We start from the raw sequence: 122,796 nt of genomic DNA, 5'->3' as shown, positions 1-122,796 counted from the left end.
CTCTGCGCTCAGCAGGGAGTTGGCTTGAGGATTCTCCCTCTCCCTTTGCACCAACCCTCCCTCCTGCTTGTGCACATGCGCACACACTCTCACTAAAATGAAAACAAAATCTTGGGGGAAAAAAGGAAGAGATCATTTGCAGAAAAGCAGCTGAGACTTCCTGCTCTTTCCTCCTCAGTCCTCGGGGCAGAAATGCTGTCATAAAATAATCCTCCTTGCCCCCCTGCAGACCTTCCCTGTGCTCACTAGGCTCTAGCCTTCTTGTTCCCCGAACACACCTCGATTTGAGTCTCAGGACCTTGGTATTGGCTGTCCCTTCCGCCCGGGTCACTCTTCCGCCATTTGTTCCTTCCCATTCCTCTCTTAGTTCAGATGTCACTTCTTCAGACAGGCGTTCTCTGATCCGCCCACCTAAGGCAGGTTCCACAGGTGCTGGTTGTGCCCTATTTGCTGATGATCAGAACTCCTCAGTACCGGCAGTGATCTTTCGGTGCTGTCTGTCCCCACCCCCACTAGAATGGTGGTCCACAGGACCAAGACCTTGTCCATCTTATTTGTTCCTTAAAATTGTGCCTCACACCATAGCAGGTGCTTGGATATTTGTAAAATGGATGAAGCAGTAACTAAGCACGTAACGTGTCCTTGTGGCCTATGAGGAGTGACTGTCTAGTTGTGTTAAAGGTGCTTTGTAATTTACCTCACTCTCTCTTCCAGTGTTGTCCATACTGGTGCCCACGGGTACCTTTGATCCAGTCAAGCCAGCCATGTGGCTGTTTCTCCCAGAAGTAGTTCATCACTGTCCTAGGCCTGTCCCCCAACTGGAATCCCCTCTTTGTCCCTCTCTGTCTTCAATATGGTTCTCTTGTTAATTTGTTCACTTCACTACCTTCATTTTGGGGCTCTCCTCTTCCCGGGCATCTCAGGTATAACACGGGACTATGATAATGGCCGTCAGAAGGGTTTGAACCAAATGCTGTTATGGAGCTAAATTCTCAGAGGAGGAAGAGACAGGTGGTTCCTGGCTTAGCTATGAGAACACTTAGTAGGCAAGGGAGGCTTTGAGCTGAACCTTGGAGGAGTGGAGAAGATTAAAAATTGCCAGGAAGCCTTCTCCAGCCAAGGTTGACTCTGTTTACTAATTATGTTATCTTGGGAAGGTTTATTTGAGGCCTCTGTGTCTCAGTCTCCTCATCTGCAAGGTGGGGATAAGAGTCTTAACCCGGGTTGGCTTATGGGTACGAGACCCTGTGCTTAGGAGGGCTGGCCCCTTCCTTGGTTTAATGCTCTGTTGTCACCGTATGAAGTTCTTAATTTTTGAACAAGGGGCCCTGGAAATTGTGTGCTGACTGTGCTTCAAATGGTTACTGAGAAGTCCTAGGAAGTTAATACATGAACATCTTTTAGAACAGTGAGGGCCTGGCATTTAATGGGAGTTTGGTAGGTGCCAGCTGTCATTACTGGTATTGGTGTTCTTCGAACTCTTGTCATGGCACAGCTCACAGTGCCCCTCAGGCTAGCCTTTGAGCAACCCACAACATTTAAAAAAAATTTTTTTTTAAAGATTTTATTTATTTATTTGACAGAGATTACAAGTAGGCAGAGAGGCAGGCAGAGAGAGAGGAGGAAGCAAGCTCCCTGCTGAGCAGAGAGCCCGATGTGGGGCTCGATCCCAGGACTCTGAGATCATGACCTGAGCCGAAGGCAGAGGCTTTAACCCACTGAGCCACCCAGGCGCCCCATCAAATAAATAAAAATGTTTTTAAAAAATGTTGTGAGTGAAAAACCCACAACATTTTTTTTAAAGATTTTATTTATTCATTTATTTGAGAGAGAGAGAGCACAAGCAAGCAGAGAGAGAGAGAGGAGGAAGCAGGCTCTCCGCTGAGCAGAGAGCCCAATGCGGGGCTCGATCCCAAAACCCTGAGATCATGACCCGAGCCGAAGGCAGAGGCTTTAACCCACTGAGCCACCCAGGCGCCCCCCCACAACATTTTTTAAAAACATTTTTATTTATTTGATATATATATATATATATATATATATATATATATATGGATTAAATTTTTCAATGCCTGAAAAAGCTGAGCACATAGTGGATACTTAATTATGGATTACTTCCTGTGGAGCAGAAGATGGTATCCTAGGAAGGGGTAGTCACAGAGGGCTTCCTGGAGAAGATAATTCACCCCTACAAGTAGTATGTTTGGATGGGAGGAAGGCTTCTGACGACACAGTCTAGCAACAGTCAACATACTAGGTGGCCCTATTAGAAGAATGCTGAATTGCAAAGTAATTGATGGGAGTTAGTGGCTGATTAGATACAGAGGAGAGGAAGGCTAGAAGGTGAGGCCTCAGCCTCCAGCTTGAGTGAGAGTGGGTCATTTTAAAAACTAGGTCAGGTATGGAAGCTCAGTTGGTGCAGCGAGGTTGGGTAGAGGTTGCGGGGAGGGGTCACCAATCCAGTTTTATTTATTTATTTTTTAAAGATTTATTTATTTGACAGAGATCACAAGTAGGCAGAGAGAAAGGGAAGCAGGCTCCCTGCCTAGCAGAGAGCCCAACGCGGGGCTTGATCCCAGGACCCTGGGATCACAACCTGAGCCGAAGGCAGAGGCTTTAACCCACTGAGCCACCCGGGCGCCCCACCAATCCAGTTTTAAAAACGATAATTTTTTAAGGTCACAAGACATCCACGGGACTAGACACTCTTATTAACATGTAATGTATTATTTGTTTCAGGGGTACAGGTCTGTGATTCCTTAGTCTTACACAATTCACAGTGCTCACCATAGCACATATCCTCCCCAATGTCCACCACCCAGCCACCCCATCCCTCCCAACCCCTCTCCCCTTCAGCAACCCTCAGTTTGTTTCCTGAGATTAAGAGTCTCTTATGGTTTGTCTCTCTCTGTCTGGTTTTGTCTTGTTTCATTTTTCTTTCCCTTCCCCTGTGATCTTCTGTATTGTTAGTCAAATTCCTCATCAGGGAGATCACATGATAATTGTCTTTCTCTGATTGACTTACTTCGCTCAGCATAATAGCCTCTAGTTCCATCCACATCGTTGCAAATGGCAAGATTTCATTTCTTTTGATGGCTGCATAGTATTCCTTTGTGTACATGCACACACATACACACACATACACATACACATATATATATATCACATCTTATTTATCCATTCATCTGTTGGTGGATATCTAGGCTCTTTCCATAGTTTGGCTAATTGTGGACATTGCTGCCATAAACATTCAGGTGCATATGCCCCTTTGGATCACTACATTTGTATCTTTAGGGTAAATACCCAGTAGTGTAATTGCTGGGTTGTAGGGTAGCTCTATTTTCAACTTTTTGAGGAACCTCTGTACTGTTTTCTGGAGTGGCTGCACCAGCTTGCATTCCCACCAAGAGTGTAGGGGGGTTCCCCTTTCTCTGCATCCTTGCCAACACCTGTCATTTCCTGACTTGTTAATTTTAGCCATTCTGACTGGTGTGAGGTGGTATCTCACTGTGGCTTTCATTGTATTTCCCTGATGCCAAGTGATGTTGAGCACTTTTTCATGTGTCTTTTGGCCATTTGGATGTCTTCTTTGCAGAAATGTCTTTTCATGTCTTCTGCCCATTTCTTGATTGGATTATTCTTTTGGTGTTGAGCTTGATAAGTTCTTTATAGATTTTGGATACTAGTCCTTTATCTGATATGCCATTTTCAAATATCTTCTCCCATTCTGTCGGTTGTCTTTTGGTTTTGTTGACTGTTTCCTTTGCTGTGCAAAAGCTTTTGATCTTGATGAAGTCCCAATAGTTCATTTTTGCCCTTGCTTCCCTTGCCTTTGGCGATGTTTCTAGGAAGAAAGTTGCTGTGGCTGAGGTAGAAGAGGTTGCTGCCTGTGTTCTCCTCAAGGATTTTGATGGATTCCTGTCTCACATTGAGGTCTTTCATCCATTTTAAGTCTATTTTTGTGGTGGTGTAAGGAAATGGTCCAGTTTCATTCTTCTGCATGTGGCTATCCAATTTTCCTAACACCATTTGGGAGACTAGACACTTTTGATTGGGACTTTGGGGAAAGGTTGGTGCTTCCAGAGTAAGAAGTTGGAAATCAACAACAACAACAACAAAGAAGTAGAGGTCAATAGATCATTGAGACCCTAAACAATCATTGAGATCCTAAGAGTAAATTATGTCTTGAAGGACGTTGTATAAAGACAAAAGCAAAAGATTTGGGGAATGGAAGTGGGTTTCCAAAGTAGCAGGCAATAAAATAAGAGGGAGAAGAGAAGGAAGACCAGAGGTAGGAGAAGAAATGGGTTAATGGACTGTTTATAGCTATAATGGTCTGAATAATGTTCCCCCAAGGATGTCCACATACTAATCTGAGAATGTGTTACTTTATGTGCCAAAAGGGACCCTGCAGAGGTGATTAAATTAAAAATTTTTGAGAGGGGGGAGATCTTCCTGGATCATCTGGGTGGACCTAATGTCATCACAGCGGTCTTTATAAGAGGGAGGCAGGAGGATGAGTCGGGGAAGGTGAAGCGAAGACAGTAGAGGCCAGAGTGATGGGCCAGGAGCCAAAGAATGTGGCAGCCCCAAGAAGCTGCAAGAGGCAAGGAGCAGCTTCTCTCCTACAGAAACATATGCTTCTAGAACCATAAGAGGATAATTTGTGTTGCTTTAAGGCCCTCCTTACAATAATTTGTTAGAGCAGCAACAGGAAACAAATGCAAGAATAACAAACAAGCTAAATCATCACCAATAATAGATGGATTCCACAAGTCATGATCTGTTGGTATGGCGACTGTTACAATGGTAGTTAGCCATTAACAAACCAGAAGATCATCTAATCATGTAGAAAATGTTCCCAATAGATTGCCAAGTATAGACTGCAAGTTATATCACCGGTATTTATATTAAAAATTCATCAAGCTGTACCCTAAAGATTCATGCATTTTAGGCACTTGACTATAGGTATGATATATGTCAATAAAAAAGTTTTGCACATTGAGTATAGATGTCCTGTTTTGTTCGAAGAAGAGAAGGCTATGTTCTATCTGTACATTGCCTGAATAGGAAAGACTGCAAATGTATAGACCCAATGTTAATAACAGACATCTCTGAATGGTAGTACTCGAGATGACTTTTATATTCTTTTCAGATTCTTCTCGGTGTATTCCAATTTTTCTTCAGTGAACAGATGTTACGTTTTTTTGTTTTTTTTTTTTAAGATTTTATTTACTCATTTGACAGATCATAAGCAGGCAGAGAGGCAGGCAGAGAGAGGAGGAAGCAGGCTCCCTGCTGAGCAGAGAGCCCGATGCGGGGCTCGATCCCAGGACTTTGAGATCATGACCTGAGCCGAAGGCAGTGGCTTAACCCACTGAGCCACCCAGGCGCCCCGATGTTACGTTTTTTAATGAGAAAAAAATCTTTAAAATTTGTTTTTAGGGGTGCCTGGGTGGCTCAGTTGGTTGAGCAACTGCTTTCAGCTCAGGTCATGATCCTGGAGTCCCAGGATTGAGTCCCACATTGGGCTCCCTGCTCATTGGGGAGTCTGCTTCTCCCTCTAACCCTCTCCCCTCTCATGCTTTCTCTCTCAAGTAAATAAATAAAATCTTTAAAATAAATAAAAATAAAATTCGTTTTTAAAAATCAAGGAAAAGGGATAGGGAGAAAGTGTTTTTGTTTTGTTTTGATTAAGGGAGAGCATGCATGCACATAAGCAGGGTGGGGAAGGGGATTAGGGCAGAGGGAGAGAGAGAATCCTAAGCAGGCTCCACACCCAGCACAGAGACCAGTATGGAACCCAGCGTGGCTCCATCTCCCAACCCTGAGATCATGACCAGAGCTGAAATCAAGAGTTCTGGCTTAACTGACCGAGCCACCCAGATGCCCCAGGGGTAGGGAGAAAGTTGGAAGAAGTAAGTGTAAGCCAACGGGCAAGGCCCCTGCAGCATCTGCCCCAATCAAGCTGCTATAAACAGTTTCTGAAAATAGGTGATACTTTTTTTTTTAAATTTATTTATTTGAGAGACAGAGAGCAGGAGAGGGGAGGTCAGAGGGAGAAGCAGACTACCCATGGAGCTGGGAGCCCGATGTGGGACTCGATCCCAGGACTCCGGGATCATGACCTGAGCCGAAGGCAGTTGCTTAACCAACTGAGCCACCCAGGCGCCCCGGTGATACTTTTTTTAAAGATGTATTTGTTAGGGGCGCCTGGGTGGCTCAGTGGGTTGAGCCGCTGCCTTCGGCTCAGGTCATGATCTGAGTCCTGGGATCGAGCCCCGCATCGGGCTCTCTGCTCATCAGGGAGCCTGCTTCCTCCTCTCTCTCTGCCTGCCTCTCTGCCTGCTTGTGATCTCTCTGTCAAATAAATAAATAAAATCTTAAAAAAAAAAAAAAGATGTATTTGTTATTTTTTAGAGAGAGAGCAACTGGGGGGAGGGCAGAGGGAGAGAGACTATCTCAAGCAGACTCTGCACTGAGCAGCGAGCCCAGCTCGGGGCTCAATCCCAGGACCCTGAGATCATAACCTGAGCTGAAATCAAGAGTCAGATGCTTAACCAACTGAGCCACCCAGGTGTGCCCCTCACCCTGCCCCAGGCAAAAACGGACTCAGTACTGGGGACAAGGAAGGAAGAAGGGGAAAGGCATGAATGTGGAGATAAAAGCTTCATGAACCTTGAGTCAGGAGGGCCCCTGAGGGAAGTGTGGCAAGTGGAGCACATTATTTAATCAGCCTTCTCCCTGCCCCCTCCCCTGTTTGTGGGCACACCAGACACCCTCAGCCCCTTTCTCCTTCCATTTCTTCAGTCTTCCTTTGTTCCCTTGCTTTGTTCTTTTTGATTACCAAAGTAATACATGGTCCTCAGTGGGGGTATTTTGAAATGCATCGAGAGGTAAGAAGCAAAAATCACCTATAATCCCAGATTATACCCACCATGAAAACACTGCCATATTTTTCCGTCTCAGTTGAGAACCAAAACATTACTATGTAACATTTTTTGTCACTGCCTAAAACTGGACTTCAAAGATTTTTAAATTGGTTCAACTCTTTTATCGGGTTGCATTAAAAAATAGCATGAAATAAATGTATTTGAAGGGGCGCCTGGGTGGCTCAGTGGGTTAAGCCTCTGCCTTCAGCCCAGGTCATGATCCCGGAGTCCTGGGATCGAGCCCTGCATCGGGCTCTCTGCTCAGCAGGGAGTCTGCTTCCTCCTCTCTGCCTGTTTCTCTGCCTACCTGTGATCTCTGTCTGTCAAATAAAATCTTTAAAAAATAAAGTAAATGTATTTGAACTGGCTCTGAATGGGTTTTGACACAGAGAATGTAATGCAAAATTCAATGAGGCCTTCTAACTCTGACTTAAGCCGTTAAAAGGCCAAAAGAATAAGTGAAAAATTGAAGATCATCGAAGTATGCCCACCAACCCCAGAGCTCACCGAGGCTTCTCTTCCTGGCCAGGTGTTACGGGGAATCCCATATTCTGGGCCTAGACTGGTCTCATCTTTCTGTTCTTCTTTTCTTTATTTGAGTACATCCTCAATCTGGATGATCTGCTTTGTTGTTGGGGGAAAAACCCAGCTCTTCTGTGTGTCTTCTTTATTCTCACACGACTGCCACACACAGACTTTTTTTTAATTTTTATTTATTTGACAGAGATCACAAGTAGGCAGAGAGGCAGGTAGAGAGAGAGAGGAGGAAGCAGGCTCCCCGCCAAGCAGAGAGCCCGATGTGGAGCTCGATCACAGGACCCCGAGATCATGACCTGAGCCAAAGGCAGAGGCTCAACCCACTGAGCCACCCAGGTGCCCCCACACACAGATTTCTGACTCCAGCTGTGGGTCATACCCCCATCACATGGGTCTTAACCCCCGCCCCCGCCCCCAGCAATACTCTGACACCAGCCGGCTCCTACAATTTGACTCAATTCTGACCCTGTCTACTTGCAGACAGTGGCAGATCGCACAGGGTAAGGGTTCAGTCCCACGAGACTGTCCCCACTCTACTTCAGAAGCCAGCTGCAAGTGGTGGGTCTCCAAGGTCCCCCATGACTTCTGGCTACAAATCAGAGGTCCCCCGAACCCCCTCCTAGGGTTCAGTCGCTTTGCCAGAGCAGCTCACAGAACTCAGGGAAAGGCATACATTAGCCAGTATCAAAGGATATGGCGTAGGATACAGATGGACAGCCCAGTGAAGAAGTACACGGGGAGGGTCCCGAGTGCAGGAGCTTCTGTCCCCGAGGTTCATGGATTGTTTACCCACCTGGAAGCTCCCCAAGCCCCCTACTCTTGGGACTTCTGTAGAGGGATCCTCATGTAGGCATGATCAATTATTAGCTCCCTTTCCAGCCCCTCCCCCTCTGGAGCGGGGCGGGGGGATGGCAGGGCTGAAAACTCTAAGTTTCTTACGATGGCTTGGTCTTTCTGACATGGCTTCCATCCATGAGCCCAGAAGTACCTCATTAGAACAAAAGATGCTCCGAGTGCTCCTATCACTTAGGAATTCGCAAGGGTTTTAGGAGCTCTGGGCCAAGATCCAGGGGCAGAGACCAATATATATATTTTTTCTATCATCCCACATTTGTATGCATGTTTTGTTTGCACACATCTATCTTTTTCCCCTGTTATAGCATAACCCAAGGTTTCTCACACTTGGCCCTGTTGTTACAGTGGGGCAAACACTTCTTTGCTGGGTAGGGGAGAGCTGTTCTGTGCGTTGCAGGATTTTTTAGTAGCATCCCTGGCTTCCACCCACGAGATGCCAGGACCACTCCCTTCTTGAGTCATGGCAATCACAGGTATCTCCAGACCTTGCTTGATGTCCTCTGATGGCAAAAATTGCCCCCTCCAACCCCGTTGTTCGGAAACACTGCTATAGCTCCCTGAGGTCACAGTCCATGTCTTATAAATTCCTGTACTCCCTAAAATGCACAGCACATAGCATTTTTATTGTCCAGACAGGATCATTGCCTCATGAAAATAACAGCTAATATTTATAAAGCCCTTTCTATTTTCCTTGTTCTAAGCTCTTCACCTATATTAACTCATTTAATCCTCATGACAACCCTAGGAGATAAGTACCATTATTACACCCTTTCTACAGTCAAGAAACTAAGGCTCCAAGCGCTGTCTGGCGGGGCTCAGTCAGTTAAGTGCTGGATTCTTGATTTCCGCTCAGGTCGTGGTCTCAGGGTCCTGAGATTGAGCCCCGCATCAGGCTCCGCGCTGAGCATGGAGCCTGCTTAGGATTCTCTCTCCTTCTGCCCCTCCCCCTCCCCCAATCGTGTGCGCATGTGCGCATTCTCTCTCTCTCTCTCTCTCTCTCTCTTTTTCAAATAAATAAATAAAATCTTTAAAAAAAGAAAGAAAGAAACTAAGTCTCCAAGAGGTCACCCAGGGAAATGACACCCGGAATTTGAACCCTAACCCTGGCAGTCCAGTGGGGATTCTGGGTTCTCAACCATTTTTCTCTCTACTGCTTTTAAATGCACACACACAAAAATCAACTAATTAAAAAAAAAAAAGGCCGGACATTATCCATCTGCCTACAGAATTTGCATAGGCAAACACATGATAAAAATAACATTTCCTGTTCTGCCTTTTTACAAAACATGATACAGCAAAGCATTTTGCCATGTTGCTAAGATCTTCTAAGTTGTTTGAGTGGCGGCATCCTAACCAGTCTCTTTTTGTGGGCATTTTGGTTGTTATTAATATTTTATTTGAAAAGTTATAATCAATTTCTTGAAGCGTAATTTACATGCAATAAACTGCACCCATTCTAAGGGTACACTCTGATATGTTTCAACAAGTGTGTACACCCATGCTCCCACCAATAAATTTTTTTTAAGGTTTAAAAAAAGATTTTATTTATTTATTTGAGAGAGAGACAGAGATAGCAAGAAGAGCACAAGTGGGGAGAAGATGGAGAAGAAGGCTCCCCACTTAGCGGGGAGCCTGACACGGGGCTCGATCCCAGGACCCTGAGATCATGACCTGAGCTGAAGGCAGATGCCCAACTGACTGAGCCACCCAGGTGCCCAAAATACAGAACATTTTCATCGTCCTTTGTTCCTTACCGTATGGTGTGTCAAAGCTGGCTAATACCCGAGTATCTGCTTGGGAGAGCCAAATTATGTACATCTCTTCTCAAAACCACAGGTTTAGTGACATCGCATAAGTAGCTCAAAATTGGCAATGGTGGAAGTGTTTCCACCGAAGATACCAGTAAAGTGCCATTAATCAGGGTTTGCTTTTTTCCTTTTTGAGAACCAGTTTGCCAGTGCCACTCCTTCTGCCCTTGGCAGTCAACCTTTCGTCCTGCAACCACAGTCTTTCTGACATTTTATTGTGTAGTGTTTTTGTTCTTTGTTTTTTTTTCAGAACTCTATATAAATAAAATGCATCACGGACTCTCCTGTGGCTAGCTTCATCAGTGCTGCTGTGTGTTACCAATAGCTCGTTCCTTTCCATTGTATTCTATTGTACAGATACACGTCTCAGCCAGAGCCTGTATTGTGGTTAACACAGGAACAGGTGAGGTAGGGTCAACAGGTTTAGGGTTGGCTAGTTTAACAATTTCAGTGGACCCTGGGGTGTAGGGACTGTCTCTGATTGTCTGCTACCTGGCCTTGGAGTGATGAGGGCAGAGGAATAGTGACCCTTGAGGGAAGTAGTGAAGTAGGTAGTCGAGGGAAGGGCTTTGGTTTGGTGGGTCTGTGGATAAAAGGGGGCACTGAAGGGAGAAAAGTTTACGATCTTGAAGAATTGGCTAGCCTGGGAGGGGCAGTCTTTCCAGAATCAGCAAGGTCCCAAGATGCCAAAGCATCAGGAAATACATAAAGTTAAAAAAAAAAAAAAAAAAAAAAGATTAATACACCTTCTTGAAAGGTTAATCTAGAAAAACTCTGAACTGTGGATGACAAAGCATTGTATCGTACTGAAAAGTAAGGAATTAGGTAAAGACAACATAATACCAAACGGTTGAGACCTCCTGGTTCCCTCGTCCCCTTGGCCCTAAGATTCTCCCAACTGAGCTAATACCTTACAACAAGTAGATTGGAGGATTTTTGTTTGGGAAAACTGACAAGCCCGGGAGAAAACACCCACGGATACTGTATTTGTTTCCTAGGGCTTCTGTAGAAAATTACCAAGAACTTGGTGGCTTAAAACGAAAGAAACTTATCCTTTCCCAGTTCTGGAGGCCAGAAGTTTGAAAGCAAGGTAGCAAGCAGAGCCGTGTTCCCTCTGGAGGCTTGAGGGCCTGTTCCTGTCCTTGTCTCTTCCAGCCTCTGGCTCCAGATGTTCCTTAGTATGTAAATGCATCCATCATCATGTGCCTTTCTCCTCTCAGGGTCTCTCATAGATATTTCTTATGGGACTTAGGGCCCACCCTGATAATCCAGGATAGTCTTATCTCAAAATCCTTAACTTATATTTCCAAAAATTGTTTTTCCAAACAAGGTCATATTCTCAGGTTGTAGGGATTAGGATGTAGATGTGTCTTTTGGGGGCCACCATTCAACCCGATACAGATGCTAGGAGCTTATAAGAGTCCCCTGTGAAAATCAGTTCACTATGGGAATGCTCACCAACCGAGAAGCCCTGTTTCATGAACACCGAACTTTCAGACAATTTTAGTACCTCAGTCTAAATCATGAATGGACTGGCAAGAACCATTAGGTAATTGTAGAAACTCTCTGACATGAAAGACAAAAACAAACAAAGAAATAAGGGGAAATTGGAGAATACAGTAATGGCACAGAGAACAGAACAAAACAAAATCTAAACTTAAAAAAAAAAAGATAGGGCACCTGGTGGCTCAGTAGGTTAAGTATCTGCCTTCGGCTCAGGTCATCATCTCTGGGTCCTAGGATCAAGTCGGAGTAGGGAGTCTTCTTCTCCTTCATCCCTCCCAATGTGGGGCTTGATCCCAGGACCCTGAGATCATGACCTGAGCTGAAGGCAGAGAGGCTCAACCCACTGAGCTACCCAGGCGTGCCAAATAAATAAAATCTTAAAAAAAAAAAAGATAAATATTCTCAGATAAGGAGATGTTGCATCCATGAAACAAGAACAGAAGGTTACTTAAAAAGAACATAAGGGAATAAAACAGATCTAAAAATATGAAAACCAGTAACTTCAATCAAAGTATTGGAAGATAAAATTTAGGAAATAACCTAAAAAAAAAAAAAAGTGAGAAAATAGGCATGAGCGGTGCCTGGGTGGCTCAGTCGGTTAAGCATCCCACTCTTGATCTCAGCTCAGGTCTTGATCTCAGGGTCATGGGTTCAAGCCGCATGTTGGGCTCCACACTGGGCACATAACCTACTTAAGGAAAGAAAGTAAAAAGAAAAATGGGCATGAAAGAATTTTTTAAAAGCTAGAGGTAGCCCAGGAGGACTAATACGCAACTCAGAACAGTTATGGAGAACAATGGAGGGAAAGCATGGAAGGAATAATTCAAGAAATGATTGCAGAACTGAATGGCCTAGATCTCCAGAATGAGGGGCCCACTGAGTGCCCAACATAATGGAGGAAAAGAAATCATGACAATTCAGATCAGTGAGTAAACACAGGAAGGTTATCCAAACCTCCCAGAGATAAAAACCACGTCATGTTCGAAGGAACAGCCATCAGAAAGGGGCCATGCTTCTCTTCAGCCATGCTGGACGCCAGTGGAGGAAAACTTGCTTATTATTTGCGACCTGTTAGTTTTACAAATCAGTCACATTCTGAATTCAGGAAAGTAAGCACACTTTCAGACATGTGAAATCTTAAAAACTTTACTTCCTACCCATGGACGCTTTCTCAGGAAACCTCTTGGAGGATGTGGTACACCAAAATGAGAGAAAAAAAAAACCCCAAGAAACTGGAAGACATGTGATCCTGGAAACAGACAATTCAACATAGGTGAGACATGAAGAGAATCCCTGAGATGATGCTGGAGGGACATCCCAGGGTGACAGATGGATTGGCAGCAGGCCTAGCGAGTAATCAGTTAAGACTGGGACAGGAAGACAGAAGGGCCCGGAAAGGATGTCTCCAAGAAATAAGATGAAATAATAGAAGAAAATTTTATACCTTTAGTGATGGTGGAGGATGAATTCGTTACAAGGACATGGAACACTGAGCAAATAAAAATGAATTTGTTTTTATTAATAATTAACTCCAAGAAAGTTAAAAAAAAAAAAGTGGGGGAGGGTCTGAAAAAGAAACAAAGCTTAATCATAGTAGACTGTAGAGCTTGGCTGTGAATAGTATTTGTGGCGGCATAATTATGTAAACAGTATATTGATCTCCACCAACCCCAGCCTGAGCGGGGGACTGCCTGCCCGCCAGCAGGAACTCTCTTTGTCCCAGGTAATTAGCAAATGAATACATTCACAAATTAAATTGTTGAATCAAAATGGCTATCAGAAAATTGGGTCTAAGGAAAAGGCTGTGGACAAAAGTATACATACACTTTTTTTTTTCTTTTTTAAAACTAAACACTTGGAAAAGATTGTCTGAAGCTTTAAATTTTTTTTTAAAGATTTTATTTATTTATTTGACAGAGAGATCATAAGCAGGCAGAGAGGCAGGCAGAGAGAGAGGAGGAAGCAGGCTCCCCGCTGAGCAGAGAGCCCGATGCGGGGCTCGATCCCAGGACCCTGAGATCATGACCTGAGCCGAAGGCAGCGGCCCAACCCACTGAGCCACCCAGGCGCCCCTGTCTGAAGCTTTAAATGTATATGCTACTAACCCATTTAAGAACTGTTTTTTGTTTTATTTTTGAGTAAGCTCTATGCCCAGCATGAGGCTTGACCTCACACTCGGAAAGTCGAGCATCTCCAGCTCTATCCAATGAGCCAGCCAGACACGCCTTAAGGTAAGACCTTTTGATTTATCCAAACAACACATCTCTGTTTATACCCAACATTCATCCCATTATAGGGAAGGTAAATCATATATATTTGCCTTCAGCATACATTAGACTGACCCTTAACGCATTATATTGCAAATGTTTTTCTAGTTTTGTTTTTTATTTTTCCACTAGACTGTGAGGGATTTGAGGACAACCTCTTGTTCTTTCCTCCGTAACGTCCTGGCCCCTAACACAGACTTTGGCTTTCTTGCTTTATTTCCTTTTTTTTTTTTTTTTAAGATTTTATTTATTTATTTGACAGAGATCACAGGTAGGCAGAGAGGCAGGCAGAGAGAGAGGAGGAAGCAGGCTCCCCGGTGAGCAGAGAGCCCGATGCGGAGCTCGATCCTAGGACCCTGGAATCATGACCTGAGCCGAAGGCAGAGGCTTAACCCACTGAGCCACCCAGGCACCCCAGGCTGGTGTTTTTATTACCATCTCTTCTACCCTCCCGGTTTGCCAAAAAGGGTCTGAGTTCCAGTGAGTGCCTTTTGCTCGAGGTCATAGAAGTCAGCGTTGAAACCTCTAGTAGAACCTATGTCTCCTGACACCCAGTGATGCACTTTAAGTATTAATTAATTAATTTTAATAGATTGATCTTTATTTTTTATCGTTTTTTGTAATTAAAAAAAAAATTGTAACTGACACACAATGTTGCAGTAGTTTCCAGTGTCACAAGTATAGTGATTCCACAAGTCTGTACGTTAGGGGCTGTGCCGACCACGAGTGCCACCATCATCTGTCCCCAACACCACGCTATTACAATACCACTGACTGTGTTCCCTGTGCTGTACCTTTCAGTCCTGGTGGTGACTTATTCTATAACAGGAAGCCTGTATCTCTCATTCCCCTTCACCCATTTGGCTCATCCCCCCAGTGATGCATTTTTTCACCACAGATTTTATTTATTTGTGGGGGGAGGGGCCGAGGGAGAAGGAGAAAGAGAATCCCAAGCAGGCTCCATCCCCAGTACAGGGCCCTGTGTGGGACTCAAGCTCACCACCCTGAGATCATGACCTGAGCTGAAATCGAGAGTCAGAGGCTTAACCAAATGAGCCTCCCAGGCGCCCCCTCTAAGGATGCATTTTTAAAAATTTAATCGTGGTTAAAAAAAATTATCATCTTATCTATTTTCAAGAATGTAGCTCAGTAGTGTTAAAAAATATTCGCACTGTCGTGCAACAGCTCTTCAGAACTTTCCTCCTTTTTTTTTCTTCAGAACTTTTTAATCTTGCAAAACTGAAATTCTGTATCTGCTGAACAACCACTCCCCATTTTCTCCTCACCCCAGCCCCTGGCAAGCACCAGCCCGCTTTCTGTTACTAGATTCCTGATGTGAATGGAATCATACAGTATATGTTTCTTTTGTGTGATTGGCCGGTTTCACTTAGCATAATGTCCTCCAGGTTCATGTATGCTGTTGCCTGTGTCAGAATTTCCTTCATTTTTTAAAAAAGATTTTATTTATTTATTTGACAGACAGAGATCACAAGTAGGTAGAGAGGTAGGCAGAGAGAGAGGGAGAAGCAGGCGTCCCGCTGAGCAGAGAGCCCGATGTGGGGCTTGATCCCAGGACCCTGAGATCATGACCTGAGCTGGAGGCAGAGGCTTTAACCCACTGAACTATCCAGGCGCCCCAGAATTTCCTTCATTTTTAAAGCTGAATAATATTCCATTGTTACATATATACCGCATTTTATGTTTTTTTTTTTAAGATTTTCTTTATTTATTTGACAGAGAGATCACAAGCAGGCAGAGAGGCAGGCAGAGAGAGAAGGGGGAAGCAGGCTCCCTGCTGAGCAGAGAGCCCATCGAGGGGCTCCATCCCAGGACCCTGAGATCATGACCTGAGCTGAAGGCAGAGGCTTAACCCACTGAGCCACCCAGGCGCCCCCGCATTTTATGTTTATCCGTCTATCCTCAGTAGACACTGGGCTATTGGGAATAACGCTGTCAGGAATGACCGTGGGTGTGCACGTATCTCATTCAATTCTTTTGGGTATGTACCCCAAAGTGCAATTCCAGTAATGCATAATTAATTAGTTAGCTAATTAATTAATCTATCCCATGCCGAGTTATTTTTATTAAAGCAAGTGTGTATATGTTGTGGAACTTATTCCCTTATTTCCCTTGCCAGCGTGTCTGACTGGCGAGGTGTCTTCCTCTCCGTGGACATGGGCCGCCCCCGGGGCCTGGTCACCATGTGCCACCACAAGTGGGGTGAATCCCTTTCCTTCCGGGCGGGGGCAGGAGGTGGGGACACAGCCACAGGGTTGGGACCACCAGGCGGCCGCTTAACCTCCCGCTGCTAGCTCTCCCTCTGCAACTTCTTCCACTGCTCGTTCTGGGCAAAGTAGTCAGGACACCTCGCCTTCTCGGAGGGCTACCAGTCCCCTAAGCATGAGGCACCTCTCTCCTCCAGCAGCCATGGGGACTCCCAGTAATGCATTTTTTTTTAAAGATTTTATTTATTTATTTGACAGACAGATCACAAGTAGGCAGAGAGGCAGCCAGAGAGAGAGAGGGGGAAACAGGCTCCCCACCTAGCAGAGAGCCCAATGTGGGGCCTGATCCCAGGACTCTGGGATCATGACCTGAGCCGAAGGCAGAGGCTTTAACCCACTGAGCCCCCCAGGCGCCCCCCAGTAATGCATTTAAAAAAAAGTTCTCCATCTAAAAATGATTTGAGAACACTACCTTACCACCTTCGTAAGTATTACCAAAAAGAAAGTTCTGAGTTTTAAATGAAGGAATGAAGGAATGAATGAATGAACGAATGAATGAAGGAACAGATGAGCCAGAATGGAAAAGGGGAGCCAATAGAGTGACCTAACCTAAGTCTTTGATGGAAGGAAGCTTTTCATCCTTACGCTCCAGAAGTAGCTGCAAATCATCGCCTATGAGCCACAGAGATGGCCTGGAGGGACCAAAGCTTGTTTTGTCACCTACAAGTTCCTTAAGTTATATCCGGCGTAGGCACTTTACATATGAAAGGGTCACAAAGGAGGGATAATGAAGCTCATAATACTTGGTCCAAATGGGAGTGGGTGCACAAGCTCAGAAATTCTGGGCCCGTCCCTCCACCTTCCTGAGGCGTGGAGGCAGACTGGGGACTGTGGTCTAAGAGGCTGGTCATAACTCAGTCCTCAGCCTCCGACAATTTGCCAGATCTTCTGGTTATTCAAGCTATGATGGAAAACTGGATTTTTATGTAAAATGTTGTGATATTTATTTATTTATAAAGATTTTACTTATTTGAGAGAGAGAGCAAGCTGGGGCTGGGGGAGAGCAGAGGGAGAGGGAGAAGCAGACTCCCCACTAGGCAGGGAGCCCCACGCAGGGCTCATCCCAGGACCCCAAGATCGTGACCTGACTTGAAGGCAGACACCCAATCAACTGAGCCACCCAGGCACCCCAAATATTGTGATTTTTTAAAACTGGCATTTACATTTTCAAAAAGATTTAAAAGGCATTATATCGGTCAAGGAGAAAATACAGGTTTGCAACCTCTGATGTGTAGGACTGTGGAGCATTTATGGTCATCAGTTACTCTGGGGAAGAATTGTGTCTGGTTTGTTCAACCAGAGCTGGTTGTGGTAATGGGTCGTCAATCACCTGCTGAAACTCTGTCCTTCCGCACTGGGGTGGTAGTTAAGATGTTGCTCTTCTGTACCTGCATAATAGTCGATCAATTTCAGGCAGAGAGGAAATGGCACCACAGGAACCAGTAAGTCCTCCATGGTGGTCTGTCAGTGCTGGTCATGCTGGAGAGGCGAACCCCAGGTTTTGCATCTGTCCCAAGGTTCTGTTGTACCTAGTTCACAGGAATAAAACGTCCCAGATTTGGAAAGGTGTTGAAATTTTCCTAAAATGTAATCCGTGTGCTAAGTGGGATCACTATTTTGCCATGAACAGCTCAGAGGAGTGTAATGTTTTTGAACGAGGGCAGTTTCTACAAAAGCTGACCTAAGCAGATGCTGGGCCCAAGTCCTGATGGGAAGACATCAAGAAGAAAGGGTGTCCAAGTGGTTCTCCTCTGGTGGGCATGAGGAGGTGGCACGCCGATCCTTCCTGGGAGTGGTGCTGAGGAGTTGGTATGGAGTTGGGGAATACACACGGCCATAAATGGTGTGATCCTGCTCCAAACAACTGAGCTCATCCCTGGGCTTCTGGAACCTCATGCTGGAAATTTCAACCAAAATAAACTTCTGACCTTTCCACCATCAGTTCCCTTTTTAATTTTTAAAAAGATTTTATTTATTTATTTGACAGAGAAAGCACAAGCATGGGGAAGAGCAGGCAGAGGGAGAGGGAGAAGCAGGCTCCTGGCTGAGTAGGGAGCCCGATGCAGGGTTCGATCCCAGGACTCCAGGATCATGGCCTGAGCCGAAGGGAGATGCTTAACCTACTGAGCCACCCAGGCGCCCCTCCATCAGTTCCCTTGAGTAAGTCAGGGTTTTATGGACTATTTCCTATCCCCACTTAGAAGGGGACTTGAACTATTACTTCTATTACTCAAGAAGGCGGCACAGCATATTATTACCACTAACGATATTATATAGTTTTCCTACAGCACTAAGGACCTTTCCCTTGTATTCTCATTTTGTTCCCTGGTGACTCCAGGAGTATTATCATTCTCATTGCACCGATGCAGAAACTCATGGTTTCCCATTAACCTTTACCTAAAGTATAGAATTTTCCTATTCCTCCTCCTCTTTTTTTTTTTTTTTTTTTTTTTTTTTTGAAGTAATCTGTGTTCCCATTGTGGGGCTGGAACTCATGACTCCGAGATCAAGAGCCACACCTTCTACTGACGGAGCCGGCCAGGCGGCCAGGCGCCCTGGAGTGGGATCTTTAATGTGGCCTGAGTCCCTCTCTAGTCTGGCCCTGGCCTGCCTCTCCAGGCTTCTCTTCCACCACTTTTCCAAGAGTTCTCTTTGTTCCAGCTATTCTGGATTTCCTTTGGTTCCTTAAATAGGTCAGGCTCTTTTTTTCCCTTTTTTAAAAAAGATTTTATTTATTTATTTGACAGAGAGAGAGATCACAAGTAGGCAGAGAGGCAGGCAGAGAGAGGAGGAAGCAGGCTCCCTGCTGAGCAGAGAGCCCTATGCGGGGCTTGATCCCAGAAGTCTGAGACCATTACCCTCGCCGAAGGCAGAGGCTTAACCCACTGAGCCACCCAGGCACCCCAAATAGGTCAGGTTCTGTTCATGCTCATCACACATGCTATTTCTTCTGCCTAGAACATTTTCCCCTCTCCTCTTTGCCTGGCCAGCAACTACTCATCTTCCAGGCCTCCGTTTAACCTCCTTTCTTCATGGGAGCCTTTCTTGGACATCCAGGCGACATGGGATTCCCTAGTAATGGCCTCTTACACCGCCCTGCCCTTCCTGTTTCAAGGACTCATCACCCTTAGGAGTACGCACGCACTATTTCTTTTTCTTTTGTTTTCTTTTTTTAAGATTTTATTTTATTTGGCTGAGCGAGAGAACACAAGCAAGGGGAACACCAGAGGCAGAGGGAGAAGCAGGTCCCCACTGAGCAGGTGGGACTTGATCCCAGGACCCTGGGCTCATGACCTGAGCTGAAGGCAGACGCTTGACTGAGCCACCCAGGTGCCCCTCATTCACTGTTTCTTGTTCTTGCTAGACTATAAGCTCTATGAGGCAGAGACCAAATCTGCCTTATTAGATTCTGTAGCCTCAGTGCCTAGTACCATATCCTTTCATATCCGAAAGCTTTTGTAACCGCTGCCTGATGTCTGGATTCCACAGCCATGGAAAGAATGCATCAGAATCTTGCCTTGATTACCGCCCTTCAGCCCAGTCCTCTCAGGTTTTTCTGACAGGCTTCTTCTGATATTTCCGTAACCAATTTCACTAATATTTCAGGGGATTTCATTGACCCCCTGATTTGATTAGTGATCAAAATGCATACCTCCCTTGGGATGCCTGAGTGGTTCAGTGAGTTGAGCGTCTGACTCTTGATCTCAGCACCATGGGTTCAAGCCCCACGCTGGGCTCTGTACTGGGTGTGGAGCCTGCTTAAAAAAAAAAAAAAAGCACACCTCCCATATCACATAGCAAGTTGTGAGGTTAGAACACAGTGTCACTGTATTATTTGATAATTACTAGAAAAGGCCGGTACTAGGTGCCTGGGAGGCTCAGTCCATTGGGAATCTGCCTTCTGTTCAGGTCGTGATCCCAGGGTCTTGGGATGGAGTCCCATGTCAGGCTCCTTGCTCAGCAGGGAGCCTGCTTCTCCCTCTGCCTGCTGCTCCCCCTGCTTGTGCACTATCTCTCTCTGACAAATAAAATCAAAGAAAGAAAGGAAGGAAAGAAGGAAGGAAGGAAGGGGAAGAATGGAAGAAACGGAGAGAGAAAGAAGGGAAGGGAAGGAGGGAAAGAAGGAAAGGGAGGGAGGGAGGGAGAAAGGAAGGAAGGAGAGGAGGAAGGAGAGGAGGAAGGAAGGGCGGGCAGGCTGGCGCTGTTCTCACCTTGTGTGTTCTTTCCCTGATGCTCACATACCGACAAGAACCTCTGCCCACCACCGTATTCGGGGTGCTCCAGTGTTGATCCCAAATGGTAGGGGCATTTGAAGGTGCCCAGACTAGTCCCCTCTCAGGGGTCACCTTGACTTAGGTACACACGCGGGTTGTTTCTAGATGGACGGCACATGTATTTGCTGGAAGCAGGACCGTACAGCCTGCGGGTTGCAAACTGTGAGAAAGGGCACTTTTTTCTTTTTTTCCTCCCCCGCCCCCCTTACCTCCCCGAGCCAGTGCCATCTCTCCTCACCCAAGTCCTTGTGACATCCATCACCGCAGAATTTCCAAAATCCAGTTCATGGTGATCACCACCACAATTTGGAACCAAACACACGGGTTGCAAATGTTACTCCCCAGCACAGTGCCGTTCTCATCTCCGGTGAGGAAGGAACACTGAGTGAATTTATTATTAAACTAACTGAGTGTGGAGCTTAAAGCCACATTCCTTGAATGTGTGTGCTCCACCAAATGGGCATTTCCCGCCAGGCATGTGGGCTGGAAAACACGCATGAATCGGTGAATCTAAACAAAGAAGAAATGCTTCTCAAGGTATGCATTTGCCAACTGTTTATTCTCGAGTCATTTCCTCAGGACTGAGAGCATGACATCAGGGGTCACAGGTTAGAGCCTGGCACACTTAGCTTCCTAAGGCAAAGACTGAAAATTCGTGGCATCTGTTACAAAGGGGAACAAGCAAAAGGGGCACGACCCCTCTTCATTACTAAAAATAATTAAGTGCAAAAACTAGAGTGTAAAAACATAACTGGAAGAATATTTCCCAAACTCATCTGTAATCAGGATTGTCTTTGGGAGGCAGGTTTATAAGAAGAAGATAGTCACTTTTTTCCCCTTCAAAATTTAAAAAATGATTATGCAATGCATTTGTATTTTTTTAATTTTTAAATTTTTTTCTAAAGATTTATTTATTTGACAGAGAGAGAGATATCACAAGTAGGCAGAGAGGCAGGCAGAGAGAGGGGGGGAAGCAGGTTCCCTGCTGAGCAGAGAGCCCGATGTTGAGCGCCATCCCAGGACCCTGAGATCATGACCTGAGCCGAATGCAGAGGCTTAACCCACTGAGCCACCTAGGTGCCCCTAATTTTTAATTTTTTTTAAAAAAGATCACAAGTCGGCAGAGAGGCAGGCGGGGGTGGGGGGGGGGGAAGCAGGCTCCCCGCTGAGCAGAGATCCTGATGCAGGGCTCGATCCCAGGACCCTGAGACCATGACCTGAGCCGAAGGCAGAGGCTTAACCCACTGAGCCACCCAGGTGCCCCTAATTTTTAAATTTTTAAAAAGATTTTTACTCATTCATCTGAGAGAGGGAGAACACGAGTGAGGAGGGCAAGGGGCAGAGGAAGGGGGAGAAGCAGACTCCCTGCTAAGAAGGGAGGCCCAACACAGAGCTCAATCCCAGGACCCTGGGATCACGACCTGAGCCAAAGGCAGACTCTTGACCAACTGAGCCATCCAAGCGTCCCCAAGTGGACAGGGGTTACTGATACAATGTTCCTAGATGAAGAGCAGTGTTACAATGAGGCTGGTAAAGAAGAACATATATCATGTAACTATTTTCTACCATAAACAAAAAATACACTTGTATACCCTTGGTGTTGACAGAGTGGTCCAACAGAACTTTCTTCAATGATGGACTAGGATGTGTACCTGGTGTTGCCCAGTATAGTGGCCACTAGCCGTATGTGGCTAATGAGCACTTGAAATGCAGAATTTAATTTTTAATATATTTGAATTTAAACTTCAATAGCTACATATGGTTAGAGGCTACTGTACTTGGACACACAGCTCTAGAAGCTTCCATTTCCTGAGAAGAAGAGTGTCAGCAGGGGTAGGGAGAGCAGACCACATTTGGTAGCTGTGCTGTCTTAGGTAAGTCATGTACTGTTCTGTTGGCTATACAGAAATCACCTGTATGTTCTATTACTGTTCGGGGAATGAAGTGAGAAAGCCTGAATGGCCAAAGCCATCTTGAGAAAGAACAAAGCTGGAGGCATCATACTCCCTGATTTCAGACTATATTACAAAGCTCTGATAATTGAAACAACATGGTATTGGCATAAAAACAGACACACAGATCAATGAAACAGGATAGAGAGCCCAGAAATAAACCCATTTATATATGGTCAATTAATTTATGACAAAGGAGTTAAGAATATACAACGGAATAAACCGTGCTGGGAAAATGGGGAGCCGCATACAAAAGAATGAAACGTGACCACTATCTTTCACCATAAAAGTAGATTAAAGACTTGAGTATAACCATAAAACTCCTAGAAGAAAACGGTTTGGCATAGGTCCTGGCAATGTTTTTTTTAACCTGACACCAAAAGTAAAAGGAACAAAAGCAAAAATAAATGAGACTACATCATATTAAAAAGCTTCTGGGGGCACCTGGGTGGCTCAGTCGCTAAACGGCTGCCTTCAGCTCACGTTGTGATCCCAGGGCGCTCAATCTAGCTCAATCCTGCTCTGCGAGAAGCCTGCTTCTCCCTCTCCTTCTGCCTGCTGCTCCCCCTGCTTGTGTTCCCCTCTCTTGCTGTGTCTCAGTTAAATAAATAAAATCTTTAAAAAAAAAAAAAGCTTCTGTACAGCAAAGGAAACCAACAAAACGAAAAGGCAAACTTTACTGAATGGGAGATAATATCTGCGAATCATGTATTTATAAGGGGCTAATATCCAAAATACATAAAGAACTCACCCAACTCAATAGCAAAAACACCCCACAAATAATCAAATTAAAAATGGACATAAGATCTGAGTAGACATTTTTTCAAAGATATGCGGGGGCACCTGGGTGGCTCAGTGGTTTAAGCCTCTGCCTTCCGCTCAGGTCATGATCTCAGGGTCCTGGGATGGAGCCCCAGGTCGGGCTCTCTGCTCAGCAGGGAGCCTGCTTCCTCTTCTCCCTCTGCCTGCCTCTCTGCCTACTTTTGGGTGTTTATCTGAAGAAAATGAAAACACTAACTCAAAAAGATATATGTACTCCCTTGTTCATTGCAGCATTATTTACAATAACCAAGTCATGAAAACAACCTGTGTCCATCGATGGATGGATGAATAAAGAAACTATAGCATGTAGACACACACACACACACATACACACACACACACGAATATGACTCAACTATAAAAAAGGATGAAATCTTGCCATTTGCAACAACATGGATGGACCTCAAGGGCATTATGCTAAGTGAAACAAACCAGACTGAGAAAGACAGTGATTTCTCTTAAACATGAAATCTTAAAATAAAAAATAACAAAAAACAAAAAACAAAAAAACAAGCTCATTGAAACAGAACAGATTGGTGGTTGCCAGAAGCCCCAAAGAGTGGGGGTGAAGGGGGTAGAAAACAAGAAAAAAAGAACAGAGTAAGAGAAGGTACTTCTTTATACTCCTAAAGGCTACAGTATTTTTAAAAAATATTTTATTTATTTATTTGACAGACAGAGATCACAAGTAGGCAGAGAGGCAGGCAGAGAGAGAGAGGGAAACAGGCTCCTTGCTGAGCAGAGAACCCGATGTGGGGCTCGATCCCAGGACCCTGGGATCATGACCTGAGCTGAAGGCAGAGGCTTTAACCCACTGAGACACCCAGGTGCCCCAAAGGCCACAGTATTAACTTCTCTGCTGGAGAAACTCTCTCCTCCCTCTGCCCCTCCCACTCATGCTTTCTCTGTCTTAAGGGGCGCCCAAGTGGCTCAGTTGGTTAAACGTCTGCCTTCTTTGGCTCAGATCATGATCCCAGGGTCTTGGGATCGAGCCCCAGGGAGTCTGCTTCTCCTTCTCCCTCTCTCTCAAAGCAATAAATAAAATCTTAAAAAAAAAATCTTAGGAAAACGATAGTCATCTCATCCATCCTCATTCATGCCAACCATTTTAAATGTTTTGTACTTTTTCTTATAAGCTGTATCTCCATCGCCCCTTTATTATCTTGCTTTCTGTGTTCTTGAGATTCTATTAAGTCATTCGCCATTCAATATTTAGTTTTCTTCTTAACTTCCTTAGTAGAAGTCTAAATAGTAGCGATAACACTGAGAATATCCACAAGATTAGCATATATAATACAAAGTAGATGATCAGCCCCCTAATAGAGTGGACTGAAACTGTAGTCTGATGTAATATACCTACACAATTTGTCAAATTAATGATAAAAGTTAGAGTTGGTTGGGGGTGGAGGGGAGGCAGGTGTCTCAGAGGACCATACTCGTATGGTCAAACTATGGTTAAGATTAAATTATTATTTTTTTTTCTTCCTGGTAGTCACCATAATTGGTGTATAGTGTGTCTACTGTCAGCTGCTGGCCACTTCCCGGAGAAAGCACAGATTAACAGTAAGCTATGTTTCTCCTCTGTTGCTAATTCTAGCCCAGTGCTGGAACCAGAAATTCAATGGTGAAAGCTACAGCCACTGGATGCCACCAAGAGAACTACAGGGGCAACCAGACCTTTTTCCAAGTAGCACTTACAACCCAGTTGACTCTCCTTCCCCTGACTCTGCCCTCGATCCCATTCGCCATCACATGTACCGGTGGAACCACCCATCTTCTAGTTTGGTTTCTGAGGGAAAACAGTTGCTTGGCCTCATGTGTTAGTAACACCAGGGTCTCCTATTGCTTATGCTTGTGTTTGAAAACAAACACCTTGACCAGTCTGTGTCAACCGGCGGCAGTACAAGAAGGCACAGTCCATCTTGGGTTTTTTGTACCATCACAAGAGAAGATAGTGTTATAAAAAATTAAGAACAATACTGAGAGCCTAAAACCAGTACATAGCAAGAGGAGATTCATTTCTCCCCAAGTAATCTATTATTCGGTCAGAAACGAGGTTGTCTGTAAGTACAGACTCAGTGCTATAAATAGATGATCAGAAGCTTGCTTTTATTTTCTGCCCTAAGAAAAATAATCACTCACCCTACAGAGGTGGCTCCAAGTCTTTCTGATAACATTCTAGGACCTATTTGGCTACTAGAACTGAAAGAACTCTTTTAAAGTTACAGAACTCCTCTCATACCCCCTAAATTGCACACTACAGAGATACATTCTTTACAAATAATTTCAAAGGGTTCCTTGCATCCTAAAACCCATCCTGGAAACTGGAAATTTAAGAATTCACCCACCACCATGTAGTATTCCAAAAACCTTTACTGCTTCCACTTAATAAAAAATAACAAAATTCTCTATAGGAAATATCAACCCATTCATGCACCCCCTTTTTTGAAAATACCTTTTTTTTTTTTTAAAGCAAGCTCTATAAGGAGCTTGAACTCACAACCCTGAGATCAGGAGTTGCATGCTCGACTGAACCAGCCAGGTGCCCCACATTTTTCTTCTTTTCCAACTTTCTGATTTCTGCTAAATCTTTAGGGGTGCCTGGGTGGCTCAGTGGGTTAAAGCCTTTGCCTTTGGCTCAGGTCATGATCCCAGGGTCCTGGGATCAGCCCCACATCGGGCTCTCTGCTCAGCAGGGAGCCTGCTTCCCTTCCCTCCTCTCTCTGCCTGCTTCTCTGCCTACTTGTGATCTCTGTCTGTCAAATAAATAAATAAAATCTTTAAAAAAAATACATTTAAAATCTTTAACCAAGAAGTCTTAGGGTTAAAGAAAATTCATTCAATATATTTAAAACTGTTGCCTGGATCCAGTCTGACTGCATGATCTTCTAACTGTGGAGACATGACAATTAGCAAGAACAATACAGGTTTTTAGAGACCGGTGAGCTTGGGCTGACCAAGCAAGCTATTTGTTGTATAACTACTTTACCTAATTTTTTTGAGCCTCCTTTCTCACCTGTGAAATGAGTATATTACCTGATAGGGAGCTATTTGGAAGACAATAAAGTAAAACATCTGACACTGAAAAGGCTGAATTAAGACCTTTAGAGACCCAAATCATCAGGACTCCAGTGCCAGAATCATTAAGATATTGGTGGAAAATAGAGAACACACTTGAACTGCGTAACTTGACTACTTACAAAGACATGGCAAAGTTCAGGCAAACCAACAAGGAATAATGGAGTAATCTAGAGCTAGTAAGGGACTAGTTCTTTCTATCCCTAGATTTGAAGGGGTAAAGTGAAGAAGCTAGAAGCTCAAGAGGGCTGCCTAACTGGCGTCATGGTCTTTGGTAGAGTGACAGACAACTTCTAGGACCTGGGGAATAAATACCCTGACCATTCTTGATCTTGAAGGTATTACAAATTGGATCAATACAACCCAAAGTCAGAGGGCAAGGGAGCCTGTGAATTCAGTCCGTATGGGCCAGGCCCTCCTGGGGCACAGACAGAACAGGATGGAGAGCAGCTCTGAGGGGACATGGAAGATCTCCTGCTCCACTTCTGCCCCAGCAAAATTCCAGCTACTAAACCACTGAACACAAAACTTGCACATATGCTGAAACTGAAATACCTTCTTTCTAGAACTTTCAGTTACAAACTTTTGAATTTTTTGTTTTTTTTTTAAGCAGGCTCCAAACCCAACATGGGGCTTGAACTCACAACCTAGAGATCAAGAGCCACATGATCTACTGACTGAGCCAGCCAGGTGCCCCTTGAGTTATTATTAAATGCAGATTTCTTTTCTCAGACTTCCTGGTGTCCCTGCTCTGCTGGTGCCTTAAGCACATGCCTAGATGGCCTCCAGCGCAGCTATGAGTGTGGCCCCTAGACAGGAAAGGCTCGATAAACAGGAACTGGTAAGTCTCCAGTTAACTCCTGAATGCTAACTCTAAGGATCTCCACAAGATTTCTGAGCATCCAGAACAAATTTAGAAGGAATCTTAGGATTTTTCTCTTTAGGTAATACTCATTAAGCAATTCAGAAATTGGATTTTCTTAGGCTCAGAAAATCCTTTGGTTGTAAAACTTCTTATAATCCTAGTGAATGACAGGAAAGTTTATAGTTTCTTATGAAAGAGAATAAAAGAAATCAGGACATCAATTTCACATTGACATTTTTATTAACGCCAACTGTTTTTTAATTATTATTTTTTTAAAACAATAGCACAAAAATGTTTCAAGGAAGCAGTCTCACAATCTGATGACCTTCTGAAATACAGTCAAGCCACACCAAATATGAAATTCCTGTTAGTAACACAAAACAAATATTTTTAAAAAGGAAAAATAAAAAAGAGGAAAAAGAAAGAAGGAAAAAAGGTAAGGGCAGAGGAAAGCAATGAGATGTAGTTAAAACTCACTGGGTCAGGCAGGTGAGGCTTATTAGTAGAATACACTGTTAAAGCAAAGAGTGGCACACACAGGCTTACGATCTTTGCTGTTCTACCCAGTCACCACTAATACACGGCCCCCGGCGGTGGCCACTGACTTCTTCCACGTCCATGGTGAACAGGGAGAAGCCAGTGTTGATACTGTCATGAAGAGGTTTAACCGTTGGCCTGTTGGACAACTATGAACATTTTGTTTGTTTTTTAGCAGAATAACTCCTTCAGAATGGTCTGGCTGAAAACCCTTTCTTTTCTATGTGTCACCTATATGCATCTCAGGGCTCTTAAAAGTTTTCTTAAAAAAGAAAGAAAAAAAATAATGTATATCAGTTTCTCTTATTTAATGTGGCTATAAAAGATGTTTCCTTATTATTTCTTTATCTCTAAGAAGGACACCGGGGATGAAGGTTGGGGGTGAAACTAAGAGGAAGAAAAAACCCAGACCCGGTTAGGTTTGGTGTTTTTTTTTTAAACTTTTTTTTTTTTTTTCCTTTTGGCCAGGGGTGGTCACACAGAAGGGAAGGCATGGAGGAAAATTATGATCCTTGGTTTAGATTGAGTTGTGCAGGAAAATATATCTTCCCGATCAGTCCCCATGCCAAAAAAACCCAAAAAACAAAACAAAAACAAAAAATCCCAAAACAAACCAAACAAAAAAAGCCTAACAAACCCCAAAAAACAAAAAAACACTTGGAATTATGCACAGATTCTATGTTATACCAGCTATCAGCCTTCCACGTTTAACCATTCCCAGCAATGGACACTACCCTCGGCTTGCAGGCTGCTTGCAGAACCCACTTCACAAAAAATCTTCTTCACCCAGAAGCCTCTAGTTTCCTTTTGGTAGGTTATAAAAACAGAACATCTGTCATTAAGAGGAGAGTGTTAAATACTTTTAACCACTGACAAGGCTTCAGGAAGTTTCACAGTTTCGTTATGCTCTATTTTATTACTATCATATTTACATTTTTATTTTTTATTTTTATTTTTTTATTTTTTTTGCTGAATTGCTGATTTTCCTTTTTCAATAGAATTTAATTCTGGAGTGTGAGCAGGAACCAGTTAACTACATTCATTGTCCAACCCCCACTGGTTTGAAAGAAGACTCCAAATTCTCTGCATGTGAATCAGCTGTTCAGTAGCCCCACCTCCCCCCGCCCCCCCACAGCCAAGCAGCAGGACCGCAGCAGCGGTGGCGAGCCGGGCTCACGCTGTAGGGGGCGAGGACTTTCGCTGAAGGAGGTACTGGTGAATGTTCTCAGCATCTCGCTTTAGCCAAGCAGCATTCAGCAGGATATTCTCACAACACTGCTGGATGGTACGCTCAGCTGACGGAGCCGGGTGACTCTCGAAGAAAGCCTGGCGTAAAACAACCCAGAGTGTAGGATCAGTACCAGCAACAGTAAGAAGGTAACAGTATCACAGCTCAGGAAAAAATACCACTCTTCTGTAAAGGATTCAAAAACTTCAATCATGAAAATTTACCACTGCCACTCCCAGGCTAAAAGAAAACAAGCAGCTCCTTAGACTTGCATTCAGGAATTCTTCTCCAAATACACGCTTAAAATCGAATCCAAAGTTAATGAAGAGATAGAACCTATGGCCTTTCTTCTAGTGTAGGCGCTAGAATTAGGCTTGGGACTCAAATCTACACTGGATCAAGTATTATTAACCTATGACTTTTCGTTAAATTAACTCTTCTGTTTTCTCATTTATGAGAAAATATTTACTCCAGAGGATTCAAGAAAACCCCATATAAACTGTTAACGTAATAGTTGGCAGGCAGGGTACTTAAGGACTCAAAACACATTCTGGCTGCTTCTAATAGAGATTAAACTGCGAAGGATGATAAAACCATGAAGCTTTGATAGACTCACATTTTTCATACAAGACTATTTCTGAGTCTGTTGTAATTTATTACAAAGCTTATTGATTAAAGATGCAATAAACTATTTTCTAATGAAGTATGCCAAGATTCACAGAAAACAAAGCAACTCTTGGGGCGCCTGGGTGGCTCAGTCGGTTAAGTGTCTGACTCTTGATTTCAGCTCAGGTCATCATGATCTCAGGGTCCTGGATTCAAGCTCCGTGTCAGGCTCCATGCTCAGTGGGGCGTCTGCTTGGGATCCTCTCTCTCCCTCTGCCCCTCCTCCACTCTCTCTCACTCTCACTCACTCTGTCTCTCTGAGATAAATAAATAAAAACTTTTTAAAAAAATGAAAACAAAGCACCTCTTAAATACCAACCAGCGAAAGGATGGGGGTCTTTACTTTGAACTCATCATCACAGTGTATAAGGGAGAATGACTAATTCATCAGATTAAGTCTAGAACTTTTAGAAATCAATAACCTTATTTTGTTTACATACAATGGCTCCTACTCCAAGGCTCTTTAGGGCCTGAGTAAGATACAAGACTTCCCCTCATTGCATCTCCACAAACAGCACTACCATTTACATATTAGAAACCTGGGAATTATCCTTGACTCTTCCTTCTTCCTCTGCCAGGTATGTCCACAACACAGAGAAGCCACTCAGAAAATATTTGTTGAACCAAAGATTAACAAAATCAAGCCCCCTGAATTTCATTACTCCATCTCCCCCAAGCTACTTTATCATTCTTGCTTGGACAGTTAGCATCCCGACATCTTCTCTTCTCCAACCCACACTTTCTCCGCACTGTAGCCAGGCTGAAATTTTTATCACACAAATCACATCAACTCACTCTGTTTATAGGCAATTCAAGGGCTTCCTGCTTTTAGGAAAATTTTCATACAGCCTATAGGGCTCTCCATGGTCTGGCCTCTACCTATCTTACCAGCCTCAGCGCAGCCACTCACTGCCCTTCCCCTCCAAACCCAGTGTATGTACCTCTCCTTCAGAGCACTTATATCCTTTACAATAAGGGAACTGTTTGCGCAATATACAATGTAAACTAAATGAAGGCAGAGATCAAGTCTCTCAGTGTTTTCTCAAGCTCTGAATTCTTAAAATCTTATTCCTAGAATGGTTTCTAGAATGAATGAAACAGCACTACAGCTCTCAGAACTTCTAAATTTACATCTCATAACCCCATTGCCTTCAACAAGAGGAAGGTGAAAATGACATTTCAAACGTACTTCACAATTAAAGGCAACGGAAGGCTTAAAGTTAAGATTTTCCTCATCAGTGTAAATTTGTTCCCCAAATGCTGAACTTTACCACTTAACTGATTATTAGCCTTCTTAAAGGCTAAGAGGACAGTCCCTACATAGCCATCTTCTCTCCCTGTGCATATGACAGATTACAAAGGTTATTAGAAAGGAAAAAATTATCAAGGACCTACCACTCCATTGTTACTGGTTATGTTACTGTTGATGTTACTGGTGATGTTAGTTACTCTAAATAACAATCTTATTATCACCCCATTTTATGGATAAGGAAACACAGGGAGATCATGGGGTTAAAAACATGCTTGAAATCACATAGCTAATCAGGGCAAGGGATGGTTTTCTACTCAGACTGACTGATTCCAAGTTCCATGTTTTTTCAACCATATTTCAACGCCCTCAAAGATGGTTCCAACCCCAAATTCTTCAAGCATTAAAGACACAACCCAAGCAGTCTTTTTCCAAGCAAAAACAAGGATAAATACAGCATTACCCCATTACCTGCACTGTATGATTACAATGTGGCTTATTAGTTTTTACTTACTACCTTGAAAAGTAAAAAGTAAACAGCACTTTGCTTACCTTAACCTCTCCAGCCATTTTGTCAACTGCAAATCCCTCAACTGACAGCTGAAAAAACAACAGGTTAAACAGTAAATGCAACTAAAAGAGGCTAGGAACAAAAAATTCCATTTATCCTAAAAATGAGCCATTCTATTTTCTCCCAACTTCAGAATATTCTAGAGGATGCACGATGGGTGAAGGACAAGCCCTTTAATAAAGCTAATAACTATTTAAAGAAACTTTTTTTTTTTTTAAGAAACTCTTAAAGAGCAAAGACCATCGTCTACAGACCTAGTGAATCATGGATGTCCTTAAATAACATCTATGATGAACAAGGTACTCAAAATAAAAATCTTCACATACCTTTATTAGTCTGGATATTAAGAATCCTCCCTGGTATCGATTATAAAGTTCTTCCCAGTTGTCTTTTATAAACTTCCAAGCAGCCTTCCTTCCATGCTTGCTGCCTCCAGCCACTCCACCAATTACTGATACAGTGTCTTGTGGACGTACCTCTTCCTAAAAATAGAAAGGGAACTAAAAATCTACTGTACTCAAAACATCTTCTGGTGCTAGGAAGGGCAGATACTTTCGAGGTACCTAAGCAATCACACTGAAGACCCTCATTCCTTGTTTTAGGAATAACTGGCACCAGAAGCTGCTGGCAAAGAGAAGAATGTTTAACCTAAAGATGAGCCAAATTTAGAATGAGGCATTGAGACCTGTACAGACAGGCTGCTCAAAAGATACTTGCTTAGGTTCCTCCAGGGTAAAGAAAGGAAGAGACAGAAGGTAGGTACTGGGATAATTATGCTTTCCAGTTTATTTCTGCCTCAACTATTCTGATTCTCACCATCATGGGGTGGTACACAGGTCAGTAGCAAAAGCCCATTCCATTTTCCCCAGACTAAGAAGAAGCCTCAGTTTAGGGTTAAAGCAGATCAAGAGGAAACTGAATTAAAGACACTTGCCACAGATCAGTGGGTTACAATTCCCTCTGTAGGCAGTTTTTGTTGTAACTTACTGAAAGTGCAAACGTGAGGACTTTTTGAATCAATTCAGGTGAAAGAGTAGCCCCAAGGACCCTTTCAATTCGGTTTTTCTCTTCCTGCATATCTGCTTGTTTGTGAAGCTACAATGAAAAAATAAAGATATAGTTAACTCTCCCCTAGAAGTTATGCATATGCTTGTGTGAGCTTCTCCCCCAAACTTTTTGCTCTACATTCTCGCTGACTGAGACTGCACAGTATTAAATTAACAAAAGGAAATACTTTTTAAGATGTTCAGGCACTACATTTTTCATATGCCAATACAGTAAGTCACTATGTAAGTCTGTACTATGTGAATGGCTTGTCATCAGTTCTGAGCAGTTTAACATCAAGGTCTGAGGGATATATGTCTGACTAATGTTCTATGTTAGATGAATAAACTAATCATCACTAATACCATTGAAGGTCATCAATTTAATTTATAACAGGAAAAAGTAAACGTTAATTAAAAAAAAAGGACTTTACTTATTTATTTGAGAGAGAGAGAATGAGAGAGAGAGCATGAGAGGGGGGAAGGTCAGAGGGAGAAGCAGACTCCCCGCTGAGCAGGGAGCCCGATTTGGGACTCGATCCTGGGACTCCAGGATCATGACCCAAGCCAAAGGCAGTCACTTCACCAACTGAGCCACCCAGGCACCCCAATAAACGTTAGTATTAATTCATGAGTCTCTGATCAGTGAGATTCTATATCATCACATTTTTTTTTAAAGATTTTATTTATTTATTTGTTAGAGAGAGAGAGAGAGAGCGAGCACAAGCAGGCAGAGTGGCAGGGAGAGGCAGAGAGAGAAGCAGGCTCCCCGCTGAGCAGAGAGCCTGATGTGGGGCTCGATCCCAGGACTCTGGGATCATGACCTGAGCCAAAGGCAGCGGCTTAACCCGCTGAGCCATCCAGACACCCCTATCATTACATTTTTAACTGCAAAATCAGCACATGCCGAACACAGAAAATTGGGAAAATAGAGAGGCATAAAAAAACAAATTAAATTATCGGGCACCTGGGTGGCTCAGATGGTTGAATGCCTGCCTTCATAATCATAGGTCATAATCTCAGGGTCTGAGATCGAGCCCCCACATCAGACTCCTTGCTCAGCGGGAAGTCTGCTTCTCTCTCTCCTTCTACCCCTCATCCTCACTCATATTCTCTCTTTCTCTCTCAAATAAGTGAATAAAATCTTTAGGGGGGGAAAAAAAAAGAAGGGGCGCCTGGGTGGCTCAGTAGGTTAAAGCCTCTGCCCTCGGCTCAGGTCATGGTCCCGGGGTCCTGGGATCAAGCGCCGCATTGAGCTCTCTGCTTGGTGGGGAGCCTGCTTCCTCCCCTCTCTTTCTGCCTACTTGTGATCTCTGTCAAGTAAATAAATAAAATCTTAAGATAAAAAAAAAGACAAAAAATTAAAGTATTGATATGTACATCACCAATCAGAAATAAGACCCCTTTATAGCTGCTATTTTGTGACCTTTAAAAAATATTTAAATTACAGGTAATTTTATTTTCTTTATACTTTTATAGCCTCTAAATCTTCCACAGTGAATATACCAAGTCTTTTTTTAATCATCAGAAGCAAAACATTATACATGTAAATAATTAGAATTACAAAGGTGTATGAGATACCTCTCCAAGACAACTTAATTTATAGATTCTGTTGATCATCTCTCCCACTGAAGATTCTATACTGACCAGTGTCTGCAGACCCCATCACAGGTCCCAGTTTCCCCTTCCTTTCCTTTGGACTCTTGAGCAGCAATGTGGTAAAATAAATAGGAAGTCAGGAGATCTGGGTTCTAGTCCTAGTTTTGCCTCTAACTAGCTGTGTGATCTTGACTAAGTCCTTAACTCTTCTGGATCTCAGTTTCCCCAGCTGTAAAATGAGTGGGATGGACAGATAATTTCTAAAGGTCCTTTTCAGCTCCAATACTCAAAGTCTGAACTCTGGCTTTCAGGAAGTATTGTTTTCCCCAAGGAAAACCTGTTACACTTGACCACTAGATGGCACCATAACACCACATTCCAAATACACTTTGAAATAAAAGTTTGGTTTTGTTTTTTTCAATCCTGCCTCATTATTCCTAAATTACCAACAGAAAACAATCCTCCTCATCTCCCATCAACTGGTTCCTTGAAGAAACTTAATTTGGTCTTCATTAGAGCTCTGCTTATAGTAAAGCAGAAATACAATCAGCTCCCTTGTATTAACAGATGCAAACACTTACTAAAATATACATAGTAGTGTAAGTTCTTTAAAGTATTCCAGGACATGAAAATGCCCAGGTTATATGTCACGAGAATTCCAGAACCCCTATTTTTGTTCCATACTTTTATGGAAAAGACAAAACCCACAAATACCTGATTTCATCTACAAAGAAATACATGATTTATAGCGCACAGGTTCACAGAATATTAAGAATGAGAAACGACCAACCCAAAGTATAATTTTCCTATTATTAGAAAGGAAACTCTTGCACAAGATCAGTAGAGTGGCACATTTTGAGTTTCTTAAAGTTTCTATTTTTCAAAATAGTTTAGTCATTTAAATAGGATTTGTTTAAAACTAAATACTAGAAATTAGATTTGCAATTCTGATCCACTTGAGATCAGAAATGTTCTTAATCCATTAAGGATGGAAGTAATAAAGCACATTTCATTCCTGTTCTGGTTGTTCCCCTCCTTAAGTGCGGGTCTTTAAATGAATGGGCTTTATAGGTCTGACAGGTAATTTGGATATTTACACACACTTTGCACATTTTATTTGATGGTAATAGATTCAGCTCCCTCCACCACTGATGCAATCAGAATAGTCCAGTTATTTCTTAGATTGATAACTACATGGACAGGGACTTAGGCAGCACTTGTTCCACAGTATTAGTATTTGAGTTTAATTATATGCCAACCACCCTGGGAAAACTACAGAGGCAATGCAGGCAGGTCAGGTAATTTCCTGTCCATTCATAAATGGAGCACTGTTATAGCTCATATCCTTGAGATAAGTGATCATCTATCCGCTTTCTCTCTTTAAAGGATTTTATTATTTACTTTTTATTTACTTGACAGGAGAGAGAGAGAGAGCACAAGCAGGGGGAGCAGCAGGGAGAAGGAGAAGCAGACTCCCCGCTGAGCAGGGAGCTTGATGCAGCGCTTGATCTCAGGACCCTGGGATCATGACCTGAGCCGAAGGCAGACACTTAGCTGACTGAGCCACCCAGGCGCCCCCATCTATCCCCTTTCCAAGAACAGACATAAACCTTGGGAAATACCCTAGTAACTTTACACTGAAGGGAAAATTTTTAAGAACCTGACATGTTAATCAAAATGAACATTTCAATTTTTATATTTAAGGTGCATAAACTTATGAATAAAAAAAAGGAAGTGAAATTAGATGACTTTTGGCACTGTATTGGTAGTATACATGAACAGACATTATGTATTTCTCCCAAGGTTTCTTTTCTTTTTGAGAGAGAGAAAGAGAGAGCGTATGTGCACATGTATGTGGGGGGTGGCACTGAGGGAGAGAGAGAATCCTAAGCAGACACTCCCTGCCAAGTGCTCAGCCCGACACGGAGCTCCATCTAATGACCCTGAGATCATGACCTGAGCTGAAATCAAGAGTTGACTAAGCCACCCAGGTGCTCCTCCCATAGTCTCTTAGTATCTGCCCGTCTGCAGTATGCATATCTGCACGTATGTCTTTTGCCCAGACTTTTAACCACCTAACAACGCACATCATCTCTGTGTCAATCCGTGTTAAAGAGCAGAAAATGGGAGCCCTTCCCAAATTTACTCACCTTTAGCATAATGTCTAAGGTAGTGCCATCACCATGCTTCAGAACAGTCAGATAGACCTACAGAGAACACAGGAACAAAAAAGAAGGCATCTGATTAAATGTATCTTCTTCCAAATAGTCCAATGTTAAGAAAAGACATAAGGCGAATCAAACAATTTATAAATAGCTGTGTGTGAATGTTACATACAAATTGTGGCAAAGAGCTTAGAGCCCACACTGAGAAGCAGCAAGGCAGACAGCACGTGGTGAGTAAGAGCAGCACACACCCGCTCCCTCGGTGAAATGTGCGCTGATCATCACCTTTCAGCACCAGAGTCTGGCCTGAGAAAGTTAGACAAAGTACATGCTGGCTACAGAACACTAAATGCACCCATTAAATCAGAATCAGACATGATTTGTGGGTCAGTACTTAGGTCATTTTTGGTATCCATTAAACACATTCCACAGTATACACAGAATGATGTAGTCACTTAGAGATCAAGGTTATTCATCATGAAAACGTACAGGACTCCTCAGATCAGCGGAGAGAATCTGTTTCCCTTCTACATGGTCCTTAAACCGACGACGGGCTTCTTCTAACGTTGCCTTATGTCCTGCTTTTCCTAGTTTGCCCAGAACCAAGCCCCTCAGGAGTGCGTCTAGATGACCTGATTAAGAAGTAAAAGAGACACGGAACTGCTTAAAAATCCTGTTTTCACAAATATGCTACTTGGCTATCCTGTAATTGTGTTATACTATGTCTACCATCTTGAACAAATACAATCAATTACCTTAGTACTTGAGAGAACACCTGATTTACATTACCCAAATCATAAGAGTGAAATGAAGTACTAAACAGATTAGCTAAACAAATAAATTTGCTGACTTTGTCTACAAATGTCAACGATCTGAATTTATTAAATGTTTACTATCTAGGAAAGTACACTGCTAAGGACTGTATGTGAAAGGAAGAGGCGGAACAGGCTTAGATCATGCGGTTTTGACCCAAGATTCAGAGAAAGATCACATACGGAACTATGTGCTGTGTATAATAAATTGAAATCTTAGATTTAAAAATCAACTTCTGACGGATCTATTGACTCCAAAGATGTGTAAATGTGCAATAAGTACATAAGGAGAGGCTCAATATTGGTGATTAGGGAAACACAAACTGAAACCACAGTGAGCTGCCACTTTACACCCACTAGGATGACTGAAGACAGGCAGACAATAAACAAGCACTGTTAAGGATGCAGAGAAATTAGAACCCTCATACAATGCTGGTGGGGTGTAAAATGTGTGGCCACTTTGAAAAACAAGCTGGCAATTCCTAAAGAGGTTAAACAGAGAGTTACCATATGATCCAGCCATTCCACTTCTGGGTATATACCCAAGAGAAATGGAAGCATTATGTCCACACAAAAACTTGTTTACACACATGTTCACAGCAGTATTCACGGCTGTCAAGTAGGAACCATCCAAACATCCATCAAGTGATGAATATACAGATGTGGTACGCCCATACAATAGCATATTACTCAGCTGTAAAAGGAATGCAGTACTGATAGACAATGCAAAATGGACGTACCTTTGAAACATTCTGCTAAGTGAAAAACGCGAGACACAGAAGGCTACGTGGGGTAGGAGTCCACACATAAGAAATGCCCAGAGCAGGCAAATCCATAGAGACAGAAAGCAGATTAGTAGTTGCCAGGGAAGGAGGTTGCCAGGAAACGGGAAGTGACTGCCAATGGGTAGGGAGTTTCTTTTAAGGCTAAAGAAATTGTTCTGGAATTAGATATGGGGATAGTTGTGTAACCTTTTGAACAAATTAAAAAAGACTAAGTTGTATACTTCTAAGAGGTCCGTTTTATGATATATTGATTATATCTCAAAAAAAGAAAGTTAACACCAGCAATGACGGATTGCAATACCAAAATGGACAGGTAAGTCGTGGCATATTCACACAGTGAATACCACTAAGCAATAAAAAGGATGAACACACAGGATGTATCTTAAGTATGATACTGAGCGAGAGAAGCCAGATAGAAGAACAGAATATATATTAGCATTCCATTTATACAAAGTTCTAGAAGAGGTAATATTAACCTAGGGTGAAAGAAGGCAGAACAATGTTTGCCTGCAGGGGACGGGCAGGGGACACCTGAGTGGCAGGGACTGACCGGGAAGAGGCCCTGAGGCAACCTCCTTTGGTGTCTGCATTTGTCAAAAGTCAGGGAGCTGTAACATTTACACTGTGTACCTTGCTACACCTAAATCGTACCTCGGTAAAAAGTAAGTTTAAGAAAACCACAGGAGATCAATAGATAACACAAGAGGACATCAGTGAAGAACTAATTTGTAATTCTGGCTCCAGTACTGACTTGCAAGGCAATGTTTTGTTATTTTGCTGTTTGGCCCTTCCAGCTATAAACCTAGAAAGCTAAAGAAAGACATTCTCCGTATTTCATAAAGCTCTGTTTGAGCCCAAAAAGTTTTACACATTATCACCATGACAAAGAAATACAACATCCGCTAATTTGCCTGTAACTGTCTCCACATACCCTCTCCTGTCTTGTTTCTGGGATCTCTGTTCCTACCTAAAGCCAGTCCTCCACTGGATCTGACTTCTCTCCATCACTTGGCCATCGCTCCAGCAATTACTCCCCTCTCTTCACACCACCAATTTTTCTGTTACTATTTCATCACTGTCATCAGCACAAAAACATGTTATAAAATCTCCCACTTTGTTAAAAAAAAAAAAAGTATCTCCACTCACCTAGCTCTCTCCAGACTACCCCCTTTCAGCAAAAACTCCTTTAAAAAGCTGTCTAAGTGTGTTGTCTCCTCTCCCCCTACTCCCAGTCTGGAGAACCCAAAACTGGTCACCACCACTCCACAAAATTTGCCAAGGTAATCACCAATTCTTTACCTTGCCTGATTCAGAGCAGCATTTGTCATGGTGGATAACTCTCCAACTGTACTGCCTTTTTTTTTTTTTTTTTAAGATTTTATTTATTTGAGAGAGAGACAGAGAGAGAGTGCACACAAGACAGGGTAAGGTCAGAGAGAAGCACATTCCCCACTGAGCAGGGAAGGAGCCTGATGTGGGACTCGATCCTGGGACTCCAGGATCATGACCTGAGCCGAAGGCAGTCATGTAACCAACTGAGCCACCCAGGTGCCCCTTCGTCTGCACTGCTTCTTAAGCTGCCTGGGACATCTCCTTGCTCCTGACTCTCTCACCTCACTGGTCAGCGAGTCTCCCTAGCTGATACCTCCTCTTCCACCCAATCTCCAAATCCTAGCCTAGCCTAAGACCTAGTCCTCAGACTATTCTTCTCTCCACCTACATTCCAGCCCTGCATGATCTCTAGTTTCGTGGCTATATATACCATCTATGAATCTATGAACTAAGTGGATTTATTTGGCCTAGACCACTAGGTATGATACTCTCCACCAGGATGTTTAAAAGGACCTCACATTTCTCATGTCTAAAACCCAACTCCTGATTGCCTCCGCCCCCAGCCTGCTGCTGTAGCAGTCTTCCCCATTCCTACAGATGGCAACTTCACTCCTTCAGTCTCAAGGCCAGAATGTGGCGGCTCCTCTCACTCCACCGCAGCCAGTCCACCACCAAACAGATTCAGTTCTGCCTTCAGAACAACCACAGAATTTACCACCTACAAGTGCAAGCTGCAACCAGTGCCTCAACTGCACTTTGTAACCTGTCTCCCTGCTCCTTTCTCTGGGCTCCCAACTCCGGTCTGGTTTCCACAAAGCAGAGTATATCCAGTCATGTTCTGCTTCAGCTTTCAAGTTCACTTCTCATACCACTAACTGTGAAAATCCAAAATAGTGTACAAGCTCCCATAGGTCCTACAGGAGCTGAACCGCTTCCCACTCCCTGTCTCCCTCACTATTCTGTCCTGACTGTTATCACAAGGACCCAAGCATGCTCCTGCTGCAGGCCTTCCGCACTGGCTGTTCCCTGCTGGACCCTTTCCCTCTGGATGGCCTCCCAGCTCTCTCTCAGAGGTCTCTGCTTATGCACACACATCACCTCATCACGAGGGATGGCTGCTCTGACCACTCGATGAGCTACCGGCCTCCTCCTCTTTGGCTACCTCACCTATCTGGATTTTTCTTCATGATGTCACTGCCACCTAAAATATCATGTATTTAATGATTTGCTGTGCCTCCCACTAGAAGTAAGCCACACAGGGCAATGCTTTCTTCACTGCTGTACCACCAGCTCCCAGAATAGAACCTGGTTATTTACTAGGTGCAAAAGTATTTGCTGAATCAATGAAGGGAAACCACAGAGCTCTAGGTAATTGTTACTGCTGCTCTTACTGCAAAAGACCCCCTCCGGGACAAGACTGCTCGGGAGGGAAATACCATCTTTAGTTATTTGCAGATGGTAGAAAATAATTATATATAAAGCCTTCAGATCGCCCACCATTCCCAACATGTACAGGACAGCAAAAGAGTAAATATGTGATTACAGAAATAATCAGAGGAGAGAACACATGGAGAAAGTAAATAACTTCCTTAGTTCAGGTACTGTCTCTCAGTGTCTTTACAAGTTGTACATATAAGGTGCCTGGAATTTAGGGTAATAATAAATAAAATAATCCAAAATTCCCTTTAGCTTTCCTTGATTATAGATAGGCCTTTGGAACTCTGTAAAAGATTTCTATTCCCACCATTTGATTTGTTTACAAATCATATTTAGCTGTGAATACACATAACCACCACTGTTTTTACTTTGCGACCCATGTAATTTCACCAATAAACTTAATTTCTGGTGAGCTGAAAACATAGTAACATCCAGCAGATACAAAAACGTTACTGATACTGTTAACAACAGCTGAGTAAAAAAGGATCAATTTCTCCTCCATTACTTCCCCATTCAGCACACCCATTACCTTCTCCAGGTTTGGGGTCCCAGCCCAGTCTCTCCCCTATAGGTGAAAAGACATCTTTCACAAACTCCTGGATTTCCTCATAGAAGTCTGTGTGGGACAAGAGAGTTGAGAGAATCCCCAGGTTACAGCTCAGGTCGCTCCACACAGTATAATTGGGCTCATTCACAAAAGCCTCCATGACTTTTAGAACCTCTACAGTGCTAATGATTCCAGCTCGAGCCTGGGATAGGAAAAAACATAAATTAATCTAGTCTTCAAACAAAAACTAAAACAAAAAAACATAAGCATGCATTTTCAGCATTATCTACTGCTAGTCAGTCATGTCTCTGGTTTAAAGGAAATGGGGCTATATAAATTCAAGGGATTATTTAAATAAAAATGCTATCATGACAACATTCCTTATTTACTTTTTTTTGCTATTTATAAAAGAGCCAAGTAAGGAAGCACACTTGGTCTGGTGACAGATGGTGGCTACACATGCAGTGAGCATGGCACGAGGCACAGACTTGTGGAATCAGTATGCTGCACACCTGAAACTCAGGTAACATTGTGTATCAACTACACTTCAAAACGAAAGAAAGCAAGAAAGAAAAAAAAAGAAAGCAAGAAAGAAAACAATTAACTTCTGTTTCTATCCAGTGTCTGGACCTTCGTTTTCTTTTTATTTTAAAAATTCTCAGACTTTCAGAAAAGATGCAAAAATAGTCAGGGCTTTGGCTTTTGACAGAGGCGCTTTCAAAATTGGACCTGCAGACTGTGTCAACATCAGCCTGTCCTTCATTCATTTCTAACAGAAGGCAAACTGGAAGGCACTACAAATTCAGAGTCCTTTCAGAATTAACTAACAGAGCTAGGAAAAAGAACTTCTGTTACAGCAGCCAACTGCACAAACACAGCACTCTCCTGGGACAGGTCTCTCTCAGCAATGAGATCAGCAGATGTGAGGTTGTGTGCACCAATGCTAATCTGTGTTTATACAAAGGAGGAATCCAAAACCAGTTACTGCAGAGGGGAGGGAAAATTTCAAGTCCAATTTAAAGGAACACTAGGAGGAATTTGACAATTTTATCACAGACATCTGGCAATTATCTAACCTATGTTGGAGTCATAAAGATAATACTACTAATTGCTGATTTAAATCCTTTCTGGAACAAAGCCAAATATAACATAATTCTAAAGCTAATGGGCTATTATATTTGAGTAGCAATGGAATGTTAAAAAATACTAGATGTTTCCAGAGAAGTACAATCACTATTTTAGAACACATAGGTCACTCTAAATTAATTATTTAAAAAAACCCAACACATCAGTAGGGAAATTTCTTCAAGGCTCATACCTATTTCTACCAAGAAGAATTTCTGCCTTACAAAGGATAGTTTTAGTTGCAAAACCTGCCTTAGGAGTAGTGAGATGGGATTTGTTTCTGGTAAATTAGATGTGTTTAATCTTGTCTTGTTAATTAATAATTAGTCATTTGTTCTAGTCCCAAAAGGTGTTCAACCTTCAGGAAGAACCATATTCTTCTAATTATGTTTCAGTCAGACACTCCAGGAAAAACAAAATCCTTTAATCAACAAAATCCATCATACTACTTGAGGGAGGCTCACCAAGGAGAAGAGATCATTCTGTAATCCAAGTCGATCCACAGGGGGCAGAGAAAGGTCACGAATGCCTGGTAATAAACTTTCCAGCATGTCTGAGCTATACTGGGTCCGATAAAATCCAACTGTTCCCAGGTTTAACTGAAAAGACACCCAATGGGCATTATTAATTAAACAGTTGCCTTTTTTTTTTTTTTTAAACAATCTTTAGCAGGTGTGAAAAGTGTTCTGGGTTTTGTTTATCTGAGCAAAAACAACAAAGCTCACATATGCAGGCAGCGATGAACATGAAACAACACGTAAAGATAGAAATTGGTTGTCGGGGCGCCTGGGTGGTTCAGTTGGTTAAGCTGTCTGACTCTTTTTTTTTTTTTTTTAAAGATTTTATTTATTTATTTGACAGAGAGATCACAAGCAGGCAGAGAGGCAGGCAGAGAGAGAGGAGGAAGCAGGCTCCCTGCTGAGCAGAGAGCCCGATGCGGGGCTCAATCCCAGGGCTCTGAGATCATGACCTGAGCCAAAGGCAGCGGCTTAACCCACTGAGCCACCCAGGCGCCCCAAGCTGTCTGACTCTTGATCTCAGTTCAGGTCATGATCTCAGGGTCAGGAGACTGAGCCCCACGTCGGGCTCCAAACTGAGCTGGATGGTAGGGAGAATAGGAGTCACATGGGCCAGTTTCTATCCACTCGCAGTGGACGGTTTTAAGTTTACAGAAAATATTTACTGTATGTAAGAGTGCATGGACTGTGGAATATCTGAGAAAGACTAAGCCTTTACACTCATCTACTCATCCAGACTCTCAACAGAATAACAATGTTCAGGTCCTAGATTTTAAAGAATTAAGGAAACTTAAAAGGTAATTTCACATGATTTGTGGAGTGAGGTAATCATGGACTGTCACTACTCTCTATAAGCCATTTACCAATAGGCAAAAATATTTCTTTTTTTAAAATATTTTTTATCAACATATAATGTATTATTAGCCCTAGGGAAAAATATTTCTGATAATACTTATATACAAAACACTTTGAAGGTAAAATAATAGCATAAGATATAAATATTTTTCTATTTATATATAAGTATTTTTTTAAAAAATCACCTCACAATAATACAACTGCTGTTTTATTGATTCCCTTTACCTTTCATTACAGGAATAATACCTTTATTTACGCAATTACAATCACTGCGTACATATGTTTTTCTCTTTTGTAAGAAAAATTTCATACAGCTACATCATCTTCCAGATATAATTTCAAATGGTGGTAATACACTATTCCAGTAAGTAAAATATGTATTAGAACAAAGAGAAAAATGGTTCTTTTCAGAAAAGCAAAGAAGTCTGAGACAACATATAATTCCTATTAGGAACCTATAACTGGGTGAAAAGTCTAGTAGATACTTTCATTATAAATGGTGCAGAGTACAGGATAATGAAAAATCATCTTTACCAACTGTTATTTTTTATGAAATGGTTTCCCAACATCAGTTACAGGATTTCACATTTCAGTGACACAAACTTATTATTATATGTCTGAGCTCACTTGATTATAGCTGTACATTTCCAATGACAACATATCATCGAAGTTAACATCTCATAACAATGATAGTGCAGTGTGAAGTTGCAAGACTACAAATCTTTTGGTTAATGTGACTTTACACATAATCTACTATTTTCTCCCCTTTGATCCCATCTTTTAATATCTGCTTATCTATCACTTCCTTAACTGACATAAGGGAAGATATCTAGACCATATTATTTGAAAATTGGCCCTAAATTTCTGTCTTTGCAAGTCCTAGTCTAAACTAATGCAGAATTTAGAGCCAGCCATAAAATGCATAAGGGGAGTGAGAGAAATCAATCAATTTAGGTCAGATAAAAACAGTCAGGCCATTTCTAGACTCACCTTTACCCACTGGTCCGGTTTGACATTTTTCAAAACCACGTTCATCTCTGGCTTGTCCATCAGAATTTTCAGTTTGGCATGGTTGGGATCTTCGCTAGTAGAGATCGTGATAGGAACCATCCACTGGGGACAGTCTTCTCCTTAAGCAAGAGAAGAACGAATAGGAAACTTGAGAAATATTTTGTCACTGGAAGAAAAAGAGGGTAAAGCGGAGAGAGAGGACAGGTGTCCTACACACGAACTTGAGTCTAACTGTTAAGCCAACAGCTCATATTCAATGGTTCATAAACTCTTCCACAACCGGAATAATACTAGTATAAAGGAAGAGAGGATTTATTAACAAAATCACAATAGCCTAAAAAAAAAAGAGAACAGTTTATTCAGTTGTAGTATCACAAATATAGTGATTTTAATTTGCCACTTTCCCTTTACAGAGCAATAGAGACAGTAATGATTTTACTGTTAAGAGAAATTTCGAGTAGGTAAAAGCTCTCACATAGCATTTAAAAACATTCTAAGGTGCAGGTATATATACTGCTGAAACACTGAAGGGTTGATTTTATTTCTGTGATAGACACGACAATCCTTGGAGCTGATGGATTCCACCACTAAAAAGTGATAGCTAAAAGTCAAAACTTTTTAAAGGCAGATAACATACTGCCTTTGAGGTATCAGATAGCAAAACAGACTCTGAATTAAGATACTGAACAGACTACGGGGCGCCTGGGTGGCTCAGTGGGTTGAGCTGCTGCCTTCGGCTCAGGTCATGATCCCAGGTCCTGGGTTCGAGCCCTGCGTCGGGCTTTCTGCTCAGCGGGGAGCCTGCTTCCTCCTCTCTCTCTGCCTGCCTCTCTGCCTACTTGTGATTTCTCTCTGTCAAATAAATAAATAAAATCTAAAAAAAAAAAAAAAAAAAAGATACTGAACAGACTAGAGTCACTGCCCAGTGCATTAATGTAAACTATTAATAAGTTATATACTTTATGCTATTAGGCTAAATGACAAATCAGAATTTTCTTCTAATGTTGGGATAGTTCAGGTTTTATTACTACCTATACTGGTCACAGAGTGTTTGAAAAAACTGCAAATCCTGTCAGTCCTACTATGCAGGCAGCAAACAGAAAATGTAACACTTCAGGATTTATTTTGGATAATAAACTTGTCATCTAACTTGTCAGACATAGTTATTTAAAGAGTAATTCTAAATGCTAAGCAAGGTAAGGATGGAAGGCTGTACCTTTTAACCCTAGTAGAGTGTACCGTATTTTGGAGGGTAGAGCATAAAAACGTATTGGTGATTCTGATATACATCTCCCCTTATTAAGAAATGTTATTTTAAAGGAGGTGAGAAAGGTGCAGAGAAACACTTCTAATTTTCTGAGCAAAAGAATCAACGACCTGTAGAAATATTTGAAAAACCAGAGTTGAGTGGTGGGTAAAGGTATAAACTCATGTAATCCAACTATTTTGTTTGAATTCCTACTCTTTAACTCATTAGATAGGTGACCTTGGGCCACTTAACTAACCCAGCTTTGCCTCAGCTCCCTCATTTTATAAAAAGGAAATAATACTATCTACCTAATGAGGTTGCTGAGACTATAAAAGAAGGATCAGTACTTCTAAGTACTACTAAGCTATACTGCTTAGCACGGTAACTGGTACATAATAATGCTAAATAATGACTGGGCTTTATTTATTTACTTGTTCACTTACTTAGTATGCCCAAGAATTTAAAAAAAAAAAAATAGCTACCCATACAAGTGTGCACCAAGGCTTCTTTTAGGAATGAAGGCTAGAGACATTACTTCTTGGGTGTTCCTAATTTATTCCTTATAGCTTCCAATAATACACAGAAACAGGGAATTTCAAAAATCAAAGACTATCAAAACACTACAAATATCTCATGAATCTTTTTTGATTTCCAAGATTTCATTTTTATTTTATTACCATTACCTTATTTTTTCCTTATTTTTAATTCTATTAAAAATATTGAAAAATGGATTATTTCCTATTAATTGGAACACTACTCATATGGTATTCAAATTCATTTATCAGCTCCCACTTATAGCCACTTGCTTACCAACATAGGGTCCACTGGCACAGAATTTCCTTTGGGACAACCTCAATAATCTGTCATCTTCTACCTAAAGAGGGAAAACAAAAGCTAAAATAGTAGTATTGACTTTTTTTTTTTTTTTTGGTGGGGGCAACACTTCTGTGACAAAACAGAAGGTGAAACCAGGACAGCCAAGTGTCTCAAACTGCAACAGTGATGAAGATGATGACACTACATAATGGGAGAAGACATCACTTCTCATTTAGGCCTCAAAATAACAATACTTTAAATAAAAGGCCATGTTTTACATAAGAAGGGATTTACACACAGACAAGAACTTAAAACTATTACCACTTCCATAAGGATACATAATAAATAATAGTACAGCAAGCTGTTTTAATCTTTATAGAGGGAGGTTATGTCTTCAGACTCTTCCACTTCCACTTCTAAAAAGTGACAACCTTAGATTAGCCTGTCAGGAATTCAAATTTTCAAAGTGACCAATAAACATGAAGAAGCACACAGCTTGGTTCAAAGGCTGAGCTTAAACCAACTCTGCAGTCCTGGAATAAACCCCACTTGTTCATTTTAGATTCACACCATGGGGTGCCTGGCTGGCTCAGTCAGAAGAGCAAGCAACTCTTGATCTCAGGGTCGTGAGTTCAAGCCCCACATGGGGAATAGAGATTAAATAAATAAATAAATAAACTAAAAAAAAAAAAAAAAAAAAAAAAAAAAAAGAACACATCAACAAGTTTACAGAGTTTTCCTTGGGGACAGTGAAAGTAGACAACAGTTTATTTTCTCCTGTAAGTATGTATGATTTTAATGACGTGGGGGACAAATGGTCAGAGATAATATATCGCCAAGGAAACAATGCAAGGGCTGGGTTCAATGTTACCTAGAATACTAACATACAGAAAAGCAAACCTGATGACACTGACTGAATTTCATTCCACATAGCGGCGGGGGAACTGGAGGGTCTGTTGTAAGGTTACCTGCTCTGCTTCCACATAAATGAGGGGGAATCCCATCTGTTTGGTCCAGGTGTTCATCACCGCTGCTATAGGTTTACCACTGGCATTCTCTAAACTCTCCCAGAGATCCTCTAGAAGATAAACACAAACAATGAAAATCTAAAATGTTTACATTTTTGTTTTCCTAAACAAACCAAAAATTTTTTGTAACTCCTGACATCACATCGCTAACCAATTCTTATTTTTTTTAAAGATGTTATTTATTTATTTGACAGAGATTACAAGTATACAGAGAGGCAGGCAGAGAGAGAGGAAGAGAAGCAGGCTCCCTGCTGAGCAGAGAGCCCGATGTGGGGCTCGATCCCAGGACCCTGAGATCATGACCCGAGCCGAAGGCAGAGGCTTTAACCCACTGAGCCACCCAGGCGCCCCTTTACTAACCAATTCTTTGGTTCTTTCAGGTTCAGGAGACAAACAGGAGGTCAAATTAATGTCCCCTCACTTCCACATTAAATAAACTCTATTACAAAAACTGGTCTTAAAGTCTAAGATGTCCTTAATTGTTCCAATGTACTAAAAAAAAAAAAATCAGGGGCGCCTGGGTGGCTCAGTGGGTTAAGCCGCTGCCTTCGGCTCGAGTCATGATCTCAGGGTCCTGGGATCGAGCCCCGCATCGGGCTCTCTGCTCAGCAGGGAGCCTGCTTCCTCCTCTCTCTCTGCCTGCCTCTCTGCCTGCTTGTGATCTCTCTCTGTCAAATAAATAAATAAAATCTTTAAAAAAAAAAAAAAATCACAGGGGCGCCTGGGTGCCTCAGTGGGTTGAGCTGCTGCCTTCGGCTCAGGTCATGATCTCAGAGTCCTGGGATCGAGCCCCGCATCGGGCTCTCTGCTCAGCGGGGAGCCTGCTTCCTCCTCTCTCTCTGCCTGCCTCTCTGCCTGCTTGTGATCTCTCTGTCAAATAAATAAATAAAATCTTTAACCAAAAAAAAAAAAAAAAAACCAAAAAATCAAAAATTATAATAAATAAAAGATAAACAGGGGAATTCAAACAAGAAAAAATGGAAACAAATAGAAACATATTCAAGATCACCCCTAAACAATTCATATAAAACCATTATACCCATTCGATTAACAGAGGTTAAAAAATACTCAGTGCTCTGAGGCTGCAGTAAAACTCACACAGTCAAACAGCACTGGTGGTCAAGTAAACAAAAAAGCAATACACTGTAATACACACTAGAAGGAGGACATGAACAGAGGAAAAGCCTTTCAAGAAAAATCCAAAAAAATAAAGGCTTCATGAGAGTTGGACTTTTGGTCAGCATTTTGAAGAGGAGTTGTTCATTAGACTGACAAAGGGAAAAGGGCAATCCAGGTAGACAGAATAAATGCCCTATGTACAAAGAAAAAAGTATTAAGAAAAGACAGAAAATATCAGCAACAGCAAACGTTCAGTATGCAGAAGACAGAGGCCCAGGTGTGGGAGCAGTAGGCAGTGAGGCTGAGACAGCAGGCGGGGCTAGCGGCCAGGACCCCGTGGGGCTCTACTGTGCAGGGGAGTAAAGTATCGCAAGTGTTTTTTTTTTTTTTTTAAAGATTTTATTTATTTATTTGACAGAGAGATCACAAGCAGACGGAGAGGCAGGCAGAGAGAGAGAGAGAGAGAGAGGGAAGCAGGCTTCTTGCTGAGCAGAGAGCCCGATGTGGGACTCGATCCCAGGACCCTGAGATCATGACCTGAGCCGAAGGCAGCGGCTCAACCCACCGAGCCACCCAGGCGCCCCATCGCAAGTGTTTTTAATCAGCAGGTGAGGCAGTCAGAGACTCGATTTAGAAAGATGACCCTGGGCAGCCTCATAGTGAGAGAGAAAACTGAAGAGAGTGGGGCAGGCAAGAAGTACTAAGCTGGTAGGCAACTATGGAGTTCAGGAGAGAGATCGTGAAGGCATGGATTAAGCAAAGGGGAGTGAGGAGAGACAATCAAAACCATGGATGGGGGTTGCACTGTGTCTGAACTACCAACTGTCCTTCATAACACCAGCAAACCAAGAAACGATACAAGGTAGGCCTCGCTGTGCAAAGGGTGGCGTCTCAACCAGAGGCACTGGCTTTGCCCGGAAGCTTGTTAGGCAGATCCTCCGGTCTCTCCCCAGACCAAATGAACTACAAACACTTCCGCAGACCCTGGGTCATGGCATGTATGTTACAGCTTAAGCACTATAAGGTTCTGTCCTCAGGTATTACATGTATGCATGCTAACGACTCAGAAAACTTACAGGAGCACATTTCCCTGTAGCTCTGCTTTAAGGAATGGAATGCCTCTCTCTTTTATAAGCTGAGATGGAAATTTACGGTGGGAGGTTGGGGAGGTGGGAGGGGATAGTGTCAGGCCTACATCATGTCCTGAACAGAGAGGCAGATATACTGTATTTTTAAATTCATGGGTCACAAACCTCAGAAAAAGCCCATGGCCAGCCCTCTCTGAACTTCTGTCATTCTATTAGGTATTAGTGACATTACACAAATCTTGCTTTTAAACTATTTTTGTTCACTGAAGAACTCAAAACTCCAACTCTGGCTCTTTTTTATCTTCAATCAACTCATACCTTTATTCTTTCTTTTGGCTCCCATACACAGTAAACCTCAGACCACTATACACTCTAAACCACTTAATAATCTTAAACCTTCACTCAAACTCACTGAACTAGTTTCATAAGTTCACTAAAAAATGGTTAATTTGCAGCAATTTTAATGGCCAATGGTCAACTTAGGCCAAAAAAACCCCCAATGAGCCCCAAAAAGAACAAGTTCTGGTAAGGTAAACTGAACTCTTCGGACTCTCTAAGGTATCAGGACTTGAGCTACGGAGAGCAGAGTCCTGGAGGGGGACCGGTAGGATAACAGGTTCTGATTCATGCTGATCCATCACATAACACATGGCACCAAACAGGTCAACTTTGTTTCCTATCTATCACATGGAAGGTTAAGCATTTGGAAAAAATGGAAATGTCCCACTCTGGATAGAGTGCCAACACCTCCTCTTCACTGCTATCTCAAGCTCTTAAAGATTACCTGTGGCAGCATTCTTTTGTTGGAACTTGGTTAAATACATGTTCATTCCTTTCTTAAAGTCCTGAGAAAACACAATTTTTAAAATCCAGTGGATTAAGACCTTGGAATTTATAGTGTATTTGCATATTAGTACTCAAAAGCTAACTTACTCAAATCAGCTGAGTGTCAGACTTACTGAAAAACAACTATCTGTCATAATGTCTACTGTCTTTTACTTAAGTATGCACCCTCTTTGCCTTGCATGTCTGTTTTTAACTTTTATACCAGCCTCCCACACATCCCCCAAATGCATTTATACATCATTCATCTAAGAGACCGTAAGAGTCAATATTAAAAAGAAAAGAAGATAAGCCAGATCAGGGTAATATCCTTCCAGAGTCTAGAAAAATTAATTAGGAACTTAATCTAAATAAATGTAGACACTTTTTTTTCCATGCAAAACACTGTGATTTCACCATAAAAGGATAGAAGACTTTTTAAAATGGCTTTTTTACCTTATCCCCAATGTAGTCATGGAGCATTCGGATGACAGATGCACCTTTGCTATATGATATAGCGTCAAATATCTCATCAACTTCAGCAGGATGGCCCACACTGACCTGGCAGACAGTGTGATTCAGGGTTATGACAGGAAACGAACAGCCTCTACTACTGAATGACATAAAAAGCTTTCTAGGAAAACCCTCCTAACTCATAAGACACTCTTCCGCCTTTAGCTCACTCATGAATACATAATGATGACCCTTAAAAAGAGTGTAGTAACTAACAGTAATAAAGTGGAGCATATAACATGATCCCCATCATCTCTGCAAGTCTTGGCTTGGCTTTGCTGGGAGGCAAATCACCATGGATCTTTTTATTGGTGAACTGGGAGAGGGAGGAAGAGAGAGATGAGAAACATTTGATTTCTTGCAACTGTAATGGCTTACAATTACACAGAAGCCTGGTTAAATATGCCAAAGTAGACGTAAGTCTAGTTCTTTGGAGGCAAAATTTGTCCATCTAAACTAGCCAAAATAAGGACAGGCTAAGTCAAAAGAAATAAAATATATATAAAAACAGACAATGACAACAATAAAAGAATATGTTCAGAGTTTTCTTTGAAACAAACAACAGAATCATAATGTTCTCTTGTGCATACTGCCCAACAGGCATGGTTCTCCCATACTAGTCAATAAAAATGTATTTAATGAAAGCTTATGGGTATATAGCACTTGCCTCCACAAAGATAAAATTCTTCCACTGCCTACCTTAAAAAGAAACATAATAATATATTAAGTCTTGTGAGATTTCAAGACTGAAAACATGAATTTAAAAAAACAAGTGAATTATCCATGCAATTTTCTTTTCTTTTCAGGCTCCTAAGTATCTCTATAAAAAATTACTTATTTCTTTAGAAATGAGAGCAAAGGACAATGGTTGAAAAGTATGGCTCACTTCAATAGGATGGCTGTTATCTAAAGCATCAAGCTCCTGGGCACGGGTGTAATCGGCAGATACAAACTGAGTCCAGATATCATACTCTGGGAAGCAGTGGTCTACACACAAATATTCAATCCATGATGCAAAGCCTTCATTTAACCAAAGATGAGTCCACCATTCCTAAAAATAAAAGAAATAAATGTATAAAGAAAACAAAATTTTTATCATTCCACTAATTTAAAAAACTCACATGTCCCTCCCACTATACTCTACAACTTTTAATAAGCCAAAATTCAGGGAAAAACATTCAGTAAATAACTCACATCTCTAAATAGAAAAGATGCTTAAAAGAGATGCTAAGGAAGGCCAACTGGTGATTTTGGCATTAGGTCTAAGGGACATTTCAAAACATAGCTAAGTAACTCTTTATTACCAAAGCTAGGAAAAAAATGGAAGGAAAATGGAGGGAGTGAGGGGAGAAAGTCCTTATATGGAAAAGAGGAAGAGAACAGATAAATGTAGGCAAAAGACTGAATATATGGTCAGGTAAAATTTAGTTGAATAAACCAGAAAGCTACCAGAACCAAACAAGGAAAACTGGAAAAGATTTCCATAATGACTGACTGACAAGTTAAAACTTTCTAGATAAATAGAAAGGCAGTACTGCTTATACAAAGATTAGGTAAAATTAACAGAAGTTTCATGGCAATAAGTAGTTCAGTAATGAACGGTGTTTAAGTACTTATAGATTATAAAATTCTTACCTGCTAGTAAAATGGACAAAGAATATAAATGAGTCAAAGATAAAACCAACTTTAAAAAAAAAATCAACTTTTTAGAAAGAGATTTTATTCTAAGTTTCATTAAAGTTGATTAAATCTCTTACAAAAAAAAAAAAGCAATATAAGAATCCAAGATATATGCTAAAGGACTAATGTAATGGTGAAAAGAAAAAAGGCATTTAAAATTCTGAAAAGATCAAATATTTTCAACATTAAGTGATGAAAGCCTATCTGTCTAAGTGGTTTGTACGCTTACTTAACTAGTAGCTTCCAAGAAGATAAGCTGGTACAGAGCTAGTTACTCACCAACTTATCATGAGCCCTTAAATTTCAGTTAAAGAAACAACTGACATCTAATAACTATAAGGTCACTCAAATTCAGTAAAAAGTTATTTAAAAGCTATATGAGAATGTGCACATTTTTCCTACTAAAATTTATTGCTGGTAATTTAAAATCATAAAAAATAAAGACTGCTCAAAACTAACAAAAAATTCGTAAAAACGAACTTGCTACATTTGGAGAAGAGAATATTTCTGTACATGTTGGAATACACGTACCAGCATACTTAATTCCACATGAAATTATATTTCAAAACTTTTTTTCACCCCTAAGTAAAAATTTAAACATCTAAAGCAAAAGGAAATGGTTTAATTTTAAGGGCTGGCGTTCTTTAAAAACTGTCTCAGACATGTAATGGTTGCTAAATGTCTTACTGTCTTGCTTATTCCTGTGACATATGGACTCAACTAACATCCAAGTCAGGTTCTGCTCTTTGGCAGCCTAAAATGCTATCAGGGAATTTGGCTGGCTCCAGAACCTCCAGTTCTTTCCTTGCAGGGGTACTTCTAGTTCACTCATTAAACTCTGCTCCCAAGTTCTAACACAACTAGCCAACATAGAGAGTGCTTATTTGGAGTGAGAGGGAAAGGTCAAGACTTGAGAACAGAGATCATTCACTGAAAACATAATAAACAATAATTTCAATGGGACAGCTGAAAATTTTATTATACTTAACAGTTATTCCCTAGTTTCATTTCTATCAAATTTCAACTTAACTTTTTTTAAGCAATGAGAAAACTGACTCCTAAAAACATTGCAACCTAATGGATTATGTTCAGGTTATTTTTCAGGTACTTAACTACATAATAAATATGCTCAAGAAACTACAGTTAGCCTGGAATCTCTGAACCTAAGAGGAGTCTCTTTCTCTCACCATAGTATTATGACTTCACCATTTGTAGGCAAATTCTACAACAGTTTAGGAAATATTTTATGTTGAATAAAGACTGTCCACATTCTTTTGATTGACAAAGATATTCTGATAAACACTGCTGAGCAGACTTTCTAAAATAAAGATTTTCTCTCATTCATTTTTTAGTACTATGTTCCAGTCAAACCTGAAATACTATGTAGCCAAAATAATGTGCAGCAGGACGAAGATAAATATATTTGAGCACTTAAAAATATTAAATACCATAGTAACAAGATTTCCAAACCATTGATGGGCGAGTTCATGTCCCACAACCAGAGCAACCCACTGGCGTGATGAGGAACAGGAGTTTTTTGGATCAATAAGCAATGCAGTCTCCCTGTGTTTAAAAAAAACCTTTTTTTAAACAATGTTAAGTATTACAATAAAAGGAGGCATACACAAATGGGAGAGGGAGAGTCAAACAGTAAATAAGATGGTCAAGTTAGGCTTTAGAGATATCAAAAAAACATTTCCTCAGAGTGCACAGAATAGAAAAAGTTCTGGGAAGATTAAGGACTATTCCAACAGAATTCATACAACAGAAGATCAAAGATGAGACACAAGTTTAATCATCAGTTTGTAAATAGGACAGCTGTCCGAAAGTTTTAAAAAAACTTAGTCTAAAGGATTAGGGATTATTGTGCTAGACAGAGAGAGTAGACAGTCTCCCACTAAAAAAAGGGGAGTGGCAAACGGGGGGAAGATGCATTCCACAGTCCCAACAAGAACACTGAGCAGGCCATCCAAAACTTAACTCATCAAAGAAGGCGGGGTAAAAACTTGTTTACAGACCCTGCTTTAAAAATTATACAACCCACATGTTTGTACTGTGGTGACAGAGAAGTAAAAACTTAGCTAGAAAACATTAAAGCAGAGATCGTTCTTCAAGCTGGAAAAGTAACTATGAAACTCCTGGGAGGAAGAGGAGGCACCAAAATGAGAAACTCAGCCAAAAATAGATCTAAAAATGTTACTAATGCCAGATGCTCACTTTAAAATCTTACAATCTGATAGTAGCACCAGAGGGTGTTCATCTGCGTTCCTGAAATGTGTGCAGAAGTGGGGGAGGTAGGAAAATTTACAGCAGATCATAAAGCAGAAGCTACTCAACTGTGATTAGGAGTGAAGCTCTTATGAAATGAGTGACTGAAAAGATAAGGCAGGGTAATGAATCATTAACATACCTATAAGTAACAAGGCCCCAGTTCTCCATGGCACCTTCATAAAATAAATATAAACATTTATTGATATATGTACATACTTCTTCCTCAAAATCACAAAATTCAAAAAAGTTATTACAATTTAGCAATAAAATGAAATTTACTTTACCAGCTGCAAAGTCTGCAATAGCAATGAGATCAATTTTAGGTAGAGGATAAGGAACATTGAAGTAGTCCTTATAAAAAGGCAGGGTTTTAGCAGCAACCTACAAAAGTATAAACAAAAGAACCATCTGATAAATATTTTATCGTAATTCATATAGAAATCCACAAAGGAATCCTGTTGCAAGCCAAAGCATCTCAAGTTACTAGAAACCAACCCTGGGGAACCCTACCTCCAAGTCTTTGGCTTTTGTTATGTTGGCCAAACTTTAATCCATTTATAATATATTGGTATGAAAAATACATTACATCTTTTCCCACCCACTCTGTGGATAAATAAATTCCACTCTAATATTCTCTTAATCATTATCTTATAAAATGCTAATGTGACACCAAGGTTGGTAGCTTCAAAATTAAAAATTAAAAATAAAACCAAAGTACACAACAAATTTCAGACTAAGTTATAAATAATTGTACTAATAATTGATCAGAAATGTAAATTCCCCAACCTGGAGTTATGGACTGTTGGAACAATCCTCTTCAAGTACATTTACCTCTAACGCAAATTTTCCTTGCTCTGCTTTGCCAACAGGGGTGTAAACACGGACACACACACCGTCTTTTGACCTTGTTTCTACAAAGTCATATTCACCCACAACAAATGCCACCAAATATGTAGACATGACAGGTGTGCGGGCAAACTTCACTTCCACTACATTTTCATCATCAGGATATGGTTTCCGATCAATTACATTCTTTAAAAAAGAAAAGAAAAGAAAATTTAAACAGATTTACATTAAATATCTTAAAGCAAATACTAGCCAAAAATATGTGCAGCTTCTCCCTCCCCCTTTCCAGCACGGCTTACTTATCTATCCCAATTCATCCACTGCTTTTATGCTATCAAAATCTCTCCTATTAAGAAGGAAACACTAAGAAGTTGGGGGCTGAAGTGTTAAAACTACCAGGAATCTATGAGAGAAAAGAAGCAACTTTTCTTGAATACCTACTATATGCCAGGCACTGGGATGTTTTAAGTAAGACCTCAACACTTTCCAAGTGAAATAAGGATAGAAGGCAATAATTATTAATAAACAGTAATTGTGAAATCTACATTTCAAAGGGTACAGATATCTAAATTTAGAACATTCTCTATACCAAGGCTGGCTCTAAGCAAATTTGTGGAGGACTCTCCACTTTACCAATAGAGTTCCTAATTTCTCTTTGTTGTTACCAACCTCCACCCCCCTCTGCTTTTTTTTTTTTTTTTTTCCCTATTCAGGCTCTCCACCTAAGACCTCTCTATGCTTTCTTTTTTTTTTTTTTTAAAGATTTTATTTATTTATTTGACAGAGAGAGATCACAAGTAGACGGAGAGGCAGGCAGAGAGAGAGAGAGAGGGAAGCAGGCTTCTCGCTGAGCAGAGAGCCCGATGTGGGACTCGATCCCAGGACCCTGAGATCATGACCTGAGCCGAAGGCAGCGGCTTAACCCACTGAGCCACCCAGGCGCCCCTCTATTCTTTCTTCCAAGGAAGTCTTATTCAAGAACAGATGTGATAAATTCATTCATACTAAACTGTAAAATAATATTTCAGTTTAATATATTAGCCTCCTTTTTAGAAATATTTGAGAAGAGAATGGCATTCTCTCTATGAGAATGGAGGCATGGAGGCAGAAACCAGTTATTTTCAAAGTAGGCTTTTCCAAGTTCCCAGAGTCTTATGACCGGCTGTTGGGTACTCTCTGTGTTAAACAATACATTTCAAGAAGTAAATGCTTACTCTGTTTATGAAAGAGATAATGACATCAGTGAAGAGAGCATATTCTAAGAATACAATCAACCAGAAACCTAAACACATTTCACATATGGCTCTATCTTTTGGCATTTGATAAGAAAGTCAGATTTTTTTTCAGGCAATATTTATTAAATTCATCATGTTTTTAGTTTTCCAAATTTTAAGAAATTTCTTCCATGAGGAAGGAAACTCCAAATAAGGGAATTTTAAAAAAGAGGGCTTACTGGACATAAAGATGACGAACATCTGTGCTCCTGTTATGTATCAAGCACTGTGCTAGGTGGTTTCATGCTATTACATCTAACCAGCAAACTAAATATTCTAAACACTTGTTCAAATTTTCAATATACTTACATACATACATACCATGTTTGATAAAGCTACTCTGTCTTTAGGAACAACCAATGAGATATCAAAAGTTGCTTTGATGGCAGGCTCATCCCAGCAAGGAAAAGCCCTCCGGGCATCAGTAGCCTTAAAAAAGGAAAATGAAATATGAATATTACTGAATTAACCTAACCGGCTGTTTTATGAAGTAACGGTCATCATCTTTCTATCATCCATTCCTTCACTTGTTTAAATATTTACTTTTTACTCCATGCCAGCAACACACCAGGCAGTGACTACAGAGATAACACAGGGCGTATTATCCCTGCCACAGCGACAATGCAAAAACAAACAAAAACAAGCAATAACCCAGGAATTAGGTCTGCTACAGATCTTAATAATCTATAGTATTAGAATAATTTAGAATAATATATATTATTTTATTTTTTTTTAAGATTTTATTTATTTATTTGACAGAGAAAGAGAGATCACAAGTAGGCAGAGAGGCAGGCAGAAAGAGGGGGAAGCAGGCTCCCCGCCGAGCAGGGAGCCCGATGTGGGGCTCAATCCCAGGACCCTGGTGCCATGACCCGAGCTGAAGGCAGAGGCTTTAACCCACTGAGCCACCCAGGCGCCCCAATATATATGTATTTAAAGATTTTTTACTAGAGAGAGAGAGAGCACACGAGCAGGAGGAGGAGGAAAGGGAGATGTGGGGATCAATCCCAGGACCCTGGGATCATGACCTGCACCAAAGGCAGATGCTTAACTAACTGAGCCACCCAGAGGCCCCTAAATTTTTAACAGAACATTCCAACATTTCAAAAATCCAATGTTAATGGTTTCAGCAGTAATGTTCAAAACACAGAGCACAGGAAGGTCAACAAGTATACTGTAAGAATTTAGAGCTGGGAAAATAGGACAGATTGCCTCTCTGGCTTTTATTTCAAAAACAAAAATATTTCCAGAATCTCTAATGTGCTTTATTCTTCATCTGAAATGATAACAACAGGAATAAAGACAGATGCTCTCATCAATTCTAAACAGGTCATTCTTTGTCTGTTTTTTTTTGTTGTTGTTGTTTTTTAAGGGGAGAAGGGGCAGAGGGAGAGGGAGAGAATCTTTTCTTTTTTAAAGTTTTTATTTATTTATTTGAGAGAGAACACAAAGGGAGAGTGTGAGAGAGAAGCAGACTCCCCGTTGAGCAGAGAGCCGGATGTGGGACTCAATCCCAGGACCCTAAGATCATGACCTGAGCCTAAGACAGACACTTTAACTGACTGAGCCAACCAGGGGCCCAAGACAGATAATCTTAAGCAGGCTCCCCGCCCAGCACAGAGCCCAACTTGGGGCTCAATCTCATGAACCTGAGATCATGACTTGAGCTAAAATCAGGAACTGGACACTTAACCAACTGAGCCACCGAAGTACCCATCATTTTTCTTTTTATTATTTATTTATTTTTAAAGATTTTATTTGTCAGAGAGCGAGCATGAGCGCACAAAAGCATAAACAGGGAGAATGGCAGGCAGAGGGAGAAGCAGGCTCCCTGCTGAACAAGAAGCCTGATGTGGGACTTGATCCCATGATCCTGGGATAATGACCTGAGCTGAAGGCAGATGCTTAACTGAATGAGCCACTCACGTGTCCCAGGGTATCCATTTAATGGCATTTCCATATAGAACACATAAAACTGTTACCACTTGACCTACTTAATGAGAACTCATTTTTTTCTTTAAATATAAAGAGGAAACCTGTTTGTTTTTTAAGAAAGAGCAACCTTGTTAAAGCAAAATAAAGTTTAGTCTTTGCAGAATATCAGTTATAAGAGAAAGAAACTTTAATAAAACAGAATAAAGTAAAAAAAAAACCAATTACAAGATTCTGTATCATGAAAAGAAGGAATAAATTATACAGAGGTATAGGAAGCACATACTTCTGGAAAAAAGTTTCTCTAAGGAAAATGCTATATGGCTAACTGCACTCTCAAAGAAGTTAAGTAAATGATGAATTCATTCAAAGAATACTTACTTCTACTTACATCTGAAAAGTAAGTAGAGTGTAAGGAAAGAAAAGATAGCACAGAAAAACTGAACTTAGGAGCAGCAGCAGTAGAGAAATGAATTTATACTAGAGGAAATTAAATGAGTAACAGAGATAACAAGATCTAAAAGTTTCTAAAAAAAGTTTCTAATACAGAAACTTCATCTGAGAGACAGACATCAGATATAAACCTATTATGAAAGAGCACACACCACAGTGAATGTAATACATAAGAGGAGAAAACTTGGCTACACTGAAGATCTAAATCTGAACATCAATAGGGTTCACCAATTACTATGTAAAGTTCATGAAAAGTGAACACCTGGTAAAAAAATTTTTTAATTTTTAAGTACAAGGAAATAATTTAACAAGCAATCAGGAAGAAAGCAAAGCAAAGCAAAACAAAACAATGTTATTCTACAAGGGAAAAAAAGATATTCCAGTCTGATTCTTCCCCTTGACGAGATATGAAAGACTATGGAACAACATTTATATACCTTTGAAAGAGAAAAACTATAACCCAATTGTATATACTGCTCTTACAGCTGAGAAGTTGGGTTTGTTACTCATTGTAGCAAGGGAAAACTCACAGTAAGGGGAACCCTGGGGTGTGTGAGAAACAAGCTATCATATGTGTATTCCGGATTTGGCCCAGTGAATTGGGGGAGGATTTAGATTCACTGTAAACTGGGTGCTGTCAGAAAGTTGAGGAATTCTGTGGGTGGGCATCTCAACAGATCTCACCTACAGAGAGGGCAGACTAGACCAAGAATAAAACTGACACTGAGAAAGAAGTAGTAGTCGCTCATTTTTACTAAGAAAGGGAGCTGGTCGCTATTTCATGGGTAGCACAGTGGCCCTGCTTTTGTCTGTCCTTAGATGAAATTATGAAGCGCCCTTGTTTTGTTTCCCTTTATCATAGTCTCAGAGTAACCCTGCCCGAGGGTGGTGCTCTATGATGCTGTTAACGTCGAAAAGGAGACCAACATGACTAGCTGGGAATGCTGGCACAACTTTTGAATGTTAGGGGCTGCTGCTCCTCCTTTCCCCCGCCCTCAACAAATCTATTATACACCCATTAAAACTGGTCATGTATTAAGCAAATGAAAGATTTTCAGTTGTGCAGAGACTCTGGAAGTATACTATCTACATACCCTCCCTTAAAAATATTTTATTGGAGAAATACTCCAGGCAACTATTGCAGGATACAGAAGTGCTTAAAGGGCTAAAGATAAGCATTGAAATAACTGAAACACAGAATTAAGCCTAAATAGTTATGGGAATTTTTAAAAAATATTTATTTTATTTTTTATTTTTATTTATTTTATTTTTATTTTTTAAAAATATTTATTTAAATATTATCATTTATTTATAATAAGTATAATTTATTTATTATTTTATTTATTTATTTAGTAGTAAACTAGATCTGAAACTTTATTTTTTAAAAAGGACTGTATTTATTTATTTGAGAGAGAGAGCTAGAAATAGAGAGAGAGCACAAGTAGGGGGAGCTGCCGGCAGAGGGAGAAGTGGGCTCCCTGACCCCAGGATCATGACCCGAGTCAAAGGCAGACGCTTAACCAATTGAGCCAACCAGGCACCCCAATCCAAAACTTTAGGTGTGCAAAACAAACAACACAGAGATATAGGCAGAAACATAAAAACAGATATGATCAGCTATTTCATCATCCACATTGAAATGTACAGGACTAAAATTAATTAGTTTTACTACTTAAAAGTACCACTAGCAAATTCAAAACAAGTTATGTAATTTTAATATACATGATAAATAAAAATCAAAGAAAGTGCAGATAATATAGTAAGATAAACAAATAGCAGAACATTTCAAAGAAGCAAAGGAATGCTATACAACATTGCCATTAATTTGGTAGGATAAGCCACAGGTATCAAATACTAAGAGCATAATTTAAATTAAGAAATGTACACAGTATAAAAGCAATTCAGGCACTGAAATTCTGCTACATATATGCATGTATGCAGATGTATACATACATGTATATACACATACATGCACATATAATTTTGTCACATACATATTGTTACATATATACATACACATTTATACAAACATATGTAACAGAATTTCAATACCTGAATTGCTTTTATACGATGTACCTTTTTTAATTAAAATTATCTTCTTAGTATTTGATTCCTGTGGCTTCTCCTATAAAATAGTAATGCCATTGTGTGTGTGTGTGTGCGTGTCCATTCTCCATCCTACATCTCTAATTCTGTCCCTCTATAATGGAGATAACTGGATGAGTATACAATAAAAATTCCAAAATCATGAATATAATCATGGCCAAAGGCACCTACCCTGAAATAATCACGCAAATAATGGAACAGAACTTTGTCAGAATATCTACTTTAAGATCACAGCATTTTAGAGAAGAATACCATACCTCAAACTGTGTGACAGCAGCATAGCGCACCTCTCCAGAAGGGGTAGTATATTTACTTCTATAAAAACCTTTCATTTTGTCATTCAGCTCTCCAACAAAATCTATCTTTAAGGTTCCTGTACCTGTGATTGAAGATGAATGAAACCACTTAAATACAGATATTAAGTACAAGTTATCAAAAATATGTCCTTAAGATACTAACTTATGTTCAAATCATTTTTTTTCCTTTCTCAAACACTTCTGGCAATGGAAAGAATCTAGTATCTACTGAAAAATGGTAAACTAATCCTAAAGTGAACCTTAATATCATGTTTAGGGTTACTGTTTAGAAAATTCTTTAACTTTATTAACTTAATCTCTAATCACCAATCCATAAAGATAAAAACAGGAAAGGAAATGAACATTATTAAATTTATGACATACTACTGTGCATGGAGCCTTAAAAATATTTAGAAACTTGGAAGTAGTATAGTCTCCATTTTTTCAGATGAGGAAACTGAGGCTGAAAATTAAGTAACTTGCTTGATGTCACATGATTATTAAATAGCAAGAATGAGATAAAAAATTTAGGCCTGTTTAATCCAAAATTCATGTTCTTTGCCAATGATGCCACATAAATTGGTCCATTTAGAGGACTTCATGCCAATTTAAGACAAAAACCCTATCTGTTCAATCCAAATAGAACATTGATTCCATACTTTTGAAGGGAACTATATAGGGAAGATCAATGATTTGGCTGGCAAAAAAGGCATTAAAAACTCTTACAGTCACCTCAATCATTTGAAATGATAATATTAAAGAAATACATTTATCCAATAATTACTAAATGCAAATAAAATGCAACATGAATGTATATTCCACTGTTGTATAAGGGCAAAACCAAATTAGACAAAATGGGAGTTTTGTGAATATATATACCTTCTTTCATAACAGGAAAGAGATGATAATATCTATCAGTCATCTACTAAATTCAGATGCATGACAAAACAATAATCCCCTTCTACATTTCACAAATTAAATCTCCCCAAAAAGCCAACCAGAAAAATGTTGACTTTTGATTCTTTTAAAAATGCCTATTTATAACAGGATCTACAGCATGGAAATCTAACAAATCAAAGACACAGTATGACTATAAAGTAATTAGGCAATCATTCCAAAACTTTTATATCCTAATGTTTCAAACTGTCATTTTGGAATACCATAGAGCAATGACGCTGACATTATTCAAAATGTTCTTAAGTCCCTCTCTTTCTGACATATCCTTTTGGATGTTCTCAGTCAGATCGCCACCTTCCAAAACCGAACTGACTTTTTTGTAAAGGTCCAAAAGTCATGAAGAGTCCAAGTCTACAGAAAAAGTGAATGACAAACTGCAAATTGTTTCTAGATGAAATGCTGTTGTTTATTAAGTATGTCAATTAAGTAATTAAAACGATTTTCACATGTGCTTTAAACTCGTTCTGAAAGTAACTTCAAGAGAAAATTTCAGGCCTCTGCTGTGAAGTCATCATCACTAAACAAAGCGCCGTATTCTTTTTTTTATTGTGCTCAACCTACGGCCTGAACTCACAACCCCAAGATCGAGAGTTGCATGTTCTGCTGACTGAGCCAGCCAGACACCCCAAAGTGCCATATTCTTAATGGAATCATGCTGGGGGAAAAAAACCTGAAGCTCATTTGAATAAATGTGTGTGAATCTTATTTTTTAAAAATCAGACCTTCTGTCTAAAGGGGACAATGAATACTCTCTTAAAGAGAATGACAGATTACTGGAACAGTAAGTAAGAATACAGTAAAAGAATGTGAAAGAATTCTTAATGATTGATACTAAAGAATTTAAGTATAATATAAAATTTCTCCCTATTTTCTTTAGGAATTCAGTAATCTTTAGAAAAGCAGATATATATACATTAATAAAGTTTACAAGGAATATCTAGTACATTGTAAAAACTCACTGCATTTAAAGAGAAGTATTTGTTGGAATTTTATGTTGCAATTCCATAGATGGAACTGGCCAGTCTGTTTTCACTAGTCAACTAACATGTTAAGATTTCTTTTCTATAACTCATACTCCACGGGTAATCTACTTTTGTCTCTTCCTACTTGGAATAATAGGATTTAAAACTCATAACTAAATAAGAAAGACTGCTTACACTTTTACTTGGTTTTAAATCTCCAAGGCCATCAAACCATAACAAGATACTGATAGTGGCCACTTCCAAAAAAGTGGCATACTAAACAAAATACAAAGTATTGGAAAAGGTTATTACCTGAAATTCAAACAAAACACAAGTTAAAGTTTTAAAAAATAATAAATGTAACTAGTGTTATATTATACAATTATACTAATTACAAAATATTTACTATTAATATAGTAGCGTTATAGGGCAAAAACAGGAGAAAAAAGGCTTAATAAATGTCAACTTATCAAATTTACACCATACTGAAGAACTGATTGCCAGACTGTCTAATATTATACCTGTTTGCCCACATAATTTACATTGCTTCCTCACATTAGACACCTTATTTCAATATCCATTATACACAATATTTATCTGCTTGGGATGATAAACCTTTTAAAACATACAATAAGCTCATTTATAAATTAAACAACTGGAAAACTGCAACTTCTACCAAAAGCCTTATTTCTTTAAAGCTTAGGAGAGTATAATTGTTGTAAAACCTGAAGTAGATCTTGAAAAACTTCAATAAAAATTTAATGAGCCTACTAAATACCAAAAAAAAAATTAAAGACAGATTAATTTGTATAGAAAGAGAGTAAATAAAGGTCTCTGCCTTTGTGTCACTGTTTCCTGTGATCCTGTTTTTCACTCTTAGAAATGTCAGTATCACCTATGTTACTCCAAATAAACACCACTCTGGAGGATCCTTAACAGAAGATTATGAAGTTGTTGTCAGCTTACAATGATCACGGTAATTTAACCACTATTCTAGAACATGCCAATTCAGAAAAGAAAATGTTTTGCTTAGCTATGAAATAGCTGGCATGACTGTTAAGTCTGGTGAGGCTAAACACAAAGGTTACTAAAGTCCTTTCAATACATGCTCCAGATTTATTCCCTTACCAGAAGACAGAATGCTTGTACAGCTTACCAAAACTTGAAAAAACATAGGTAATTGTGCTCCAGAGAATAGTGGGAAAATGTGAAAGCTGAAGATTTTCAAGCAGATAGTTACAGATGTTCAATACTCAGTCTCAATCTCAAACAGGATAATTTCTTTTTTTTAAATTAAAGATTTTATTTATTTCTTTGACAGAGAGAGACAGTGAGAGAAGGAACACAGGCAGAGGGAGTGGGAGAGGGAGAAGCAGGCTTCCCGCTGAGCAGGGAGCCCAATCTGGGGCTCGATCCCAGGACTCTGGGATCATGAACTGAGCTGAAGGCAGACGCTCAACAACTGAGCCACAGGCACCTCAGATAATGTCATTTTTTAAAAAAGATTCTATTTATTTATTTATTTATTTATTTGAGAGAGCAAATGCACAAGCGAGCATGAGAAAGGGGAGGAGCAGAGGGACAGGGACAAGCAGACTCCATGCTTGGCATGAAGCCCAACTCAGGGCTCCATTTCACGACCCCAATATCATGATCTGCGCGGAAATCAAGAGCCCAACAACTGAGCGACCCAGGTGCCCCTCAAATAAGATAATTTCTAATTCTAATACTTACATCAGTTACTTTTTTATACTGTTGTATTAACTAAAAATCTCCCAAACTCTGCTGAATTCCAGTATACAAAAGGTCATAACCTTCTCTGACCTTAGAAATGACTTCACGATTTACCATGTCTGCTGTAAATAGTCCTCATCAAGAATGACAAAGCTCTTATATACTGATAGCTGACCCTTTTTTAAAAAAAAAAGATTTATTTATTTATTATTTTAGAAAGATTGAGAGAGAGTGGGGGAGGGATACAGGGAGAGAATCCCAAGCAGATCCCCCCATTGAGCATGGAGCCCAAGGTAGGGGTCAACCCCATAACCCTGAGATCACAATGTAAGTTGAAACCAAGAGTCAGATGCTCAACCAACTGTGCCACTCAGGTGCCCCCGACCTCTTTTATTTATACACACACACACACACACACACACATGTAAGGGGGAAAGAAGGGTGCAGAATATGATAGATGGCATGCTAGTTTCTGTGTTCTTAAATAGTATATGCAGAAATGCTTACAAAACCATCGAATAGTTTTAAAAGGATACATAGGAAACTGGTTGCTTCTGAGAAGAGCTGAGAGAGGAAGAAAGGGCTAGGATGGCAAACACATTTCCACTGTATGTCATTTGATTTTTAAACCATGTATTGTATTTTTATAATATTTAATTAAAAAATAAAAAGCATAATATGATGGTTTGAAGTATAGACTTTGGGATTAAACTGCTTTGGTTTGAAATCCAGACTCTGGCACCTAATACCTATTGACCTTGGGCAAGTTATTAAATTAAACTACCTTTGTACCTTGGTTTATCTATAAAATGCAGGTAACAAACTATCTCAAAAAGGATGAACAAATTAGTATTTATGATACACATAAAACAGTACAGATTAGGGACGCCTGGGTGGCTCAGTTGGTTAAGCGGCTGCCTTCGGCTCAGGTCATGATCCCAGTGTCCTGGGATCGAGTCCCACATCGGGCTCCTTGCTCAGCGGGGAGCCTGCTTCTCCCTCTGCCTCTGCCTACCACTCTGTCTGCCTGTGCTCATGCTCTCTCTCTCTCTAACAAATAAATAAATAAAATCTTTAAAAAAAAAAAAAACAGTACAGATTAATTGGCACAGATTAAGCAGTCATAGAAACATGCATGTATTATACCTGCACACATTTATACATATGCATGTATAGAGATATGTACACATATATCACACATGCACCTTCTAGGGGTTTTTGTCTGTTCTTACCTGCTCAAGCATTCTAGCAAATACATTCCAGCTTCTTCTTCTTCTTTTAAGATTTTATTTATTTATTTGACAGACAGAGATCACAAGTAGGTGGAGAGGCAGGCAGAGAGAGGCGGGGAAGCAGGCTCCCTGCTGAGCAGAGAGCCCGATGTGGGGCTCGATCCCAGGACTCTGAGATCATGACCTGAGCAGAAGGCAGAGGCTTAACCCACTGAGCCACCCAGGTGCCCCTACATTCCAGCTTCTTTTGATAAATCTAGTATCTTGAAATTTTGACTTAATAATTTGTCATATTTCCTAATGCTAAACAGCTGAATCTACTCTCTACACACACACACAGTTTATATATACTCTGGGATGATTTCAAAAACCTGCTTTAAAATTTTTTTGCTCCTAGGATGTCTGGGTGCCTCAGTCATTAAGCATCTGCCTTTGGCTCAGGTCATGATCTTAGGGTCCTGGGATTGAGCCCCTGCATCAGGCTCCCTGCACTCCTATTCTACCTCTTTAAATTCACAATTTGGCTAAAAGCACAGAATCAATTCTAGGCTGAAAATCAGATACACAGAATTTTGAAGGAATGGCTTCAGTAGAGTCTAGTTTCCATTGTTCCCTTTGGTTAATCTGCTATTCCTTTTTAAAAATTTCATTCAAATATTGTTGATAGACAGTGTTACATTAGTTTCAAGTATTCAACGTAGTGATTTGAAAACTCTATACCCTTTGCTACGCTCACCATAAGTGTAGCTACCACCTGTTACCATACAACGCTATTATGATACCACTATGTTCCTTATGCTGTACCTCTAATCCCTGATTAACTCATTCCATAACTGGAAGCCTGTACTCCCACTCCCTTTCACCCACTTTATCCACCCCCCACCTCTCAGTCTACTACTACTGCTATTCTGCTCCCTGAACTTTGAAGGTAATCTGCTAGCCTTCCCTCCTTCCTCCCAACCCCCTGTCCTTGGGAAGAAACTCTTATTAGAGAGCCTCACTTTATTCATTCATTCAAGAGCAAGTACGAGCAGGGGTAGGGGTAGAGGGAGAAGAAGTGAGAGAATCCCAAGCAGACTCTGCACTGAGTGTGGAGCCTGACTCCACGAGGCTCAATCCCCACAACCCTGAGATCATGACCTGAGATAAAATTAAGAGTCAGATGCTTAACTGACTGAGCCACCCAGGTGCCTCTCGAGAGCCTCACTTTTATCCCCGGAAGTTCTAAAATTTGTATGGGAGTTTTTACATTTATTGAGTTAGCCCTTCTCAGTGGTATACCTTTTCTTGTTTTCTTTCTTTTTCTTCTTCTTCTTTTTTTAGTGGTGTACCTTTTCAAACTGAAGTTCCCAATCACCTCAGAAATCACCTCAAGAAAATTTTCTTCTTTGGATCTTTAGTAACTTTCTCTTCTCATTTTCTCTGTCCTCTCTTTTACTAGATGGATGCTGGCTCTGCTAGACTGGTCCTCAAATTTTCCTACCATGTGTAAGATTCCTCTATTTCATCTTCAAAAACTCCTATCAGCTTTTTCATTACTGTTGTATTATAATTTCTGGAAGTCTTCTTGCTCTAATTCTTTCTGTTTGATACTGATCTGTCCTGTTCTTTTTTTTTTTTTTTTTAAGAGAGAGAGAGTGCACAAATGGTAGGGGGAGGAGGAACAGAGGGCAAGAGAGACAATCTTAAGGATGGAGCCCATGCTCCCTCTCATGACCTTGTTATCATGACCTGAGCAGAAATCAAGAGTTGGACGCTTAACCAACTTGTTATTGTTTAATGAATGTGATATTAACAATATTTCTAAGGGTATTAATTTGTTTTGTGTGGGGTTTTTTTTGAGACTTTCTTTTCCTTTTTGAGACTTTCTTTTGTCTTTGCTTTTAACAAGTTCCTATATTTCAATTATTATTTTTTTTTAACTCTAGTTTTCATAGTAGAAGTTTAATCAAATCTCTGGTAATTGTTGCCACAGTGACTTTGGGCTTCGCCATGCTATCTGCTTTAGCCAATGAAATGTGCACGGACATCAAGTATACCACCATCCATGCAGAAGCCTGAAATGTATCTGTGTGGTTTGTCTCTGTTCCCATCCCTGAGCTTCTGCCCTCTGCCATGGAGAGAACAGCATGCTGCAGATAGTAGCTGCTCACTACCAGTCCTGGAATGAGAAGAGCTGTGAGCTGAGCAGAGCTCTTTTTTTTTTTTTTTTTTTTAAAGATTTTATTTATTTATTTGACAGAGAGATCACAAGCAGGCAGAGAGGCAGGCAGAGAGAGAGGAGGAAGCAGGCTCCCTGCTGAGCAGAGAGCCCGATGCGGGGGGCTCGATCCCAGGACTCCGAGATCATGACCTGAGCCGAAGGCAGCGGCCTAACCCACTGAGCCACCCAGGCGCCCCCTGAGCAGATCTCTTAAGCAAAGGTGGAGAAAGGCTGCAGGAGTCCTCAGGGCCAGGTGTGAGCAGGAAATATTTGTTGTAAGCCACTGAGATTTGAGATCCCACTCGTGTATTAAAATTATGCGTATACTGGGGTGCCTGGGTGGCTCAGTGGGTTAAAGCCTCTGCCTTCAGCTCAGGTCATGATCCCAGGGTCCTGGGATCAAGCCCCGCATCGGGCTCTCTGCTCAGTGGGGAGCCTGCTTCCTCCTCTCTCTCTGCCTACTTGTGATTTCCATCTGTCAAATAAATAAGAAATCTTAAAAAAAAAAATTATGCGTATACTTATATATACACACAAGATATTTCTGGAAATATTCACAAGACAATGGAAGTGGAAGATGTCAAAAAAAACAGAAATCTTAATTTTTATGTTATATTCTTTGGTATCTTTTAATACATGTTCATGGCAAAACATTTATTTTTATAATAATTTCATCCAAGAAATCCTAGTTAGAAAAAGGCAAAATGAAAGAGCACTGAACCAAAAAATAAAACTCCAATTTAAAATTTTTCTAAAGATCCTATTAAGGCAATATATTACCAGTATAGAAATTATGGAAACTAAAAAATGTATAAATAAGAATAAAAACCATCAATTATGTAAAAAACCAGACATACCATTTTATTTGTATCATTTTAGAGATATGATTCATCACCCTGTATATGTAATTTTGTATTCTGTTTTTTTCTTTTTTTTTTTTTTAAAGATTTTATTTATTTATTTGACAGAGAGAGATCACAAGCAGGCAGAGAGGCAGGCAGAGAGAGAGGAGGAAGCAGGCTCCCTGCTGAGCAGAGAGCCCGATGCGGGGCTCGATCCCAGGACCCTGAGATCATGACCTGAGCTGAAGGCAGCGGCTTAACCCACTGAGCCACCCAGGCGCCCCTGTATTCTGTTTTTCAATTTTACATTATAATAAGCACTTCACAATGTTAAGAATTCATTAGGCTCACTTTTAGTTGCTATACATATGTCACCATACTGATGTCATAATTACTCCCTTAGTGCTGAACAAATACATTCATTCTAATTTTTTACTACCTTAAGTAATGTCTCAATAGACATTTCTAGGCATAAAGCATTTCTTGCATTTATGATTTTTCTTTAGGATATATTCCTATTATCAGAATTGCTGGGTCAAAACCATGAACATGTTTAGGCTTTTTTTTTTTTTTAAGATTTTATTTATTCATTTGAGAGAGAGAGAGAGATCACAAGTAGGCAGAGAGGCAGGCAGAAGCAGGCTCCCTGCTGAGCAGAGAGCCTGATGTAGGGCTCGATCCCAGGACCCTGAGATCATGACCCGAGCCGAACGCAGAGGCCTAACCCACTGAGCCACACAGGTGCCCTTGTTTAGGCTTCTGATACGTACTGCCAGACTGCCTTCCAAGTACACTGCATGGATTTACAGTCCCACCAGTACTATCAAGGTAGTCACTGATACAAAACAGGCAAAAACTGGTATATCAGTAACTGCTGTTTTCATATTTCTCATTATGAGAGAGCCAAATATCTTGTCACATGTTTTAGTCATTTGCATTTTTTTATACAAATTCCCTCTTACTTTTTAACTTTTTATTTTAATTCCAATTAGTTAACACACGGTTTTGTATTAGTTTCCGGTGTACCATATAGTGATTCAACACTTTCATACATCATCTGGTGCTCATCATGACAAATGTACTCCACTTGTTGCTTTTCATTAATCAAAGTCTTAGTGCTTTGCCAACTGATTTGTATATAATTTCTTACACTACATTAAGCTCAGAAAGTCTTCCTTTTTCCTTTGTGCTTTTATACCTAATAACAGAATCTGGATTATGATGATGGTGATTTTTTAAGGAGGTGCCACACCCAGTGTGGAGCCCAGGGCCAGGCTTAAAAACTCACGATCCTGAGATCAAGACCTGAGCAGAGATGAAGAGTGAACAAAACCAACTGAGCCAACCCAGGCACCCTTACCTAATAATAGTGTTTTATCAACAAATCTTTCCTTCCATGCCCTCACTATACTTTTCTACATCAAAATCAACTGTGGGACATTCATCTCAGAGATGTGGCCTCAATTACTGGAAGATGGAGCTGTGTAATTGTATTTTTAGAAAGGTGAGACTGAAAAGGTGAAAAACAATGCATTATATTCTAGGGTAGAATGATCATTAGTTTTGGTCTTTCTTCCTGGTGGCCCAAAAGCTGCAATGAACCTCTTTCAAAAGCTCTGTCTTAATATTTAATCTGCTTAAAATGAGGGAAAAAAGGAATACAACGAATTTCTTTGGAAGAAATAAGGTGTCACTATTCATCATGGGATTTTACAAAAGCCACAACTCTTACCTGTTTGGAGAGTACTAGGAAAAGACAAGGTGACTTTTTCATCTTCATTCTGATAGTTAAATCCTGTAGCATGTATTTCTGGAACAGAAATTTAAAAAAAAAAACATTAGTTCAAAAATCTGACTGGACTAAAACAAAATCCAGACTATAGCAATTAATATTTTTCAGGGCAAAATCTCTACTAAAACTAAATATTCTTTTTTTTTTTCTTAAGATTTTATTTATTTATTTGACAAAGGGAGAGGGAGAGAGAGAGCACAAGCAGGGGGAATAGCAGAGGGAGAGAGAGAGAAGAGGCTCTCCACTGAGCAGGGAGTCCAATGCAGGGCTCCATCCTAGGACCTTGGGATCACGACCTGAGCCAAAGGCAGACACTTAACTGACTGAACACCCAAGCATCCCCCACACTTTTTTCAAGTAAGCTCCAAGCCCAACATGGGGCTTCAACTCAAGACCCTGAGATCAAGAGTCACATGCTCTACCAACTAAGCCAGCTAGGTGCCCCTAAAACTAAATATTCTTAATTGAATAAATTAAGTTTCTATTAACAAAAGTGTCATTTCAAACCAACCTATTTTAGTCCACATCCTAAATTAAATGTGCTCCTGAAACACATATATACGTGCTGTATTAATTCACAAAACCATTTTTTTCCCATAAAACTTCTATGATACAAGGGAAATAGGGCTACTATAAATTTTCTACCAGATTCCCAGACATGCTTCATTCCTATCTTTTTGCTTTCTAAGTTGCAGTTTTACTCATGAACACCTGAAAGACTGAGCAAATTGCCGAGATTTCAGTATTAAAGCTGTATCAATGAAAGTTGTCCCCCAACCAAAGACATGTAATAATTCCAACTAAAATACAGATCATCCTTATTTCCAATAAAATTCATTGTTACATTTTACAGAAATAAAGGTGAAAACAGATGTGTGGGTTAAATTAGGCTTCGATTTACTTTCTAGTAGGAGTGAGAAGACATTGCTTATTTGATACTTCAGAATGCTCAGCATACACTTCAGGGAAAGAGCTAGCCTTAATACGCAAATGAGTAGATGCTCAACATCCTGTACCATCATCGAAATGGAAATCAAACCACAAGGAGACACCACTTCACACCCACTTAGATCACTACAATCAGAAAGACAGATAATGCTAAGTGTAAGGGAGGATGTAAAGACATTGGAACCCTCATACATGGCTGGTAGGAATGTAGAGGCTGGTAGGAATGCTGAATGGTGCAGCCACTTAGGAAAACAGCGCAGGAAGTTCCTCAAATGATTATTAAATGGACTTATCAGAGGGCCCAGAAATCCCACTCTTAGTGGGGATATATAAATCCAAGAGAAATAAAAATGTATGTCAAAAACTTATACACAGATGTTCATAGGAGCATTATTCGTAATAGCCAAAAAGTGGAAACAACCCAAATGTCCATCAAACGATGAACAGATAAAATGTGGTATACAATGGAATACTGCTTGACAAAGAAAAGGAATACCAAGTGTTGATATACGAGACCAGTGCTCTAACCCCTGAGCTACGGAGCCCCAAGTGTTGATATACACTACAATATTGATAAACCTTGAAAATATTATATCAAGTGAAAGAAACCAGACAAAAAGGGCCACATATTTATCAGAAATGTTCAGAATAGGCAAATCTATAAGACAGAAAGTATATTAGTGGTTGCTTAGGGCTGGAAGTTTGAGGTGAAAGGTATTTTCTTTATGGGGTAATGAAAATGATAAAAACTGATCCTGGGGGGTGCCTGGGTGGCTCAGTGGGTTAAAGCCTCTGCCTTCAGCTCAGGTCATGATCCCAGGGTCCTGGAATCGAGCCCCACATCAGGCTCTCTGCTCAACAGGGAGCCTGCTTCCCCCTCTCTCTGCCTGCCTCTCTGCCTACTTGTGATCTCTGTCAAATAAATAAATAAAATCTTAAAAAGACAAAAATAAAAAAACAAAAACAAAAAAACTGATCCTGGTGATGGCTATACAACTCTATGAATATACTAGGAATCACTGAATTGTACACTTATTTTTTTTTTTAAGATTTGAGAGAGACAAATAGCACATGAGCACATGCACACATGCAGTGAGAGAGGGAGAGAATCTCAAGCAGACTCCAGGCTAAGCATAAAGCCCAACCTGGGGCTCTGTCTCACAACCCTGACATCATGACCAAAGCCAAAACCAAGAGTCAGACACTAACCAACAGAGACATCCAGAAGCCCTGATTTGTACACTTTTTTTTTTTTAAAGATTTTATTTATTTATTTGACAGAGAGAGATCACAAGTAGACGGAGAGGCAGGCAGAGAGAGAGAGAGAGGGAAGCAGGCTCCCCGCCGAGCAGAGAGCCCAATGCGGGCCTCGATCCCAGGACCCTGAGATCATGACCTGAGCCGAAGGCAGCGGCTTAACCCACTGAGCCACCCAGGCGCCCTGATTTGTACACTTTTTAAAAAAAGATTTTATTTATTTATTTGAGAGAGAGAGTGCAAGCACGACTGGGGGGAGGGACAGAGGGGAAGTAGATTCCCTGCTGAGTAGGGAACCCAACAGGAGGCTCAATCCCAGGACCCTGAGATCATGACCTGAGCCAAAGGCAGACATTTAACCAACTGAGCCACTTAGGTGACCCCTGAACTGTATACTTCAAATGAGTGAATTTTATGGTATGTGAATTGTATCTCAATGAAACTGTTATTAAGAGAGAAAGGTAGCTTTATTAGTCATGGACTTAAATTTGATATGGATAACAGTGATTCAGATTTGATAACATTCTATGAGTCAGGCAAGATGCCCACAATTCATTTTTTTTTATGAATCACCCTAAGATTGAATTTTCAATGTTTCTAATACAATTATGGTTCAAAGATCTTTATAAACCTAAATCTTTACAAAACCAATAAGAAACTATAATTTCAGATTTTAAAAGAACTTTAATAAATTATTCCTCATTTTACAGATGAAAAAAATGAGATATCCAAAGTTAATGATTTGTCTAAATTCACACAGCTGGACTAGAATTCAGTTCCCTTCCTATTCCAAAATTCTTTCTACTATCATAAACTAGCTCCTATAAATTTGAAAAGAAACTCATAACTTGGCATATATAGAACACTGATGAAATCACAACTGAAACAATGACTTTTACTCGTAAAAACTCAAGATTTGCTTTAACTTGATTCCCATATAGAATCATACTTAAGCCTACAGGGAAGCTAAGAATCACCTTAATGAGTAAGAATGTATTTTTCTGACAAAGATATAAAATAGCATTATGGTCTATGATCAAAGACTATCTCCATAAAAGATTATTAAAACTAACTTGTTTTTATAAATGCACAAAAAGTCCTCAAGTTGGTAATGAAGATAAAAAGCCAAAAGAATAGCAGTTTTTACTTTTTTATTTTTAAAAAAAATTTCATTTATTTGAAAAAGTGAGAGAGAGCACACAGAGGGAGAGTGAGAGAGAGAGAAGCAGACTCCCCACTGAGAGAAAGCCTGATGCAGGACTCAATCCCAGATCATGACCTGAGCAGAAGGCAGATGCTTAACCGAATGAACCACCCAGGAGCCCCTATTGTTATTTTATTTTATTTTTTAAGTAGGTTCCATGCCCAGTGTGGAGCTTGAACTCATGACCCTGAGATCCAGAGTCACATGTGGGGTACCTGGGTGGCTCAGTCTGTTAAGCGTTTGACTCCTGATTTTGGCTCAGGTCATGATCTCAGGGTTCTGAGATCGAGCCCTGCCTCGAGCTTCATATTCAGCACAGACTACCCAGGATTCTCTCTCTCCCTCTCCTCCTGCTCATGCCCACACGTGTGCTCTAAATAAATAAATAAATAAATAAAATCTTTAAAAAACAAAACAAAACAAACACCTCACATGCTCCACCAACTGAGTGAGCCAGGTGCCTCAAGAATAGCAGGGTTTTTTTTAAATATAATTTTTATTATTTTTTTTTAATTTGAGAGAGACAGAGAGAAGGAGAGAGACTGAGAGAGAGAGAGAGCATGAGAGGGGAAAGGTCAGAAGGAGAAGCAGACTCCCCCATGAGCAGGGATCCTGATGCAGGACTCGATCCTGGGACTCCAGGATCAGGACCTGAGCTGAAGGCAGTCACGTAACCAACTGAGCCACCCAGGAGCCCCATGAGAATAGCAGTTTTTAAATTTAAACAATCAAGTATTGTTATTGCTAGATTCCATTCTAGCACATGATTCCAAATATGCACATCAACTCTATTACATGTATATAAAAAAAGAGTAAAATTTCCTCTAAAATTCTCTCTTAGAAAAGAGGGTAGTAATCATATATTTCTTTCTTTCTTTCTTTCTTTTTTTAATTTGAGATAGAGAGACAGCATGAGTGCACACCTGAGCAGGGAGAGGGACAGAGGGAGGAGGACGAGGATCAAGCTGATTCTGGACTAAGCACAGAGCCTGTCTTGGGGCTTGATCCCATGACCAGGAGATCACAACCTGAGCCAAAACCAAGAGTCAGATACTTAATCAACTGAGCCACTCAGGTGTCCCATAATCATATATTTGAATTTCTTAAGTTTCTTGTATTATGGAACACCCTTCCAATTACTTTATTAAAAAATAATTTTTTTCCAATTACTTCATGTTGAACAACATACTACTTGACAAACATACATTAGATTTTAAAATAACCTTGATCAATTGTAGCTTCGGATATTCTGTAAATGGCACAAACCAGAAATACATTAATACAGAATTTCTCAAACAAGAAATACAGAATCATCCTAACTGCTTCCCTCCATGACTGTCTCTCATAACACATTCCAAATCAGCAAATTCAGTAGCCTATATCTTTAACTCCAAATTTTTCAATGCCCCCATCACTACAACCCCAGTCGAATGTACCACTATTTCTTTCTAGATCACTATAGTAGCCTCTTAACTAGTCTGTTTCTGCTCTTGCTGCTTTATAACCTATTCTTCACACAACAGCCAGGGTAATCTGTTAGATCAAAGACTTTAATGAAGTCCCAAAATATTCAGAATGGAAAGCCAGGTCTCCTTGAGGTTGGTAAATATTTTAGAGAGGACCAAAAGATTTCATTAATAGTTACAACTTGTGATTAGGGGCACCTGGCTGACTCAGTTGTTATGCGGCTGCCTTTGGCTCAAGTCGTGATCCTGGGGTCCAGGGACTGAGCTCTGCACCGGGCTCCCTGCTCAGCGGTAAGACTGCTTCTCCCTCTTTCACTCCCCCTGCCTGTGTTCTGTCTTTTGCTGTGTCTGACTCTCTGTCAAATAAATAAATAAATAAATAATCTTTAAAAATTAAAATAAAACTTGTGATTATTGAAAGACACTGTGAAGAAAATGAATAGGCAAATCAAAGATCAAGAGAAAATATTTTACAGAGAATACACCTAAAACTTCTAAAACTCTATGATAAAAGGACAATTTTATTAAAATACGGGCAGAATACTCAAACAATCTCACAAATGGCTTGCAGAGTTTGAGGAACAATAAAGATACCGGCAGCAAAATATGAGTTGTAGTTATTCTGTACCCTTGATAACATTTTTTTTTTTAATCCCTTTAGATTTATCCATTCTTGTTGGTATGTGGTAGTATATCATTTTATGATTTTAATTTGCATTTCCCTGATGACAAACGACGTTGGGCATTTTTTGTTTGGTTTTTGGCCAAATGCAGGCATTCTCCAACTTCAGGGTTTCTACAGCTGCTAAGAAGGTTCTTTCCTCAAATATCTACAAATTTTATGACAGTCACTTCTTTAGAGATCTGTTTTATCACCTTGAAGAACAATCCTCACTCCACATCCTCTTACTGTGGTTTTGAGCACTTATCACAATTTTACATATTTGTTACTGTCTCTCTTTCCAAATCAAACATATGTATCTGGAATGTTGATATTTGATTTTGTCCTCTACCTCCAATGCTAGAATGGTTTCTGACATATCATGTTCAGTCAAATATTAGCAGAATGAATGAATCACTTCAAAAAGCACTACATTAAGTGATAGTGTCATGAAGATCATCAATACTGGCCATATTAGATATACTAATGAAAACACCACCTTTACAAATGTTATATAAATGGGGACTTATGGCTAGGGATAAAATTCCCAGCTACAACACAGTACACAGATTCAAAATGAGATCTATCTGATACTTTAGAAGATACTGTTTGCTGTGGAACTATTAGACTGCTCAAAGAGGGGTGCCTGGGTAGCTCAGTTGGTTAGGTGTCTGCCTTTGACTCAGTTCATGATCCCAGGGTTATGAGATCGAGCCCTGCATCAGGCTCCCTGTTCAGCGGGAAGTCTGTTTCTCCCTCTGCCCTCAACCCTAACACATGCATGAGCACATGCCCACTCTCTCTCTCTCAAATAAATAAATATAATCTTCAAAATATATATATGCATATATATATTTTAGGGAATCTCTGGGTAGCTCCATTGGTTAAGCATCTGCCTTGGGCTCAGGTCATGATCCCAGGGTCTTGGATCAAGTCTCATAATCCCCTCCTTGCTCAGTGAGGAGCCTGCTTCTCCCTCTGACTCCCACTCCCCCTGCTTGTGTGTTCCCTCCTTCACTTTCTGACAAGTAAATAATCTTTTAAAAATATATTTTTTAAATGAGAGAATAGGAGAGAATATATGATTATTTTAGCAGTCTGAGTCTCTGTTTTCACAGCTATAAAATTAAAATCATTACCTACTTCTTAGTCTTTTGAAGATTATACAACATTCTCATGGGGCGCCTGGGTGGCTCAGTGGGTTAAATATCTGCCTTCGGCTCAGGTCATGGTCTCAGGGTCCTGAGATCAAGCCCCGCATCGGGCTCTCTGCTCAGCGGGGAGCCTGCTTCCCCCCCACCTCGCCTGCCTCTCTGCCTGTGATCTCTCTCTCTCTGTCAAATAAATAAATAAAATCTTTAAAAAAATTATTTTAAATATAATTGGCATTTTTAATTCTATGGATATAAATATACACATTACGGTATATGCATGTGTGCGTATATTAGTATACCCAACAAAAGCAAAATTTGAATATAACCAAAGTATGTATAAATTTGTGACAAGAAAAATCTTATACTCAAAACTACTGCAAACAGATAAACTTTGATAATAAAAGTTTACTCATGATAATACAGACCTACAAATTTCATAACAAGATAGACCCTTAAATTGAGTTTTAAATGTCATTTTTAAAAATTAAGATATAATTTTGATTATAGGTAAAAAAACCCTATGTCCTATGTATACGCTATGCTATCATTTGTAAGCACACACACGAACACTATACATATGTACATATATAAATATATACAAGTCTGTGAATGCATAGAAAATCTGAGGAAGGATACATATGAAACTGGTAAATTTACCTCCTTTAATGAGGGAAGAAAGGAGCCTCAATGTCACTGGTACCCTTTAAATTTTTTTTTAAAAGAGTTTATGTACTGATTTGACAGAGAGAGACACAGCGAGAGAGGGAACACAAGCAGGGGGAGTCGGAGAGGGAGATGCAGACCTCCTGCGGAGCAAGGAGCCCGATGTTGGGCTCAATCCCAGGACCCTGGGATCAGGACCTGAGCTGAAGGCAGACACCTAACAACTGAGCCACCCAGGCGCCCCACCCTTTGAATTTGACGTTATGTATATATTAACTATGAAAACTTTTTAAATGTTAAAAAATCTTTTTTAAAGATAACTTCTTTTGAGATCTTGGTCAAATTGTTATAGCAAGCCTATTTAATCAAATAAATCAAATGAATAAGTATTCCAGCTCTGGATTTTCCGAGTGTGGTTTATTGGCAAGGTTTATTGACACTCTTGGTTAGGTCTCTAGTGTGGGGCTCCATCCCAGGACCCCAGGTTCATGACCTGAGCTGAAGGCAGATGCTTAACCGACTGAGCCACCCAGATGCCCATGCTTTTTATGTCTTAAAAGACCTTTACCTAGGGACGCCTGGGTTGCTCAGTTGGTTAAGTGTCTGCCTTCAGTTCAGTCATAATCCCAGGGTTCTGGTATTGAGTCCTGTATCCGGACTCAATTTATGAAACAAAAACAGAGACTCTGCTGTCAAAAGATTCATACTAAACAGTACAAAATGTATTCTTCAAACATAAAAGAGAATGATTCTAGAAGGACTGCTGGAATGAAGAACAACAAAAACAGCAAATATTTGGGTAAAGCTAAATAAAATTATACTATATAACACAATAATAACATCTTGTGACTTAAAAAATAAATAAATAAAAATAGGGGCCCCTGGGAGGCTCAGTCCGTTAAGCATCTGCCTTCAGCTCAGATCATGATCCTGGGGTCCTGGGATCGAGACCCACGTTGGGCTCTTTGCTCAGCGGGAAGTCTACTTCTCCTTTTCCCTTTCCCTCTGCTCTTCACCCCATTCATGCCCCCCTCAAATAAATGAAATCTTGAAAAAATAAAAATAAAATAAAATATGAAAATAACAAAATATATAGAAGAAAATTAAACTATAACAAAATGACAGCATGTAAATCCAATGGAGAATCATGGAGATTACATGCTCCTAAGATCTTTGTAGTATTCAGGAGAGATGTAAAATGATCAATTGACACTGGATTTTCTGAAGTCAGAGATGGCTGTTGTAATTCTTAGGATACTGACATATACCCAAAACAACAACAACAACAAAAATAGCTTAAAGTACTTCTAATTAAGGGGCGCCTGGGTGGCTCAGTCAGATAAGCACCAGACTCATGATCTTAGGGTTGTGAGACTAAGCCTCACATCGGGCTCTTAAGCTGAGCCTGCTTAAGATTCTCTCTCTCTGGGCATCTGGGTGGCTCAGTGGGTTGGGCCTCTGCCTTGGGCTCAGGTCATGATCTCACGTCCTGGGATTGAGGCCCGCATCGGGCTCTCTGCTCAGCAGGGAGCCTGCTTCCCCTTTTCTCTCTGCCTACTTGTGATCTCTCTCTCTGTCAGGTGGATAAATAAAATCTTTAAGGGAAAAAAAAAAAAGATTCTCTCTCTCTCCCTCTGCCCCACCCTTCCTCTCCCTCTCTTAAAAAAAAAACCATAAACATAAAACAAAAAACCTTTATAATTAAAAGACTGAGAAAGCATATAAAATACAGTAGATTTAAAGAGAGGTAACAACAATTATATTAAATATAAATGGATAAGATGCTTTACTTAGAAGACGAAGATTTCCGGATTAGAACTAAAAGTAAAAAGAGTACCATGAGCTGTTTACATGAGCTATATCTACAACATAATAATTCAGAGAGGTTAAAGGTAAAGAATTTTAAAAATGTGACATGCAAACACTAACCAATAACTCATAAAACAAGCAGGAAAAAAATCAGTAAAAATAAAGATTTAAACAGAATTAACAAACTTGATTTAGTAAGACATATGTATTACATATGTAAACATTTCATCCAACAATTAAAAATCACACTCTTGGCGCCTGGGTGGCTCAGTGGGTTAAGCCGCTGCCTTCGGCTCAGGTCATGATCTCAGGGTCCTGGGATCGAGCCCCACATCGGGCTCTCTGCTCGGCAGGGAGCCTGCTTCCTCCTGTCTCTCTGCCTGCCTCTCTGCCTGCTTGTGATCTCTCTCTGTCAAATAAATAAATAAAATCTTTAAAAAAAAAAAAAAATCACACTCTTTTCAAGCACACACAAGCATTTAAAAAATGACCATATCTTAGGCCATAAAGCAAAAGCAAGTCTTAAATCCCAAATGACAAAATCATATACAGGTATATCTCATTTTATTGTGCTTCACAGATAATGTGTTTTCTTTACAAATTGAAGGTTTGTGGCAACCCTGTGTCGAACAAGTCTACCGGTGCCATTTTTCCCCAAAGGCATTTGCTCATTTCATGTTTCTGTATCACATTTTGATAATTCCCTAAGTATTTCTGAACTTCTTATCATTTTATTTGTTACAATGATCTCTGATGTTACCATGGTAATTGTTTTGGGGTACCATGAACTGTGCCCATATAAGACTACAAACTTTATAAATGTTGTATATGTTCTGAATGCAGATGTGATGTAAATAGCAAAAGAACTAGAAGAGGTTCCTGAAGATATGACTGAACTACTATAATCTCATGATGAAATGTGAACAGCTAAAGAGTTCCTTTTTGCGGATAAGCAAAGAAAGTGGTTTCTTGAGATAGAATCTATTCCTGGTGAAGACACCTTGAAGACTGTTGAAATAACAACAAAGATTTAGAATATTACATAGACTTCACTGATAAAGCAACAACAGGATTTGTGAGGACTGACTCCAATTTTGAAAGAAGTTCTATTCTGGGTAAAATGCTATCAAACAGTATCACAAGCTACAAAGAAAGTATTCATAAAAGGAAGAGTCAACTGATGCAGCACACTTAATTGTTCTCTTATTTTAAGATAATACAACAGCCGGGGTGCCTGGGTGGCTCAGTCTGGTTAAGGGTCCAACTCTTGATTTCAGCTCAGGTCATGGTCTCAGGGTCATAAGATTAGGCCCCACATCAGACTTCAAGCTCAGTGTGGCATCTGCTTGAGATTCTCTCTCCCTTTCTCCCTCTGCCCCTCCCCCTGCTCACATTCTCTCTCTCTTTAAATAAAATCAATAAAATCTTTAAACTAGAAAAGCTCCAGGTACATCTAAATATTCCCCGGATCAGAAATCAGAAAATATTCTTAACTGAATGATAAAGATATTATATGTCAAAAAATGTGGAAGCAGATCAGTAGTTGCCTGGAAATGGGGGAGAACAAGAAGAATGGATCCCAAAGGGGCATGAGGAAACACTGTGGGAGTGATGGATATGTTCATTACACTCAAATACTGTGTATTTGTGCATAACCTTATGGAAACTTAACTATTTATCAGAATCTTTCATTATCATTCAAATCCAACTAAAGTGAAAGTGAAAGAATGCAGGTATATACAATTACAAACTTCATGTTTTTTTTAATCTCTGACTTGTACTAAAAAGGAATAAAAGGGTTGACTAACAGTATCATTTGTTCCTTCTAATGCAAGGATATATTCAATCTGATGTCAGTTTGAACTGTGTTTACAAATTACTTATTTTAAAATGCATGCATTTTGCATAAAAAGTAGATTCATAGATAAATTCAGAAATCCCAGTAAGATCAGGAATTAGAAATTTAAGACTTTAATCTTTAAAACTGCATCAAAAATAAGAGTACTGTTAAATTTTTAACACATTATATTATCTGTTATAGATATGATTATCAAATATCCTTCCTAAAAATTTGCATCATTTTACATGTCCAATCAAGAATATCAGACTGTGTTCTGTTTTCCATGAACCTTTTATTAATAGGGCTGAATATCTTTTCATAAACTTATTGGCCTTTTGCTTTTTTTTTTTTTTAAAGATTTTATTTATTTATTTGACAGACAGAGATCACAAGTAGGCAGAGAGGCAGGCAGAGAGAGAGAGAGGAGGAAGCAGGCTCCCTGTAGAGCAGAGAGCCCGATGTGGGGCTCGATCCCAGGACCCTGGGATCATGACCTGAGCCGAAGGCAGAGGCTTTAACCCACTGAGCCACCCAGGAGCCCCGGCCTTTTGCTTTCTTTGTTAACAATTGTGTATTTGCAGTATTTTTGTCCAATTTTATGTTGCTTTGAACATACATTTTATATATTGTAGATATACAATAAAATGCTCAAATAAAACCAGTATTTCTCATTTCTTAGATTAGAATAGAAAGATTGATAATGACGTTCAGTGTAATGGTAGTATAGACTGATAAAAACACCCAGTATAAATGGCAATATACAGATATAAACAGTCTCCTATTTTCTTTTTTTGTCTCCCCCCCCCCCTTTCTTGAGAGGGAAAGAGAGCATGCAGCACATGTGAGGGAAGGGGCAGAAGGACAGGGAGAGATTCTTTTTTTTTTTTTTAAAGATTTTATTTATTTATTTGACAGACAGAGATCACAAGCAGGCAGAGAGGCAGGCAGAGAGAGAGGAGGAAGCAGGCTCCCCGCCGAGCAGAGAGCCTGATGCGGGGCTCGATCCCAGGACCCCGAGATCACGACCTGAGCCGAAGGCAGAGTCTTTAACCCACTGAGCCACCCAGGCGCCCCAAAGGAGAGATTCTTAAGCAGGCTTCATGCCCAGGGCAGAGCCCAACACATGGTTCAGTCTGGCGACCCTGATCATGGCCTGACCCAAAAATCAAGGATTGAATGCTCAACAGACTGAACCACCAGGCATCCCATGAATAGTCTGATGGGTATATAAAATGATGCAACCTTTTAGAAAGGATATTTGATAACACTATCTACAGCAGAAAATTTAATCTACGTTAAAAATTTAAAACAGAACTCACTTTTGATGTAATTTATAACTCTATTCTCATTGGTGCACAAAAGATGTCCTTTGCACTACTGTTCACAACAGTCAAATAAGGGAAGGATGATGTGTGTTAAGAAATGGCTTTAGGGGACGCCTGGGTGGCTCAGTTGGTTGAGCAGCTGCCTTCGGCTCAGGTCATGATCCCGGCGTCCTGGGATCGAGTCCCACATCGGGCTCCTTGCTCATCAGGGAGCCTGCTTCTCCCTCTGCCTCTGCTTGCCATTCTGTCTGCCTGTGCTTGCTCTCTCTCTCTCCCTCTCTCTCTCTGACAAATAAATAAATAAAATCTTTAAAAAAAAAAAAAAGAAAGAAAGAAATGGCTTTAGGAGGGGTGTCTGGGTGGCTCAGTCGTTAAGTGTCTGCCTTCAGCTCAGATCATGATTTCAGGGTCCTGGGATCGAGCCCCGCACCAGGCTCCCTGCTCAGCAGACAGCCTGCTTCTCCCTCTCCTTCTGCTGCTCCCCCTGCTTGTGCTTTCTCTGTCTCTGTCTCTCTCTCTCTTTCTCTCATATCAAATAAATAAATAAAATCTTTTTTAAAAAATGGCTTTAGGGGAATGCCTGGCTAACTCAATGGGAGAGTATGTAACCCTCTCCCACTCAGGGTCATGAGTTCGAGCCCCAGGTTTGGGGTAGAGATTACTAAAAAAATAAATAAACTTAAATGCCTGAAGGAAAGGAAGAAGGGAAGGAGGGCGGGCTTTAGGCATGCCTGGCTGGCCCAGTCAGGACAGCATGTGACTCCTGATCTTGGGGTCATGAGTTCAAGACCAACCCTGCCCACAGAGCCTACAGGAAAGAAAGCAAGAAAGAAAGAAAGAAAGGGATGGAGGGAGGGAAGGAGGGGAAGAAAGAAAGAGAAAGAAAAAAGAAAGGGAAAAGAAAGGAAAGAAAGAAATGGCTTTGTAAAATGACAGATATATATTAGGTCTTTATGAGAAAGATTGGAGTATACGGTCTAAAAAAGTGAAAACCACATTAGGTTAAAGGAGCAAGTTGCAAAACATTTTATATCACAATCTCACTTCTGTGATTAAAGGCAAAAATTTGCATGTATGAGAGAATTCATATCAGATTATTAACAGTGGCTACTTCTGGGACTGGAGGGGTAGGTGGTACAATCAAGGCAGGAGAAAAGAGGACTTCTTATATTCTATACTGCTTGATTTTATGACAACAAACATGTATTTCTTTTATAATTAAAAAAATAAGCAAAACAATATATTAAATACCATGCAATGAAGATAACCTGTAACTGTTTTATAATTCTTCACATTTTAAAAAGAATTCCTATAAAATGTTTACAAAAGTATTTTAAGCTTTAATAACACTCTTCAGATCATTAAACCATCATCTTAATACCTGCTAATGATAATGCGTATCTGGTTTAAGGCCAGTAACTGTCATACCTACAAACAGTTGAATGAAATAACATTTTCTACTATAGATCTCATAATGAATTATGTCTCACCTTTTTTTTTTTTTTAAAGTAAGCTCTACATCCAACATGGTACTTGAACTCACAACCCCAAGATCAAGAGTTGCATACTCAATGGACTGAACTAGCCAGGCCCCAATTATGTTTCACACTTTTTTTTTTTTTAAGGTTTTGCTTATTTATTTGACTAGAGATAGATATCACAATTGAGCAGAGAGGCAGGCAGAGAGAGAGAGAGAGAGGGAAACCAGGCTCCCTGCTGAGCAGAGAGCCCGATGCGGGGCTTGATCCCAGCTCCCTGAGTTCATGACCTGAGCCGAAGGCAGAGGCTTAACCCACTATGCCACTCAGGCGCCCCATATGTTTCACATTTTTTTTTTTAAGATTTTATTTATTTATTTGACAGAGAGAAATCACAAGTAGGCAGAGAGGCAGGCAAAGAGAGAGGAGGATGCAGGCTCCCTGCCGAGCAGAAAGCCCGATGCGGGGCCTGAACCCAGGACCTGGGATCATGACCTGAGCCGAAGGCAGTGGCTTAACCCACTGAGCCACCCAGGCGCCCCTGTTTCACATTTTTAAATGATGCATCTAGACTTCTGCTTCTGGCTATGACAGCTTAGGTGGTATCAGAACAATTATAAAAAACAGATTAAAAAAATTTAAGTGTTTGAATGGGAATCACAAAAAGATCAGCTCTATGTTCATGGGTTCCTTATTCCCTTGCTGCATTTTCTGACTTCAAAGCAGATCACAGAGGCTAATGAAGAAAGAATAATCATAAAGCTTGCAGTTGTCTTGCGGGGCTGATGACACAAAAATTGGAATTCAGGCTACCAAAGCTGCCAGGATTCAAATGACCAACATCCCAGAGAAATGGAATGACAGATAAAGTCTAACATTCTTCATTCAAGACATTTTCTGACTTTTCCTTCAAGACATTTGCTGACTCCTAGATTTCAGCAGTTTTATGATGGGAGGGAACTAAAATACTAGATTTCAGGGCCCAGAAGGGAAGGGAAAACCTTAGTAAACACCCTTGACCAAACTACAAACCAGGAATAAGAACAGCTTGGAAAAAACAAACAGATTCAACCGGATCAAGACGATCTCACTTAATGAAAGAATGAAAGCTTTCTCTTTCAGATCAGGAATAAAACAGGATGCCTGCTTTTGCCACTTCTAATCACATAGTACTAGAAGTTCTAGTCAGAGTAATTAAGCAAGAAAGAGAAATAAAAAGCATTCAGACTGCAAAGGAAAAGTAAGTTATCTCTGTTCACAAACAAAATACAAAAATTTTATATGTAGGAAAATCTCAAGGTTCCCCCTGCCAAATTGTTAGAATAAATGAATTCACCAAAGTTGTAGGATACAAAATCAACGTACAGAAATCAGTTGCGTTTCTATACACTAACAATGAACAACTTCAAAAGGAAATTAACAAAACCATTCCATTTGCAATAACATCAAAAATAATATAACATACTCAGGAACAAACTTAACTATGGAAGTGAAAGACTTGTACACTGAAAACTAAAAAATGTTGTTGAAAGAAGTTAAAGAAGATAGAAACAAACAACAAATAGAAAGACATCCTTTGGGGGCGCCTGGGTGGCTCAGTGGGTTAAGCCTCTGCCTTCGGCTCAGGTCATGATCTCAGAGTCATGGGATCGAGCCCCACATCAGGCTCCCTGCTCAGCAGGGAGCCTGCTTCCCCCTCTCTCCCTCTGCCTGCCTCTCTGCCTACTTGTGATCTCTGTCTGTCAAATAAATAAATAAAATCTTAAAAAAAAAAAAAAAGAAAAAGAAAGACATCATTTGTTTATGGATTAGAAGTCAGTATTAAGAGGTTCATAATATCCATGGGGCAGGGCAGCCCAGCTGGCTCATTTGGCAGAACATGCAACTCTTGATCTCAGAGTTCTGGGTTTGAGCCCCATGTTGGGTGCAGAGATTACTTAAAAAATGTTTTAAAACTTAGGGCTTGTGAGTGGATCCATCGGTCTGCATCCAAATCTTGGTTTCAGCTCAGGTCATGATCTCATGGGTTATGAGACTGAGCCCTGAGTCAGGCTCCATGCCCTGCAAGGAGTCTGTTTGACAGTCTCTCCCTCTGCCCCACACCCCACTCATGCTCGCTTCTCGCTCTCGCTCTCTCTCAAATAAATAAATAAAATCTTTAAAAATTTTTAAAAACTTAAGAAAAAGTTCATAATATCCAAAGCAATCTATAGATTCGGTACAATCCCACTCAAAAATGTTTTTTGCAGAAATTTAAAAGTCCACCGGAAGTTCATATAGAATCTCAGAAGTCACTTTGGAGCCAAAACAATCTTTTTTTTTTTTTTTAAAGATTGTTTTCATTTATTTGATAGAGAGAGAGCACAAGTAGGGGGAGCAGCAGCAGCAAGAGGACCCCACCAAGCAGGGACCCGATGGGGAGCTCGATCCCAGGTCTCCAGCATTACGACCTGAGCCAAAGGCAGACACTTATCAATTATGCCACCCAGGTGCCCCCAGAGCCAAAAAAATCTTGAGAAAAGAACAAAGTTTCACATTTCCTGATTACAAAGGTAAAATAATAAAAAAAAAGTGTGGTACTGGTAATATATCCAGAATATATTAAGAACTCCTATACTCAACAATAAAAAAGCAAAAAACCCAATTAAAATATGGGTAATGGGATGCCTCGGTAGCTCAGTCAGTTAAGCATCTGACTCTTGATTTCAGCCAGGTCATGATTTTAGGGTCCTGGGACAAGCGCCATACTGAGTTCCATGCTCAGCAGGAAGTCTGTTTCTCTCCCCTTCTCTCTCTCCTTCCTTCCCACTGCATATATGCACATACTTCCTCTCTCTAAAATAAATAAATAAATAAAATCCTTTTTTTTTTAAGATTTTATTTATTTATTTGACAGATAGAGATCATATGTAGGCAGAGAGGCAGGCAGAGAGAGAGAAAGGAGAAAGCAGGCTCCCCGCCAATCAGAGAGCCCTAGGTGGGGCTTGATCCCAGGATCCCAGGATCATGACCCGAGCCGAAGGCAGAGGCTTTAACCCACTGAGCCACCCAGGCACCCCAATAAATAAATCTTTTTAAAAAATGGAGAAAGGACTTAGACATTTTTCCTAAGATATATAAATGGCCAATAAGCTCATGGAAAAATCACTAATCATTAGGGAAATACAAATCCAAGCCACGAGGAGACACCACTTCATCCCTATTAGGATGGCTACTAACAATAGAAAATAACAAGATATAACAGATGTGGAGAAACTGGTACCCTTCTGTACAATTGATGGGAATGTAAGAAGGTGCAGCTGCCACAGATAAAAAGTATGGTGATTCTTCAAAAAATTAAAAATAAAATTAACCATATGATCCAGCCATTCCATTTCGGGTATATATTCAAATGAAGTGAAATAGTCTCAAGGAGATATTAGGACACCCATGTTGACAGCAGCATTACTCACAACACTTAAAAGGCGGAAACAACTGGGAAAGCCTAGGTAGTACAGCCGGTTAAGTGTCCAACTCTTGGTTTCGGTTCAGTTGTGACCTCAGGGTCATGGGCCTGAGCCCTGTGTTGGGCTCCATGCTCAGTACGGTCTGCTTGAGATTCTCTCTCTCTCTCTCCCTTGGCCTCTGCCCCTGCCTATTCGTAGTGCATGCTCTTTCTCTAAAATAAATAACTGTATCTTAAAAAAAAAAAAAAAAGGTTTCACTGACATGCAAATGAATAAACAAAATGTGGTATATACATACAACGGAATATTATCCAGCCTTAAAGGAGAAATTCTGAAACAAGCTACAACATCGATGATCTTGAACATTATGCTAAATGAAATAAGTCAATTATAAAATGGCAAATACTGTATGATTCCACTTAAATGAGATATCTAGAATAGCCAAATTCATAGAAACAAAATGGAGCATAATGGTGTAGAATGATGGTTGCCAGGGGCAGAGGGATGGGAAGAATTAGTTATTTTAATGGATACAGAGTTCGGTTTTCTAAGATGAAGAGTTCTACAGATGGGTGGTAGTGATAGTAGCTCAATAATGTGAATATGTACCAATGAACCATACAATTATAAATGGTTATGATGGTAAATTACATGTTACCATCTTACATTATATGCATTTTACCACAATTAAAAAAAAACTGATCTGGCTGTATTCTGTCTTTCCTCTCCCTCTAAGGAAACAGAGGATTAAATTTTTCTCTAGAAAGAGCTAAAGTTTAGTAGAAACTCCTACAATCTGAGACAAATTTAGAAAGATCTGAGTATGTAGAAAAATATATATTCTTCATGAATGAGAAGGTTCAATTTGCTCTCCCCAATGGAGTCAGTGCTATACCTATAACAATACCAGCAGGTTTTATTGTAGGACTTGACAAGCTGATCCTAAAATTCATATGAAAATTAAAGGGACCCAGAATAGGCAAAATCATTTTTTAAAAAGAACAAAGATAGAGGACTTATATTACCTAATTTCAAGACTTAAACAGAACAGAACAGAGAGTGCAGAAGTTCGATAGGGAAAGTGTTATCTTTTTATTTTTTTATTTCTTTAAAAGATTTTATTTATTTATTTGACAGAGAGAGACACAGCAAGAGAGGGAACACAAGCAGGGGGAGTGGAAGAGGGAGAAACGGGCTTCCCGCTGAGCAAGGAGCCCAATGAGTGACTCGATCCCAGGACCCTGAAATCACGACCTGAGCTGAAGGCAGGAACTTAATGACTGAGCCACCCAGACGCCCCAAGAGTAATCTTTTTAACACATGGTGCTAGAAAAAGTGAACAGCTATACAGCACTAAATAAATTATTAAGAAACACACAGAACCTCTACCCTTATATCTCATACCATATACAAAATTTAACTCAAAATAGATCAAAGGCCTAACTGTAAAATTTAAATTATAAAACTTCTAGAAGAAAACACAGAAAATATTCTCAATGTTCTTAAATTTTGTAACATCTTAAATGGGTTACCAAAAAATGACTAGGAAACGCATGGATGGCTCAGTCAGTTAAGTGTCTGCCTTTGGCTCAGGTCATGATCCCAGGGCCCTAGGATGGAGTCCCTCATCTAGCTCCTTGCTCAGCGGGGAGCCTGCTTCTCCCTCTGCCTGCCACTCCCCCTGCTTGTACTCTCTCCTCTCTGACAAATAAATAAATGAAATCTTTGAAAAATATATGACAATAAAAGAAAAATTCAATCAATAGAATTCATCAAGGTGCTCGGCTGGCTCAGTCAATAGAACATGTAACATTTGATCTCAGGGTTGTGCCCCACATTCAGAGTAGAGTTTGCATACATACATACAGACATGCATAAATTGGAATTCACTGAAATTGAAAACTTATATTCATAAAAAAAAAAAAAACCACTAACAAAAATGAAAAGGCAAGCCACAACACTGAGAGAGAGTATTTGCAAAACTATTTGACCAACAAAAGCTTGTATCTGGAACATATATAGAACTCTTAAAATGCACTAAGAAGATAAACAAACCCCCCAGACAAATGGCAAAGGTTCTGAATAGACAGTTGACCAAAGAAGAGATAAGGATGGTAAGTAAATAAGGGCATGAAAAGATGCTTGACATCATTAGCTATTAGGGAAATGTAAATTAAAACCGTAACAAGATACCATTAGATAATCACTTGAATAGTTAAAATTTAAAAGTGTTAGCATTTAAAAATAACAAGGATATGGAGCAACTGGAACTCTCAAACAGTTAATGAGAAAATAAAATGGTACGGGGCGCCTGGGTGGCTCAGAGGGTTGAGGCCTCTGGGTTCAGCTCAGGTCATGATCCCAGGGTCATGGGATTGAGCCCTGCATCGGGCTCTCTGCTCGGCAGGGAGCCTGCTTCCCCTCCCCCTCTGCTTGCCTCTCTGCCTACTTGTGATCTCTCTCTCTCTGTCAAATAAATAAATAAAATCTTTAAAAAAAGAAAAGAAAAGAAAAGAAAATGGTACAACCACTTTAGAAAACTGGTAGTTTCTTTAAAAAATTCTCCATTTAGGGACGCCTGGGTGGCTCAGTTGGTTGGACTGCCTTCAGCTCGGGTCATGATCCTGGAGTCCTAGGATCGAGTCCCACATCGGGCTCCCCAGCTCCACGGGGAGTCTGCTTCTCTCTCTGACCTTCTCCTCACTCATGCTCTCTCTCACTGTCTCTCTCTCAAATAAATAAATAAAATCTTTAAAAAAAAATTCTCCATTTACCATATGATGCAGCCATTGTATTCCCAATTATCTACCCAAAGAAATGAAAGCATATGCCCACAAAAAGGGCACAGATTGCTTGTATATTTTTAAAACACAACCTTTTATATTGGAAATAAAAATAAAATTGCCAGAATTTCTGTTCTTGCATATAATAAGTTCAAAAGTTGCCACTCCATCCTACCAACAAGTAAAAAGCTAAAACTGAAAAATTAACAACTCTCCTTAGATCTGTCAGAGACGTGAGGTCACAAGATAAACCACTGTTAGCAGATACAAAGAATCACAACTTACTTGAGCAAAAACCCACAAGCAAAAACTACCTCTAGCAACCACTGCTGGGGTAGGAAGACCTGGGCAGTAACTGGTGAAGTGCAGGATGCTCATTGTGGACAAGACTGAAAGTTAAAAATTCCAGGAGATGGGGCCCCTGGGTGGCTCAGTCAGTTAAGCATCTGCCTGCGGCTCAGGTCATGATCTCAGGGTCCTGGGATGGAGTCCCTATATCAGGCTCCCTGCTCAGGGGGGAGCCTCCTCCTCCCTCTGCCTGCCGCTCCCCCTGCTTGTGTGCATGTGCCTGTACTCTCTTTCAGTCAAATAAATAAAATCTTTTAAAAAAATAAGTAAAAATTCCAGGAGAACCGGTCATGGGGGGATTCCCCCAACAGTCTTGTGAGTTTTACCTCTGAGAGTTACCAGCTCCTAACAGTGAATATCAGAGAGAGAAAAATCCCCTCATGCTTCTGACAGGAGGAGAGAAAAAGGAGTATTCTGAAATACGATAGGGTGTTCTGTTCTCAACAAAACCTGCCTTCAAGAAAAACTATTTTACCAGAGCTTAACCTGCTGGGTTTTGTCAGAGCCTAACCTACTTGGGGAAAGGGAAAGAACAAACTCCAGCGCCACCAGCCATCCTGTCCTACCAGTGGGGGAGAAAACCTGAAAGTACTGGTGAAGTTCATAGACCAGAGACACCAAAAGATTGAGACCTAGTAAGAGATTCATACATACTCCCCTTACCCCTTCACCTCACCATAGCATTATTAAAGGCCTATTTTACTGTAGTTCCTTTTATCCAGTACATCATGTCTGCTTCTCAAAAAAATACCAGAAAGCATACTAAAAGGCAGAAAATGCAATTTGGAGAAACTAAACAAGCATCAAAACCAGAGTCAGTTATGGCGGGAATGTTGTAACTCTCAGACTAGATTTTTAAAACTATGATTAATAAGGGGCGCCTGGGTGGCTCAGTGGGTTAAGCCACTGCCTTCGGCTCAGGTCATGGTCCCAGGGTCCTGGGATCGAGCCCCGCATCGGGTTCTCTGCTCAGCGGGGAGCCTGCTTCCTCCTCTCTCTCTCTCTGCCTGCCTCTCTGCCTACTTGTGATCTCTGTCTGTCAGATAAATAAATAAAATCTTTAAAAAAAAATAAATAAAACTATGATTAATATGCTAAGATCTTAAATGAGAAACTAGACACATCAAGAAGGGATTGATAATGCAAGTAGAGAGAGATTCTAAAAAAGAATTAAAAAAAACGACAGAAATTAAAAGCATAGTAACAGAAATGTAGAATGCCTTTCATGCACTAATTGTTAGACCGCTCAAGGCTGTACAATCTCTGAGCTTGCAGACATGACAAAAGAAACCTCCAAAACTGGGCAGGGGCGGGGGGGTGGGGAGACTGGGGGGTGGGAGGGACCAGAACAAAATATCCAAGAACTGTGGGAAAACTACAAGAAGTATAACATATACACAATGGGATGACCGAAGGACAAGAAAAAGAAAGGAACAGAAGCAATATTTGGAGCAATGATGGCTAAGAATGCCCCCAAATTAACGTCAGCACCAAACCACAGATCCAGGAAGCTCAGAGAAAACCAAGTAGGATAAATGCCAAAAACTCCAAACGTAAGCATACCATATTCAAACTTTGGAAAAATCAAACATAAAGAAAAAGTCTTGAAAGAAGCCAGGGGAAAAAACACTTTATCGAGAGCAAGATAAGAATTAAATTCAACTTCTCAGAAACCACACAAGCAAGAAGACAATGGAATGAAGTATTTAAAGGGCTGAGAAAGAAAAACTAACTAGAATTCTGTATCCTTCAAATTGATCCTTCAAAAGTGAAAGAGAATGTTCCTCTCAATCTTGCTGTGAACCTAAACTGCTCTGAAAACATTAAGACTTCAAAAAAAAAAAAAAAAAAAATGGGGAGAGGAGCACATGGGTGGCTCAGTTGTTAAGCGTCCAACTCTCAGCTCGGCTCAGGTCATGATCTCAGGGTCATGATCTCAGGGTCATGATCTCAGGGTCGTAAGACATAGCCCCACATGGGGCTCCATGCTCAATGTGTAATCTGTTTAAGATGTTTTCCCCTCCCTCCCACTCTGCTCCTCTGCCTGCTCATGTTCACTCCCTCAGATAGATAAATAAATAAATAAAATACATTTTTTTTAAAAAGTGGGGAGAAATAGACTTTTGTCAGACAAACAAAAATTGGGGGAATTTGTTGCAAGTAGATATGCTTTTGCAAGATATGTTAAAAGAAGTTCTTTAGAGAAAAGGAAAATGACACAGATTAGAAACTTGGATCTACATAAAGAGAGAGCATCAATGAATGAATAAAAGAAGGTAAAATAAAAATGTTTATGTTTGTGGGGCGCCTGGGTGGCTCAGTGGTTAAAGCCTCTGCCTTCGGCTCAGGTCATGATCCCAGGGTCCTGGGATCGAGCCTCACATTGGGCTCTCTGCTCAGCAGGGAGTCTGCTTCCTCCTCTCTCTGACTGCCTCTCTGCCTACTTGTAATCTCTGTCTGTCAAATAAATAAATAAAATCTTAAAAAAATCAAAAGAATTGTTATGTCTTGCTGGAGTATTGCCCCCCTTCTCATTATGTAACGTTCCTTTTAACTTCTCTTGCTTTAAAGTCTGCTCTGTCTGAAATTAATGCAGCTACTCCCACTTTCTTTTGATTAGTGTTAGTATATCTTTTTCTGTTCCTTTACTTTTAATCTGAAAAGGTTTTTTTAGTGGTTGCCCTATGTTTGCAATATATATTTATAATTAATCCAGTCACTTTCGGATAATACCATAATGCTTCACAAATAGTACCAAGTACCTTATAATAACAAAATATGACCAGTTTCTTCCTGCCATCCTTTGTTTCATTGCTGTCATTCATTTCACGTATGCATAAACCTACACAGAGCCCACTGAGCCACCCAGGCGCCCCAAGACGTAACAATTCTTAATGTGGATGCATCTAATAATAAAGCATCAAAATACATGAGGCAAAAACTGACAGAATGGCAAGGAGGAACAGATGAATCTACTATTAGAGCTAGAGACTTTAACAGCCTTCTATCAGAAATAAACAGATTCAGCAGCAGAAATCTGTAAGGATATATTTGAACTCAATAGCACCACCAACCAATTGGGTATCTGTTGACAATTTCATCAAACAACAGCTTGTGTTACACATTTTACTCAAGCTCATTTGGACCATTCACCAAGACAGACCATATTCTTGGTCACAGACACACTTGAACTAATTAAAAAAAAAAAAAAGAAAGAAAGAAAGAAAGAAATCATAAAATGTCTGCTCTCTGACCACAAAGGAATTAAACTAGAAATCAATAACAGAACTATAGCTGGAAAAATCCTCAAACAATTAGAAATTAAATAATTATAATACTTTTATTTTTTTTTAAGATTTTATTTCTTTATTTGACAGAGATCACAAGTAGGCAGAGAGAGAGGAAGGGAAGCAGGCTCCCTGCTGAGCAGAGAGCCCAATGTGGGGCTCGATCCCAGGACCCCAGGACCATAACCCGAGCGGAAGGCAGAGGCTTTAACCCACTGAGCCACCCAGACGCCCCTATAATACTTCTAAATAACACATAGGTCAAAGAAGAACCCTCAAGAGAAATCTTTAAATATTTTTAACTAAACGAAAATGAAAATACAACTTGCAAAGTTTGTGAGATTCAGGGAGAGCAGTGTTTATAGGGAAATTTACAGTACTGCAACCCTATACCACAAAATCAATCATCTAGGGGTACCTGGCTGGCTCAATCAGTAGAGCTTAAGATCTAGCCCCACAGGGCATAAAGCTTACTTCAAAATTAAAAATAAATCAAATAAATTATCTAAGCTTCCATCTTAGGAAACTAGAAAAAGAACAAATTAATCCAAAATAAGCCACAGGAAAAAAAATAATTAAAATTAGAGCAGGGGTGCTTGGTTGGCTCAGTTGGTTAAGGGGCTGCTTTTGGCTCAGGTCATGATCCCAGGGTCCTGGAATTGAGCCCCTCGTCAGGCTCCCTGCTCAGTGGGAAGCCTGCTTTTACCTCTCCCACTCTCCCGGCCTGTGTTCCCTCTCTCGCTGTCTCTCTCTGTCAAATAAATCAATAAATAAAATCTTAAAAAAAAAAAACCAACAAAAACAAAAGTTGATTCTTTGGGGAAAAAAAAAAATCAACAATATCAATAAGCCTCAAGCCAGGTTAAGAGAAAAGGGAGAAAACACAATTACTAAAATCAGGAGCCTAGATGGCTCAGTCAGTTAAACCTCCTGACTCTTGGTTTTCGCTCAGGTCATGATCTCAAAGTCATGGGATCCCGCTCCTCACCAGGCTCCATGCTCAGCATGGAGTCTGCTTGGGAGTCTCTCTCTCTCTCTCTCTCCCTCTGCCCCTCCCGTCCCCTTTCTCTCTCTAAAGTAAATAAATCTTTTTTTTTTCTTTTTTTAAAGAAAAGAACTGAAAGAGAGAACATCACTACAGATCCCATGGACATTAAAAAAATGATACAGGAGGGGCACTTGCGTGGCTCAGTCAGTTAAGCCACCAATTCTTGATTTTGGTTCAGGTCATGATCTCAGGGTCATGATAATAGCCCTGTATTGGGCTCTGTGCTGGGCATGGAGCCTACTTAAGAGTCCCTCTCATTCTGCCTCTCCCCCCACTCAAAAAAATGAATAAGTTAAATTAAATTTAAAAATAATACAGGAATATTATAAACAAATCTCTCTCCCAAATCTAAAAACCTCAATCAAATGGACCAATTCCTTGAAACACACAATCTACTAAAACACAATCTACTAAAACTAAAAGAAGAAGAAAACAGATAATCTAAATAGCTATGTATCTTTTAAGGAAGTTGAATCAGGGCGCCTGGGTGCTTCAGTTGGTTGAGTGTCTGACTCCTGGTTTCAGCTCAGGTCTTCTTAGGGTGGTGAGTTCAAGCCCTATATTGGGCTCCACATTCAGTGGGGAGTCTGCTTTAGATTCTCTCTCCACCCCTCCCCCACCCACTCATAAGCACATGTGCTCTAAAATAAATAAATAAGTCTTTAAAAATTTAAAAAAAAAAGAAGAAGAAGAAACTGAATCAATAATGATCTTCCAAAACAGAAAGCATAGGTTCAGATAGGTTCACTTGTGAATTCTACCAAACATTTAAGTAAGAAATGGTATGTATTTTCTACAATCCAATCTGTTCCAGAGCATTGAAGCAGAAAGAATACTTCCTAATTCATTTTATGAAGCCTGCATTACCCTACTATCAAAACAAAAGACACATAAGAAAACTATAGACCAGTGTCTCTTATTAACATAAATACAAAAATCCTCAACAAAATATTAGCAAATCGAATCCAACAATATATAAAAAGAATTAATTATATGCCATGACCAAGTGGGATTTATCCTATTATGCAAGGCAGTTTCAACACACAAAAATCAATCAACGTACTTCATCACATCAACAGTCTAAAGTAGAAATATCACACAACTACAGAAGATGCAGAAAAAGCATCTAACAAAATCCAATACCCATTCATGATAAAATCTCTCAGCAAAGTAGGAATAAAGATGAATTTCTTCAACTTGAGATAGAACATCTACAAAAACCCTACAACTAACATCATATTTCATGGTGAGAAAGTCCAAGCTTTCCAGCTAAGATGAGGAACAAAGCAAAGATGTCTCACTACTGTTTTTCAACATTGTACTGAAAAGTCCTAGCTAATGTAATAAGACGAGAAAAGGAAATAAAAGGTATACATATTGGGATAGTAGAAATAAAACTGTCCTTGTTCACAGATGATGTGGTCATGTAGAAAATTCAAAGGAATCAGCAAAAAAACTCCTGGAACTAATGAGCAATTATAATAAGGTTGCAGGATATAAGATAAATATATATAAGTCAATCACTTTTCTACATACCAGCAATGAATAAATGGTATTTGAAATTGAAAACTCTTTATCATCTACATTATCATACTTAAAAACAAAATACTTAAGTATAAATCTAACAAAATATATGTAAGATCCAGGAGAAAAACTACTAAATTCTCATAATAGATATTAAAGAACTAAATAAATAGAGAGATAATCCATGTTCATGGGTTAAGATTCCATATTGTCAAGACATCAATTCCTCCCAACTTGATCTATAGATTCAATCCCAATCCCAATAAAAGTCCCAGAAAGTTATTTCCTGGATACTGAAAAACTGATTCTAAACTTTATATGCAGGGGTGTCTGGGTGGCTCAGTCATTAAGCGTCTGCCTTCAACTCAGGTCCTGATCCCAGGGTCCTGGCATCCAGCCCCGCATCAGGCTCACTGCTCAGCGGGGAGCCTGCTTCTCTCTCTCCCACAATCCCTGCTTGTGTTCCCTCTCTCGCTGAACCTCTCTGTCAAATAAATAAATAAAATCTTAAAAAAAAAACAAACAAAACAAAACCCACAGCATGTATAACACCAAGAGTGAACCCTAATGTAAACTACGGACTTTGTTAATGAGGTGCCAAGGTAAGTTTCACTGACTGTAACAATTGTACCACTTTGGTTCAGGATGTTGATAATGAGGGAAGAGAAGGGTGGGTGGGACAAGGAATACGGAGGAAATCTCTGTACTTTTTACTCCAAACTGCTCTGAAAAATAAAGTTTATTAGTAGGAAAAATAGAATCAGCATTTTTTAAAAAGAGTCTTATTTATTTGACAGAGAGAGGGAGAGAGAGAGTGCACACAAGCAGGGGGAGTAGGCAGAGGGGGAAGCAGGCTCCCGCTGAGCAAGGAACCTGACATGGGGCTCAATCCCAATATCCTGGGATTATAACCTGAGCCGAAGGCAGACACTTAACCGACTGAGTCACCCAGGTGCCCCTAAAATCACCATTTAACTCAGAAAACAGAATGCCCTGAAAGTTACCAAAGACCTGGGAAAACATCTGGTTCCTCAATATAGCCCGGAGTAGTGGTTAGCTTATGCATTAACACGAAGAACAATAGCACATAATAGACTTTATGTTTGAAATCCCCAAAACTCAATATACTCAGAACTTGTAAATAAAGTGGAGGCAAAAGAAAAACAAGAGCTCAGAAATAAGGCCACTGTAGTGCCCAAAAAACTTTAAAAGCTTCCTGAAAAGAGGTATTCTGAATTTTTAAAAGGATATACCACTGGAACATGTACAGCAAACTAAAATAATCTGCTAAATATATTAAATAGTAATATAGCATATTATACGCCAGTTTCAATTAAGAATCTAGAAGACTCTCAAAAGGCTTTTTGCTCTTTTTAACGAGACAGCTATGCTCAAGTCTTATCTTCATGTCCAAGTGATAAAAAATATGCATAACACACAGTTCCCTGGTAGGTTGCAAATTCAACAGATGTCACTATAGCCCAAAAAAATGTTGTTGGCCTGAAAAGTTCTTTAAAATTTGAATACATTTAAGTATTCTTTAATACTTTCTTTGGTCTGGCCTCTGTCCCAACATTCTCGCTTTGCTACATCCAGTCCAATTCACTCGTGTTTGTTATTTCCTTAATCCCAACCATAACTTTGGTTTGAGGCCCCCTACCTTATATTGTTATTTGTATTACTAAACTTATACTTTGATTCCTTTCATTTAAAACTTCCTTATTAAATTCTGCATCATATTCTAATACATTTGTATTAGAAACGGGTATTTCCTCTTCTCTTTCAATTTTCCACATTTCAGAGCTAGCACTTAATTAGTCATGCATGTATTTTCAGAATGATGACAAAAACAACTCTTGCAAAGAGACAGTGGTTTATTGCTATTCCTAATCTACACTTAACTGCATGACGACGGAATATAGATTACTGATGGGCTTTACTGATGGGCTTATAAAGGCCTACTGAAGCTCGTGATAAAGGCCTCTGATGGAGTGTGAGGAACGATTCCTTATTCCTCAAGTTAATAGTTTTGCTCAAAATTGTTGCTATTTGGCAGTATTTCTGACTAGCTGCTTCATCCTCTCATTAAACACATACATGCGCTCATCTGCACACTGAAAAATGTACCTCTGCTTCAAAAAGAAACGTGTTAAGATTTACATGCCTTGCATGGATAAGGCAGAGTGATGCTGGTGGATCTGAGGCTAGAATCAGAACTTTGAATGGAACAGGGAAAATTTCTTCCTTACACAGCTAATGCTACAAACATACCTGAGAGAGTATACTAAGGGAAAAGTTAATACAAAACTTTCAAGTGATCAATGTCCGTGTGGTTATGCCCAAGCCATCTATTAATGATAAATTAAAAGTCTCGTTACCTGTCAGGACCTGAGTTCAGGCACTCCTGCGGAAGCTGGTGACAATACTAACCCCTGCACTCACTGTGTAGGGAGGTGCACTCCTTGCACTGGGGCTTAAGTGCTAGTGATTTCACCAACCCTTGAAGTGCAGAACAGTAAAAAAACAGTTTTCAGCCGTTTTTCTTACTGAGTTCTCATTTTTTAAATATTACAAAGATCTCAATTAGGTTTTAAAATAAGTTATTTTTGTTGAAAAGGCAGTGCCTTAGTTTAAAGAGACACACGCCAATAGGTCTTTCTGGGTCACTGCACAAACCACAAGACAGCTTCTTTTTCATCAATTAAAAATTTACACAAAGAAGCAACAATTTCATGCCTTCGAACGACTTTCTGATTTTACTGTAAAGTACCAAGATTTAGTGGCTACACATATGTAACTCGGTCTTACAGAAGGCAATCATAACTATTAATAGGTACTGTACTAAAGGAGATCAACCGAGTTAAAAAATGGTACCTTTCCTATTGACTCAGTTATTCCCCTGTCAAACCATACCACCCTGGAAGGAGCTGGCAATCAAATTTGCAACTACTAATTTCTAAAGAACAACATGTTGTACTCTTCCATACAGTAAAAATCAAATGCTACTATGCCCAAGGATAGAATTACACTGTGTATGTATCTGGAAGGCCAAAACTGTTTCTGACTGAAACCTTAAAATGCCACATTAATACAATTTCCCATTCTCTTATACTCTCAAATTAGATGAGCTTACACATGATTCTAGGTTTTTCCCATTGCTGTAGGAGAAATGAGTTGAAAAATACCCCTTAGCTAGTTTTGAAGAAAATATTTTATGTACCTAAAAAAGAGTAATGTTTTATCTGAATCTCTCTCCAAATCCCCTTCACTTCTACAAGCTTTCTTTTCTCTTTTGACCCTCTTAGAACACAAACACTGCTATTCTAACTATTAGGAGCTTGACACCATTCAGTTATGCATACTCAAAGCATTTGAGTTCTCTGAATTCTTCCCTGGCATTTTAGTAGAGGAAGATAAAAACAAACCTGAGCTGAAACCATGCCAACTGGAGGGTGCGAGTATATTTTACAATCTCTTCCTATCTATAGTGGCACCATTTTAAAACTACATCAAATTTAAATGTTCTCTACCTACAACAGAGCAAGCTTGTCTTGATATGCTTGGCTAAAATGCTTACATTTTTCTTCACAGATAAAGAAATTAAATAACCCCTCTTTCATTTACCTAAACAATTTTTTAATGTTGGCACTCATCCAAAGTCCATTTGAAGGATCTGTTCCTCTAGCTTAAAATCACAGCAATTTGATCTCATTTACAAACAATCGAACAATAAGTACTTCTTGGCAATACTCTGCTCAACTGCTACTTTTTTTTTGGGAGGGGGGGGTCATTCTATGGACAAGATAATTTAAGAAAAATTCATGAAATAAATACAGCTCGGTCTTAAAATATTACTTGTATGCTTCTTTTCAGTGTAAAGGAGAGGGGTAAGAGCAATACAAAATGTGAACTAAAAGGCCAAATTTCTAACTTATTTGATATCAAATGAAAAGATTTTCTTTTCTTTTCTTTCCTTTTTTTTTTTTTAAAGTAAGCTCTACGTGCCAAGTGGGGCTTGAACTCACAACCCTGAGATCAAGAGCTGCATGCTCTACTAGCTGAGCCAGCCAGGCACCCTGATAGCAAACCAAAAATTTTCTAACAGGAAGTCACATAGTAGTGAAGACTAACCAAAAGATCATTCTGCAAAAGTAAAAAGCACTTCAGTTCCAGTATTAATACACTTGTGACTTCATGCCAAACATGACAACTTTTTAAAATGGAGCTTATGTGGGAATAAGATTTCAGGCCAAAACAGACTACTCAATTTAATCCATTGTTACAATTACAAGGTCTAAAATAGTTCTCATTTTGAAGATGCTAATTGAGTTCCCAGGCATTCTATATATTTCCTTTTGACATATTTTTAACTTTGTAACTAACTTGGTCATCTAGCTTCTAACCTCCACATTCCATCCCGCAGGACAAATATTTTTCTCTCAATTGTGAATAAGATTCATTATTCCAATTTTAATCTACTGTTCAAGAGGGAAAAAAAAAATCTTTAAGAAAACCACATATGAACTAAGCCACCTTGATAAACCAATCTTTCATGTTCAAAGCACTTATTTTAAAAATATCTCTTCAGTTTTGGGTGCCTTGGTGGTGTGGTCAATTGGGCGAGTGACTCTTGGTTTCAGCTCAGGTTGTGACCTTGGGGCCGTGGGATCAAGCCCTGCATCGGGCTCCACGGTCAGTGCAGAGTCTACTTGGGATTCTCTCTGTCCCTCCCACTCAAGCTCGCTCTCTCTCTCTCTCTCTCTCTCTCAAATAAATAAATTAATTAAAAAAAATAACTCTTTAGCTTTATATGCATGGTATTATATTCATTTTATATTTATGGAAATGTAATCTGCCTAGGGTTACAAAATATGTTAATGTTTGAAGTAGAATTAGAATGTGGCATCTCCTTTATCTCATAGTACAGATTATTAAAATATTTCCCACGAACATCTAAAAATGTTTCCTATTTCTAAAGTAACAAACACTGCTACCTTAATCTGAAAATGTATATGCCACCACACATACATGATACACACAGAGAGACAGCAAATTAAATGGAAAACAGCTCTTACCTTCATCTCCCTCTGGTGCATATGAAGCTGTAATAATGTCAATATCAGCACAATTCATCACAATCTGATTGGTTGCCTGCCTCACCTAAGGGGAAAAGAAAAACAAGCAGAGTCAGAAATAGCCAAGATTAATAACATGTACGTCTTCATCTTGGCCTAATGTATGGCACAGGGCATTTTAAGCCCAGACATCACTAAAACCTAGACTGAGTATTTATACTTCAATGGTAAAAAATAAATGAGTAGTTTTAAGTAATCTAAGGCAATTCACATTTTCCAAATTATATTAAAAGCAACCATAAACACTTAAGTATTTTAGACTTTAAGCATCTGACCAGTGAGCTAAATAAAAGCATTTTTCCTACTTAAGCTTTTATTTAAAACAATTAAAACTTTCCAAATTAAAAATTAATTAGGAAACATTTCTTGTATGTTGCAATTAATTATGTATTTCAACCTACACATCAAACCCATCATAAGACCTTCTTTAAGGATAGAGGAAGAAAAGCGGTATCATAAATCATGTCAAAACTTCATAAGACACTCTTTAAACTTTTTTCTCTTATCAAAGGAACATTTTGGATATAACAGACACTAATGACTCACCACCAAGATTAAATAAACTTTTTAAGATTTTGTCTTACTTACTTCAGATCCCCCCCAATAAAATATAGATATAATGAAAGCTCCTCGCTTCCTCATTACATGGAGATAACCACCTCCTAAGGCTAATGTACCTCTTTATCATGTATATATAGTACTTCTGCTATATATATAAAGATCAATAAGCAATGTTTTTAGTTTTATACAAATACCTTTGCACCTGCTTTTTTCATTTAACATTGTTTCTGAGATGGGTAAATGTAGACAGATACAGATCTAATTCATTAATTTTAACTCCTATATAGTATTCCATTATAAAAATAAACCAGTTATTTATCCATTTCCGTCCTAAAGGAAGTTAGATTGTTTCCACTTTTTTTGTTTTTTATTTTATTTATTTATTTTTTTAAAGATTTTATTTATTTACTTGACAGAGAGATCACAAGTAGGCAGAGAGGCAGGCAGAGAGAGAGGAAGGGAAGCAGGCTCCCTGCTGTGCAGAGAGCCCGATGAGGGGCTCAATCCCAGGACCCTGGGATCATGACCCGAGCCGAAGGCAGCGGCTTAACCCACTGAGCCACCCAAGCGCCCCTCCACTTTTTTTGTTTTTTAAAATAGTACTATAACAAATATCTTGGTCCATGTTTTCTTAAGCATATTTTTCTTTACCAAGAATATCCCAATTATGCTCTAGAGTAGTTTCAATTACCACTCCCATGAGCAAAGAGTGAAGAAATACCATGTTTGGGGTGCCTGGGTGGCTCAGTGGGTTAAGCCCCTGCCTCCGACTCAGGTCATGATCTCAGGGTCCTGGGATCGAGCCCTGCATTGGGCTCTCTGCCCAGCGGGGAGCCTGCTTCCCTCTCTCTCTCACCTGCCTCTCTGCCTACTTGTGATCTCTATCAAATAAATAAATAAAATCTTTAAAAAAAAAAAAAGGAAATACCATGTTCATCATCCTCTAAAAAACTTAAAATATCTTTGACAATCTGATGGGTATTAAATGCTATTCCACCATTGCTTTAATTAGAATTTTCCTGATTAATAGTAGCACTGGTTAAGTAAGCATCTTCTCTACTTAGTTTCTTTCTCCCCCTTTTTTTTTTTAGCCATTGCTTTTTCTCCGCAAATTGTTCATTTATAACCCTTGCCCACTTTTCAATTTGGTTGTAGACTTGATTTTATATACTTGCTGCATTTAAACAGAACCTCAGATTCATTTTCAGACCATTCACTTGAATGGTCTGAATTTAAAATAACAAAAATCTGGGGCTCCTGGGTGGCTCATTCGGTTATTGGTTTCATTGGTTTCAGTTCAGGTCATGCTCTCATGGTTGTGAGATGGAGCCCTACATGGGGCTCCCCTGCTCAAGGTGGAGTGCGCTTCAGATCTCTCTAGATCTGAATGTGGCAGTTTTGAAGAATATAGTTTTTCTATCCCCTTCAGCCTCTCCCTCCCCCTCAGTCCCTCCCTGCTCACGGGCAGACACACTCTTTCCCTCTCAAATAAATAAATAAAATCTAAAAATAAAATAACAAAAGTACAGATGCCCTAAATCACAAACAAATGTCTACAGAGGCCAGCCAAGCAGGTGAGTAGAGTAGGCCAGGGGAAGGCTATGGATAAAGGAAGGAGAAGTAGTCATTTCTTGGAGCTAACCAATTACTGCTATATTGAAAAGCAGACTCCATATTGACAGATCTTCCAACTACAAAAAAACAAAAAACAAAAACAAACCCCACAGGGGCTCCTACTTGGCTCTTTTGGTAGGGCATGTGCAACTCTTGATCTCTGGGTCTGAGTCGAGCCCCACACTGGACAGAAAGATTAAAAAAAAAAAAAAAAGCCACAAATTTCAGATTTCATGTACCATCTCCCAAATTGTAACTGATGGCAACTAACACAAAATTTGCAAGAACACTGTGCAGTCCAAACAAAACCCACAGAAGGTCAATACTGCCTCGAGATCACTAACAGAACACAGAACCAGGTAAGGACACAAGAGTAATATAATGTCTGTATGAAAAAGCTATACCAAAGAGTAATCATTTTATTAATAACCAATAAGTAAACACGATTAATCTCAAACTAAAATTACCTGACCTAAGTTACAGATACATATTAGTAAGCCTGTAAAAATTGCTAACATATAATGTGAAACTATTTTGGCTCATTAAAAAACAATCCTTTTCAGGGACTTGCTAAGTCAGTTGGTAGAGCATGAGACTCTTGATCTTGGGGATATGTGTTCAAGCCCCACACTGGGTGTAGAGCTTAGTTTAAAAAAAAAAAAAAATCCTTTTTCATAAATCTTTCTGTTTCTAAACAAAAATGTCATTCAATGAACTTTAAAAAAAATTTTTTTTAAGTGGCAGGAGCACCTGGCTGGCTCAGTCCATAGAGCATGCAACTCTTGATCTTGCCCCATGTTACATACAGAGATTACTTAAAAATAAAATCTTTAATTAAAAAATAAATTAAACTAATCTTTAAATACATAAATAAATAAATAATTTTTGTAAGTGGTAATATTCCTTCACACCATTTATTTCATCAGGAACATTCCTAAACAGTAACAAAACCTTTCTGTCCCAACTGGCCATTTATAGCACTGCATTTGAACAAATAAAGCAAAAAAGATCCCTGTGCCTATTTATAAATTCACTTTTAAAAAATTCAGCAACACAGAAATGAAGCACTTAATGAGGCTGGGGTGGGCTGCAGGGAGGTGTCTCCAAAAAGTAAAAATGAATAAAAACCTTCCAGAGTTTGAAGTTTATGCCAACAGAATAATAACAGCAGTTTAGTTACACATCTTCATCTCTATTGAGGCAAGCATATTTTCATCCAACAACATTTACAGTGAATTTAATGGTAACCAAGCAGTTAATCTGCCAATGTCAAGAGAGCTGTACAACACTACATACGCCAATTGACATTCACCTCACTACTACTTAACATTCTGAGGGAAAGAGTTTGCATACTTTGGAAAGGCACAGTCTACAACATCCATTTACAAGTACATTCTAATTCCTCCTGTATTTAGGGGAAACCCACCTGTTTATACTACTGAGTTAAGCTGCTTGTTGAATAGCTAATAATTTTTTTTTCCCAAGACGCTGCCATTTCTGGAAGGGTGGGAGGGAAGAACCAAAGGAATAAAAATACTTATCTTAGTAATAGAATGCTACTCAAATTTTAAAAAATCTCACTGTATACTCTGCCTCATCTTAACCATGTCCTTTAAACAGGATAGAAAGTGTTTGTTTTAGTACTTAGTACCTGATTCACGGTAATCAGTTAATAGATATTGTTATTAAGACACACACACAGAGGGGCATGTGGCTACCTCAGGTGGTAAAGCATGCAACCCTTGATCTCAGGGTTGTGAGTTCAAGCCCCACACTGGGCACAGAGTTTACTTTAAAAAAAAAAAAAAAGGCATACACAGAGACCAAGATTAAATGTGCTATAATCATAAAGATGTTCCTCCAAATATCATCTAACAGCATTCACCTAACAGTTTATAAAGTGTCTATCAGAATGACAGAAAATTTCAAAGCTTTGTGCTACATTATATAGTACTTTGGAGGTCAACATACATGTACAGATTTTAAATACCTACATAGATTTAAGTGCTTCAGTGCCACACTGTAACACTGCTCTTTTTTATGTTTTCCCCACAATAGCACTGACCTGATGATTCAGTACATGAATTCTCACATCTAACATCACCATTAGTGATACTTTCCACTACCAAAAATACAGGTAATAATTCAAAGGAATTTCAGCATTAAGATCTTCACAGTTTGCAAGCTTAAAATAGAAGCAAAATGTTAAAGTAGGCATATATATCTTGTAGATAACAAGCTCACTTTCAACATCTCCATTTGATGCTACTAAAGAATGGAACACAGTGTTTCCTTTCCTTTTTTCAAACCCAGGGTTAAGTCCTCTCGGAGCCCCGTACAGACTGCACTGCAACTCAACCAAACACCAAGTAATGGCTCTATTGAAGAGGCAGCTTGACCACTGGTAACAATTTTACAATGGAAGTTTCCTATGAGTTAGGAAGGCAGCAATGTGAGATTTTTTTTTTTTTCCCTGAATGAGTCTTTATTATGATCACTCTCAGAAATACATCTTACAGGTACTATAAGACCCAAGAAGCTTTTCTGTGATTACCAAAGCCCTCAGATTTTAGTAAAAGGAAATCTCCAGTGTGAGTCACTCTGCCTTACAAGCAATTTTGTTAAAATTTTGAAATAATCATTGTCTTTGTGGAATAGGGCTGTAATTTCTAGAGACAATAAGGAGCGATTAATTAGTAAACACAAACTGAGCCAAGTTTTCTAACAAAAGAGATACAGAAAAGCAAGATGCAGAAAGTCAAATGTAGCACCCCAAATGTAAAAATGTTAAACATACAGAACATTGCTGTTTATTGCTTATGGCTACTTACATATGCAATAAAACTACATATATAGGCATAATACTCACCTACCTAGAGAGAAGTTACCTCTGGGAGTGGGGGTAGGAAGAGATGGAAATGGACTTCAGTGGTATCTGTGACATTTTATTTCCCAAAAAACATCAGGTGCAGTCTGAAGCAAATGGGGGAAAACTTTAATATATGCTAAATCTGTGTGGTGGGTTATTTTTCTGTATTTCTAAAGTATTTCCTAATTTAAAGTAAAATTTTAAAGTGATTACAAGTGGCCAAATGAACTAAGAGCTACATACTTAAATGATGTTCAAAACTGTATCTCCAAGATCTGGAGAATTAATCTCAGTTAACAAGAGAGCTATCAAAAGCCTCGGTCCTTTGCCACTGACTCACATACAGATTAGAATAAGATCTACTTTACAGTAAGAACAGGCTCATTTATGTAGCAAAGTTCAGAGAAGCTTCATAATTTACTACTCAAGATCACATTTGTCCAGATTGTATTGATGGACACTATCAATTATCCAGAACCAGGAAGTTAAAAAAAGAAAAAGAAAAAAGAGCCTGTTTAAAAGCCAGAATAGATGATACAAAGTCCATACAATAAAGCTCATTCCCTTCACTCAGAAGAGAGTCCATCAAACCCACACTTAGAAATTTCTTTTTAAGGCCACACAAGCTTTTTTCTGGTTACTTAGACCTCTTCAGATCAAGCTCAGTAAGACAGAAGAGGGAATAAATTGCACAATAGGCAGCAACAAAGCACAATAAGCAGCAAGAAGTAATCACCCAACAGTAAGAAAAACAAACAAATATGAAACTAACAAATTATAGTGCCCAGTTTGGGGTAATCTGTGGTTATAGGTATCAATGACAGATATCCAGAATGATGTCCAGTATTTTTAAAAAGAAGAAAAGAAACAAGACTCGATTGTAAGGAACTAGAGTTTAAAAAAATACATTTTTGGAATATTTCCATCCAAATCAGTAAATATTTTTTAAAGTCTAAGTGCCTCAAAGGGTAAGATTCATTTATCTGGAAAATTCACTGTAAAATTCATTGCCGGATGATAGTAGATAAAGCTTAACATATAAAAGCTTCTTATATTGAGGTGTTTCATCATACATACATTTCAAGAAACAACAGAAGATCTAAACAAGTTCAATTTCTTATCACCAATCTTTCAAATTTAATTTCTTAAGACCATGTAGTGATCTAGCAAAATGTGGCACAAATTATTAATTTTACCACTTCTTTAAGTAATAAAAAAACAACCAAAATGACTGCATAGAAAATACTCAAGGGGTGCCTAGGTGGCTCAGTCAGTTAAGCATGGGTTCTTGATTTCCGTTCAAGTCATGATCTTGGGGTCAGGAGATCGACCCCATGTGGGGCTCCACGCTCAGTGCAGAATCTGCTCAAGTTTCTCTCTCGGCACTCCCTCTAACCCTGCACACTTTATACTACCCACTCTCCAATAAACAAATAAATCTTCAAAAAAAAAAAAAAAAAAAAAGAAAGAAAATATGCAAAATTTGGGCAGAAAATTCCATAACACAGAATTGACAACAACATCCATTTAGGTGCCAAGTTTTAGCCTGCCAAACAAACTACTATATCTGTAACTCTCCTCTAAGTGCCAATTTAGTCATCACCAACATGAATATTTTGTTGGCAAAGGCCAGGGGATTGTCTACTATATCCTGACTTCTGGCCTTGAAGGATGAAGTTAATTTTTTTGGCTCAGGTTAAATATTTCCATAAGAGAAAGTCCAATTACTGTATAAACCACAATACACTCATAACAAGGCATTGTAGCCACTTACGTAAACATCTTATCTATTTTTTAACTAATTATCCACAAAGCAAGAGTGTCAGAATTCAAAATAGCTACAAAAATCCATTGCTCTCAAATATCCTGAGGTAAAGGGGGGAGTGCACGGGAGGGGTGACAATGTCCCATTTCTCTAGGCCCAGAGTAGCACTTTTGCAAAACCTGCTGACCTAGACCACACACACTTATGTAAAAGACAACTACTTATAAAGTCAGTGCACACTGACTAATTTCTTCACCTTCCCCAGGAGTCCACACCCCAGACCAGGTTAAAAATCCACTAAGTTTCTAATATGTAACCTGTACAAATACTCTGGGCTTATCATAAAATTTTGCAACTCCAGCAACCAAGCAACTTGTATACTTTGTGTAATATGATTCCAACTGTTAGGAAACTGACCCAATACCAGTTATAAATCTAGATTTCTAGAGATACAATCCTGTCCACATTTTTAGATTTCCACAATAAGATACCTTATAATGCCACAGTTTAGACTTACTGCTCCAAATCATGGATCTCAAAAATATGAATATATGCTTTTTTAGTAATGTTAACTTTTCACCAACCTGAATTCCTTTATTCATCCAAAGGTGGCAATGTGTACAATTAAAAAGTCCAATCATTCTTTAATAAAACCTGTTAGAATTCACTCTTCTACCATCTTTCATTTGTGTTGCCCTCTAGCCTGAAAAGAATTTCTGGAAACAACTGCTTTGAAAAGCTCCTGTTACTAAAAAAGATTTATTTCCTTATACCAAATTAACAATTCCCTGTTCACGTCTAGTACATTACCATGTCCTCCCTCAATGGCCCAAAGCAGCCTTCCACATATTTCTCATCACTTTGGAAAAACAAGGAGAAAAGGGGGAAGGAGAAGCATGTCATTGCCTCTTGCTCTGTCCTAACACTTAAGTAAAACCGTCACTTCCTAATAATCACTTAAAAATCTTTATTGACAATTTTTTTCCTGAAATTTTTCCCTAAATAGATATCTCTCAAAATTATGAACACCAGCAAATGAGGTAAATAAATAAATGATTTTTTTTTTCACATCTTAGTCTTTTCACATAATGCGAACTCATTCATCACAGGTCCTTCTTCCCCAAGGTTTGCCAAGTCACAAGACACACTACTGTTCACAATCCCTCCCATCTGCCCCCTGCCAATATATATCAAACACTCTAGTCACTTGGTTTAAACAAACAGTCTACGAAATAACCCTCTCAAATCCTAATTTAGACTGAAGATACACTCATTCTGATTCATATTCTTAATGGAAAATTTTTAAATCACTTGACTTTCCAAGGGGTAAGTTTTGCCTTGTGATGCAGCCGGACCCTAGGGCCCTCCTGTTTTCACACAAGCACTCCATATATGACAGGATACTTTTTAATTCTACACTTTCAGACATAATTTCAATCTGAGTACTCAGCTTTCAAAGACAACTTCAAACTTTCAATTCATTCAACACTATACGTTTCTTTCATTTTACTGCTATATCCACCCCGTCTTTAAGGTTGAGGCCTACTGGTTTTTCCTCGCTGACTACAGTAGAAAAAGACACAATATATTTACCACTCTTCTCTTTAAAAATAACTACTAAATAGTTCCCATTTTTCATCGGACTTCACATAATACATCATATAACAAGGTATGTCACAAATGTCTATTGTTTGGGACCTTTGTAGGGCATCAGTACTAATAGTCTCCGAAATCAAACAATACTTCAGATAACGTTGGGGGGGGAGCATGATTCACCAAAAACTGCAATGAAGAGTAATGGAATATTTTCAACAGTGGTATGCTAAAACTAGCAGCTTCTTTCAGAGAAGAGGACTGCTAAGCAACCATCGCTGTAACAATAAATCCACCTGCTTCACAGGCAGCAAAGCTAGGAAGAGGGGAGGAAAAGCAGAGATGGGGTCCTCCTTCAGCTTCTTTAGAGGTTAGGAGAGAACAAAGTCACTGCTGCACTGTCACTTGAGGGGAAGGGGGAGGGGGCGGATCATCTTGAAAACCCAGCCCCTGGGCCAGAGCAGGCGGGGAGAACTCAGCAAGGCTGCCTGGGATTAGCATTCTCCTTCTCACCCTCTCCCCCCTTCTAGAATCTCCCCTCCTCGCTAACGCGCGGCGGCCGGAGTCCCAGATGACCGCCCCCTTCCAATGTGTCCTCCGTGGGGCGTAGGGAGAACCAGAGAAAAGAACTGAGTCAGGAGGCTGAGACAAGAGCGTGGACTCCGATGACCCCTCTGGCCTCCTCCTACAGCCTCCAGCCTCGCCCAGAACACTACTAAGCCCGGAAGGGCCGGGGGTCGGGGAGGGGAAGCCCCGCACAGGTGTGCTCGCCGGGGCTGGGGGGATGGGGGGGCCCTCGGGCAGGGCCCGCCAGCTCCCTCGCTGCTCCCCGCAGCGCGGCACGGGCCCCAGCCCAGCAGGGCAGAGCACATCGGCCCGGGCGCCCCGCGGCAGCCCCAGAGGGGCGCGCCGGTCCCCGAGCCGGCCTCGCCAACCCCAGGCCCGCAGCGTCCAGGCCCGCCAGCCCGCCCGCCCTCCGGGCCGGGCCCCCAGCCCAGCCCGCGGCCTAACTGCTTGCCCCGCAGCTCGCCCCCGGCGCCCGAGGGTCGCCGTACCTGGGCGGCGGCCTCCAGCTTGCCCTCGAAGGTGAAGTCCAGCAAGTCAGGCTTGAGGCAAAGGCTGTAGTTGATGGGGGAGACATCGGCAGGCAGCCGCTCGAAGGGCCTCTTCTCCGGCATCGCGGCGAGGCCCAGGCTGTGGAGGCGGCGGCGGCGGCGAGAAGAGCGGCTGAGGAGGAGAAGGAGGAGGGGAGGAGGCGGAGGGCCGAGGAAGAGCAGGCGGCGAGCGAGGGAGGGGGCGGCGGCTGCCAGCCACATCCACCGAGCGCGGGCGACCGCCTGAGGAGAGCGACCAGGGAGCCTGGGGGGGTAGGGGGGCGGGGGCGGGGGAGAGACCCAGCCGGAGCGCTCGGGGCCGGGAGGGAGGCAGTGCGGGCGGGCTGGCTGCCTACGGGGAAGGGGGCGGAGGGGAGGGCAGGGGAGGAGGGCCTGCAGGGAGGGAAGGAGGCGGTGGCGGCGGCAGCTGCGTGCGCGGCCCCGCCGGCCGGGCGCGCCCCCGCCGGGGTGCGCGCGCGCGCCGGGATTAGGGGCGGAGCGGTGAGGGTGCGGCTGGCATGGGGAGAGGGTGCGGGGTCGCGGGCGCGTGCTGGGGGCGGGAGGCGGCTCGCTGCGCTGCACCTGTCAGCGTCACTGGGGAGTGCCGACTCGTGGCGGGCGGGAAGGAACCCAGAAGGGTTTGAGAAACAGAGGGAAGGCGTATGAGGACCCCCTCCAACCCCCAGCAGTATTTGGAAGTTGAAGCTTGTGCAACTGGCGGGTACGAGTCAGGGTAAAATGTTAAAATATCAATTCAGAGCGAAATCCCACATTGGACTTTTACCTCCAGATCAGCAGAAAGCCCTGACTGGAGGCTCTTTGGCAGTAATTATTCCTATTTTAAGTAGCAACTTCAGGAGATGGTTATGAAAGATTTGTCAGAAAACCTTTAATAATCCAGGTTTCTTAAACCAATGCGATCTGAACCTTTGAGGTAGTGATTTCAGAAGTTAGGAAGATTTTTGTTTCCATAATTTAATGTTCAAAATAAGGTACGCTTCACCTTTTTCCCGTTACATCTTTATTTCTGCTTTTTTGAACTAAAAGACCTTTACCAATTATGGCCTCTTTAAACTAGCTGTGGTTCCTTCCGTCAGTGCTGTAGATAACTCAGGAGTTGGGGTTATATACATTTTAACATAAATGTGTTCTAATTATATATAAATATGTATTACATATTTATATTTCTTAAAGTGACAAGGGCAAGAGATTTATCCATAATCCCCGTATTCCTTTATAGACCTTCTCATGTAGAACCTTTGAATTTCCAAAACTCAATGCTGAATGATACGCTGGACCAGCACTGTACAACAGAAATATAATCAAGCCAACCAAGTAACTTTAAATTTTCTAGTACAACATAAAAAAAGGAAACAAGTGAAATTGATACATCATATTTAATGTAACATATCCAAAGTATCATTTCAACATGCAATCAAATGAAAAATAATGAGATTTTTTTTTCCGTACCAAGGCTCTGAAATCCAGTGTGTATTTTTTTTTTTTTTTTTTTTGTATTCCAGTGTGTATTTTACATTCATAGCACATCTCAATTCTGACTAGCCACATTTCTGGTGCTCAGTTGCCATGTGAGACCAGTGGCTGTTGTCTTGGACACTGGGCCTCCCTTCTAGTCCTCTGAATCCTGCATACCTCTTTAGGACACACTGAACAACGGCAATCCTTTCAAACTAAGATGTGAGATGGAGCCTTTTGTTACATGCAGACCACTTTTAGGTCATAGAAATAAGAAGAATTTTAATAATATGTTAATCAAATTAATATTTGAATAATAATGTATTGAGTGCTTACTAGACACTTTTCGTATTTTAATTCATTTAATCCTTTCAACAGCTCTTTTAGGCATATACCATTATTCCCATTTTACAGATGAGAAAACAAGCACACATAGATTCAGTGACTTGCCCAGGATCATACAGCTAATAAATGGCAGAGCTGGCATCAGGACCCAGCCTTTTTTTTTTTTTTTTCCCTCTCCCGAAAAATTTTGCAGCAGCTTCCCTATTTTTCTCTCAGTTTTGTTTTATTCCAGTCCATCTGTATCTCGGCTTCTTTCAGAGTTTTTCTCATTATACAAGCACCCATAAGGCTCCCTCTTGTCTGTTAAAGCGTATTTGATTTATAACCATTTAAGGCACTCCATAAACTGTCCTTAGACTTTTTTTTTTAACCCTTTAACATAGATTGTCCCGTCTTAGAAAGCTAACCTGTTCGCCATTTGGCCCTTACAGTTTGCTCATTTTCTCTTCTCTACCGTTGTCATGCATTATTGCTGGAAAGACCTCCTTATCCTCTTGGATATCCTCCTTATCCCCTTCCTTCAAAACTCACCTTTTCCAGAAAGTCCTCATTGACTAACTCTACTCAGCTCCAATCCTTTCCTGTCGGTTCCCAAGTACTGGTTTTGGCTGATTTATTTGTACTTGTTCTGTAATTATACTTTTTCTAAAAAGATTTTATTTATTCGTTTGACAGAGAGAGAAAGCACAAGCTGGGGAAATAGAAGGCAGAAGGAGAAGGAAAAGCTGGCTCCCTGCTGAGCAGGGAGGGACCTGATCCCAGGACCCTGGGATCATGACCTGAGCTGGAGGGAGACACTTAACCGACTGAGCCACCCGGGTGCCCCCCTGTAATTATACTTTTAATTTGTTTTATATGGATTTCTTTTTATTTTTTTTTATTTTTTTTTAAAGATTTTATTTATTTATTTGTCAGAGAGAGAGAGAGCAAGCACAGGCAGACAGAGTGGCAGGCAGAGGCAGAGGGAGAAGCAGGCTCCCTACAGAACAAGGAGCCCGATGTGGGACTCGATCCCAGGATGCTGGGATCATGACCTGAGCCAAAGGCAGCGGCTTAACCCACTGAGCCACCCAGGCGTCCCTGGATTTCTTTTTAAGACGTACTTCTAATTCCTTTATAACTGTCGGAACAGAGCCCTGATCCAAGTACATCTCAGTTATTGACCCAGCTAACCCACTGACCAAGAAAATATTTTACCCAGTCTGCAGCCTTTTCTTTATGTACAAGGTATCTGTCCCACAGAGAAATTATGTGAACCTAAGACTAGGGGTAACCTTTTTTTTTTTTTTTTAATAAAATCCCAGAAATGGGGGCGCCTGGGTGGCTCAGTGGGTTAGGCTGCTGCCTTCGGCTTGGGTCATGATCCCAGGTCCTGGGTTCGAGCCCCGCATCGGGCTTTCTGCTCAGCGGGGAGCCTGCTTCCTCCTCTCTCTGCCTGCCTCTCTGCCTACTTGTGATTTCTCTCTGTCAAATAAATAAATAAAAATCTTAAAAAAATAAAAAAAAAATAAAATCCCAGAAATGGTTTAAAAAACAAAAAGAAAACCTAGAGGCAGCTGCCTGATTCAGTCAGTAGAGCATGCAACTCTCAATCTCAGGGTTGTGAGTTCAAACCCTGCATTGGTCAAGGAGCCTACTTTAAAAAAAAACAAAAACAAATAACAATCACAAAGGCCATAGACTTCATAACAGCAGTAGATGTCCCCCTGCTGAGGAAAAAAGGAACTTACTTGGCCCTATCCCTAGTCCCATGACCAGGACTTTCCAATGCAGCAAGTCAGGAATGGACCCAGACCTACTACCTATAGATTTGGATTGGGGAACTGAAGGTTGTAGGTACAGTTCTCAAAAAGAAGACTGGCTAGCGATCAGATATGCTCCAGGAAGTCTTTTCTGGAATAACTGAAATGAAAAACACAGGTCTCTTGGAAATTCATTTCCCTCCATGATGCTTCAAAAGGAGGTGGGGGTGCAGTGTACACCCCCACTGGATGGCACAGTCATTTAAGGACTGGCTCAGGTCATGATCTCAGGGTCATGAGATCGAGCCCCAAGTCAGCTTAAGAGTCCCCTTGAGAGACTCTCCCTCCGCCCCTCTCCTATGTGCGCATGCATGTGTTCTCTCTCTCTCTCTCTCTCAAATAAGTAAGTCTTTAAAATAAAAAAGGAGGGCACCTGGGTGGCTCAGCAGGTTAAAGCCTCTGCCTTCGGCTCCGGTCATGATCCCAGGGTTCTGGAATCGAGCCCAGCATCGGGCTCTCTGCTTAGCAGGGAGACTGCTCCCCCCGCCACCCGCCTGCCTCTCTGCCTACTTGTGATCTCTATCTGGCAAATAAATAAATAAAATCTTTTAAAAATAAAATAAAAAGGGAATGGGGGGGATTGAGTAATGTCTCAAGGTCATTAGTCTTTTTTTTTTTTTAAGATTTTATTTATTTATTTGAGAGAGAGACAGTGAGAGAGAACATGAGCAAGGAGAAGGTCAGAGAGAGAAGCAGATTCCCCGTGGAGCTGGGAGCCCGATGCGGGACTCGATCCCGGGACTCCAGGATCATGACCTGAGCCGAAGGCAGTCGTCCAACGAACTGAGCCACCCAGGCGTCCCTCAAGGTCATTAGTCTTACTTCTAACAGATTTCTAGGCTTCTCTGTTTCACGAAGCCCTTGAAAATCTAAATTCAAAATCCTATGCAAAACGTATACTTCAATAAAAAGTTAAGAAAGTAAAAACTAATTAAAGTCATTCTAGGGTCACCTGGCTGGCTCAATCAGTAGAGCATGTGACTCTTGATCTCAGGGTCGTGAGTTGGAGCCCCACGTTGGGTATAGAGATTACTTAAATAAAGAAATCTTAAAAAAATAAAGTCTTTCTAATCTTAGGTACTTTTGTTTTTAGGTTTTAGGCACTAACTAGTCTCAAAGTCTGAGGACACAGTCCCAATCTTACCACTAACTTTATCTATGGCCTAGAACAAATCTTATAATTTCCTTTCTGTGCTTTCCCCATTTGTAAATCAGTTAAGTGCATAGTGCACACTTTCCTCAAAAAAATTATGTGACCTGTGGTTCAGGAATTTCTAAAAGAAGGCTTTCATGTTCTTAGTGTCAGAATGGACTTCATAGCAGGAGTGCTAGATAAAGAGTTGGAGTAAAGGATATGTAGAACAAATGTAAATCGTTGAAAGAGATGTTTTGAAGCAAAGAGAATATAAAGGAATTGGGACAGGAAGCCAAAATATTCATGGGGGAGGGAAACACATCCTGGCTGTGGAACATTGAAAAGGGAAGAGAAAGATGTGGACGAATTTGGGAGACCATTACAAAACCCGCCATATTAGATCAAAACTAAGCATAGCTGTTAATATATAGCCTCCCTGACTTAGAAATTATGGCCTTCAATGTCAATTTCAAGCATGGAAATTATAACTGTAATTTCACTAATGTGAGTCTTACCTGCTGATGATAGTGAGGGGGTTCTGAAAACCAGGGACACAGAAAGCTAGAAAGCAATCCATAGGAGGCTGATGCCATGAGATCCCAGCTTTGACTCTTTGTAACTTAAAATGGCTATTGGAATGACTGTTGGAAAAGTGGGGAGTAGATGGAATGTTGCCTGCCTCTCCTGTGTTTTCCACGAAGGGAAAGCAGATTAATTCCATATGTTTTAAAATGTATACTATATTTTAAAAAACTGAATATGATACTGATGGATACTATATATAAAAGGTGATGTGTGTGTGTGTGTGTGTGTGTGTGTGTGTCTGCATATGGATCTAAATACAGCTGACTTTTTTTTTCCTCAAGATTTTATTTATTTACTTGAGAGAGAGAGAGAGAGAACATGAGAGAGGAGAGGTCAGCAGGAGAAGCAGACTCCCTGCTGAGCAGGGAGCACGATGTGGGACTTGATCCTGATACTCCAGGATCACGCCCCGAGCTGAAGGCAGTCACTCAACCAACTGAGCCACCCAGGTGCCCCTAAATACAGCTGACTCTTGAACAATGCAGGGACTGAGCCACAGACTCCTGTGAGTTACAAATCTGCATGTAATTTTCAACTCCCCCCAAACTTAACTACTAATAGCTTACCATTGACTGGAAGCCTTACTGATACCAAAGTCGATCAACATGTATTTTGCCTGTTGTGTATATTACATACTACAGTTTTACACTAAAGCTAGAGAAAAGGAAATGTTAAGAAAACCATAAGGAAAAGGAAATATACTTACAGTACTGTATTTATCGGGAAAAAAAAATCCATGTATAAGTGTACCAACACAGTTCAAACCTGTGTTGTTCAAGGGTCAACGATACACATAAGTGTCGGTAGCAATAGGACATTATGTCCATCCAAATGTGGCCAAAAAAAAAAAAAAAAGGTCCTCAGAGTCAGAAAGAGTTCTATTTCTCTTGGTATCTTTCCATCAGGAAGTTGAAAAAGTCATACATTTCCACCTACCTTACTTCTTTCCTAGCTCCGCCCACCCCCCTCCCCTACTTCTACTTCCTTTTCCCCAAGCCCTACTCCAGGATTAGTTACCAGTCCCAAATGACTGACAGCTACATGACTAAACCCAAGCCCTCTGTTGGCGGTCTTCGGTCTTCGTATTGCGATGAGCTTCTCTGGCGGTGTACTCTTAGGAAGGGTTAGCCACCAGTCCGGCAGGATTATGAGTTTGTGAAACCGACACCCTCTGCCGCAGGCAAGAATGCATATGTCTGGGACTGAGGATGCGTGGGTCTCTGGAATGCTGCAACAACATTTCTCATGGAATCCCAAGTCTTTAAAGGTTGGAGTGTTCTGGAGCTGGCACACCAGAATTGATTTAGCAATGTTGTTGCCTTGACTGCACATCTAGAAAAGTAAGTGAGGGCTCACGTTGAACGAGACCGGCGGAGTAGCCAAGAGGATTAGAAGTCTGAGCAGCCTGGCATCAGTCAGCCTCAGTTTCTCCAGCCTTGGCTCTAATTCTGTTTGCTTTTCAAATCCCTGACAAAAACCATGGACGTCAGGCTTCATCCTCACTCAATACCTGATGCCATGCCCACCAAAGAGATTAATAATCTCAACCTCTGTCTTTCCCTAGATTAAGGGGAAGAGACCCAAGACATTAAGACCTGCCAATCTGGGGGAATCACATCCTGTAGAGTGAGATTTTATGAGAGCGATTTGCTTTGGAGTTTCAGCCACATATCTTAAATGAGTGAGGATAAAAAAAATCTGCTGCTGCCAGCCTTCCTACAGAATTTGCATAGGAACCAAGATTAATAAACTCTTAAGAAGTATAGGGAGAGCTAGAAATTGGCTTGTGGCCTGCTTATGCACAGAACTGAACTGAAAGTTATCTTGTCCCCAATAAACGAGGAACAGCAGAGAGACTGTAAGGCGTGTATCTAAGCCTCTTCCATTTTCAGATATTCTGTATTTTCTGGGAAAATAGTCTCAGCATGGAGACTAGCCTTTGGGGATATGGTGCCTTTTTTTTTTTTCCTCCCCAAATAAAATCTATATGGTGACATTTCTGTATTGTGGATTGACTCAGGAAGAAGCTAAAGAGACACAAAGCAATTCAAACTGCTCATATTCTTTCATCCTGGGAAGCCATACCGGCGGATTTCTAGATATGATCTATTTTAGCTCAAAGTGCGATCACACTGTATAAAATATACATTCACTGAGAATGAGACATAGCAGATACCCTAGGGACCTGACATCAGGAATTAGGGCAGGCCAAAAAGAAAAAAAAAAAAAAAAAAAGACAAAACTCTTTAGGCAACAAGGCACAATTCAAACATTCAAGAAAGATTTCTATTTGTCCTGTCCTGAACGTGCATTAACTATGACATAGAGACCACAATTTTAGGAACTCTGCAGCAGGAAGCCCTGAACTCTTGCTGTGCCCTCTCCTGATGTGTCTTAGTGACAAGAGATGCCAAAACAAGACATCTTTGTTTAGCCCTGTGTACTTTTGCTAAAGTGATTGATGACTGTCTTACGTCAATTTAAGAGGACATCACTATATGGAGGGGCGGTAACAGGATCAAAGGAAATGAGAATGTGCAGGGCAGGAAAACAAGTCACTACCTCACAGAAAGACTGTTCTTACTGTCTGAGGCGGTAAATCACTTTAATTTATAAGTCCCTTTTGGGGTGCCTGGGTGGCTCAGTGGGTTAAGCCTCTGCCTTCAGCTCAGGTCATGATCTCAGGGTCCTGGGATCGAGCCCCGTGTTGGGCTCTCTGCTCAGTGGGGAGCCTGCTTCCCCCTCTCTCTCTGCCTGCCTCTCTGCCTACTTGTGATCTCTCTGTCAAATAAGTAAATAAAATCTTTTTTAAAAATTTATAAGCCCCTTTTAATTTTTTCCAGGATTTAGAATACTGTGGGTTCTAGCCAGGCCAGATTCAGATTTGAAGTTTACAAATTAGTTGTCCTGAAAGCAGGCACAAGTTTCATTCTCCTAAACAAGGAAATAAAATGGTAAAATCTTTAAGACTTTTGTTTTCCATAGCTTCTCCCCATTCATGGTAAAGGGACAGAGAAACTTAGTAAACCAGGTTACGAACACTAGTAATTGACCTTAAATTTCAAGGATAGGCAAATTAAGTTGGAGATGAGTTCCTTTCTGCTCTGTTCTTCTTCTTCTTTTTTTTAATTATTGGTAGAGGGGGCTTCAAATAAAAGAGGTTCAGAAACTGGCACAGGACAGAGAGAGGTGCAGTAATATTTTCCCAAGGTTACCTGCAAAGCCGTGATTTTAAAGCCACAACGAGAAGCATTTCTGACTGTCGGTCCTGTCTCCTTGCCAAATATCCTCGCCATCACGGGTAACTGTCAGAGGACAAGTGTTGAAATATTAGGGAGATCACAGGTCCTAGATTTTATAGGACTGTCCTGATTTCACATATTCTCTACTGTTGTTATAGCCATGTAACTGTCCTAGAAATTCCAATATTCTGGCATTGGAGTTTAAAGAAAAAGAAAGAATTGTGTGTCTGGGAATCAAGGAGAAGAGGGCACCTGAGAGCTGGTGTCAAGGCCGGGTGACAGGAAGGAGACAGAAAGATCTGATTGCTAGAATAACGAGGTAGCTCAAATGACGGTAACAGAATCCTGTGCTGTCAAGCATCACCTGAGGCTGAAAAGAATGCTTTCTCCATGAGCGTTTATTTTAATTAATTAATTAATTAATTAAGATGAGGATTTTCAATGTTTTTTTCAAGATTTTATTTCTTTATTTGAAAGACACACAGCAAGAGAGGGAACACAAGCAGGGGGAGTGGGAGAGGGAGAAGAAGCCTCCTTGAGGAGCAGGGAGCCTAATGCAGCGGAACTCCGTCCCAGGATCTTGGGAGCATGACTTGAGCTCCCAGGATCTTGGGATCATGACTTGAGCTGGAGGCGGCCACTTAACCAACTGAGCCACCCAAGCATCCCTCCAAAAGTGTTTAAAGATTTTTTTTTAATTTATTTATTTGACAGATCACAAGTAGGCAGAGAGAGAGGAGGAAGCAGGCTCCCTGCTGAGCAGACAGCCAGATGTGGGGCTCGATCCAAGGACCCTGGGATCATGATCTGAGCCGAAGGCAGAGGCTTTAACCCACTGAGCCACCCAGGCGCCCCAAGTGTTTGAAACAGACTCAGCAATGTTGCTGTTTTCCCCCCACCTCTGGAGTACTAGTACTCCAGCCTCCATCAGAAGCAGGCTTCCACCTTGGAGCATAATATATGAGACCTCTCAGACACAGAACTAGTCTTATAAACCAAAACAGTGTGAAAGGGGTGGGGGAATAACTTCCTTAGAAAAAGATATTTTCATGCAGCAATTTTGAAGTCTTCAAATCGCTTTACAAAGTCAGGTCTGTTCATTCCTCACTCGGAAAAGCAAACCTAGCAAATGAGTTCTCTGGTTTTGCACATCCATAGGGTTAATCCTAGGCTCTCAGCCCCTACTCAAACAAACCGTACAGCCCCAATAGCAAATACAGGCTGTATTTAGTACAACTGGTTCATTACCGCTTTAAATAATTGGAAAGACATTTAAATGCTTTTCGCAGTATTTTTCAGTGTGACAGAGAGAGTAGAGATCCAGGAGCACAAGAAAGATTCAGTTCTCCTTTTCCCACAACTACTAACCTTGGAATTCCATGTAGGAACCCTGAAGACACATTAGCCCCAGCCAGGTTGGGTATCTTGTTCTGCAGAGCAGTAGCGTTCCCTGGGGCTAGGGT

General features: G+C 40.3%; 1 protein-coding gene across 2 annotated transcripts; it reads right to left on the bottom strand.

Annotated features, from left to right (window-relative positions):
• Positions 1–28,156: 28,156 nt before the first annotated feature.
• Positions 28,157–118,114, bottom strand: NPEPPS (aminopeptidase puromycin sensitive). 2 transcript variants are annotated; one of them, XM_047707896.1, is made up of 23 exons: positions 118,022–118,114; positions 103,193–103,277; positions 71,817–71,894; positions 62,116–62,237; positions 57,689–57,796; positions 56,079–56,279; positions 55,532–55,628; positions 55,387–55,420; positions 54,425–54,539; positions 52,183–52,347; positions 51,240–51,344; positions 50,746–50,806; positions 47,695–47,804; positions 46,721–46,784; positions 44,641–44,780; positions 42,742–42,876; positions 41,135–41,354; positions 36,729–36,871; positions 36,225–36,281; positions 32,420–32,527; positions 31,759–31,914; positions 31,414–31,461; positions 28,157–29,044 (listed from the first exon to the last, which is right to left on the bottom strand). In XM_047707896.1, exons 1-23 carry the CDS (start codon positions 118,097–118,099, stop codon positions 28,892–28,894), a joined length of 2,583 nt encoding a protein of 860 aa, XP_047563852.1. In that variant the 5' UTR covers positions 118,100–118,114; the 3' UTR covers positions 28,157–28,891. The 2 variants fall into 2 exon arrangements, with proteins under 2 accessions (XP_047563852.1, XP_047563851.1); XM_047707895.1 differs by lacking the exon at positions 118,022–118,114 and adding an exon at positions 112,710–113,092.
• Positions 118,115–122,796: the final 4,682 nt, after the last annotated feature.

This window comes from Lutra lutra, chromosome 16 (assembly GCF_902655055.1).
Source record: "Lutra lutra chromosome 16, mLutLut1.2, whole genome shotgun sequence".
Lineage (NCBI taxonomy): Eukaryota > Metazoa > Chordata > Mammalia > Carnivora > Mustelidae > Lutra > Lutra lutra.
This window is presented reverse-complemented; position numbering and strand designations above follow the sequence as displayed.

Excerpts from the sequence above, each read along its gene's own strand:
- NPEPPS (XM_047707895.1), bottom strand. The coding sequence starts at position 112,970 with ATGTGGCTGGCAGCCGCCGCCCCCTCCCTCGCTCGCCGCCTGCTCTTC. Across the intron at positions 52,348-54,424 it reads TTGGAAATCTTGTTACTATG|GAATGGTGGACTCATCTTTG; the intron begins GTATTTAATATT and ends TTTTATTTTTAG. Across the intron at positions 51,345-52,182 it reads ATAACAGCCATCCTATTGAA|GTCAGTGTGGGCCATCCTGC; the intron begins GTGAGCCATACT and ends ACTGTCTGCCAG.